Source organism: Amphiprion ocellaris, chromosome 19 (genome assembly GCF_022539595.1).
Source record: "Amphiprion ocellaris isolate individual 3 ecotype Okinawa chromosome 19, ASM2253959v1, whole genome shotgun sequence".
NCBI lineage: Eukaryota > Metazoa > Chordata > Actinopteri > Pomacentridae > Amphiprion > Amphiprion ocellaris.
The window spans coordinates 6,613,045-6,734,940 of record NC_072784.1 but is presented as its reverse complement, the minus strand read 5'-3'; the positions used below and the strand labels follow the sequence as shown (position 1 = coordinate 6,734,940).

At 39.8% G+C, this 121,896-nt stretch overlaps 6 protein-coding genes and 2 long non-coding RNA genes across 12 annotated transcripts; 6 read left to right on the top strand and 2 right to left on the bottom strand.

Moving 5' to 3' along the window:
* The first annotated feature begins 2,048 nt into the window (after positions 1-2,048).
* On the top strand, positions 2,049-19,761 carry tcf20 (transcription factor 20). 2 transcript variants are annotated; one of them, XM_023271736.3, is made up of 6 exons: positions 2,049-2,608; positions 4,496-12,967; positions 13,239-13,332; positions 14,944-14,993; positions 15,132-15,232; positions 18,258-19,761. In XM_023271736.3, exons 2-5 carry the CDS (start codon positions 5,762-5,764, stop codon positions 15,189-15,191), a joined length of 7,410 nt encoding a protein of 2,469 aa, XP_023127504.2. In that variant the 5' UTR covers positions 2,049-2,608; positions 4,496-5,761; the 3' UTR covers positions 15,192-15,232; positions 18,258-19,761. The 2 variants fall into 2 exon arrangements, with proteins under 2 accessions (XP_023127504.2, XP_023127502.2); XM_023271734.3 differs by having other exon boundaries at positions 14,944-15,007.
* A 143-nt stretch (positions 19,762-19,904) lies between these two features.
* On the top strand, positions 19,905-30,656 carry LOC111569574 (germ cell-specific gene 1-like protein). Its single transcript, XM_055005075.1, has 6 exons — positions 19,905-21,964; positions 23,127-23,449; positions 27,710-27,757; positions 27,867-28,031; positions 28,104-28,215; positions 29,812-30,656. The coding sequence occupies exons 2-6, from the start codon at positions 23,155-23,157 to the stop codon at positions 30,278-30,280; spliced, it is 1,089 nt and encodes a 362-aa protein (XP_054861050.1). The 5' UTR covers positions 19,905-21,964; positions 23,127-23,154; the 3' UTR covers positions 30,281-30,656.
* A 915-nt stretch (positions 30,657-31,571) lies between these two features.
* LOC111585895 (epithelial membrane protein 2-like) lies at positions 31,572-37,268 on the bottom strand. The gene is made up of 5 exons (XM_023295529.3): positions 37,117-37,268; positions 35,437-35,524; positions 34,768-34,870; positions 33,671-33,811; positions 31,572-32,737 (listed from the first exon to the last, which is right to left on the bottom strand). The coding sequence occupies exons 2-5, from the start codon at positions 35,512-35,514 to the stop codon at positions 32,577-32,579; spliced, it is 483 nt and encodes a 160-aa protein (XP_023151297.1). The 5' UTR covers positions 35,515-35,524; positions 37,117-37,268; the 3' UTR covers positions 31,572-32,576.
* Positions 37,269-44,308: 7,040 nt separating this feature from the next.
* Positions 44,309-66,173, top strand: LOC111585893 (uncharacterized). 2 transcript variants are annotated; one of them, XM_055005465.1, is made up of 15 exons: positions 44,309-44,502; positions 47,281-47,666; positions 49,813-49,968; positions 50,071-50,189; positions 50,907-51,078; positions 51,187-51,305; positions 51,642-53,322; positions 54,863-54,973; positions 55,207-55,382; positions 55,599-55,690; positions 58,463-58,593; positions 58,767-58,947; positions 63,788-63,932; positions 64,126-64,195; positions 65,824-66,173. In XM_055005465.1, the coding sequence occupies exons 2-15, from the start codon at positions 47,462-47,464 to the stop codon at positions 65,841-65,843; spliced, it is 3,378 nt and encodes a 1,125-aa protein (XP_054861440.1). In that variant the 5' UTR covers positions 44,309-44,502; positions 47,281-47,461; the 3' UTR covers positions 65,844-66,173. The 2 variants fall into 2 exon arrangements, with proteins under 2 accessions (XP_054861440.1, XP_023151294.2); XM_023295526.3 differs by lacking the exon at positions 44,309-44,502 and having other exon boundaries at positions 47,068-47,666.
* Positions 65,882-75,118, bottom strand: zgc:65811 (uncharacterized protein LOC393524 homolog). 2 transcript variants are annotated; one of them, XM_023295527.3, is made up of 8 exons: positions 74,777-75,118; positions 73,954-74,059; positions 73,775-73,872; positions 70,915-70,989; positions 70,703-70,804; positions 69,315-69,410; positions 69,111-69,194; positions 65,882-68,137 (listed from the first exon to the last, which is right to left on the bottom strand). In XM_023295527.3, the coding sequence occupies exons 1-8, from the start codon at positions 74,840-74,842 to the stop codon at positions 67,928-67,930; spliced, it is 837 nt and encodes a 278-aa protein (XP_023151295.2). In that variant the 5' UTR covers positions 74,843-75,118; the 3' UTR covers positions 65,882-67,927. The 2 variants fall into 2 exon arrangements, with proteins under 2 accessions (XP_023151295.2, XP_023151296.2); XM_023295528.3 differs by having other exon boundaries at positions 65,882-67,079; positions 74,777-75,116.
* LOC129347658 (uncharacterized) lies at positions 67,915-72,993 on the top strand. Its single transcript, XR_008599855.1, has 3 exons — positions 67,915-68,175; positions 72,563-72,688; positions 72,818-72,993. It is a non-coding gene; the product is annotated as an uncharacterized LOC129347658 (long non-coding RNA).
* LOC111574448 (uncharacterized) lies at positions 75,087-91,013 on the top strand. Its single transcript, XM_055005298.1, has 6 exons — positions 75,087-75,195; positions 77,173-77,225; positions 87,409-87,438; positions 88,021-88,179; positions 88,436-88,528; positions 89,308-91,013. The coding sequence occupies exons 1-6, from the start codon at positions 75,087-75,089 to the stop codon at positions 89,665-89,667; spliced, it is 804 nt and encodes a 267-aa protein (XP_054861273.1). The 3' UTR covers positions 89,668-91,013.
* A 20,169-nt stretch (positions 91,014-111,182) lies between these two features.
* Positions 111,183-115,509, top strand: LOC129347530 (uncharacterized). Of its 2 annotated transcripts, XR_008599668.1 has the most exons (3): positions 111,183-113,296; positions 113,925-114,083; positions 115,015-115,509. It is a non-coding gene; the product is annotated as an uncharacterized LOC129347530 (long non-coding RNA). The 2 variants fall into 2 exon arrangements; XR_008599667.1 differs by lacking the exon at positions 111,183-113,296 and having other exon boundaries at positions 113,794-114,083.
* Positions 115,510-121,896: the final 6,387 nt, after the last annotated feature.

Genomic DNA, 121,896 nt, shown 5'->3' with positions numbered 1-121,896 from the left:
CTTTCACATTAAAGTGACACTTGAGGATGGATTGTATTCAGGGTGAGCAGTGAGCACGCAGCGCAAGTACTTATCCACTGTTCCTCCCTCCATGTGCTGGGCTTGTAGAACTAAGTTCCCGCTGAGTTTTAATTGCCCTTTCACTTTGCTTGAATGACATCCATCTTGCCTGCGACTCAGGTCTATACACCTCCTGAACAAAAGCAGAAACAATAAAGCAGATGTGTAACTGTTTGCATGGAAAATTCCTTTCATTTTGGCATGAGAGCTTATATGTTCACTCCAGATATTTATTCAGATGTATGTAAGCATAAATGGGGTCAAAATTCAAATGCAGGCTCACAAGTTTACCCATTTGGCTTCTGTTGCACTGATTATGTGTTTAATTCTCATCTGCAACGTTTCAGTCACTCCTCCATGCAGATATTATGCTTAAGAGGACATACGATGGATTCGCAGTTAAAAAATACTGTCAAATTAAATGGAAGTTCTTCTTTTTTTAGTGTGATTTTAAATTGAAAAACATCACCAACAGACAGAAGACAACATGGTTGGTATTCAGCTTCAATCCATCCTCCAGTGAAGCAAATAGTATAAATATCATGTGAATGAATAAATGAATGATTGCAATGGTTTATTTAAAGATATTACAGCAAATGTGCTCACATAATTTTGTACATATCTGCATAAAAGTGTGTTAAAAACTGGTTGTTTTCTTCACGACTGTGTGCTTAGAGCCTCGTCTGTAGAAGATTTTGTGACCTTGTCCGTGATGGAAAGAGTCTGTGTATCCCAGCAGGCGTTCCTGTTGATTGGATAGGCCTGGCTGGCTGACTTGCTGGCCCAGAGTATCCGTGCCCTTTATCTCGCCTCTCAGCTCTTTCACTCCGACTTAGCGGCAACACAAGTACACAAATGCTTGCAAACCAATTGTGGTCGAAGATTTTTTTTGGTTATTTTTTCATTTCTTATAACCAGCAAACAAGAAGAACGTCTGCATGGTTAGAAGAAAAAAAAAACAAATGTAGATACGTAGCCTAAAAATTATCCACAGTTAAGGCTCTGTGATGCAGTTGCTATGGCAACTATGATAGAAATAGACGTGTATCTGCAAGGGAATGAAATGTATTGAACTGTTGGTTAGAAACAGAGAGATTTCACTCCGGTGATTGACAGCTTAAGTGAGTGGCTGCGTACAGACATGTATGTTTGTGTGTGAATTTAAGACCAGAGTTTTGTGCATGTGTGGTTTCTATGTGTGTGTGTGTGTGTGTGTGTGTGTGTGTGTGTGAGAGAGAGAGTGTTTGCATGTATGACACACTGCAGTATATTAAAAGTGCAGCAGCATGGATGGGGGGCATAGGGCACATCATTATGATGGTAGGAGAGTGCGAGGGGGTCTGCACTGCACTCGCCGGCCCTGTGTGAGTGCAGATAAGCTTCGGCAGAGACAACACAATAAATTTAATGGGCAAAAGATTCTGTTTGTAGCACCTCCATTGTTGTTGTGGCCGTGATGTTGCTCCCAGCATGTCGTGTCAAACATTAACCAATAGCCGGGTATTATGGTAATGATTTAAGTGGCTTTTCTTTGTGAAAAAAACTAAACACATCTGCAATCTGTGTGCAGTAGGTCTGTGTTTCAGCATAAAAAAACACCACTGTGAACTTACCCAGCTCCATCCAACTGCACTGCAATCTCCCTCTAAATGCAGGCACACCTATTTCCTCACAAATTGTCTTTTATCCGTCAGCCTCGTTCATTACAGACACAACCTAGCATTCCATTCAAGCCTGTCTCCTCTCCATATTGCCTTTGTACCCTGGTGCCTTCATGAGGCTAATTCACTTTCACTTGAGATGAAATAAGAACAAAGGAGGAACATGCTCAGGCAGACATGCAGGGGGGGAAAATCCACTCTGAATATTAGTATGATGTTGGATTTTATGGCAGAAATAGGTGGAAATCAATGAAATAGCAAAAGCTTCAGAGAGGGAGGAGAGATGGAGGGATGTGATGGAGAGAGATGAGGGAGGGGGTGCAGGAATATGAGTGTGTATGCATTTTCAAGGCGGTCTTTCTGTTGCAAGAAAAAAAAACAGTAGTCTAAGAGGAAAACGAATGGCTCGAGCTACTGATGAAGGCATGGAAATGCAATTTAGTGGCGGAAACTGAAATCTTCTGCGCGTTAATGGAGGCTTGCGCGAAGGCAATGTGCTTAATTTTAGTTGGAGATAGGTGGAATCACCTCAGCGGTGTGTGAAAGAGGGAGAGAGAGGCGAGGGAAGAAGAGGGGAGGAGGGGGCGGGGGTGTATGGACCTCGCTGGTTACGGGACCCACAGGCACCCCGATTGTGCTCTGCTCTCATCATTCTCGGAGGGGAGGACAAAAGAAAAAAGGGGAAATCGGAAGAAAGGCCCGGGATCTGAGTGTCGTGACGGGCCCCCCGACTTCGCCGCCGCTGGTCGGGGTTGTCTGGACTCAAAGAGGCTGAAGGAAAAGCGGCGGAGCGGTCGACTCTAGACTGGGGTTTCCTGCCACAGCAGCGGGATTGTCACAAAACAGCCTTTCACTCTTCGAGGGGCCTTGTATTGCTCCGTTTTCAGGTATGCATTCAGTTAGCTAGCCTGTCTCGGGCTGACTTGGCTCTGCTTGGCAAACGTTAGCTCTGTTTGTTCAAGGGAAAAATGTCAGGCTGCGTGACGGTAATTTTCTGATGCGGTACTCACGCCAGCTCCCTTGCTAGTTATTTATGCTAGCTAACCCATTTACTCAGAGCCCCAGTGAATTTGTGAGGGGGGGAACATCTGCACCTAATCACCTCTCTTTTGTAGCTGCCCAGTGCCTTTAGCCTGCTCTAACTGTCGTTTTGTGCATGCTTTGAAACGCTCGCGGGGATGTAATAAACGCAAATTAGCTGTCTTGCTAAGATGCTAACTAGTGGTTAGCTAGCTCCCAACATATGCGGCTAGCTCGCATATTTAATTTGCAGTATGTGAGGCGTTTTGGCTAACGCTAATCTCCCTCAGCTAAAAGAGGCAGCTCCTCTCTAAGCTAATTGTATTGCGTATACCTTGCTACTGGCTAATGTTGCTACTAAGGCAGTGTAGTGTTAATGGCAAGCTGAGACGACAAACCGTCCACATATTACAGAGCTAGCCTCCGATCATTATCTGCAAAAACACTGCGTATGCTCTTATCAATTAAGCAGCTTTGCAATTGATTTGCTGGCAGACTGCACTAAACCAGTTTTTTTTCTTATTATTCCTCCACTGCTGTGTGTTGTGAACGCTGCTGCCTGGTCGTGCACAGTGAGCTGCTCTGATTAATTAATAATCTAGATATGGGCTAATACACGGATGTTGTCCTTCTAACTTTACCTGTATCACCAGTGGACACTAGCATCGACCCTCCAATGCAACACTTGAACACAACCCTGTTTGATGATGCAGTGTTCGGGGTTTAATTTAATTGACAATATATAGTCAGTTTGTTTAACAATTATTAACTCCTAATCACTTTCTCTGTGGTGGTGATTTGTTATTACATGACTCTCCAGTATGAGAGAAGCCACCCAAAGTTATTTCAGGGCTATTAACCATTTCACAGTGTTTTTGAGACACACAATAGAGGCCAGTGTCACACATGGCAATTAAAGGTTCTGACCCCATAAAAGGTGGCGTCATCCCTTTAATTATCACCCATAATAATTAAATCCCTTTAAAACAAGTTAAATACTGTGAGGTTAATGGGCCCCATTGTAAAAGGCGGGAGACAGACTTCTTCTGTCTTGACTTCTTGTTGTTTGTTTACATGTGATGAGGTGTTTGTGACCTTGTTCTCTTAATTGAACCCGGCTGCTTTGTCACTTTTCTCTCCAGCAAACCTGTTTGTTATCAGTCAGAAGAGACAGCTCGAGCATGTATTGTTAAAGGGCCAAACAAAGTAAAGGCTGTACTCACAGTGCATATTAAAATAGGAGCATTGATATGAGGTCAGGAAGCCTTTTAAGCAGTCAAGCAAGCAGTCAAATGGACGGCATATGCAACATGAAGTAATGTTTACACTGTTGTTGCTTTGGTAAATGTATTTGTGATCAGTCTGCGTGATTGTTTTGCGGGTGACCACAAAAAAACAGGTCACAGATTGGAAATGCTGATGTAATCTGTCATGTATGATCCTGTATTTTTCTTTACCTGTGAACAGTCTCAACTATTTAGAAATGAAGTAATCAAAAGTCAAAGGAAGACTAGACAAATGCTCATAATGCTTGTTAATTCTGTATTTATGGTTTTTATGTCATATTCAACACAGAATTTTTAGATAATGAATAAAATAATCTTACTAATACAATATAAAACTGTTACAAACCCAAGGTGCAGTTCTCTTTAGAATTATTTGATTACAACAGATCTTTACAAGGCATGTTTAATAAATTTTCCCTTTTCATTTTTGAATGCCAACTCTTTTAATTCATCTTTTTGTATTTTCAGAGCTGTGAAGGCGTCTGGTCAGCAGCTCATGGAACAGGAACTTTTCTGCATGGAAATACTGAAGAGAAACAGAAAACCGGAGCTTGAATTGACTGAACCTGAAGTGGAATAAATGGATTACCCTCCTTTTGGAAAATTGTTGCCATGGAACTAGGTAGAATGAAATGATGGTTGACGGAAAAAACAAAGGTAAGGCGGCTAAATGCTGAAGACGCAGGAAGGCATCGAGAAGAACCTGAACACATTCGAAGAAAAAACAGTTACTCTATAGGGACCAAATACTTCTACAGTCCAAATGAATGCATGCCGTAGCAGAAAAAATAGACAACAGTATTCAAAAGGGGACAACCAAGAAAAAGAACAACTGAAATAGTGTTACACTCTCATCTAAGAGCCGATTAGAATATCAATGGAGTGTTCACCTCTGGAAGCGTTGAGTGAGGGTCTGTATTCGGACCTGTTGATTCTGTTACTGGAGTTTCGGTCTCACACAGGTGTGAGTCAGGTCCCGGCAAACTTACACATGTTGACGAACTGAAGGATTGCTGCGACGGAGCACAGTCTCAATGGTTTTATTGAGATTTTGTTTTTCACAAGATGCTATTGGATCAGCACTCGGTTTAATCCTAAAATAGCTCTGCTTGCTCGAGCTGTCGTTATAGTGGAGTGTATACATGTTAAGACATTTAAGGTTTAAAGTCTCACTCGGTGATGTGGCAGTCGTCCATGATATTGCCTGCACAGTGCCAAACTGCTTCAGCTTCGTGGGAATGACTGCTCATTTTTAATCTTGTATATTTTGGAAGTAGAAATCTGCTTCACCACATCTCTGTATCTTTTTTCTCTCTCTCTTTTTTTGTGAGAAAAAAAGTCATTTTTTAAGTCGCTGCCATTAAATGAACCTGAATTTGAGTGGAAACCTTCAAGATCACATCGAAAAAGAAGATTTTTGCAATTTTCCCTTTTCCTTTGTTGCTCAAATCGTCGCCTGCTTGACCTCCCCATCCACTACAGACACTACAAAAGGGTGATTATAACATCGACGATACACATATATATATATAAATATATATATATATATATATATTCCTTTGCTTCAGTTCTTTGGTGGATTTCAAAAGAATTTCCTTGTTAAACTGCCAGGCCATAGACTCTCTGTTTGTCATTTATGCTTATTGCCACGAGCCTTCCAGTTTCTGATCATAATCATTCCCTGATATAGACACTGACAGATATTTCCGTTTTTGATCCAGACTTGGAAAAACAATGCAGAATTTTTCTAACAGTCCGGCTCCCCCATCTCTGCCCCCAGCGTTCAGTGGGAGGGGTGGAGGCGGACCCTCGTATCCCCCTCAGCCAGCAGAGCCCCAGATCTCCCCAAGGATGACAGATGATTACGCGGGGATGCAACAACAGAGTCTGCACAGAGGCCATCACCACCCAAGTCAGGCCAGCCACATGCTTGCTTACAGTGCTCGAAACAGAGGAGCAGTGGAGCCACCGCCAACACAGGGTAACATCCACAGCAGCAGCAGCAGCAGCAACCCCTACAGGAAGGATGCCATGGATTACTATTTTTCAATGGGTGGAAAGGACAGGCACAGAAGGGGAGGTATGGGTTATGGGGGAGGCTTTGGCTACCCTAACATTGATGGACATATACCTCACCAGTACCGGCATCCTGGATCTAGCTCTGCACCCACATCTGGCCTGATGTCACCTTATCCAGTAGACTATGGCTCCAGTGCTGGTTCAGGCGGAGGCGCTGGAGCGTTCTCTCCTTCTCATCAGTACAATATGAGTCAGAACCCTGCAATGCAGTCAGTGGCAGGTTCTCAGATGCAACATCGCCAACATGGACAGACCTTCCCAGCTGTGCACCTGGGACAACAGCATAGGACCTATCCACACTCCGGGCACAGAATGACCCCACAGTACCCACACTACTCTCCACAGGGTGGAGCATCCACAGGGTCATCAGGAATGTATAGCCCCCCTCCACAGAGATATCTCGACGGGGCTGCCAGCACTGGGTTTGATCCCAAAGTCAACAGTTCTCCCAGTGTCAACTCCAGTTCAAACTCGATCTCCAGTTCAGTTGCTGCTAACAATGTAGGGCCAATGGAGAATGTTCAACAGAGTTACCATGCTTCAAATTATCCAGGATATTCCCCTCAGACGCTCTCACTTCACAAGCAAGCCACACTACAGCACCGCAACTCGCAGCACAATTTAGGAGTAGGTTATGACAACTCGCTCAAGATGCAGCACCAGGGACCATCTCCAGGCTCTGTATATGCTAAACTTCATCAAGCCTCTAATCCCAGTATACCTCAACCAGCATCTCAAGAAATAGCCAAATCCCCGATGCATCCGAATGCGCAGCAAACTCAAATTAACCAAAACTTCAGCCCAATATCCAACCCTTCTCCAGCTGCCTCTGCAGTGCATTCCCCCAGCTGTAGCTCCTCTCCTTCTCCTTTGATGGGTGTCTCAGAGGCACATGGAAACCCCTCAGGTCATGGTCCTTCACATCCTCCTACATCAAACCCCCGTAGCAGCCATGGTCATGGCAGATTACTGCAGACCATGCCTCAGTTAAGTCCCACACCCAACTCAAATAGCAGCATCAGTAGTTGTGGTAGCAGTGGCAGTCATAAAGCTCACAGCATGAGTGCAGTTGGAGGGAGCAATCTTCCTCCGACAGGCCGCAATAAAATGAATCTAGGCACAGGAATTGGATCCAGAGAGGAAGGCTCCTCCATTTATTCATCTTCTTCACTTGACAAAATGCAGGATGCTGGCCTGAATAGTCTTAATGCCTTGAGCTCACAAGTAGCCAATTTACCAAACACAATTCAGCACATGCTCCTCACTGACACAGTGCTTTCACAAAAGAAGAAAGACGGCGTGTCGATGCAACAGGCAACACCTGGAGTTCCCCAATCACAACCAAGGAGTCGAAATGCAAGTGCAGCCTCAAGTACTAGCACAGTCAAAGATGGAGGTGCAGTGGGAGTCGGTGATGGTGCCAGCTTAGATGCTGGTGCTGAAGAAGACTCCTCGCTGATGTCATCAGGGACCAAGGCGGAACGTGAAGAGCAATTTTCTGAGGGGGAACATGGGAGGGTGAGGCAGATGAGTGGGGCGAGCAGTGGATCAGAACCAACCGGCTATCACCCTTCATCTCAGAATCAAACCCAACCACAGACTGTACAAGCATCAAATGATAAAACGGTCACATCGGAGTCACCATCAAAACAACAGGTTGTCCCTGAAACAAAAGCAAATGAAACTCACATTCCCTCCTTATCATCTCCATCCTTTGGATGTCAGCCATCTGAGACTGGCCCAGCTTCACATTCAACACCTCCAGTTTCCTCCTCGCCCTCATCCACCTCCTCCAGTATTCCTCCTCCCCAGCCAAACTGTGTCCCAGAGCCTGGTTTGACATATAACGACCACAGGGCTGGCCATAGGAAGACGACAGAAATTAAAAATGAAGTCATCAAAGATGAAAGTGAAGGCACAGTTGAGAAAACAGAGAAAAGTTGCGGCCAAATGCAGCGAGAGGGAGAAGTTGATACACAAAATGGTCTGGACAAAGAAAATAGGCTGCACTCTGCATCCAGGTTACACAATAATGAGAAGGAAGAAAAGCACACATCTGAGGATCAGCAGAATGCCGGTAGTATTGGTGTGATTGTCTCAGCTCGGTCTGAGGGAAGTCACACTGAAAAAAGTAAGCATCCCCAAGACAACTGTGTAGAAGAGAAACAGTCTCACTCTTATTTAAGAGAGTCAAGCAGTCACAACGGGGAGGAAGGTGTAGATCTCAGTCTGTATTCCTCCCATCATCAGAAATCAACCTTTGGACGGCCTCAAAATCCTCCACAGTCTGGTCCACATAAATATGGCTACCCAGAATCAGCATATGGCTCAGATTTATCCATGAAGAACAAAGGGAAGACGGGCCCAGCTGGTGTAATGGAATCAAATCCCAGATATTTAGGGTACCAACAACCACAGACTGGTTATGGCCCCTCACATCCAAAAGATGCTGGTTCTGTAGCAGAGGCTTTGATGAAGAGAGGCCAAGGAGCAGGAACTAAAGGTCATGAAGAGAATTCACAGATGCAACAATTCCCAAGCCTTTTGCAAGAGGTTCTTCAAGGTTATAATTTAGACAGACGTTATGGAAGACCAGAACAAGCTTTTCCTGCACATCTCCAAGTCCAACAACAGTTTCAAACCAGACATCCTTATAGTGTGAGTGAGGCTATGAGGATGCAGAGTGGAACCGAGAGCTCGACTCTTTCTGCCCAAATGGGCAGTTCTGGAAAACACCCAAATCAGAGGCATGGAAGTGAGCCTGATTTCACCACAGATCCTCAGTCCGTAGTGAAATCTGAAGGCAATGCCAAGATACTGCAAAATGCTGAAAAAATTGAAGTAGGTGTGTCCCAGAGCCATTTACAACAGGCTACAGAGACACAGCAGCCCCCACCAAAACATATAAACTTAGCTGACTATTCTCTACCACAGAGGAAAGCATTATCCACTCCATCCTCTGCTGTGCAGGAGCTCCTTTTGCAAGAGCCAGAGCCGCTAACCGGCAGCATTGGTCAAACGGAGTCTCAGAAATCATCAGGCTCCATATTAGCCCCATCAGAGCGGCGCTCTGTCATCTGTGATGTGTCGCCAAACCGACGCAGCACACCAGAGAGGGACAGGGAGGGCGACAGGGAGAGAGAGCGGGAGAAAAGTCAGAGTGGAGCGTCTGTGATTCAACAGCCATTTTCCTCTCCAGCAGCAGCCAATGATCTAAGTAAAAAGGATGCTGGAGAGAAACAAGCGATGAAAATGGAAAAAGCATCAAAAGAGGCTGGGGCAGATGCTGCAAACGTACAGACTGAGCATCATAGCAGTGGCGGGCCTAATGAGGCAGATGTGGAGTATCATTCAAAGTCTGTTCACTCATCAGTTGTAATGAATGCTGACCCCTATAGGCGAGGTAATGTCGATATTACCCCCTTGCCTTCACATCCGAGCAACACTAATCCTTTATCTTCACCATCAAGGCATCAGTCGTACCTTCTGGGTGTTGACCTCTCCACTGCCGGTGGCGGTACATTTCCTGGATATCGATTCGGAGATGCAAGAGAAGGCAATATGATGTCACGCAGTAATCCCCACTTTCCTTCTCACCATCCGTACCACAATTTATCCCCTCAGCCTCAAACCCCAAATAAGCTTCAAATGTATCCTCACCCTCGCGGCCCACCTCACCACCCCCATGACCTGAGTGACTGGGTAAAAGCAATGAACAGGCCATCAAAGGAGATGATGATGCAGCCCGGCTCTTCTCCTGGACGACACAAGGCCAGCCAGTCAGAGCAGAGACAGAGGATGATCTCTCAAACTGACATAGCCAGCGAGCAGCATCCGAGTAAAACTTCTCTCCATCATCAGAGCCCTTATTATGATATGAAAATGTGGGAGTCAACACACCCTGGAAGAGAAGGTGCTCGAATGATAGAGGGAGACGCCTACTACAGGACACAACCGCCTCCTCCTCCCCCTCCTCCCCCCCTTCCTCCCCCTGCTCCTGTAGTTACACATGGCCCCGTTCCTCCGCAAATCTCTCACGGCCAAAACGCTGCTGAACCTGAGGCCCCCAGAGGAGCCACAGAGGAGGCCAAACACCCCATCCCACCTCCTCCATCCATCTCCATCAAGCCTCCTGCCGACATGAACTCCACTCAGCCACAGGTGCCACGTCAGACCAAAACCGGGGGTTCTGGAGACACAAATCCGCTAATATTGAGAAGGAGAGTTCGTTCTTTTATCTCTCCTATTCCTGCCAAAAGGCAACTCCAGGACACCTCTCAGCAGAGGGTTCCCACAAACTCACATCATCACTCTCCGGGGGCTCACTCTGAGTCTAGCCACCACAATGAAGATGACTCATGCAGTTCAGATATCCCATGTCCCCGGCTCTCTTCCCCTCTGCCAGGAGAGAACACCTATTCACTCCCTCTGTCTCCATCAAGTGGTAACACCAAGGTTTTGCCTCCCAGGAAAGGACGAGGTTTGAAGCTGGAGGCAATAGTGCAGAAAATCACACCAAATATTAAAAAGCCAGCAGGCCATGCTGATGATGAGTCAAATCATTATCCAGGCTTCTCTCACTCAGATATACCAACATTTAATGATTCACAGGACCAAGACTTAGCACATTTCCCCAGGGTTTCAGGAGGGGATGATAGTTACATGGATGAAAGTCACTCATTAAATGACATGATTCCCTTCAGAGGAGTCGATGATGCCGGACCTTTACCTCCATCTGCCTACCCGTGTGATCCTCATCAGACGTCTCAAGTCCTCAAACAGCAAGACTTTGACTTTGGACTAGGGGCTGCTGTGGCATCAGCATCTGGTGACAAGGAGGATTTTGCTCTACTCGGCCCTTTACCCCCTCCTCCGCCTCTCCCTCGCCCAGTGCAGGGCTCCCCACCTCCCTCCTCTTCTGCCCTGTCAGACATTCAGCATTTCACAAACACTTACCAGCAGCTCGAGACTAGAAGGGGAGAGCAGTCTGCTGCGAACCTGCTTCGACAGAAACTTCAAGAATCTGGCATGGGATTTGATGATTATCCTGGCAGCGACTACTATGGAACCACCCCGCCCCACCATAGCCAGGCTCAAGGACACATGCTGAACAGACAACATCAGATGTCCTCTGGTAGGTCTAGTTTGTCGCCACAAGATTCTAAATCACTGGAGAGTGTCGTGCCTAAAGGCTATTTCCCATCTGGCAAGAAAAAGGGCAGGCCCGTGGGGAGCGTGAATAAACAAAAGCGGGCTCAGAACCAAGTCCAGACGCCCGCCCAGGCCCCAGCCCCCTCACAAGTCCAGACGCAGAACACGACTGTGAGCGCTCCTCCAGCCCCACCCATTCCAGCCACAGCGGCTGCCACAACCCCACCCACAGTCCAGACTAGCAGCACCACATCGGCCCCCGCAGCACCTCCTCAGCCAGAAAGTAAAAACACTCCCCCGCTGGCCCCGCCCATTTTAACACAGGTAGTGAAAGTGGATGTTGAGAGTGAGGACACGCAGCCGGAGATCGAGGTCAAACCTGTGCGACGGAGACGCAAAGGTGTAAAAGATGAAGACGAGCCGCTGGAAGCAAGAGGACGGCAGAGGAGGAGGAGGAGAGGGGCGGCAGCGACGGCGGCGGTGGCGACGCCGCCATCAATGGCCAAAGACGACCCAGATACATCTTTAGGGGCAGGGGGAAACCTCGGCGCAAATAGAGTTTTAGCGGACCCGAACAGAAAGGGGCTATTTGTTCCTCACATCCACGTGGAGAAAAAAATCCCTGAGATTGGGGCAGTGTGCACCATTGTAAACGCTGAGGAGGACAAGATGAAAGGAGAGCGTAGTGCAGTCGGAGGGAAAGCGGGCGGGAGTGGAATTGATTCTCTCCTGACCTCAGCTCTTTCCTCCCAGTTATCTAAGAGAGACAGAGAAGCAGAGAAGAGGGAGACAGATGAGGTGGAAACTACACTTCAGTCGGGAAAAGCACTTCCTTCATCTGGCTATGTTGTTTCAGGCCCAGTGATTACAGAGACCAATCACTCCGGCCGCCTGCTATGTTGTCTGTGTCAGAAATGGGCAAATTACAAACATCTCGGAGATCTCTATGGGCCTTACTATCCAGCTGAATATGCTGCAAAACTACCCAAGAACCAGCCCCAGGTCAGACAATGTCAAGCAACCACAGGCACAAACAAAACAGGACCAAATTCAGACACAAGCTCAAACACTCCGAGTGCGATCCAAGACACACAAACACAAGACGCCGAGTTCACCAAGCCCTCAACTGAGAGCGACTATGCCATCAGCCTAGATTCAAACCCAACATGTCTTACTCCTACAGTTAGAGCCGCCTCCCCAGCTGGAAGAGAGGAAATCAAGATGCCTGTGGCTGCCAAGCTCAGCGGCACCGACTCTCCTTCCTCCTCCTCCAGCACCATTAAACCTTCTCTAACCTGGGACATGAATCTAGATATCCGACCTATCCCCGAGCTTAAGAGGGAGCCAGGCCTGGAAGCCGACCAGCAGCCGGCGCCGAAGCAGCTGCAGCAGCCGACGGACGAAGCTCAACAGCGACCTCAACACAGAAAGCTGACCTCTCATCCCCGCTTCAAAAGGAGACACAAGTCCAGCGAGGATTCCCCCAGAATGGTGCCATCCAACAGTAAAGCGTCCCTGCCCTTCCAGCCCCCTCCGCCGGCCTTGGACTCCCTGGGACCCTTGGCACAACTCGCGCAGCTGCCTCAGATGCCCATGGACCCGGAGGAGCTGTGGGTCCACGAAGGATGTATAGTGTGGACCAGTGGAGTGTACCTTGTCAATGGAAGACTGTATGGCCTTCAGGAGGCACTAGATGGTGCCAGAGAAACAGTGAGTGTCCAATGTATCTACTTGACCTGTTTATTTATATTATTTATATATATTTATTTATTATATTACTCAATAACTGTTTAAAAGATGCTAAAATTGCACATATATTGATTAAAAAAAAACATACCTTATGTTAGTAGTTCCTCATGTGTGCATGTTCTAAAAGTCAGTAAACCGCTTCCTAATATTATTAATGTTACTTTTGCAGTTATTTTAATCCTTTTTTTAGGCCATTAGCTCTTCTTTATATTCTGTTGTCATCTCTTCTCAGAGCTGTTCCTACTGTGAGATGGTTGGCTCAACCCTGGGCTGCTACAGTAAAGGCTGTACACTTCGCTACCACTATATGTGCGCTATTGAAGCAGGTGAGTGGATGTTTTAAATACAAGTGCTCTGTAAAAATACAGGGATGAGTATTGTGTGTATTTTTAGGACTACTACTCCTACAATGTTGCTTAACTATCTGATACAGGCTTTTTTAATGGCTTTTCTCTCTGATTTTCCTCTTTCACTCATCACTTTAAGGTTAAAAATGGAATTCAGGACTTTTTATTTGATTTTATTAATACTGTAACAGATTTATCTAAGAAAACAATTCAAGTGTGTGTCTTATCGCTGCCAGCACCAACATTAAGTTAGAAAAAGAATGAAAACATAGCCAGAACTTTGTCTTCATCCCCCGAATTACAGAATCCCTGCCCTGCCCTGACAGTACAAAGGATGCTTTATCCGTTTCAGTCCATTTCTAATTGAATTTTTGAATGCGCCACAACTGAACAATTAGCTGGCTAATGGTTACTTTGTACTATTAACTAGGTCTGAACAATCAGTCCATTTCAAATCAGTTAATCAAATTTATTTGACTTAACATAGTCGTAGCTTTGGTGATAATTGCTCTATCACCTACATCATTTAAAAATGTTGGATGCTGGACACAGTTTCTATCTCTAAGTTCTCCTCCTTGCATTAGAATAGAAGAGTTAGTATTTTGATTGTGTCTCTCTTGGAAATCCACATGTTCGGAATCTATTACAACCTGTCGCAAACTGCAATACCTGTCAGAAAAATCGCAATTAGATATTTTACCCAAATCCCTCAGCCTCATCATTAATCCATCCATCCATCCATCCATCCATGCATCCATTATCTATACACCACTTAATCCTCATTAGGGTCGTGGGGGGCTGGAGTCTATCCCAGCTGACTTAGGGCGAAGGCACCAGTCTATCACAGGGCTACATATGGAAACAATCACACTCGCTTTCACACCTAAGGACAATTTAGAGTTACCAGTTAACCTGAACATGTTTTTGGACTGTGGGAGGAAGCTACAGAACTCGGTAAAAGCCCACGCATGCACAGGGAGAACATGCAAACTCCATGCAGAAAGATCCCAGGAAGGCCGGGACGCGAACCGGAGATCTACTAGCTGCAAAGCAACAGTGCTAATCACCGATCCACTGTGCAGCTCTCATCAGTAATCCATACATATAGAATTTAGTTAACTCCATATGGGAGTTCCAGGCTGCTAGCATACACACCACACCTGTCTGAAAATTGCACATTTCTCTGCCTGTATGTGATCAAAATGGCAACGAACGCCAGTGCAACTGAGATTAGGGTGTCTTTGTGTGTCTGTGTGGACTGAGAATGGCAAAAATGCATCATAGACAAATTAGGCCGTGAGGTAAAATGTGCAAGATAATGTTGAAGTTGCAGTAATAAACAGAAAATCAATGTTTTTAATTTCTCAAGGACCGATTGCAGAACTGATAACGTCAGGGCTTATTGATCTTCTGGTCTTTATTAATCCTCTGGTCTGTAACTCTGTAATCCTGGAACCCATTTAATACTCAGTTTTAGTACCGATTTGTAGTTAAAAAAAAAAAAAAAAGTACAAAAATGCTGATGTAAAACACAAATATTGTTCTGTGGCTGTGTTCAAACTGTATTGATATTCTTTTCCCCTCTGTTAGATTGCTCTCTGAACGAAGATAATTTCTCACTGCGGTGTCCGAAGCACAAGGTAAAGAAGGAGAGGTTGGTTTACATTTGTGTAATTCAGTTCATTCCAGATCTTTTTTTTTGCTCTAAATTCTCAAACGGAACCCTTCATTTCTTTAAATATCTCCAATTTTTGATCTTTCTCTGTCTTCTTCTTCAGTTTACCCAGAGCATCCGGCCAGCCAAGTCAGTGTACCTGGAGCAGTCAGAGAGAGGCTGAGAGAAACGAAGAGGAAGAGGAGACACAGGAGTCTGGAAACTGTAAGTTTACACTCATCTGTGTGTTTTTGTGAATGTGATCTCTAGTTTTGTTTCTAGTTTGGATTTGAATGCTAGTATAGTAGTTAAAGCGCTATATTTGTGTATACTGTTCCTCACATATTGAAAGTATTATCATCCTTTCAGATCTACAGTGGTGCTTGAAAGTTTTGTGAACCCTTTATTTATATTTCTGTGTGAATATGACCTAAAACAACATCAGATTTTCACACCTAGAAGCCCTAAAAGGAGATAAAGGGCAGCGAGTTAAGCTAATTAGCAAAAATATTATATTTGGTTAATATGTAATGAGAGAATGGAACAATGAGAGTACATTTTTTGTAAGGACATAGCCAAATCACAGTCTAAATCCAAAAGAAATGTTGTGAAAGAACCTGAAGTGATCAGTTAATGTGAGTAAACCTACCAACACACAGAGTTAAAGCTGGTCTGTGTGGAGAAATGGACCAAAACTCCTCCAAACTGATGTGCAAGAATAATCAGCAGTTACTGAAAATGCTAATTTGTGTTTATTTCTGTACAAAGAGGTCACACCACATATTCAAAGCAAAGCAAAGCTGAACTGTCTTCTCTTTTTCAACTGACCCTCTTATTACTTCTGTATCCTCATCCAAGAATATGCTTATTATTTCTGATTTTAAAAAATATAATTGAAAGTTGACACTTTTCAAAATTTGAACTTATGCCGGCATAAATCACAGAGACAGTAAAACACCAGTGCTTCCTTCATTAGATGTTTGCAGATAATATATGTATAAAATTGTGTTGTTTTGTAGCCATCTGTAGCCTAAAATCCAACCTCATTCCCAACCGGTTCATAAGCACATTCATCTGGGAAACGCTGCCTTTCTTCATTATTTGAGGGGAAGACGATTTTCTCTTTAATGGATCTTTGGTAAATGAACACTAATTTGTTGCCTCGGGCCTGTTTTTATACCCTTTTCTCCTAAATCAGTTTAATTCCCTGCAGCAGAACAAACAGCCTCTCTTTGTTGGCGGGTTCTTTCATTCCTGTTGAGGAGAATCATCCAGCTCTCACCCTCCTCCTCACCTCACCTTAGTGGCTGTTCTCTGCCTGTCACTGCCTCCCCCTCACTTTCAGTCCAGCCTATCCTCAAAAAACTGGAAACTAATTCACACACACACACACACACACACACACACACACACACACACACACACACACACACACACACACACACACACACACACACACACACACACACACACACACACACACACACACACACACACACACAATTTCTCTCTTTGTCGGTCCATTAATGTGGAATTAAGAATGCTGGTGGTAAATTAATCATATATGTATTTGCACCTATCCCTATTGCTTTGTTTTGCTTTGGGGCCGATCTGTTTTTTAACTGTAATCATGACTGGTCTGAGTGAAATTTACTTTAAAAAAAAAAAAAAAAAAAAAAAAAAGATTTTATTTTGAAATCTAAATTTTTAAGTTTAAATATAGTGGTGGAAACAAGTTTTTGGACACCCTTAAAATTTTACACAATCTCAAATATCATGAAATGTATATTTTAAAAAAAATTGTTTCAAAAGGTGTGGCTTCATTTCAAAAACACAAACAAATACAAATTATATTTTTTTGTTTATTGTTTGCATGAAAAACTAGCAAAACTAAATTCTACCAAAATGACCAAATACTCCAAATTTCTTATTTTTATGGACCCAGTCAATTGGAAGTTTTTAATGGCTTTTTTAGGGTTTGTTTAGTATTATTAAACCTATGATTGATTACACTTGAAGAGTGCCCCTAAGAGTGATTGTTAATGCAATATACATGCAAATGTATGGGGTGTCCGAAAACATTTTTCCACCACTGTATACATTTGGATGCATGCCTCAGCTTTTATATAGTTGAACAATTATTTGAACTAACTGGAGTGTGTCAGTTAGTCAGATGAAAAAAAAAGAGAACTTTTAATTTCCCTGGCCAGTACACATAACTTTTTGGGAATAATCATTAAATCTGGGATTATCTGTGGACGTACTTATAAGCCACGATAATAAAACCACCTACTGAATAATAGACCTCGCACCAAGATGTTAGCGACAGGTTTAAGTCCTGGATGTTGTGAGATGAGGCCTCCATGAAACAGACTTGTTTTTCCATCAGATACTCTGTCAGATTGAGATCTGGAGAATATGGAGGCTGAGTCTACACGTTGAACTTATGTTTCTCCAATAATTCCTGGACAATGTTAGCAAATCTTGCTGGATGTAGGACCCAGTTTCAAAGCAGAACTTTGCCCAGAGTGTCACGCTGCTCCAAATGGCTTATTTTCTTTCCAGAGTGCATCCTGTTGCCATCTCTTCTCTAGAAAAATGACACACGTGTGACACATCAGAGCAGACCACCTTCCTCCAGTGCTCCATAATCCAGTTCTAAAGCTCACCTTCTCATTTTAGGTGTTTTCAGCCGTGGACAGCAACTTCTGATACTTGGTTCTTTGAGTTCTGACACCTTTCTAGCTCTTCTTTATAGCAGCGTTAAGATTTTCAGCTCCTCTGTGGAATCAGGCCACATTTGGTCAGCCTTCACTCCTCACATGCATCATTTGACGCCCTTGACCCTGTCGCCAGTTCACCAATTGCCCACTTTTGGAAGATACTAGCCAATAACATATCAGTGGCACCCCACATCATCTGCTGTTGGCATGGTCCAATGGTCTGTCAATCACAGTTTTACTCTTGTTGAAGTTACTTAGAGCTGTACGCTGCCCACTTTCCCTGCTTCCAACACATCAACTTAAAGAACTGGCAGCTCACTCGCTACCTCATACATCCCACCCTTTGAAATTTGCTTTTGTAACAACGTGATCAATGTTTTTCACTTCACCTGTCAGTGGTTTTAGTGTTGTGGCTGATCGGTGTTTCATTCAGCTTCATAGAAGTCTGAAGAAATTGTGTTGTGTGCGAAAGCTTTCATTCTTTGTATCTGAATGTGTTGGCTGATATTTTGTGTTTCCTCTCCTAGGTGAGTTTGGGCGATAGAAGACTGAGAAATGTGAAAAGACAGGACTGGCATCGGTGGCAGAGAACAACAAAAGGGAATGTACAATTTCTCAACAGGAATCAGCATTATTTACATTTAAGACAATGGAGAAAAGAGACTTTTTTTAAGAGAATTATCGCTCTTTACTTAAAAGCAGAAAAAAGAAAAAAATATGGACATGCAACATAGAGGAAAGGAGCTACAAGAAAAAGACTAAAAAACAACAAAATACTACAAGGATCGAAGTGGGATGAAATGAGACGTCAAAAGACTGACGGCGAAACTAAAGGAGCTTTTCTATACAGAACAAAAGAAACAAACTTCCTCTCTAGGCTTACTTTGATTTTCCAGAGACATCCTTCAAGTGTTAAACTTTTGTTTATTGTCATCTGTATTATCATTTACCTTTTTTTTTCTGGTTTTCTTTTGTTTGCGTTGATATTGGGAGCAAGTTTGGGTGTCAAACCCGGAAAAGAAAAGGAGAGAATTTTGTACTCTCTCGCAAAGTAGTATTTTATCTTACGGTATTAGGAAGATCACAATTATTATTTTAGTCCTTCATTATTATTTTGTATCCTCATCAGTATTTACTCATGAAAAGGAAATGGATGTATCTCACTTTATATTCACTCAACACATGCATTGGATTTCTTTTTTCATTCCTGGAGAGGGAGGAGCCAGAGTGATGTTGTCTGGAATGTCAGGGTCGAGTTTGCCACAAAGACATTATTGCCTTGGAGAACGGACATCTGTTGCCTTTCAAAAGTCGTGTATGAGTGCGAAATGAGTGCGTGTGAGAAGCTGAAAAAATGCCGATATCTGGGTCTTTGATTCCATTTTTGGTCCTTTTGAAAAGTGTTCTTATTTTTCATCACTGGGGTTTTTACGGTACAGATAGTATTCACGAAAAATCAGATGGACACAATCTTATTTTTCAAGTCCAAAATGTTCGTAATGTGCAAAGAGAAGGACAGATGCTTGTAAGAGGAGGAAGATAACACTATTGACTAAAGCTTGTCTGCCGTCTTTAACCGTGCTGACTGGGGAAAAAGATGAAGGACGCGACACTGAGGAGTTCTCATCAGTGTGGAACTGTGTACTGGGTGCACGGGTTTGTATGTTCTCCATACATCGTTACGTTGGACATTGATGAAGTGCGTTTTTCGGAACTGAACTTTGGAGGGGGTGTCGTGAGAGGCTGCGACGGAGAGTGAGCCTAACCAAGTACTTTGGAAAGGTTTCATTCAAGTGACGCAGCAGCAGTTTAATCGGGAGATGCAAAATCCATTCAAAAGAAGCATTGCCATAAAATTTAAAAGTGAGTCGTACATGGTGTCGTCTTTATCATTTTTTATTGTTATTCTTGTAAAAAAAAAAAGGAAAAAAAGTCAAACTGAAAGAAGACAGTTACACTATCAGAACCATGCTGTATTAGAAACCTGTCAATATGTATATGAATTATGAATACACTTAAAAAATGCTTCAACTATGCTCCTCTTCTCATTTCTTAAACCCCATTTCATATTTTTTCTCAGAGTTTTCCACCCAAATTTCTGCCTCTCTCTCTCTTTGCACATGTATTCTCAGCTATATCTCTGTGGCACATAAAGCTGTCTTCGTCTCTATTTCCGTCACACAGGCACACTTCTTCTCACTCTTCTTTCTTCCTGCTGTTATTTCAGTGTGAAAGGAGTGCGTAACCCTGTTCAGACTGTCTTCAGGAGATGCGTTATGAATGCACTTTAGAGTTGAGAAAGTGTTGGAGGTGCAGGTCAGAGGTTCTGTGTTTCAGTTTTCATTTGAGAAAGTGTCATGCCGTGTAGAATTGGGGTTAAAGGAGCCCAGAGCAGTCTCATTGTAAGAAAAATAATCTTAAAACACAAATTTCTGATTAAGTAAAATAGAATGAATTGTTGTGAAATATGACATCACTTCTCGAGATTTTAAACATCACAAATTCCATTTACATCATGGGGTGTAAACTCACGTGTATATTAGGGGATGGTTTTATATTATCAAACTAAGATTTACTATATTTTGTTCCAGTGTTTTAGGACACACATATGCCATATATTTGGGCATACTTTTTTTTATTTTTTTTTTAAATGCAGTAGTTTTTAGTCAGCTTTAATGCTTTCAATAGAAATTGTGAGAAATTTGCTAAAATTGTGTTAAAAAGCCATAAAGAGATTAAAAGGTTAGCTATAAGTAATGGATACATGACAAATGAAATAGCCAAAACGCATGGCTAAAAATGGGTCACATTTTTACCATTTTTTTGTTTGTTTTTCTAAAAGTAATGGTTAAATGGTTGAATTTTTTAAAAGTAATATAGAAACGGTGGAAGTAAATGTCCAAATATAATAGATATATGATTTAATTGTTTAGATGTAATGGTTTTATAAAGTGGTTAGCAACTAAATTTGAACCCAACTGAACAACAATATTATTGCAGCAAAACAATTTTGTGTCATTAGCAGTGAGAGTATAATTGCATTGAATACATTTGGAACAGGCAGGGTGTTTTCATAAAGGGCACTTGAACTGATTTACTGTTTGTAGTTACACATCCAGAAAAGAAGTGATTAAGAAGTGACACACTGTCCTCTTCTGGCAACAACATCATCAAAGTGAATAGTGGTTGACCCGTTTTAAAGTTTGAAAATGTGGGAAAAAAATTAGATTTTCACAGTGAAACGTCTGATGTCCACATTTTCAACATTTTTGGGAAATCTTTGAACATTTTTTGGTGGACAAAAGGAAATGTTAAAAATGTTTCATAAGAACATTAACAAAAAAATCAACCAAAATCGAATTTTGCAGGATTTTTGTTGATTTTTCTGTGAATGTTCTTAAAGAAAATATTAGAAGTTTTACTGATATATATATAATCACTTTAGATATTTTTAGGATTTTTTGGAAGATTTTAAATTATTTTTTGGAAAATATTTACAAGAATTTTCTTGACAAATTTGCGGGATTTTTTTAAAATAAAACTTTTAAGGGAAACTTTTAAGGAATTATTGGAATTTTCTTCCTGAAGGTTTTGTAAATTTTCAGAAATTTGGGCAATTTTTTTGCAGATTTTTTTTTTTTCAGACAAGGAAACAATATTTTTTGGTGCCCATAAACGAGGACAACAGGAGGGTTAAACATCCCTTCTAAAAGCCTCCTACTGTGGCGTCACCACCTCTGACTGCAAAGCCATATAGTCCATGTATTAGCCCGTTTAATTTTGTGTATGTGCAGCTTTTATTCACCGTTTCAAGGTCGTGTTGACTTCCACATCAAAGCAGAATAAGGCATGCTTTAACAGGCTGAAAAGCATTGGAAGAGGCAGGGACATGAATGAAATGGATCAAAATGAGTCTAGGAATCAAAATGAAAACAGATGGAACAGAGTTGTCTGTTTTGGATTTATAGGGATGGATTAAAGAAGTGTGTGTGTGTTTGTGTGTGTGTGTGTGTGAGTGTGTGTGACATGCTTACAGTTGTGCCTGACTGCCGGGGTGGGATCATAAAGACTGACAGTCACGGTGCCTGCAGAGGTCAGTGTGATGGCCAAAATCCTCCGTCACTCTCACTATCTGATGAAGAGTGAAAGGCAGCGGATTTTTACTTTCACCTTCCGCACTTACCTCAATGAGGGGGGCTGAGGACGACGTGAGAAGTAAGAGAGGCTGAAGTGGGTGAGTGTTTATTTCTCTCCATTCAGATTTAATTCACTGCTTGACATAAAGTGTTTCGGATGTATTAGTTGGAGCATCTGTCTCTTGGAGAGCTTCCACACACGGTGACAGCAATTTTCACCTATTTTTCCTCTGATTTAGCCGTCTGTCTTCCCACCAATTACCAGCAGTGTGTGATTTTTCCGTCACAGTCTTTTTTATTCTTTTAAATGTGATTAGTAATGTAAAACTGCTGGCTCCCCCGCACTTTTTCTTTCAAATGCCTCACTCGTCATCTCAGGCAATTGGGCAGAGCTGCTTCTCCTTGGAAACTAATACAATGCTTGTGGTATTCTTAGTGACAAGCACGAGTGGAGGTGTACCTGAAGTCAAGTATTAGCAATAAAAACTAGAACCACTCAGTCCTGACTTGTCACTTTATGTATTTCAACTTTGCTGTTAACCCTCCTGTTGTCCTCATTTACAGGCACCAAAAATATTGTTTCCTTGTCTGGAAAAAATCCAAAAATTCAGCAAAAAAAATTCCCCAGATTTCTGAAAATTTGCAAAACCTTCAGGAAGAAAATTCCAGTAAGTTTCCCTTAAAAGTTTCATTTAAAAAAAAATATAAAAAATTTGTCAAGAAAATTCTTGTCAATATTTTCAAAAAATTAGTAAAAATCTTCCCAAAAAAATCCTAAAAATATCTAAAGTGAGTCCATATATATCAGTAAAACTTTTACTATTTTCTTTAAGAACATTCACCAAAAAAAATAAAAAAAAACCTTCAGAAAGAAAATTCCAATAATTCCTTAAAATTTTCCCTGAAAATTTTTATTTAAAAATATCCCCCAAATTTGGCAAGAAAATTCCTGTCAATATTTTCAAAAAATGAGTAAAAATCTTCAAAAAAAATCCCAAAGATATCTAAAGTGAGTACATATATATCAGTAAAACTTTTAATATTTTCATTTTACGTTTTTAACATTTCTTTATTCCCACCGAAAAATGTTCAAAAAATTCCCCAAAATGTTGAAAATGTGGACATCAGAAGTTTCACTGTGAAAATTAATTTTTTCCACATTTTCAAATTGTAAAGGGGTCAATTTGACCCGCAGGACGCCACGAGGGTTAAGAGCTTGCATACTCACATTCCATGCCTCTCTCTGCTCTGATATTCCAGCCCGACCCCCTCATTTGACCCTTGCACGATGGCGTTCCTGCAGCAGATGCGTTCCCCTCGTTTTTCCTTCATCCAGACGGTTGTGTCGCTCCTGCTGAGCACCGTGGCCCTCATGTCCTCCTACTGGTGCGTGGGGAAGCAGAAGGTGCCCAAGCCGCTCTGCTCGCCCACCAAGCACAGCAACTGCATCCCAGTTCCCGGCGTGTCCAACTCCTCCAGGATCCAGTTCTTCTGGGAGACCGGAGACGACCGCTTCGTCTTCCCCACCTTTCACACCGGCCTGTTCATCACCTGCGAGGAGAACATCTACACAGACGAATGGGGTGAGAGACGAGAAGAATAAGTAGAAATGTCACCGATCTGAATTATTTAGAACATAGCTAGACTCTTCTCTTCTGTGGTTCCCCGATGGTGAACAAGTTGCCAAACTCTATTCGATCTGCAGAGTCTCTCTCAGTCTTTAACCCTCGTGTCGTCCTGCGGGTCAAAATTGACCTGTTTTACAATTTGAAAATGTGGAAAAAATATATTTTATCACATTGAAGCTCCTGATGTCCACATTTTCAACATTTTTGGGAAATCTTTGAACATTTTTTGGTGGAAAAAAGAAATGTTAAAAATGTTTCTTAAGAACATTCACAAAAAAATCAACCAAAATCCAGGAAATTTTGCTGGATTTTGGTTGATTTTTATGTGAATGTTCTTAAGAGAATATTAGAAGTTTTACTGATATATATGTAATCACTTTAGATATTTTGAGGATTTTTTTGAACATTTTTACTCATTTTTTGAAAATATTTACAAGAATTTTCTTGACAAATTTTGGGGATTTTTTAAAAAAATAAAACTTTTAGGGGAAACTTTTAAGGAATTATTGGAATTTTCCTCCTGAAGGTTTTGCAAATTTTCAGAAATTTGGGGAATTTTTTTGCTGAATTTTTGGATTTTTTTCAGACAAGGAAACAATATTTTTGGTGCCCGTAAATGAGGACAACAGGAGGGTTAAGAAAATACTAAAAACCCAGCTCTTCACTGAACACCTTTGCACTTGACAGACTGCAAATACAAATCAATTTTTTTTAAAATTCTGTTACATCTGCACTGCCTGTAAACACCACGGTCTGATTATGACTCTTGAACTTATTTTATGACTCTTATCCACGTTGTTTTCTCCTGACTAGATCCTTGCTTGTGTTGTATCTACTCTCAGATGTACGTCGCTTTGGATAAAAGCATCTGTTAAATGAAATTGTTGAATTGTAGAATTGTAGAACATGTGATTGATTTCTGTAAAAGAGACATTTGCCTGAAAACTAGCCGATCAGAAGTGAAGGTCAAAGTTGCTCAGTTTCTTCTAAAAGCCTAGACATGTCATTTGTGACCTGGAAAAGGATTTAACAGGTAGAGAAAGTTCAGAAATGCCAGAAGACTGGATTTATACAAAGAAATATCAAGAGAAGCACTGATAGTGGTCAGTAATACGTGTTTGCGATATTCAATCAGTATTATCGTGAGGGATTTCATCAGTATGCTGGTGATTATTCGTGCTGATCGGGTTGTTTTTGCAGTAGAGGATATTCCCAAGGTGAGCTGAGGATCTGCGGTGAAATAGGAAGTGAAGCAAATTGCATCATAACTGTGGCACTAGTGCGACAGGAGATAAAAGTAGGTCAGAGGGAGAGAGAAAGTCCAAGGTGGTAATATGAATTGAGATGTCAGGTGCGTTGGTTTGCATCGGTAAATATACGATTGTGTGCTTGTGTGTGTGTTTGGGTACGTGCTCGGCACAAAGAGGATTATCATCAGTGTGCGGTCTGCTTGCGGAGATTTAGACTTTAGCAGCATGACTCAATTATGGATTAAAACCCAGAGAGAGAAAGCTTAATAGGATTCACAAACATCGGTTGGGTTTTCACCGTCTCATTTGCAGCTGATTTGCAACAGATTTTAAACCGACTCTCTGAATGATTCTGAACTCCAGCCAAATAATTCCAATATGCGCAGTTAAGTAAATCAGTCGGAAATTTGTAATGAATAGTTTGGATTTTAAGTGTTGGCTGTGATGCGATGAAACACTAATTTGGGTTTGGCACTAATCTGCCCAATCATTTATTAATGCCTGATATATTAATGGAGACATTTTCGATATTATACAATAGATTGTGTTTTTTAAAATCTACTGATGCATACAGAATGCTTTTCTTAACCCTTTGATGCACAGTGTGGGTCAGGAGATACCCATTTTCCACTGGATGATCCTTGCTTGTGTTGTATCTACTCCGATATTGGCTATTTTGCCAATAACCGATATGCCGATATTGTCCAACTCTCAATTTCCGATTCCGATATCAACTGATACCGATATATGTGGACTATTTAATGAATTTTAGGTAACATCACATATCTCCTGTCGTGGAATAAACACATCATGCCTAATTTTATTGTGATGCCTCATTGAATGCATTCTCAAATGCAACAAGGCTTTCCAAATATAAACATTGTCTGTGCAAAACAAGAAAACTACTTCAACTTAAGTTATGGGAAAAAAAATACCATATTTAGGCCATATATACCATAATTTCCGGACTATTGAGTGCAACTGAATATAAGCCTCACCCACTAAATTTAAAAAGAAAAAGAAATGGCCGCACTTGTCTATAAGCCACAAGTGTCCACATTGTAACATGAGATATTTACACAAAGAGTTTTTTAAACTTTATTTAAATAAATGCTTTTTTTCTGAACAGTGTCAGTAACATGGCAGTAAAACGCATCGAGTCAGTTCTTCACGCTGCCGACTCCGTCTCACCATGGATTCATTGATGCCAAGCTTACATGCAGCAGCTCTATTTCCTTCTTCAACAGGCAGATCGATTGGCTTCAACTTAAAAGCTGCATCATATGCATTTCTTTGTGTGTTTTCCATGATGAGGGTGTGTGCATGAAGCGCAAAATGACTGATCTGAAGAATTTAGTGTGTGTCCGTTTGATTTAATTCAAACTGTTTCACTGGTTCACTGTGACCTGTTCGGTAAATTCATTCTGATGTGACGAGGCTAAACGTATTGGCGGCATGAAGCTCGCCCGTAAAAATCTATACATTAGCCGCATCGTTGTTTAAGCTGCAGGATTCAAAGCGTGAGAAAAAAGTAGCGGCTTGTAGTCCAGAAAGTACGGTACATGCGTCCAGTAAATGCAAAATATATATCAGGCGAAATTCAGGCATTATTTCATCGGTTTTCATGATAGGCAGAAAAACCGTGTTCCACTAAGTTCCAGATTACAAAAACACCTCTCAAGGAAGTGTGTTAATTCCAGATCACATGACCTGCTCCAGATGATGATGGATTTATGGCATGTCAACAGGTTTACTACAATATCTTTATAAATAACTTTCAATTTCAATTTTACTCAATTGTATATATAATATTTAGAAGAATCTTTCTGTAAAAATGCCATGTGGTGTTTGGTTATAGGCGGCCATGTTGATTTTTTAGGCCTGAAAACAGCAAAAATGTCAACTATGTTAGAAAAAGTCCCGTTATTATATATATTGACCCCTCTATATTTAAAAGTTGACTAAATGTTAATGCTGACCAGAATATTTTGTCTCTGCAGGTTTAACAGTCACTTTTACAATGTTTCTATAAGGCTTCGTTTACATGCAAGACATATTCATCACATTCAGCACAGTCATTCAAAGCATATGAATGCATGATATCGGCATCCCTGAGAGCTCAATAGGTTCCAAATAAAGAATAAATAGAAAATAAACAACTGTGCAGAGGGTGAAAAATAGTTCAATACAGTGCAGAAGGTCAAACTCAAGCATGTTTTCACCAACTTGACATTGAATATGAGCTTCCTGAGTGTTATTTTTTTTCCTGAATGCTGCATATGTGATCAAGTTGGTGTAAAAGTTTTCTTCGTTTTCTTCCACTTTGCCGATTTGCATCTGTTTTCTTAAGTCGCAGTGCGTCGAGCTTACAGTGCCTCCTTAATTGAGAGCCGTATACGGAGCTCAGATTATTGCGGCTGCTGTGTAAACAAGCCACAAAGAAGCTTAACCTACTGCTGAAACAGGTTTTCACTGTGTTGTTTTTTGTTAATGCACGTATTTTTTGTAAGTGAGAACTGCAACATTTTTATGTTGAAATTATTACGTCGACTGAAGAAAAATCTCCAAAATCAAAAACAAAAAGTCTCATTTTTCCGGTGCAACTAATATTATCTCTGCAGGCCCCATCTGTCCAGATTTTATAATCTTATAATCTCTGATCAGGTTGCTTCAGGCCAAGAAAACACATGAGATAAACTGCTACCTCAATCTGGTTATTTGTACAGTAATTAGATTGTAGTGTTTATTTTAATTTAGAATACATATGCACAGCCTGGTGGGGTTTTGACCTCATTTACTCGACAACAACATGGCTGTGATGCAGAGAGAATCCACAGTGATGATTGTTGTGTGAAGGTTACTTCATATGTCAGTAGCTCAGGTGTTTTCTCAAATATTTTCCTGTATAAATAGTATTTTTTTGCTTAATTCACTCCTACATTTACGTTTCTCTTTTGACTTCTAGAGGAGAAGTGCCGAGGGTTTCACACTTTGACTCCACGGTGCGAAAAAGGTAAAGTTTTTTCTGCATTTTTGTGGGCATTTAGCTCTTGGGGGACCTGATCGTTTGAAATCCATTCCTTCATGTGTTTGTTCTCAGCCTCTTCTCCCTCCCTCTGCAGCAATGATGTGGCTTTCGCTGTCACTGGAGCTCACGTATATCGGTCTGCTGTTGATCAGCTGCATACTGCTGTCTGTGCAGTTGTGCATCAGGGCCTGGTTCCCCTCTACGCAGCGCTGGGGGCAGCTGCTCAACGCTTTTGCAGCTGTTTTTACCGTCCTGGGAGGTAGATAGATGTTTGAAACACAACATGTAATGACCAGTATTGATACCAGTCTCAGTATGTTTTCTGTCTCAGGTCTGCTCGGGATGGTGGGTCACATGATGTTCATGCAGGTGTTTCAGACCACCGTCTCAATGGGGCCAGAAGACTTTAAACCTCACAGCTACGGCTACTCCTGGGCTTTCTAGTAAGTTCATTGAATGTTTTACGTTAAACACTGCCCATCCACAAAAAAGTCACACACTCTTATGTTTTGTTGGACCACCTTTAGCTTTGAGAACGGCGCGTTCGTCGTGGCATCATTTTGATAAGCTTCTGCAAAGTCACAGCGTTTATTTCTGTCCAGAGTACAAGCGGCTGAAATGAGCTTCCTCTGCAGGGTGGCTGGACTCAGCCTCAGAGATAGGGTGAGAAGCTCAGACATCTGGAGGGAGCTTCTCAGCCTCAGAGATAGGGTGAGAAGCTCAGACATCTGGAGGGAGCTTCTCAGCCTCAGAGATAGGGTAAGAAGCTCGGACATCTGGAGGGAGCTCGGAGTAGAACTGCTACTTCTTCACGTCTAAAGGAGCCAGTTGAGGTGGTTTGGACATCTGATTCGGATGCCTCCAGGGAGACTTCCTTTGGAGGTTTTCCGAACATGTCCACCTGGGAGGAGACCCCGGGGTAGAGTCAGAACCCGCTGGAGGGATTACGTATCTCATCTAGCCTGGGAATGCCTTGGGATCCCCCAGGAAGAACTGGAAAGTGTTGCTAGGGCAAGGGACGTCTGGAACAACCTGCTTCACCTTCTGCCTCCATGGCTTGACCTTGGATATGCGGAAGTGGATGGATGGATTGATGGATGGATGGATGGATGGATGGATGATGGATGGATGGATGGATGGATGGACATCATCACAAACACACTCCATGAAGCATGGTGGTGGCAGCATCATGATGTGGGCTTGCATCTCTGCAGCAACCCCTAGAAGGCTTGTACAGAGTAAAATAAACGCAGCAAAGTATAGGAAAATACTGGAGGACAACCTGATGCAGTCTGCAAGAGAACTCAGCTGGGAGAAGATTTATTTCCCAGCAAGACAGCGAGCTGAAGCCTGCAGTCAGGGCTACACAACAATGGTTTAAGGGCAGCAATGTTCTGGAGTGACTGAGTCAGATCCCAGACCTCAACCCACCTGAGAGTTTGTGGCTAAACTTAAAAAGAGCTGTTCACTCACGATTCCCCTGTCAAGATTTTGAGCAATTTTGCAAAGAAGAATGGAGAAAATTATTAGCATAACAAAAAATAATAATCACAATAATTATAAATTAATAAAATTCTGTAAATAAATAACAGATAAATAAAGAAATGCAGAAATTAAAAATTTTAAATTAGGTAAGTAAATAATTAGAATCATAATATCAAAATGAAACATAAAATACAAGTTAATTAAAGGGTTCTGATTTTTATTTTTATTTTTTTTGGTTAAATCTTACACTTTTAAAATTTAATTTCTCACTTTCTGGAAGTGTTGATCTCCATACCACTCAGCTACAGGTTTAGGGATGGGAACAGGGAACTACAGATTTAGGGATTTCACTGATTGGAAGGGGAACTTCCAGAGGTATTTTTACTTTTTGAAAAAATTGAAAACAAGGAGGAAAATAAGAAACAAAATCGAGCTCTTCCAGTTTTCCAAGTTGCTGCCTTTCCCCTTAAGTCTGAATAAGTCAAATAGATGCACAGCCTCTAAAAACACAATCAAACCACATGTCCCTGTTTGTCCTTCTCTGTTTCCGTCAGCGTGGCCTGGTTTGGCTTCACCGTCTGCATGGCGGCCGGCGTCTCCACCCTGAACAACTACACCAAAAAGGTCCTGATGGTGGGTCCCAGGCGTAACTCCGGACTCAAGCCCTGCAGCTTTAACTTCATGGGCCTCCTGCCGCCGGCTCCTTATTACACCCCTCCAACCCCAGGTGTCACCCTGGTCCCTCCCCTGTCCCCGCCTCGGATCTCCCATTTGTCCCCGTACTACGAGCCCCCTTCAGCAGAGTTAAAGCCCTCCACTCCAAAGCTCACGCACTCCCACTCCCTTCCTCTCCCCCACTCTGACTCTTGCCCTCCTCCGCCCTCCCACCACGCACCCGGATCGCCATTCCACCGTCTCTCCCTGCCGTCGCCCTTGCCTACGCCGTCGGCCTCCGTCTATATGACCCTGCCGCCACACCAGGAGAATCATTACGAGAGAGAAGAGGATTACAGCCCGCTTTGAACTGTTCATTAAGGCTGGAGTCAGTTAGCAGATATACATCAATCTGAGCAAACTGGTTCAACCCTTTTAACCTCATAACCTACTGCCTGGTTTAAGAGACGCTTTTCTCTTGAATAATAGCCAAAATTACGTAATTTACAGAAAAACTCCTCAGATTTCCAGCTTTTTGACAGCCTACCAACATTTCCATCAAGAAAACTAATCAAAATTACATCTAGTGGATAGGAGATGACAAGAGGGGAAAATAACACAGACTGGATCAGTTTTTAAAAAATGCAACATGATTTTAAAAACTGTTGTTAGTAAAGATACAATAAGCATTACTTTTTTTCCACCTCAATTTTTGGAAAACAATAATTAAAGAATTTCAACTTTTCTCTTTCATGATTTGGGTCAATATATAATAGCGGGACTTTTTGTATCATAATTGACATTTTTGCTGTTTTCAGGCCTAAAATCAACATGGCCGCCTATAACCAAACACCACATGACATTTTTACACAAAGATTCTTCTAAATATTATATATACAGTTGAGTAAAATTGAAATTGAAAGTTATTTCAATCTATATATATATGTATATATGTATATATATACATATATGTGTGTGTGTGTGTGTGTGTGTGTGTGTATATATATATATATATATAAATATATATATATATATATATATATATATATATATATATATATATATATATATATATATATATATATATATATATATATATATATATATGGCATTTTTTCCATAACTTAAGTTGAAGTAGTTTTCTTATTTTGCACAGACATTGTTTACATTTGAAAGCCTTGTTGCATCCAATGGGGCATCACAGTAAAATTAAGCATGATGTGTTAATTCCATGACAGAAGATATGTGATGCTGCCTAAAATTAGTTAAATAGCCCACATATATCGGTATCGGTTGATATCGGAATCAGAAATTGAGAGTTGGAAAGTATCAGCATATCAGTTATTTGCAAAAAAGCCAATATCGGACATCCCTTATTGATGTGCTCTCAGTAAAACCAGGTAAGTTACTGTAATCACAACCACATCTGTTTTAATAACACAGGAAAATGTAGATGCCTCAGGAAGACCACTTATAGAACTGACTATAACACAGAAGTCTCTCATAATATGCTAAATTTGTTCCAAACAAAGTCGATCATCAGACTCCAGGCCTTGTAAAAGAAAACCAGTCTAACGTGGCAATTAGCAGAACACATTAAACTTCTGCTCTGACGTAACTGCTACTCACTAAGTGAAGAAGATACAGCAACAACATCAAGGACTGATTGAAAATCAAGTTTTAATATTGTAAAAATCCTTTTCATTGTCATTCAAAATGACACATAATAGTAACAAAAATAAAACAGTTTCAGACATACAGAGAATTGTGGGGAACAAATCATATTTACATGTTACATCTCATGCTTCAGGAGTCGAGGCTGTTGCCTTTCTACCGCTCTGCGTAAGACAGTTTCTTTGAGGATACATGAAGCAGGACATTCTGCTTTAGGTTTCCTCCAACTATGTAAATTATTTGGCTTGGTTTGGTGTCTTCCTCACAAAAAATATTACAAAATGAACTATATTGTGTTATCGTTGGTCAGTTTTTATCATAGTACAATCTTATGAGATTACACAGAAATAAGAAAGAATTTGAAGACTTTAAACAGGCCCAGCTTTAACATACGAAGCCATCACATTGTAATTACACTGTTTATTTAGTGGCATATTATACGAAGTAAAACCAGAGCCGATAGACGAAATAAAACAGATGAACTAAGAATAAAATATTGCAAAAAAATAATAAACAAAAATCCAAATCTCTCCCCTTTTAATCTAACAATCTATCATGTGTAAATGTACATTGCAAAAAAAAATACAGAAATAAAAAGACCACAGATTTTACTCTTCAACCTGCTTTTCTTCAAAGCCAGGAATATCGATAGATCTTAATTTATCATAGCATCTTATAAACACAAAGGCCTTTTACTTTCAGTTAACAAAATATTTTTAATCCTTAGATGCCCTCAAAAAATCCAGCCCAGTTAAAAAATAAACCCAAATACAAATGTGATTGACTGAGTCTGCCGTTTACCGCAGAAATAATCACAAATTCTAAAACCCTGATTATCTGAAAGCAGACTCAATTAAACACCGGTATGCATTTGAGAGGATCAGCGTTTATCTACACTAGCAGCTCAAATCTGACACAAACAGATTTCAGCTGAAAGAGCAGATCCTGCCAAAGATTTTGGGGCTGGCTGGAGCAAACTCTAGTGTCCCTCTCATGCGGTCTTCTTACGTAGCACGAAGTAAGTGATGCAGGAGAAGAACGTGAGGGCGAAGGCGATCCATGCCAGGATGTAGCAGTGGCCGTACCAACCGTTGCGCTCATCGAGGTGGAAGCGGTCTGTGTAGATGGAGGCTGCGATCATGATGCACAGGCCTAAAGCGAAGGGGATGTGGCGGTCAGTGAGGGGAGAGCAAAAAAGATAGACCAGGGGTGTCAAACATGAGGCCCGCAGGCCAAAACCGGCCCTCCAGAGGCTCCAATCCGGCCCTCAAAGTGTAAAAATTCCAGAGAAGACATGAACTACTGATTGTAAATTTGTAAAACTGCAAATTTAAACTAATTTCTAGACCAAGGCAAGTTGTTTTGATCATAAAGTACAGTACTAGATTGCTCATTGTTCTTTTGTGTCTCATTTTTGTAATATTTTTTTATTTTTTTTTTTAAATCTGACTTTTGATTCTTGTTTTTGTCGTTTTGTGTTTCCTTTTTGCCTTTTGTTTTTTGTTGTTTTTGATCATTTTGTGTTTTGCTTTATTTGCTGTGTTGTCGTTTTTGTTGTTTTTTTATCTCGCTCGTGTAGTTTGACTATTTTTGTCGTTTTGGCTCTTATTTGTCATTTTTTGTCTCGTTTGTGTCATTTGTGTATTTTTTGGTCTTGTTTTGTTTTGTTGTTTTTTATGAAATTTTTTGTCTCTTTTTTGTTTTTGTGTCATTTGTCTCATTTTTTGTAATTTTATCTCTCGATTTTGTCATTTTGTGCATTATTTTTGCAATATTTTGTACTGTTTTTTTGCTTTTTGTCTTTTTTTTAATTGTTTGTGTCATGTTTTTGTCATTTTGTGTCTTTTTTTGCCTCATTTGTGTGATTTTTTTAAAATCTTTTTTGCCCATTTTTTTTTTGTCTTTTTTTGTTTCGTTTTGTGTCGTTTGTCTCATCTTTTGTCATTTTGTTTCTCTATTATGCTGTGATTTTGCTGCTCCGGCCCACTTGAGATCAAACTGGGCTGAATGTGGCCCCTGAACTAAAATGAGTTTGACACCCCTGAGACAGACAATCAAATGGAAGATGGAGAGAATCATACTCACAGGCAAGCAGCTGAAATATACCAGAGATGGTGAACCTATGTCCCTTTGGTAGGGTGAAAAGCTGAGCCAGGAACACGAAGATTCCCAGGATGGAGAATATGCAGGCGAGGACCGAGCTGGCCTGCACTGCCTGGAGGTAATCTGCAGGGGGAGCCAGAGAGAGAAGCACAGTGAGGAGTCTGCAGGCAAAACCGACACTCCCAGGAAACAGGAACATCACAGTGACAGTCTTTTATATCTCCAGTCAGACGGTTGACATGACAAGAATGTTACTTTCTAACACCCCAAATGTCACGCGAAGACAAACAACAGCTGCTTTGTCACAAAACTAACCATTGCCATCAGTTCAGTTTTATTTATACAGCGCCAATTAGCAACATATGCCATCTCAGAGCACATATGTGTAGATTCTCATATGAATTCTATGAGCTTCAGTAAAGAGCGACTGGATTTCTCTAGAAGATAGAACACAAGTTAATACTTGAGGTTTTATTTCTCACGCTGACCTATAATGGTCTTAATTTGCAATGCAAAACCATCAGTCTGGATAGCTGTACTGTGCGTGTTCATTTGATTTACATTTGCATGTTCTGGGAGGCACTTTAAAATGAAATTGGCACTTTATTTTGTGTTTAATATTCATCACACAGCTCCCAAAACATTATTATTCCTGATATTGATACAAAGAATAGAATTCAGCAAAGCTATTAATGCAATAGAGCTGAAAAATCTAGATTGTTAATTACATTCTAACCATAAGTGATGCGATCCGGTGTGAACAGACAACCAGGATTTATAACAATTTAAATCACAATCTGGTCACAGAGAGTTTGCTTGGTCGAATCTGATCAAATCTCACTTACACAGCCTTGACGGTGAAGGTTTTTTGATCATCAAATTCTTAATTAATGACACCTAAATATATTTCCTAACTTTATTTTGGTCATTTTGTATAAATATGTCTGATTTAAAGGGAATGCCCTCAAGAAGCACAGGGAATGTGGTCAAAATGAGTGAGATATTGTCGCCTAACTTCACCTGAAATGATAATTACTTACAAATTTGTATGTTCAAGTGTCTTGAAATATGTCACTTACTGGATGGGTAGGTTGAGGGAAGGTCTGTGAGGTTCCACACATTATTTGTCATAATCCATCGGCCCCAAACATCAGTGTATATGTCGTCAGTTACCCACCAGGCCTGATGAGAAAGGAAGAGACACAAAACTTCAGTGTTACAAGTCAACTATCTCACAAGCTGAAGGCAAATGAATGGATCACAACAAGGGGAGTCGGTGGCAGTGTGTTGGGTAAACACAGCAGCGGAGCCAGCAGAGTTCTGAAATGTATTTGGAGGAAGGAACAAGAAAAAGAAAGAGGGCTAGACATTCCATAGATCTCACTCTGGTATGCACCATTCACTGCAACACAGCCAAGAGTCTGGCATATTTAAATGTGTGTGTGCAGCGTGGACGCGTACACTCGCTGGCACCAGGTGGGCCGGCCCATCTGTCACCCAGAAATGTTAAACATGCGGCCCTGAGAAGAACACTGGACCACTCACAGAGCAGGAATGAAGGCCTGCAGTGATGAGTCTTGGTTCTTAGACGTCTGTCATCGCGTTAGAGGTGTACATGACACTCACACCGGGGAGGAAGTCAGAGATTACGGTGTGGAAATGATGCCTTGAGGCTGTGAGGTGTTTGCGGTAACCGTGCAACACCGTGCATGTTAAACTGTCGCGATTAAAACTGTAATCACACTTACATTGTCAATAGTCGCCACCAGGAGCAGGACGATGCCTATGATGTGAAGGGCAAAGATGGCACCGAGGAGGATCAGCATGTTGGCAGTGCTGCGGAGAGGAACAAAGAAAGAGCTTGTTTTTAACATTTAATAGATCTTTATTGTGCTGGAATGACGTAACTGTAAGATTAGCTCAGAGCGGATCGAAAATAGACAGCGAACAAGGAAGAACAGCCTGAAACAAAAGCTGCAAACTTCTTGCTTGCTTTCATAATAAAGGAAGCCATTAATATAAGCCCCAAGCACACACACACACACACACACACACACACACACTTGGTGAAAACATTCATCCGGAGTACCAAAGCAAGGCCAGACCCTGGCACCCACTCAGGGCGTGGCCTCTTAACTTCTAATTACTTTGAGTTACGGCTAACGTGCTGCTAGTAAAATGCCTACAAATAGAGTGCGATGTAATGTTCATATGAAGATTCAGAGGGGAAGCTAATGCAGAGGCGTCGATTGATATTTGAGCAGAAGTAGATCTGTAAATCAAATCCCTGCTGGGCGATCAAGGAGGGAAGTTCACAACATGCGGATGAGTTTGGGCTTGTCTGACGCTTCCAAGTAAGCCGCCACTCCCTGAAATAACCGGAGAGAATACATGCTATTCCTCCACCTAGCTGCTCCACACGTGATCTCGGTGATTTGAATTACAACAGACGAGTTAACACAAAAAAAAAGCCACAAAACGCATACTTAAAACTAGTTTACAACAACTCTCTGCCACGCTTTTCTTAGACTTCCTGACTGTAATTGTCCCTTTGCATTATCCCCTCTACAGGTGACTCAGATCCCAGATTGGATCAACATATAATCTCATTTATACGTGAACGCTGCTGCTGACTGGGTGTGAACAGAGGAAGAGGCACATCTGGAATGTGCTGGTTCTCTCCATGGTAAAGGAGTGGTCAAGGGCTGGGTCCTCACACACTCACACGCAAACACACACAAACACACACAAACACAGACGGCGGGGGCAAGCTGGTACGCATGTGATCCCGCCTGACACATCTCGACAAGTATTTCCCACCTTTCATCTGTTTCAAACCACTAAAAATGAAGTGGCAGATAAAATGTAAATGTTTGCGCACGTCTGAGTAGTTTCAGCCTCAAGCGCAAAAAAGAAAAAGCTGAAACATACTCTGTGCACCAGATGACTGAAGTTTAATGAAAAACTTCTGATGCTTTAACTCAAAACACACTTGTGGAATACTTTGATCAAATCTCTCCTGAAATGTATCCAGAAAACGAGACATGCCGACTCTTCCTGCAGGGTTTTTGTTGGGTTTTTTTTTTTTTTTGGATAGAGTGTATTTTCCATTACACAAAACTAAATACATCTGGTTTGGGCTAGGTCACAAACATAGTCCTGTGTCTTTAAAAAAAAAAAAGAACATCCAAACTATTTACCTCACCACTAACTGGTGCAGGGAGTATCAGAAAGCAGCCAAACCTGCTGAAAAGCAAACTAAAGAAGGCGAACAGGTATCACACGCCTACCTTTACCTTTTATTTCATCATTAGCAGCTTTTCTTGAGTTTTAAATTTTAAAAAAATGCACAAACTGTAGGGCACATTCTGTTCAAAAACAGCTGTATAGAAATAACAGATTTAGCAAAAAGAAAAGAGTTGACTTACTGTTAGGTCGCTGATTGTCTCTTCAAGTCTAATTCCTGCTGCTCTCAAGGATACTAATTTCAGACTCGGAGTCTAAATGCACAAACACTAGAAACTACCCATCCGCCCACTTTTACCCTGCCCTCTTTTCAAGTCCACACCCCAGACAAGCCTCTTGCTTGGTTGATCACATAATCTCTGCCTTTTTCTCCCCCCCCTCCTTTTCCTCCTCCTACTCTACTGTTTGCTTCCTCTCTGTCTATTTTACACTCATACAAAAGGCTCAAACTGACTTGTTTTTCCTTCGGTGTCTCACGTCTTTGTTCGCTACAGTTGACGGTGGTGATTTTCTCTGGGAGGACAGTTGATGACTCACTGTCATTTGGGAGTGGAGTGGAGTAGAGTGGAGGGGGTCACTTCTATAAAACTAAATATTATTGACAATACTCCACGCTTGGTGCCATGGCAACAGACTACAGCTGACCTAATCGCGATCACATTGTTGCTGTTGTGCGTGTAAACAGTAGAACCTGCGTCTTTTCCCGCTTTTGTTAGGGAGGAAAAAGTTTCAGGATGAAGGAATGTTGTTGGTTGCCATCGAGGGAATAATAGGTGGGGGCAAATGAGTTCAAGCCACTGCTTAAGTGGAAAAAGCAGGGGTAGAATAAGGGAGGAACTAGAACGTAAAGTGGTGGGAGGGAGGGATACTTCACATTACTATAAGTTCTTTAAGTCTTACTCATCAGCATAGCTTCATTGGTAACGAGGACTTACATAATACAAAGGATTCCAATGATTCTCGAGCAGATCACATGGATTAGTTTAGTCTGAGGGAGAATCTTCTGTCTTTTATCCACTGATATCACATCACATAATTCTTTATTAACGCATAATCACATTTACTTGCTCACCAAAGCCCTCTATGATGCCAAAATGTGGATGAATTCCTGTGGTAATTCAGATCTAAACGGGGCAAAATCCAGATGTCAGAGCCACAAGACACAGTAGACTGGTTTTAAAAAGTGTCCTCAGAGAACTAAGAGGCCGATATTGTCACCCTGAAATGTACTTTTTAGATTCTGTATGCATTCAGAAAGAGGTAACAATAAAAATTAAGAAAAAACAGTTTTGCAATGTGGTTTGATTTAAAACAGCTTTTTTCGGTTTCACTAAAACAACGCTTTAGTTCAGCGTTCAACAGTGATGTTTAAGAAACTACAGATATTTCCACCTGTTTCTTAAAATGTAAGTTTGCTGAGGCCAAAATACAATCAGTGAAAAGTGAGGCAACATTTTAAATGACGTGTCAGGACTAGTTGATAATTCATATTAAATGTAATTAACAAATGGATCAGCAAACGCCAGTTAAATGTAGTCTTGCATAACCAGACCAATCTCCTCAGTGCTGAGGAATGGTCTGACTGCACCTCATTACAATTCTGCTATATGAGGGGGAAAAAAGCCCTTTCTAGTTTGCATTTCTTTAAACCAATCCCAATCATCTTGAACGATGCTAAGCCCAAAAGCTAAACAAAGTGTGTTGGTTTGTTTTGCAGATAGCGGAAACACAGGAGGAAGCAGATGAACTGAGGAGATAAGGCTTGCAGTCAGAAACTTCTTTTAAATCAATTCTGAAAATCAGCTTTTATAGACTTGCTTTAATGTGACGTTTACTTTTAGCTTTAATTAGCTTAAGTGTTCTGTTCTATATTACGTCCTGTTTATTTTATGTTCTCTCTTGTTTTATTTTCATTTTAGCTGCCTAGTTCCATGTTGTGACGTCGTCTTTAATTTTTTTAGATTTCTAACTTTTAACCTTCAATTTAGTTTAATTTTTAAACTGCCTAGTTGCTTTGTTTGACATGCGAGCTAATCTAGCTAATTATTCATTAAGTTATTATCATTTGCTCTGCCTTGACTCCTTTTGTCCTGCTTGATTGTCTGTGTTTGCATGTTTTGACTGTCAAAGCACCTTGTGAATGCTGTTCTTAAGGATAAATAGTTATCATTATATTATTATTATACCTGAAGTCTACATAAAGTGAATCAGACTAGTTGAGATCTAGGCACTTTAAAGTAGAGAATGGGGTAGTGGTTAAGTTTCTGGACTACTAATCAGAAGGTCAGAGGTTCAAACCCCGATGAGCCCTTGAGCAAGGCCCTTCTTACCCCTTCCTGCTCCTGGGCCGCTGTACTATCGCTGACCCTGCGCTCTGACCCTGATTGGGATATGCAAAAAGCAACATGTCATAGTACTGTAATGTATTTGTGACAAATAAGGGCAAATTAAAATTAATTACAATAAAATGTAGAAAATGAAAGCAGTTGGAATGTCAAAGACTGTACATCAAGATAGATGAACCCTGTGTGACATCATACGTAGGTTTTCCAAACAGAGATTTTAAAACCCAGTGTGACAGTCCCTTACTCCTCCTGTGTGAATGGCAGCTCTGCTCATTTCTGGATCAGAGGTGGTATGTGACTAGAGCTAAACTGGGTCATGGACTGTTGTACAGCAACACCTACCTGTCACTCAGTACGGCCACACCCTTAATTAAGCTTAACTTTAAGCAATAATACAACAATTTAAAAAGGTGAATTATATAAAAAGTTCTCTGCCTCATCTGGGAAAGAAGGCCTAACTCCTATTTCAGGGCATAATTGCACACTGTAGAGTCTTCTATCTCTGTCCACAAAAACTTAAATGCCTGAAGCAATTAGTAAAAAGGAGGAGAAAGCTTTGAGCTGATGTGCTGTTGCTCATTAATACGTCTGCCCACACATCAGATGATAGAAGCAGTCAACTGTGGCTTTAAACTGCTGCCCCATGCTCCTTGCTCACCTGTTCTAGCATCATATGACTTACATCTGTATCCCAAACTGAAATCCCACTTGCATGGTCACCGTTTTCAAAGTAATGATGAAATCATCAACGCAGTCCAGGAGGATCTGGAGGCTCAAAGTGTGAGCTAAGATAGCAATGCTTGAACATCAGTGGACCAAGTGAAGCTAAAGTAGACTGCAAAGGGGAAAAAAGGTAAAACAATCTTTCTCCTGTTTTTTGGTAAGGCTAAAGTAAAAAATCACCCATCATGGAGTTGTCATGAATTGAAACATTAGACCAACAAGACCAAAACTTTTTATTGTAGCAGGCTGTAAACTTGAGAACTGATTCGATTCTGGGGCCAGTGTCAGATATTTTTGTCGTTTTAGCAATAGCTTCACTTTTCAGGTAAAACCACTGATTGCAGCTCAATCGGAAAAAAGAGACAGTAGGTGTCAGTGGTTCAGCAAAGGGAGAAAGTAATTAAAATAGTAAGTGAAATAGTTCTCATGTGTCCTGTGTAGGCAGTTGAAATGTCAGCAGGTGTACAGAAGATAAACTTTACTTAAAATGTAGTTGAATTTCCCTCGGGATTCATAAGTATCTATATATAAAACTCTGATCTCCCTGATCAGCTGTGAATGAAATCTCCAGTAAAAAATAACAGACAGTTGGAATCTGACAACATCTTGATAATTAATACCAGAAAATGAAGATGTCATGCAGGAGAGTCAGAAGCATAAGTAGATAAGACAGACTGAATTACTCTGGGCGTTGCCTGGGAGACTAAAGTCACTTGTTTGCTTCTGCTCAGTGTAAAACTATGGCAACATACCAACAAAAGTGTGAGTCAAAGGAAAGCAGCATACCCGGTCAGTATCATGCCAGACTCTCTCAGCCTCAGGTGTGAGCCATGAGGATAATAACAGGCCTCAGAAATAACTCACCCACCAATACTGACCGCCGAGGGAAGCTCAGCCTGCTGGGGTTTAAAGCGAGGCTACTTGTGGGGCAGCGCTCTGGTGGGGTCATGAGGTTAAACCATAGACTCTATGGGTTAAACGCACACGTACGTGCACATATTCACACAAAAGCAAAAACATCTTACTTATGAATGAGAAGGAATATTAACAGAAGGCTGAAAAGAATGAGAATTCATTCATTCATCTGAAGCAGGCTGTATTTCAGGTGCCACACCTTTGTTGTGATGCTTCATGTTCCACCTAAATCCCTATGGGAAAGAATTTCAGTCCGTTGAAATCCTGCAATTCAGGATTGGAATGCAATTGCCTAACCTCCTCCAAATCTACACTACATCTGAGATATCTTGTTGAAATTTCACAACGAACACAATCAGATGAGCTGATGCGTATCTCCCTGGATGCATGTAACCCCATCAGAACCTTGTACAATGTGACACAGTGATGCATCTGCAACTATTTGTAATCTGACAGTGATGTGGAGTGTACAAAACCACCAAAGGCACAGACTGTGAAAAAGGCAGAGCTGAGAATGTAGAATGTGGTTGGACCTGCTTCTGTTCTGGGCGTGTCGACCCCACCTTGCAGCTGAGGTAAGCTTTGCTTGTCCATGTACTGTTCGGTGTGATATGCCACTCCCTTCAGCCTCTGCAGCTCAGCACAGCTTCACAAAATCACTCACAGCTATTGAGGAAAAAGTAATGCCACTTTCTGCCACTTTAGTTATGCAAGAATCCTGCTTTTTTCGGTTCTTGATTTATTTTCGGGAGAGGAAATGCCATGAGTCATGCATCAGTCAGCTATCATTTTTCAGAATGCAAACTTAGTGAGTGTTTGACCGCAAAATCCAGCGGTAGAGTGGTAAAGTAGCAGGAGGGGGGGGGGGGCGGGGCAGGAGCTTAGCCACAACACGTTTTTGAGACCCAAACACAAGTCGACAAATCACATGCCTGCGTAACTGTTTCAGAAGACCAATAGGATGTGTTGCTCTGCAGTCAGCCCTTTGTCATGCTGCCACTGTGTATCAGTACTGGAAAAACCAGAGTCATAAAGGATCACTCGGAACAGTTGTGATATTGTGTGATCTGCCAAGTGTTGTATGCACAAGTATTAATGAAGATGCCTTGCAAAGCTTTCTCAAGGTTGGCTGGTTCAGGGTGGTTCTATTAGTTCACAGTTTATTTTACACTGTGGAACTGAAATCAGAGCTCAATCTGCTGTTCAGTGCACAGAAGTGAACCACATTACACTTTGACATTTAATATTGTCGAAAGTGAATTATGAGGCCCGTTAATTGAAGGTAATTTTCTCTTCAACAAGCACTCCTCTATCATTGGTGACTTGTCACATCTTTCATATTAAAGCTGGGCCTTGCATTCTTAATTAGCAGTTGTTTGCTACATTGGTAATGTTAATGATTTATCACTTTGACGCATGTTAAATTGTGTGGAAAAAGAGCATCGGATAAATGCCGAGACTTTGATGCAAATAGACAAACAACGGCCTACAGCGGGACGGATTGCTATTTTGGGTTGAGTAATGAGAAAATCCCTTAATTAAGGTGTTTGCGAGGAGTCTCAGAGAAGGACTATTTCAACATGAGTGTGTGAAACGCAGCCAGCCAAGCAGTGCCTACATGCCAGCAGAGTGAGCCTGACCACAGCCAAGTCACTGCTGCTTTACACAATAGTAAAGCTCTGTCTGTGGTCGACCGTCTCACTCTGCTCATTCCTTTTCCGTCTTACACAATGTCGCACCCTGCCCTGAGATTTCTAAACCCCTGTTATAAAAACAGCCCCAGAGTATATTTACAGGATTTGCGAGGGTAATGTCAATGAAATGTGCTGCGAACGTTCCTTTGAATGAGGCAGAACAAACAAAAGAGCCCAGCGTCAGTGTTGAAATTCACCTCACCCCAGGCTGTTGAGTAATTTGAAAAGTCGACCCTCGTGTGCTCGTAGTGTCAACAGGCTGGGTTTGATGATAAGTTACAGCAAAGGCATGTCTGCCAGTCAGTCGCACTCGCGTACATGTATACATCTTCATCTGGCTTCCAATGCAGTGACACATGGCCTCAGTTTCTGAGGACAAACACACACATGTGATGTTGTGCATTCATACTGCAGACTCATCAGCCTCTAAGGGAGTGACACATTCAGGAAAACACACACACACAGAATTTCCATTTCGACTCAGTAGTGAGATGATTATCAGTTTTCATTTTCCAGTAATGGCCAACTCCCTAAAGTTTGTGCCAGCTCTGAGCTTCTGATTCATTTGTGAACATATGAGCAGCAAGGCAACACTGGTCATTTGGTAAGAGAAAAACTGCATGTTCAGTTTTTATTGTTTAGTACTGATAAGCATGTTCTAAATCGGGGGTGTCAAACTCATCTCAGTTCAGGTTCCACATTCAGCCCAGTTTGATTTCAAGTGGGCCAGACCTGTAAAATCACAGCATAATAACCTACAAATAACCACAGATCCAAATGTTTCCTTTGTTTTAGTGCAAAAAAAGTGCATTCTGAAAATGTTCACATTTAAGGAATTATCTTTTTTTTTTTAACAAAACATCAAGAGCAACCTTAAATTTCTTAAGAAAAATAAGTTAAATTTCTAAAGCATTATGCTTCAGTTTATCATGTGTGCATTACAACTTTGACATCATAGAGTGTCTACAAAGGAACAAAACATTTAGTCACAGGTATCTGGAACTGAATAATATAGCATTTTACTTTATGATCAAAACGACAAAAGTCAGGCAAAAAAACAGACCAAAAACAACAAAACAAGACAAAATATTACAAAAACGAGACACAAAGCGACAAAAAACTGGACAAACGACACAAGTGAGGCAAAAAAGGCACTTTAGATATTTTTAGGATTTTTTGGGGAAGATTTTTACAAATTTTTTGAAAATATTTACAAGATTTTTTAAAAAAATTAAACTTTTCAGGGAAACTTTTAAGGAATTATTGGAATTTTCTTTCTGAAAGTTTTGCAAATTTTCATAAATTTGGGGAATTTTTCTGCTGATTTTTTGGATTTGTTTACAGACAAGGAAACAATATTTTTTGGTGCCTGTAAATGAGGACAACAGGAGGGTTAAACTTGCTCTTGTCTACTTAAGTTTGATGCTCTTCTTAACACAAGCAGTTTGTTTTATAGCTGAAATTGTTGAACACTCTTGGCTTCTTCTTGATCCATCTTCTTCCACTTATCCAGAGTTGCGGATGCAGCAGACTAAGCAGGACATTCCAGACGTCTCTCTCTCTCCAGCAAGATTTCGTAGCTCCTCCTGGAGGATCCTGAAGTGTGTTCAGCCAGCTGGCCAGCAAAAAGTAAGGTACCCAGGAGAAATCCTAATCAAATACCCAAACTCCCTCAGCTGGTTCTGTTTGGCACCAAGGCCCTGCAGGGAGAGGCGTTGGGGCTGGAAGAGAAGAAGAGAAGAGAAGAGAAGAGAAGAGAAGAGAAGAGAAGAGAAGAGAAGAGAAGAGAAGAGAAGAGAAGAGAAGAGAAGAGAAGAGAAGAGAAGAGAAGAGAAGAGAAGAGAAGAGAAGAGAAGAGAAGAGAAGAGAAGAGAAGAGGCTCTTTAACTCGGTACAATGCAAACAATCACGTAGGCGGTAAACAGACAGAGGTAAACTTTAAGTGAAGGCGCAATTAAAATCAAATGAAGGCATCAAAGGATATGCTAAACGTGCAGCTAAGAGAATTTCTCTGGAAGCATTTGCATGTGCCCTGCTGGCTGCCTGCCTGCCTGCCACAGGTTTGAATTCAAATGAGACAGTTCTGAAGCAGACATGCTGGATGTATTGTACAGTAGATGTGAGCTGCACAGCACTTTCCAAGGCTACGGCGCAACTTCCAGCGGGGAGAATGATTGTGTGCGGTGCCCTAGCCACCGTTTACATCCAATAAAAAAAGAATTCCTCATATTTAGTCGAGCCAACCCGTTTCCATGGTTACTGGCCGGGGGTTTTCATTCTTGATTCACTTCCTCACCCTGGGCGCTCTTTTTGCTTTCTTTTTTTCCCCCCTCCTTTTTGCTCCTAAGGCTGCGTCTAACTCCAGCTTCTCCTCACGTGATTTCTCCTCTACTTTGGGAAGATTTCTGCTCCTCCTGTTTCCTGCTCAGTGCCACCCCTGCGTTTATGCCGCCCACACAAAGCCTCGCTGTCTCAATGAAATCCAGACGTGCACACTGTACTCGTGCTCCGAGTCTAAGAAAACAACTCCTGGCCGTAGCTAGGCAACTCCAAATATGAGTCATCCCACCGCCGCGCCCATCATCAACCGATCACCCCCCCACCTCCCGTTCCTCTACAAACACACACCTTCAGGTCCTCTCTATGAAGAGCAGTTGTCAGTATGATTTAAAACCGTGCGGCTGCCTCGCCACACTTCGAACTTCATGTTAAAGGTGGAAGCGAAGGTGACAGAACTGTGAGAAAATTAGCAGTCAGACCTCAGCTGATAACATCTTGACCACAGTGTGATGGCATCACTAATAACAGCTTGGCAGACTCACTAACTGTCAGATGGTCGACTTGCCAGTTGTGTCCTGACTGTTTGTGGAAGTGCAGCAGTTCACAGACGATATCACAAAAACAGCCTTTGTTCGGGAATACATGGAGGCTCGGTTGTTTACTGGGCAGTTATTAGACGATCTTGTGTTCAACAGCTGGGAAAACACAGGCAGTAGAGATTTAATTTGAGAAAAGTAAAACAAAAACGAAATAGTGAGCATAAATTATGTGCAGGAGATGAATTATTCTTTGAGTGCTACATGTAGGATCGCATAGATAGATAGATAGATAGATAGATAGATAGATAGATAGATAGATAGATAGATAGATAGATAGATAGATAGATAGATAGATAGATAGATAGATAGATAGATAGACTAGTGCTGACCTCTAGTGGAAAGAGAAGTGCATTTGTTCTGAAGATGTGAATGAGTAGATTTAAAGTAGCTTTCTGTGTTATGCAATAATGACATGACAGGTCTGTTGCATTACAACTATTATATTCAGCATCACCTAAATTGTTGTGACAGACATCCGACAGTCACATTTATGAGCACTAAAATTCTTTTCTAGTTGTCTTGGGAGAAGGAGGAGACCTGTTTGAGGTCTCACAAACACATGTTGACGCCCTTTCAACAGCAGATCTGGGTTTAAATCTTGGTCAGATTATTCCTCCAGGGTTCATTTAAAATGAACATTTATGTATTTATATGTATCTACATCACATGGGTAGGTTGAGATAAAACTGACGAGATCTGCAGTAACTGCACAACCATCATGTCTGTGTCCAGCTTCAGCATCCAACAGGTCAGATTAGCAGCTGGATTCAGTTTTCCAACTTTGTTTAAATTAATTGTTAAGTCTGTCTGTGGCAGTCTTCGTCTTGTAAGCACTTCTATATTTGAGTGTTCAAAAGGAAATATTGCGCTCATATAATTACAGTTTCTTTGTCTTTGTCTAGAACTTTTTATTTGTGATGGAAGTATGGGTTGTTCATATTACAAAATGTCATATTTAGAAAATGTAAAATTAGGTAAATTGTTCTATAATGATAATAATAATTATTATTAGAGAGCATTTTACATTTTATTGTTATTATTATTATTATTATTATTATTATTATTATTATTATTATTATTATTATTATTATTATTATTTTAACATAAAATTTAGAAAATTTAAAATTAGGTAAATTGTTCTATAATGATAATAATAATAATAATAATAATAATAATTATTATTATTATTATTATTATTATTATTATTATTATTATTGTTAGAGAACATTTTACATTTTATTATTATTATTATTATTATTATTATTATTATTATTATTATTATTATTATTATTATTATTATTATTATCTATAATAACAATAACAATTATTATTATTATTATTATTATTATTATTATTATTATTATTATTCGAGAACAATGTACCTAATTTTACGTTAAAAATAATAATAAGTATTGTTTTTTTTTTTTTTTTAATTAGCGTTCCTCAAGCATCTGCCTCATAATCTGTATTTTTAAACTGCAAAATTTGTAGCAGTGGCAGCTATAATTTGCGACCTACTGAGCATGCGCCGCTTGCCTAATTAGCTCCAATTAGAGCGCAGGTGTGCTGTCAGGAAGTGTACAAAGACAGAGGAGCTGCTCGCTGCGTGCCAGTGTTTTGGTGCACACGGAGAAACTCGTATTGGCGATGCATTTAAAACAAAAAGGACACAGCTTCGGTGTTCTGCTCATTTACACCTTCACTACAATAGCTTTACCTCCAGTGGGCCGGTGTGAGCCTGCTGCTCACTCCTTCCAAACAAACCCTCATCCCGCTGTTTATAATGACAGGAGCCGCGTTTTAACCACCGCCAGCCGCAGCCGGGAGGTCAGAGAGCGGCTACAGCTCGGCTCCAGGCCCGGAGAACACGAGTCCGGAGCCCCTCCATACGCCGAGAGGAACCAGGAAAACTGGGACGAGACGACCGCTAACGGCTCTGGAGGAAGGCCCGAACAGAGACTCAAACCCAGAATGGCGCCTTCTTCAAGTGAGACGAGTTTAAGGAACCGTTTAAGGCAAACGGAGCACGAGTGGCTGTTTTCTCACCATGGCCCCCCAAATGGAAACTGCAGCAAAGGGGAAATTAAACAAGTAGTTCAAGGAAAGTTCTACGTGACTGGACAGCTTGAATCCAACAGCCGTCATCTGGGCTTCCAGTCAGATTCTGCTGTTTCAGGTAAGGAGAAGTCCTGATGATGCTTGTTTTCCATTTTGGTTGTGTGTTTAACATACTGTTGTAAATAAACATGACATTGTCCACTGGGTTTAGAGCTGGAAACGTGGGATAACTGACAAACAAAAAGCGGTGACAGAAAAGATGCCAGAAATAAGTCTAAATTCATGTAAAATATGTAAATAAAAACTACTTTGAAAATATGTATGTAAAAAAAAATGTCGCTACTGTAAATACAAAAAATGTCTGATTTTACAGTCAAACGCCATACATAATAGAAATTTTTGATGTGGATATTTACAGTTTTGGCGCGTTTTTAGTTTTTTTTTCCTTTCTAACAAAAAAATTTATTGTGGCTAATATAAATGCTAAAATTGCATAATTTACAGTCAAATGCTGTAAAACAAGGAATTATTATTGTAAATATGGCAATTTTTGATGTGGATATTATTTACAGTTTTTGGCAGTTTTTTGTTCCCCCCCCCCCCCCCCAAAAAAAAAAAAATACGACTAATATAAATACAAAATTTCCAGAATTTTACAGTCAAATGCTGTAAAAGAAGGAATTGTTTTTTATAAAAACTAGCAGTTTTTGATGTGGATGTTATTTACAGTTTTGACTTGTTTTTTTGTTTGTTTTTTTTAATAAAAAATTATTTGTGGCTAATATAATTTTTTACATTTTTGTTTTTTTGAATTTTAAATACAGGAAGCACAGCTCAATCTGAGGGCTCCAAACATGAGAAGTTCTGATACACTTTTCAGTTTTTGCTTTGTGATCTTGAATTTTTGCTGCAATATTGAATCATTTGAACATTCATTTAAAGAAACTGTGTGAGAGGTTTCTGAAAAAAAACAAACCACTATTTAGAGGACCTTTGACATCTGAAATGGGAGCCTGACTGCACACTGCTTTTTGTAAGAAGCTTAAAAGTTTGTAATCCACTTGTTTGATCTTTACCAAGTGCTTGCTTTTATTATCTATTGTGTAAAGTCTTCATCTAAAAAGTTACTAAAGCTGTCAAACACATGCAGTCGACTAGAAAGTAGAATATTTCCTCTGGAACTGTATGAAAGTATAGAATAGCGAAACATGTACCTCAAAATTTTACTTAAGTACAATGGTTGAGTCAATATACTTATTTATTTATTTTTTCACCTCTGAGTGTTGAAAGTTGTCTGTGTAGTTTGGCAGAAATGAAATAATTTTTTAAAAGCTCTAAATTTTGTATTTGACAGCTGACAGAAGGCCTTTATAATGTATTTGTGTGTGGTAGCAATCTGTACACTGTTACTTACTCAGGTATCTGTACATTTTTGATTGACATTGACATTTTGTTATCATGTTTTTAAAGATTCCTGATAAAATGTATTCATTTTAAATTGCACTACCTCTGATACAGAACCTGTCTGTGGTTTCAGCAGAATAATAATGAGATGCGGTCAGACCATTCTCCAGCACAGACATATTTATGTAGAACATAAACAAAGACATTTCCACAATGTTTTCTAATGCTATGTTTGTGTTATCGAGTTACATTACCCAGGTAAAGTCACATCATAAATAACACAGTTGTGTCTTAACCTCAATTTTTAAATTCGGATACGGATAAATACCTTGGTGCAACGGTTGTAGCTTTTAGTGTGCTATGAAAATAATGGTGACTTTAGTTACTCTAAATTTTGACACAAAGATTTCATTTTTGCTGCAATTGTATATTGTTTCCAAATACCAGTTATTGATCCACTTGATACTTAATACTCCATACTGGACATCAAAAAATAATAATAATAATCAAAAAATGATCTGATTTCTAGTTTTTATATCAGAATGAAATGTGTGTTTCAGATTTTTTATTTTTTTTGCTTTTTAAATGATCTTATTAAAAGGAAAGAGTCTTTGATTAAAACATATACTTTGTTAACTCACAGGGACTTTGATGCGTGTGGCTGACTGTTTCATTTAATTTTTTATTTTTTTGTGAGCTGCTTCCAGACTCAGTCAGATGGATTTGTTTTTCTCCAGTTTGAAGTTGCACTCAGTGATTCCTCCACTGAGACTCTCGACTGCTGCTTTACGTTCCACAAAAAAAAACCCCAACTTAGATCACCATTGCATTCTCTGAGGTGCTTTGTTTTTGTTTACCAGTCCAGGCTCGGGGAGGCCAGACGAGAGCCAGAGGTCAGCGGGTCAGCAGCTCAGTGGCGAGCTGGCAGAAGCTGCACCCTGTGGTGGAGTGTGGAGACGACGGCATGACCCTCACTGTCAGGAGACGACGAGCTGCACTACTGCTGCTGGACCGAGGTGAAGCCACACATTCTCCAGCTCCAGACTAGTTCCTCGTGGATTTCTTTCTTCATAACAGCAAAAGTTAAGGTTCTGCTTTTGCGTCTATTTGTGTTTCAGCAAATGAGTCATCGCTACCCCTGTCCCAGCTGCCACCACAGTGCGGTTACTCTGTTCAGACCACATGGAGAGACCTCAGTCTGATGGCTCCGTATGACGCCTGCTATGTCGCTCAAGAGGTGTGGGATCCTTTCAGTATGTTTTTATAACAGCTAACAATATACTATTTACTTTAACTAGCCTGGGTGTCACATTTGTGAAAGATCCAATAAACTGAGCTAATTACGCTTGCTATCGAAGACAAAATTTTTAGCCCCCCCTATGAAATTTTTGTTGTTTTTTTTCCCAAAAAGTTCCCAAGTGCTGTTAAATAGATTAAGGAATTTTAAACACAGCTTTTCCAAACATCCTAGTTGTGTTTTACTTGCTTACATTATTTTACTTTGCACACAGAAACACAATTATTTAACAAAAAACAAAAACTACCAGGGTCAAAATTATTAGTCCCCTTAAGAACTGACCTTTTTACTGAGCCAACCCACTGTTGTGTAATCTTGTGTTTTAACTTCATAATGCTCACAGCTTGTAATCAATCAATCAAGTTAAAACTAGGGGAATTTTTTTGGAAAAAAAACAAAAATTTCAAAAGTCGGCTAATAATTGTGTCTTGAACTGTACGTCCGATTTCCAATCCTGCTGAAGGATTTCTGCTTCTAATAAAGTTAAGATGAATCATGCATTTCAACTGGAGTGACTCTGTAGTCTCATGTCATCTCGAAAGGACAGACTTTTAGGGAGAAAATCTCGTTTCTTAATCAGAAGACATATGTCCTGTAATGGATGTGTTTTTTTCTGCCAGTGGCAATGAAAAATGCTCTAAAAACATGTTCATTCAGGCTGACAGCTATGTGTTGCCCCTGCTGTGGCTGGGGACTCCAGTCAAGATGTCCTGTCCAGTCTCTCAGATCACACCCCAGCCTGTTGGGCCGTCCTCGCTCTGCTGCTCCCCGTACGGCATGACTGTCAAGCTGCAGGGGCTGACTGCCACAGAGGAACCGAAGATAGATGGTAAATGTCACTTTTCTTTCTACTAACATCAGAAAACAGTCAAATGATTTTCTTTACCTCAGACTTTTAAAATCAAATATGATGGTAGTTTTTTCCATTTCACTACAGTGAGAGGAGAATGGACGTCTTTGGCGCTGCTGGTGGAGCAGTGTGGCTACACTTTGGACAAACAGGATGCAGAGATTGTAATGGGTGCTCCATTCATTACGTGTGGTATAACCGTAAAGGTAAATTTATGAAGTTGCTGTTAATAAGACTAATTTTTTTTGCTCCATTTTTAGTCACTGTGTCACTTTTTACTGGAATATGAAGTCCTGCACCTTTGTAGAAACCACAAAACAATGGCTAGCTGCAGAGAGACGTCACAAATGTTTTGTTCAGTATAAAAGTTATAGGGTTCTAAATCCTAAAAAAGAAATGACAAAAGTGAAATTTCTTTAATTTGTGTAGGTTTTCTGGTGGAATGGTACATCACACATGATTAGCTCAAGGACCACTAGAAAGTTGTCAATTGTTATTTTCTGTTAAGTCTCACTATGACAACCCTTGGTCTTTTTTTTCAGGCTGGAAAATACACACTTTCTCTTCAAATAGGAAAGAAGATCTTCACACTGGCTTGTCCTGTCTCACCCTCTGAAGAAGTCCCCATGACCCATCAGCGTCGGGTTGGCAGTCCACCTCATCTAGGATCTCTGGAGTCTTTTCTGCTGGCCCCACCTTACTACCTGGCCCCGCCTTACTATCCTCACCCTACATATGAACACAGTTTTGCCAGTCCTGTAGTCCATAATTCATACAATCGTCCTTCTCCAACATCTTTGCCTGCTGAAGCTACATTTAGTGCCCAGCCTCTCCCGCCTGTTGATTCCCAGCCCAGCTATCAGGACTACTACTCCCACCAGATTCCTCCAAGGAAGCCAGATGAACACTTCCACACTTCTCTGACTTCTAGAGATGAAATGGAGGATTCAAGTCAGTTGTATCCAGATCAAAAGCAAAATGAAGAACTTCCTCTATTAGATCTCTCCGAGAAGCACAGTGCTACTCCTCCAGGCTTTCCAGCTCAGGCTGAAGCTCCTCATGTCCAGCCTCCGAGCCATGATTTCAGTCCATACTACCACTACTACCATCACCCCAAGATCCCTCGTCCTGGCCCACCTCAAGGCCCTGGTCCAGGGTCAGAGGAGTCTTTAACGAAGTATCAAAACCGTGCATTTCCAGTGTTGCCTCCCAATATCCAACACTTTGATCCACATGCTACAAAGACTAGTTCTCATCCTTTCACCCTCCCAACAGTCCGCATAACCCCTTCCCTTAATGTACCTTACCCTCTACAGCCTTATCTATACAACTACTTCTATTACTATCCACATATTGGGATGGGAAATGTTAAACAACTGGTTGAGTCAAATCCCGACACAGCTCCAAAGATAAATTCGTCCTCTGTCCACTCACTTCCTCATTCGCCAACGCTTTCAGTCCACGACCAACGCTACGTGAATCCTTACTCACGCGAGTCAAGTGCAGATAAAACAGCTGACACTGGGAAATACAGCCCAGAATGGATCACACATACAGTTTTTCTGGATAACGATAAAAGACTCTCTGCATCTGTGAGCTCTGCAGTGCATCCTCAGGTCCCAAAGAGTCACCATCATGGACCGAACCCTGTTACAGTTCCACCGCCTGAACAACCCTCTCTCCCCTCTCCACCCTTCATCTATAATCCTGATCATTACCACCACTACTACCAAACGTATTATGACTACTATCGGATGTTTTATGGACCTGGGGGTTTGCTCGGCTCAGACAGCCATGTATCTCCAGCGTCCAAAACTCCAGACCCTCGGCTTCAAGCATTTCCCTCTCCAACCCAGCAACCATCCAATCAAGAACATCCAACCCCCACTCCAGAAACACAATCAGCAGATGATATTCAAAATGAGCTGCTCCATCCTTACTACTATTATTACCACCTCTACTACCAGCCTCAAGCGTCCAAAGACAACCAGCAGCTGGATCCTACAGGCAGCGAGGACTCTGAAAAAGCAGAATCTGAATCTCAGCATCCCTCAGACTTTGATGCCAGAATGATGGAGTGGTTTGTTCATGGCCCCGATGCAGGATATTTCAGCATCCCTCTGCCAGTGCACAGTCCTGTTCATAGCCTATATTCCCATTATATTACTCAGCAGCCTGCACATGATCCATTTCTGCCGCCTGGTGGAGAAGAAGCAGTGAGAGGTAAATGTTCATTTAAACTCATTCAAGCTCTGTTTGTTTATGTTAAAAGTTGGTTAGCTTAAAATGTTTAGACCTTTAAGTGTGTTTCTCATTTTGTCTCCTTCGAGTGAGTTTGGGTGTTTTTTCAATTCAATTCAATTCAATTTTATTTATATAGTGCCAATTACAGTCAAATCGTCTCGAGACGCTTTACAGAACCCATATGCCTGACCCCCAGAGCAAGCCAAAAGGTGACAGTGGCAAGGAAAACACCCTTTTAACAGGGAAAAAAACCTCGAGCAGAACCCGGCTCTGATGTGGGGGAACCCATCTGCTGCTGGCCGGGCGGATTGAGAGGGACAGAAGAGGTAGAGAGGTAGAGGTTTTTGGTGCAAGATAAACAGTCAAGCCCAAAGTTATCATACAAATGCCAAATTCAGACTAATAGTGAATTTATAATATATAATAGATTTCTTCTAGCTGGACATAAGTGACAAAATACAGTAAGACATTATGTTGGATATGTTAATAATACTGTACACAAACTATTTCTATGTGTGTAGTTTTTTTTTTAACATGTTGCTAAAAAGCTGTGCTCAAAATTATTCATAAATTGTCACATTTTTTTTTAAAACAATGCACCATTTTTGATGTCCCACATGGTTCTGGTAATTTCTATCAAAAAGCGTGGATAAAGCTGGTCTCCATGGATACTGAACAAGGAGAACTTTATTTCTTCAAGAAAGTCACACCAAAGCTCACCTGGACAAAGAAGAGAACTTTTGGTCGTCAGTTTTGTGGTCTGATGAGATAAATGGAGTTGTTTGGACACACTGATCTGGGTTTTACTTGAGATAAAAATAGTAGAAACATTCCACCTCAAGAACACAATCTCCACGGTCAAACATGCTGGTGTGAATGCAATGCTTTGAGGGAGTTTTTCCCAGTCGAAGGGCCAGACAACCTTGTCAAGGTAAATGGCTTCATGAGAAAAGAGACCAACATTAAGATTGTGGAGGAAAACATCAGACAGTCTGCTGAAAAACTTGTCCTTGTGCAGCTTTGGGTGTTCCAACAAGGCAGTGATGTGAAACTTACAGCCAAAGTGGTGAACAAATGGTTTAACAGAACACAGTATGAACAATTTGGAACATTGCAGCCGGAGTTCAGACCTGAATCCAGTGAGGATCTCTGGAGGCACTGGAGGCCAGAGTGATGACAAAGAAGCATTTTTAGTAAAAACAAATTGTTAAAATTTAACATTATATCTTTAACACAATGTTTTACCATATTATTTTTGTCTTCCAGCCAGAAGAAACCTAATGGTCACATTGAAATTCATCGTAAATCAGATTTTTGGCTGAATTGTGTTCATGTAATGACCTCAGATCACCACAGGGGGGCAGAAAAAGTCCTGACAAGATGAAGTTGTAGCATCTGGTTCTGGCTGTAACCAGGAACGCTTTTACTGCCTTGAATTCCTCCAGCATCTCCCACTGAGCTGAATAAATCCGTTCTGGTGGAACCATCTCTTTTCTTTTTGTTTATTCTCTGCATTCAGATCAGTTGAGGACCAACAGAGACGCTCCCTTCGCTTCACCCTGTGGCCTTGGACCTGTGTCAGATTTTGACTGCAGTAACTCTTTAGGCTGTTGTTCACAAAGTGTGAAGGGTGAGTCATTCTCTGAAGAAAATCTTGTGAACACTTGTCTGACACGCATAAATTGTCCATGTGGAAAATCTGAAATCGAAAGACTGATAGACAGAAGAAGCTTAGACCCCGAAGTTTGTGATCACAGTCTGCTGTAAATATTTAAGCTTGATTTTAATTGTTTCTATTTTACAGTGACTTAAATGACAGCATCATAATTTAGGAATTATTTTCGTGTGTGTCTGAGCCAACAGACTGTGCTGTGGGGCAGTATTTTGTGTTTGCGGTGCCTGACTCTGTGCTGGAGCCCTCAGTGGTCCCTCCTGCCCAGTCCTCTGAGGACACTAATGTGTCCTGCAGGCTGCAGAGGCTGACCCCTGACCTCGACATCTACATCGTGCCCCAGGATGGCTGTGGAGTAAACAAACATGTAAGGCACACTTCTATTTCTATCACATAATGCAGATCCCAAAACCTCAGGCTGCTGTAACAGTGCTTCATGAAGGTTATTAAACTGTAATGCAGCTAAATACAAAAACATTTTGCGTTTGACTGATCTTACTATTGTACACATGCATCAAATTAGTGCTTTGTGAAGTCATGTGAACCATTTTTGCCATCGTCTATGAATATCTATCTTTGTTAGATGTTTGGTGAGACAGCGCTTCATCTTTTGGAAGTCCATGGTATCCATTCTTACCCAGACAGCAATTCTGCACATGAGAACTCACCTGTCAGGTATACGTCATTGCTGTTTACATTAAGCTTCTGTTTTTACCGCTGTATTATTGACTTTATTTCAGCAGTGCGTCTTGTGTTACTATTTCTGCGGCCGTGGTGTTTGCTAGATCTCATACAGCTATAAAATCAGACATTTGCATTGCAAACAACCATGTAGCATCTTTCCATTGGTAAACTTTAGGAGTTAGACTATGCAGTGGCTTTTCTAAATGCCCCGGGTCGATTGCTCAGCCTCCACTGTTGCAGATTCAGGCTTTCTCAGTGTCTTTGTTGGACAAAGATACTGAGTTGTGAAGATGTTAACATTCAAACTCTGTTCTCTAGAGAGGGGAGAGAGTTCTACCTAAAATACAATTTAAAAACTTGAATCATTAATATTTCGCTATTTTATTTAATTACATAATTTAATGTTATCCACATCACCAACTATAAGATACTTGTATAACTAAGATATTTGTCAGATACCTGATCAGAAAAATACAGCAACTTAAATTCAAAAGGTCACATAGCTCATTGTTATTTCTGTATGTCATATCGATCCTTTCCATGAACTGGAGAGTCAATATTTCTATCGAGTACTTGACTTAAAACGGAAAAAAGTCGCCACATGAGTAAAATGCAGGTTTAATAATCACCTGCAAATGTATTCTTGCATAGAGAGGCAACAAAACTATTTGCACAGCAGTCGTTAACGTTGGTGTAAGTTATGTTCTCATGAATATGAAGGTTAAAAGTAAACAGAAAATACAAAATGTCAAATTAACAGCATGAGATGACATAGTTTGTTACATTATGATAGCAGTGGTGGAAAAATGAATTTGTAGTAGTAGTGAAGCTACATTTAGAATGCGGAATTTGAATCATACTGCTAACAGAAAACGTCCCACACATAGGTGATTTTAACAGCTTGTATCGACACATAAACAGGAAGGTGCCGTCTGTTGCTGTGATCTCCACAAAGCGCTCCAGGATGCTTTCTCTTCAAGCGCTCGTGCAGCAGCTGTGCTCGTGCGATCAACCCGTTCCAGTTTGCAGTGCTTACAGAGCATTGCATTGTTGGCTCTCTGTCAAACACTCTCCCACACTTTAGAGAATAGTGGGAGAGGTTTTTATATGTAGCTTGAGGGAAATCCATTGTTTGATCTGTCGTCGTCAGTAATTTATTTCTCACCCGCAGTGTAGTGGAAGCCATTGCTGGAACAAGTACTTGCTAATCATGGTCAGGAATCAGTGAGGGATAATTGTCTGCTCATGTTTTAAGATTGTGTTTTTGTTTATGTAGACTGTTTTGATGTCAGAACTATTATCTAAGCTTTGAATTGATTGCATTGCTGGGAGGTGGAGTTAACTGGCTGATTACCTTTATTTTCCCAATGAAAATTTGAAACGACTGCTAGTATTATTTTAACAGATATTAACAGAATATAACAATATAAATATTAGGGGGAACTTAGAACTGTATGAATGCTAAATTCACACCCAGTAGAAATATACAAGTGCTCATGTGTTAATTTTAAGAATGAGAGATGAAAAAGAGCAGTAAATTAGCCTTAAAGTCATGCCATCAGTCGGGACATTCACCCACAGTTGTTTAACCCTCGTGTCGTCCTGCAGGTCAAATTGACCCATTTTAAAGTTTGAAAATGTGGGGAAAAAAATATTTTCACAGTGAAACTTCTGTCCACATTTTCAGCATTTTTGAAACATTTTTTGGTGGAAACAAAGAAATGTTAAACATGTTTCTTAAGAACATTCACAAAAAAATCAACCAAAATCCAGCGAATTTTGCTGGATTTTGGTTGAATATTTCTGTGAATGTTCTTAAAGAAAATATCAGAAGTTTTACTGATATATATGTAATCATTTTAGATATTTTTAGGATTTTTTGGAAGATTTTTACTCATTTTTTGAAAATATTTACAATATTTTCTTGCCAAATTTCGGGGATTTTTTTAAAGTAAAACTTTTAAGGAATTATTGGAATTTTCTTCCTGAAGTTTTTGCAAATTTTCAGAAATTTGGGGAATTTTTTTTGCTGATTTTTTTTGGATTTTTTTCGGATGAGGAAACAGTATCTTTTGGTGCCTGTAAATGAAGACAACAGGAGGGTTAAAGCAGACGCACACAAAACACCACCAGAGACACACAGACACCTCCACCTGCAGTGATGAGGATGAGCTGCAGTACTAATCACTATACTGTTGAACTTCACCTTCCCTGCAACAGTTTGATGTCAGATGTGTTTCTGTGCTCCACTGTTTCATATAACTTAGTTGTTGTCTAGCGTAAGCTAAACTTAAGCCCTTAACGGTCTTGCTCCACTTTATTTATCCGAGCTTTTAATTTTAAAGGACCAAAAAAGAGCTCTGACATCATCCAATCAGCGGCTGCTTGAAGTATCCAGGTCTAAATTTAAACTTTGGGACGTTCTCTATAGCTGCACCTAGGCTCTGGAACAAGCTTCACCCCGACATGTGCACCATCACTGACCTACGTCTATTTAAATCAAAACATTCCTGTTTAAAATGGCATTTAACTCCTAACAGCATGGTGACATTTTATTACTTTTATTCCTTTATGTATATTTTTAGTGCTGTTTTTTTGCTGTTTATTTTATTGTTTTATTGTATATTTTCCTGCTGTCACTGTCTTAAGTTACTGTACTGTTTTTAAGTTATTCTCTTGTTTTCACTTTGAAGCGCTTTGGTCACCCTTTGGGCTGTTGTAAAGGGCTATAGAAATAAACTGACTGATTGTCTCTATGTTCAGGTTGATGGTGGGATGTAGTTCCTCTGCTGGTTCTCCAGGTGAAGTGTGGTTCCATGTGATGAATCAGCCTACTCTGCCTCCCGTTCAGCCAACACCAGCCACTGTCACTGTGCAGCTGAGAATTGCCACAGGTGATGCTTTTTCTTTAAATGTCACATCACTCATGGCTCTTGAGCCTCTTGACATTTTCACCTGGTGTTCAAAATCACCACACTGATGTCTGAAGTTGATGTCTGAGTAACAATTGAACTTTACCGACTAGGCTGAGCCTTTTCTTTCCTGTTCTAATATTCTTTTCTTGTAGATGCGTCCTTCGCCAGCTTCCACCCTGAGGCTCACCTTCCTCTCAGCCGAATGCAAGGCAGACCGTTGTTTCTGGAGGTGAGCCTGCTGGAGTCCCCACATCCAAACCAGGTGCTGCTGGTCCACTCCTGCCTGGCTTACACTCAAGTTCCATATGCTAGTTGGATCCCTGTTTATGATAGGTAAGTTTATACCAGGATTTAAAAAGGAAATTGTCGTGACCATGATTAATGTCATTTTGCTGTTTACTTAGTAAGCTGGTTGTTACGCCCGGCCTAGAGGTTACAACATGAAAAACCATCCTTCACTGCTCCCAAGCATCCACAAAGCATGTTTTCTCAGGGAAATTAATCATTTAATTTACAATAAAGATGACGTGCTAACAAAGGATGTGGTTGAACAAAAAAGTAGTGGTAATGCTTAACTTAAATTCACAGGGAGCATGACTAAAATAATAATAAACAAAAACCACACTGTTCTGTTGAGCACGACTGACCTGACGAAACACACATTGGTAAAAGAGGAACACAGTCTATCTTAACTTAAACATGAGAATAAAAACCAATAAACCCAAAAGTGGCAGCTCACTTCTACTACACATTACCATGAATCACAGTCTACTAAATGAGTAACAAGTTGCGCTGGCCATGTGTGCTGCTGGGAATCAGTGAATGTTGGATGGAACGCCCTCTGACCCTCGGATCCGGAGACGACATCATGTCTCCACCTTAAACACCGGCTTTCACAGTAGTTCGACCAAATCCAGCGCCGACCCGACATCCTGGCATCTAATCCCGGCGGTGGTATGGTGCAGCTCTATTTGAATATTTGATGTCGCAAACCAAAGGAGACACACACAGCACAGAAAAAAAACTACATATGCATGACCGCAGCTGTAACACTGGTTTAGCAGTATTAGTCCTCACACCAGGGACGCTGAGGACACACCACACTCATATTTACAATAACCAAGTTTGTCTTCATTGCTTTTAAAATGGACTACCATTTCATTGCACTAAGAAAGTTTAACTAACAACAGATTATTCTTTGAGGTAGGATTATTTGCACAATAAGAAGCCAAACAATGCAGTGTCAAAAAAAAAATGTTTAACCCTTATTTTATAGGAGACCTGGCCAAAAAACTCACCATTATGAAGTCACAAAAAATATAGAAAATCAGGCAGAACAACAGCAGACATGGGGTATAAGTAAAGCACATTGAAATCAACCAGCAGACTAAAGATACCAAAATAAAATCCTTCTTAGAAGTAGCAGAATGTAGAAGACACAAAGGTGCATTGTCCAAAAAAAAAAAGTAAAATTCGCTGTTGCCCACTAATTCCAAAATGTGCCAGTCAGTCGCACATTCTACTATAAAAACTTTCTCCTGCTTCATCAGCACCTGCAGTTAAAGCTGGCTGCTGCTGATTTTGGTGTGAAATTTTGACAAAACTACATAATTATGAAAAAAATCTGTTAGATGGATTGATTATCTAGCTTTGTTAGCTTAAAGTATAGCTTGCTAAAGTGTTTTCAAATGTCTCTTCTTTTTTCCACTTGGATCTCATGCAGTCTAAATTCAGCTATTGCAGATTCTTTTTTTCTTTTAAATGTTGAAAAGATCAAATGTTGAAACCCCTTTTAAAAAATGTGTTTTCATCTGAGCCCTTAAGCACTCTTACTTTTCCACACACCTTGCTGGTGCCCCACCCATATGGACTTAGGCTTAATAACCTGGATGTCCACATAACAAATCATAACACGCATTTTGACGAATTCCTAAGATACATTCAAGAACATTCAGTTCACAAAACAGGAATGCCCTGTTCTGTTAGATGCAACATTGTTGGTCTCAGTTGCCAGGCTTCTGCTATAAATCTCACCAAGACAAAAGTCTCCACATTTGCAAAAAACAAACAAAACCCCCCTCAATATATCAAGAACAGGCAGCCACAAAATGCTATTATTCTTCAACTGCATCTCATCAATTCTTTCTAACCATTTTCTGAGGCAACTGTAGAAACTACAATGGAATACAAAATGATCTGGAGGGGGAAAACCTCACAAACACTGTTCAGAAATGCTTTTATATCTGCCTACTTTAGTTTTCAGTGGTTGAGTGCCACTTCTGAACTGAGCGAACAGGGACCTTTGCCTTCTAGCTATATGTTTAGTTCTGCATACTTATCTTATTTGCATTTAATCTTTAAGCTTTGCCTTCTAAATATCCTCCTTCATTGTTCCTTATAGAGCTTTTATTGTTGTTTTATCTGTATTTGCATTACACAGCAAGCTATTCAAATTAGAAATGTAAAATAGTGCAGCAATGTCTCTCCACCAACAATATTTCTGTACAAGATCTCATTCCCAATTAACTGTTTTTTAGTTGGTCTTTCCTCTAGAAACTGAAATAGGCAGTTGACCTTGAAGCGTTACAAGAAATAGCTCCTCAACAGGAAGCTTAGACACCCAAAGAAAACATGATTGAACTTGCTTGGAACAGGATTATGTTAAAGGCCTCTGTGGTTCTAGACTGTGACGGTATCATCTATGATGATTTTTTTCCTCCTGAATGTTGCTTTACAGTGACAAAACTCTAGAGTGTAAGGAAAAAAAATACACTTTCATTCTACTTAACGAGCAGACTCTGTCTGTACAAGAAGTTAATACATTGAATTGTTCAGTTAGTGTGTTTTTGTACTTTACTGAGCTCTTAAATCTCATGGCAGGAGCTTGTCTTTATCCACGCAGAATGCTTTAGTTTGTGACTATATGATTCTCAAACACGCTCAAAAACAAGGCTGTGTTTGTATATTATCAGTTCTTCATGTAGTTTCTGTTTACACCAAATCTGAGCAGCTATAGGCAAAATAAAAAATGTATGTGGAGCTTCTCTAGTACTGAGCCATGACTAGAATGAGGAATATAGACAAGAAAATGGCCTTACCCAATGGAAGTAGAGCAGCTGAATTCTGCACCTGGGATTTTAACCCTCTAAACTCATCACTGTTTGTCAAAGTTTAATAAGTAACTTGCACATTTTTATTACCTCGTCTGGCGTTGACATCTGCCTTATGCTTAATGACACCGACTGGTAAGAATGTGAGCCGTCCTGAGCAAACAAATGAAAACATGGCCAAGACAAAAGGATCCTTCTTGCTTAATGCAATTTACATGTCTTGTAATTTAGTCACAACAGGAATGTAAGGCACCATGATCATCAGTCAGTCTGATAATCTCAAAAGGCATATTTACAGTGTGCATTGATCTTTGCATAAAGATGATGACTGTGTTGGTTCATTGCATGTCTTGATAAATATTAGACATATTGCCATAATATTCAGGAAAGATATTCATTGTCCTAAGGAAATGTCTCATAAAGAATTCTGCGACTTCTATTTTCCCTTTTTTTTTTAAACCCTCCCGTTGTCCTAATTTATGGGCACCAAAAAATATTGTTTCCTTGTCTGAAAAAAATACAAAAAAATCAATTTAAAAAATTCCCCAAATTTCTGAAAATTTGCAAAACCTTCAGGAAGAAAATTCCAATAATTCCTTAAAAGCTTCCCTTAAAAGTTTTATTTTTAAAAAAATCCCCCAAATTTGGCAAGAAAATTCTTGCAAATATTTTTTAAAAGTGAGTAAAAATCTTCCAAAAAATCCTAAAAATATCTAAAGTGATTACATATATATCAGTAAAACTTCTAATATTTTCTTTAGGAACATTTACAAAAAAAAAATTGTGATTTTTTTTTTTTTGTGAATGTTCTTAAGACACATTTTTAACATTTCTTTTTTTCCATCAAAAAATGTTCAAAGATTTCCCAAAAATGTGGAAAATGTGGACATCAGAATTTTCACTGTGAAAATATCTATTTTTTCCCCACATTTTCAAACTTTAAAACGGGTCATTTTGACCCACAGGAAAACACGAGGGTTAATCAGTCATCAGCCTCACGTGGACCTTTTTTTTTTTTTTTTTTTTTTAATAAATCCCACAGTAGGGACATTTACAATATCTGACTCACCAGATGTAGGTTGCAGGTTTAAGCCTCCTGTTGGTCAACAATGTCAGTTTACATTTCCCCCCTTCCATTATCTCCAGTTTCCTCCACCACAAGAAACAAAAACAAACTCTGGGCAGCAACCTACCACACCGAAAATAAAACTTAGGATTTGGATCTTGCAGTCAAGCAGCTCTGCAAGTTCTTTTTCTGTGGATTGTCCATTTTGACCAAAGTGCTTATCTCTCTGTTTGTGAATGGTGCACTACAACAATTCCATCTTTTTGAGAAAACAAACTGCATCCTTTACTCGGCCCGCCCACAATGACTTTGATTGATTTAAAGAAAACCTAGTCCGACTCACTGGATGTAGGTTGTGGGTATAAATCTACCAATGCTGAACAATCTCAGTCGGCCACCTTTCCGCTGTCTGTATGTTACAGTTTTGTTCTACACAAGAAAAAACACAACAGGAAGCTCCAGGCTGCAACCTACCAGACTGAAAAGGAAACTGACAAGATTTGCCTCTTGCAGTACCTGCAGCTCTGCTAGTTTTTTTTTGTTTTGTTTTTTTTTTGTTTTTTTGTTTTTTTTACAGTGGATTGTCTATTGTTGTCATGGTGTCAGACAACGGTGGTTGTTTTCAAGAAACACAAATGAGCCAGAATGTTTCCCCCTCCCCCCATAGCAGAATTATAATGTGGTGCAACCAGATTCTGTACTACAAAATTGGCTAACAAAAAAACAAACAAACAAAAAAATGTTCAGCAGAATGCAAGAATCTAAGTAGCCATTTACCATTTAAAAGGCGGGGTGTGTGTAAAATAATGCTGCATAGATTTAAATAAATTAAGAACACCAACAGCACTCAGTTTACATTGTAAAGGTTTAAACTTAACACTATTGTTGTGGATGTTGTCAGCCTTGCAGCCCCAAATCCCATACAGGAAATAATATTCATGTTATATTTTAAGAAATTTTCAGTTGTAAAGCGCATTCACTATTGTGTTCTGTTCAGCTGTTCCATTCAGGGTGTTTCACAGCTGCTTCCTTCCCCAAACCCCCACCACATCCGGAGGATCCTAATTTCCACTTTCGTATCTCTTCCCCTGGAGGGTTCACCTTACACTGGTAAAGGATACCCTCTCCTGCAGGACCCAGAGGTACCTCCCACATAACACACACACACACACACACAAGTAAACAACTGTTCTTGTCTGACAAACTGTTGCATTTGAGTTGAAGCCTAATAAAGGAAATCAAACTAATACACAATGAAGAACTTTCATGAAGGCAAATTTAGTGTTATTGTTGAGTGCAACATTTTCAGTTTTTTTTTAACTGCCCCCCCGCCAGATCTACTTTTTGTGCCTGACAGAAGTGTGCTCTGCTGCAGACAGTGACTGCACTATACACTGTTTGAAAGGTAAGACCATAAAGGAGAAATTGAATAGTGGGCTGGTAGTAGGGTGTAATAAAGTTGTTGTTTTTTTTATATATGTTCAGTTTGATTTCAGAACTTGTGCCTGGCAGGCTTGAATGTTTTAATTGAGCAGAAAATCTTTATCTGTACACACACTCGCTGAGCACTTTATTAGGAAAACCATACCTGTATAGCCTTTCTTTGTTCTCGAAACAGCCTTGGCTGTTTGTGGGAAGGATTCCAAAAGATGTTGGAAAGTTCTTTTGGGAATCTGCTATAAGCTGATGTGATCACATCCCATTATTTCTGCAGATGTGTCACCCCTACATTCAAACTGCTGCAAATCTCCTGTTCCACTACATCTTAAGGGTGTTCTACTGAATTCAATGACTGGGGAGGTCCTTGAAATCCACTGAACTCCTAAAATCAGTTTGACTTTTGCTTTTTGACGCAGATGCACATTGTCAGCAACATTACTTAGGCAGGCTATGGCAAATCATGGCTGGTATTAAGTGGTCGAATCACATGGCTGACAGTTTTGTACTGACCCGAGACTCATTACTCATGTTGGTGAAACTGCCGGGCATGAATCTTTGGATAGCGTTAGAAGTACCTAACTAGTGGTGATGTAGGCGTCCTTCTCGGTTTAGAAATGACAGTTCCAGTTTAACATAAATCACCTGTCCACTCAATCCAGAATGTTGACATTATTTTCTTTAAAGGAGTGTCCTTTATCTTTTAGATGCAAGTGGACTGCTGAGTCTTGTCCTGAGGAGCTGGATTTTATGTGTTATATTCTCACCTGCATATTAGTCTGTGCACCTCTCATTGCATTGGACAGCATATACAACATCGGTCATTTCAGTGCACTTTAGATCCAACAGCACTGACGTAAACTGGTTCACCACAAAGATAAAGACACCCAAACACAAGCTGAGCAGTGTTGTCTATGCATTCCAGTGCATATACTACTGATTTCCATTATCCTTCCATTAATCCTTCAAGTCATCCCTCACCAATTAGTTCCAGTACTCTTGACACCTTAAGTCATGTGATCCTTGGGTTGTTAGCCATGTGATTTAGGGGTGAGAATAAATACTTGGGATTGCCCACTTGTCAAAACTGAAGCAGTGTCAGATCAACCGGTTCATAGATACTCAAATGACAGTACCAATGATTCAACAAAGTCGCTGAGATCACTTTTTATTCCATATTCTCATGTTGATGTGACTGTTACCTGAAGCTCCTAACTTGTATCTGCACTAGTTTATGTATTGTACTTACGCCACATGATTGGCTTATTGTATAACTGCAAGTGTACTTAATAAAGTGCTCAGTGAATGAATATATATCAACAGCCATTTATCTTATCAGATACATTCTTGTCTGAGCACTAAGTGGAGAAGTTTGTAGCCACAATACTAATTCATACGTACCGATATCAAATTAAGTTCTATTTAAAGTCCACAACATAATATTGGAAAAATCCAACACAAATAAGTCTACAGAAAAGGAAATGGTGAAAACATTATAACCTGTGGTTAAAGATGTGATTAACTAGCTTCAGTCTCACAGAGGGATCAGTGCTGTGGACTCCTACATCACTATATTAACCTCTTTTTCCCTCGCAGGTCCAAACAGTGATGAGTGAGCAAGGAAATAAAGACACTTTCACACAGCTGCAGTTTGTTTTTGTGGTTTTATGGAAACGGGTACAACCTTCTACAGAATATTAATTTCTAAAATTATGAACTTAACAACATAGTGCAATGCAACAGTTAGTAATATAGAGAAAGAACACAAGAACTTCAAGCAGTTTTCTTTCCAAACAGGACACTGTACATGAAGTTGGTCACAGAAACAGAAAATTGTAGGAATGAAAGGTTTAGCTTTACTGTTGGTCTCAGTATTAAACATGCATATCCAGAAAAATACAATGCTCCACAGCTCTGAAGCATTCCACTTGAAACATAAAACAGAACCTTATGACCAAGAAGACTATAGAATATTTGTAAGGTTTTTTTATTTTCTAGTCAGTCCTGTGCCCCTCTAGACAAGCATCGTAAATACAAGACAGTAACTGGAATGCAATCTGCACAAAACTATAGCAACAGAAAAATTACTGTACCAAAGTAGCATTATATTAGTAAGTACATAACAGGAAGATGGCATACCAAAGCTGACCATCTAGTCATTACACCCTGACGTACATGATGGCTGCTGTGAATGAAGATAAAACAAGGCACCTTAATTCAATGTGTCAACGCTGTAATTTGACCACACCTATAATACAGCATATGAAAGAGTTGAAGGACTTTAAAGAAAATGATCCCTTTTGCATTTTTAACTCAGTCATACTTGACTCAGTAAATATTTAACACTTCTATGTGCAACAGCAAACAAAGGCACAAAACTTAAGCAAGAGCATAAAAGTAGCTGCTCGTACAAAGCTACATACTGCCTGTTAAAATAACAGCTAGAATGTGAAATGAACATGTGGAAGTTTGGACGTCTCCCATTGTCTTACCAGCTGAACTGGTGAAACATTCTCAGATTAATTTTAGATGACACAAGCCTGCTAGGTTAGTATGCTAAACAAAGCCCACATTTGTTTCTGCTTTTTTACAATAGGTCAGAATGTAATGTTTTAAGATTTCAAAAATGCATTTTACCTCAACTTTGGCTCCAAAACTAACGTGATCAGTAGTTCACATACAGAGGAACATCTGTAAACATTAACCTACTGGTTGAGTGGTGGTCTTTGTTGATGAGGCAGAGGAGAGTAATCCTTCTCTTCTTAGTACACAGTTGCATAGTACGCAGTGACCTCTTGATGGGTTTTCTTGATTTGTTTCAGGAGGATACTGCTGCAGACCAGGGCAGTAATCTGTCATGCAGACGGAAACAGAAGGAGGAGGGGAGGTAAAAAGCTGGGCCGGGACAAAGAGGTCTGCAGTGAACAACCTGCTTCCTCCTCATAACCTCGGAGAATAAATCAGCCACGGACTGAAATGGCATGAACATTGCCTAGCTCCTGCCATCAATCTGCACATAGCCATATAAAAGCTGGTCTGAAACCGTAACGGGTTCTGTGATCTGTGACGAATAAGTAGGCATTTAGAGGACAATCCAACCCTGTTAGTGTATTAGCTGTAGATATTAATATATAGGACATAATGAGCAAGTAGTTGATCAGGTTGGACAACTGAGGGACACTAGCTCCAATGGTAAGATCTGTCCATCACAAATAGCCCCATTCTAGAACATGCCCTGCTATATCTTCTATTTTATTCTAAATGGGACCATCATGTACAAAGTCAACATCATGCTGTATTCAAATAGTCTTGAAACTTGCTTTTGAGACCATAAACCCAATAAGAAAATGTTCCCTGAAGCAACAAATGAAGGGAGAATTAAGGTCTTTTCCTCAGACAATCTGACTTCTTTCTGCAGCCAGAGGAGTCGCCCCCTGCTGGCTGTTAGAAAGAAGGTAGGTGTAAGTCGCTTTTACTTTCCTGTTGCAATGAGAAAAACACACAAACTATCCAATAGATAAAGTAGTCAAAGTGATGCTGTTCTGTCTTTTAAGGTGGATTTTTCCTTTAAGAAGTGCTGAAGACACCCTGCGGTGACTGTGCTGAGAGAAGCAGATGAAATTTGTAATCTCGATGCCAAAGAACTGTGGGATAAGATCAAGACGGCATAACAGTGAGCAAGACAACAGACGAAAGAACACTAAGCCTGAGCCACAGGGATGTTTGCCATTGTGAGAGGGGTGAAGATGACTGGATCCTGCTCGGGGTAGGAGGTGGAGACAAATTCATGCTGAGACAGCTGAACACCAGCCAGGGCAGGAGTGGACTGAGTCAGGATAATGTACTGAGGAGATGAGACGGACTGACGAATCTTTGAACAGAGGATCATGCTGCAAATCAGAGCGGTGATCTTTGGGGAACAATGATTGGGAGGATGACAAAAGAAAGGTAGGGAAAGGAATGTTGATGATTAAGGGAGACAAAGGGGGGCATAGCAATTAGAACATGATCATTAACTTATGAACATCAAGAACAAAATAGAAAGTTAGAACTTGTCAACATGCAACATATAGGAAGTCCCGCTTTCCCTTTCTTGTTCCCGTAGCAGTGAACCTGTATTCTCAGCACTATTTCAATCTGTTTTCTACCATTTAAAAACAACAAATACTTGGATTTTGTAAAGCAAAAATGCAAAGGAAAGAACCTATAGTCTTTATGCAATTTAATAACATTTGAGTTTTGTTGCACTTCAATAAAGAATTGGAATGTACGAGGGGTGATCAGAAAGCTCAGAGACTATGACTATACAAATAAAAAAACATTTGATTTAAATTTTGTCACAATCCCAATCAAAGTAGTCTCTTTGTGCAATGACACACCGCTCCTAGTGCTCCTGCAACATGTGTAACACCCCTGGAAATCCTGTTATGGAAACATGACAAGCGCTGAATCTTCCAGACTTCCCAATTTAATTTTTGGGAGAAGAAGTTAGAAAGAGACAAATCTATTGACAGTTGGGTTTCTATTGGAAAAACCCAAACTTTTGGATATTCAATGTGCTGTGACTGTTGCACAGCGCATTGGAGCACTCGCATGTCATTGCACTGTTCAGGTTATTAGCGCCGAATGTTCTCCATCGTACACCTAAAGAGATTACTGTTAACAAGTCCTGCTGTTGATACCGCAGTGTCATGCAGTAACCTGAACTCTGACCATGCCCGCAGACCACAACCAGTATTTGAACTTTTTGATCACTCCTTCTACATTGAGTTAGTGGGCCAGTAATGCAAATGGTTGGATGAAAAACACCTCAATTTAACAGCCCATTTCAGGCAAAACTTTGGTTTTGGATCTAAGTATAAAAATGTGCAGCATTTTCTTACCAAAAGAGCTCCAGTTCCAATGAAGATGCCCATTACCAGTGGTGCCCTACTGTCGAAGACCTCTGCAATGGTCACAGGACAATTCTAAAGGAAGAAAGATGAAACTGTGAGCACCACATACACAGTTAAACAGGTAGTTTGCAGAATAAAGTCGTTCCATTTGCTGTGGCAGAAATTCGACCGGCTTTCTTGGTACCAACTTACAGGCATAGCCAAGTGCTCCAGGAGACCATCTGGTTTGGGACAGGTGTCTTTAGCTATCTCGATCAACTTGATCCCTGTCACTCCACAGCAGTGAAGCTGCAGAGCAGATAGAGGGAGAGGAAGGGAAATGAGGAACGATGACCATAAATTGGGCAACAATCTTCATACTTCACATTTGATATTGTATCATGAATATATCAGTCAAGTTGTTGTTGAACACAAATTTGGAGAGAAATCCTGCCACGATGCCGTCTCCCGATCAAGACAATGAAAGAAACAGAAACAGCTGATTTACATTAATTTAAAAAAGGTATTTAAATCTCCACGCATTATTAATTTTTCTTTTAAGTCAAGAACCACCTCAGGCAAACGCAAAAAACTTTTATGCAAGATTAGAAAAAAAAGCTGCACAATTTACGGAATATTAATCACAATATGAATTTTGACTTCCTAAAATTAAAATAACCCGATGGACGATGATATTGATGTTTAAAATGATCTGCTCACTGAAAACAGCTCATGTAGATAAAATTAGCTGGTTTCACTTTCAGTAAATCTGACATTTTAACATCTTTTTTCGCTCTTTAAAGCACCTTTTGGGCTGCATTAACAGAGCAGAGACTAGAGACTTCTCTGTGCACAGCGGCCCATCTAGCCTCTACTGTAGACTGCATGTACGATATTTAGGGAACATCTGTATTAGAAAATAAATTGTCTATTAATAAGCGGATGTTTAGCAAGTGAGGCATTTTGGGTACAATTTAAATTATATTTTAGCTGCAGTAGATGCACTGTATTCAGGTGAAAGCAGCACTCTGCAATTTGTCTAAAATGACTTTCATATTGAGCCAAATAATCATGATTATTGTTTTGGCCATAATGGTGCAGCCCTAGTCAATTGTTCAAAAAACAAAACAAAAAAAAACTGGTAATGTGACCATATTGTTTTGCAATTTCTTCCATGACATGCGGCAACACAACTAATTTGTTGACCAACTAAATGAACACCTCAAAGGTTTGCATCACAAGCACAAAGCCAGACCTGAAACTATTTCACATTTCTTTGCCAGTGTTCCACCATATGAGAAAGGTTCCAAATGGTTGCACTCAAAAGATTCTTCACAATAAAAAGTCATTTTTCATATTTTTAATAGAAATTAGTTGTCATTTTCCTCTGAAAAAAAATTTACCCCTATCATTCTAGAATGGCCAAAACATAATTATTCTAAATAGTTACTCAAGTCATGCGGTCAAAAATCCTGGATTTTTTCATATTGCAATATATTGTATTTCAGAGAATGCAGTTATTTTTTTCCAATATCCTGCAGCCCCATTTGGGACAAACGTAGCTTAAATCAAACTAGAAAAAGGGAATCGTTTGTGCTTACCGCATTGTGGATGAATGTGAGCGTGACGGCAATGGCTGGGTCTCCGCTGCCCGCATACAGAGTATACATGCTAGTGTAGAACTCTGCAATTCTCAGGCCAACCTTAACAATGGAAACGAAAACACAAAATCATTATTACAAATATTTACAATATTTTGATTCATTTTTCATCATGTTTTAGTTCACCTCCCCTCTTTTTATTTGTCTCTCACCTCATCTCTCTGGGTGTAAGCCAGCACTCCAACGACGATTTCACCTGTAGCCAGAAAGGCCAGAAGGATGGAGAACTGAAAGGAAATCAAAAAAGAAAATAATCTTTCAAAGCTCCCAGGAAGAAAACTGAAATGTGACCATGCGATACAGTTAAAATCATTAAGATAAATCATGTCGCCGGCAGAAACTGTGACTAATGAAAATGAGATATAGCTCGGTGCCAAATAAAGACAAAGGTCAAAAATGTTGAATCCCAAAGCTTCAGGGATCTCAGCAGTCAGAGCTATGAGCAACGACAGGATCTCCTTACATTCCACATTCCTCCCTCACATCCATTATTCTCCCACTGGAGCACTGTGTGGGTTTCTCAACTTGAAATTTGAGACAGTTTTGCTACTTTGTGGTAACAAATCCTAAGAAACTGTATCTACTGGTTTCTGGGGTAAATTTTACGATGTGCTACCAGAGCACAAGACTTAACAAGTGGTACCAGATGTCTGTTAATTATACTTAAAAATGACAGTTTCTTACACTGGTTTAACCTTTTGTTCTTAGAAACAACATGGTTTTACTAGATTTACAGTAAAGTTAGTATTAATGTAATAAGTACATGTTTGTATGTTTGTTTTTTTTAAATATATATCTGCTGGAAGACATATCACGAGTGAAATAAGCAGTCAACACCATGGCTGGGTAATTCCACCATGAAACTGCAATATACTGATGCCAGTGGCAAAAACATGGATTCAGGCTTTCCAGGAGGGGGGCCTTTAAAGAGACAGGAACTAAAACGGAGCGTTTCTGAAAAGAGGAATTGCACAGACTGAGGAAAATAATGTGTTTCTTTAACATTAAAGTGCACTAATATATTCCAGGTGGCCCCCAAAATAAAAATATATATCTGTAAATGTGCATAGTATGGGAACTTTAAACTCCCTTTAAAATGATGTCTGTGCATCAGAGTTGCACAGATTTTTTTCCCCCATGAAATTAAACACTCTCTGCCCTAAAATGCTGTTGCTTCCTGTAGAATGTGCAGATCTACAATTCTAAAATTCTACAAGTTCATTTAGCATATGCCTTTATCCAAAATGACATACAATGGTGGAAAAAGTTTTTGGACACCTGATTTTCATGTATATTGCATTAAGAATCACTCTAAGGTGTACTCTTCAAGTGTAATTTCTTTTAGTACAATCACAACCGTAATACAAAACAAATCCTAAAAAAAAATCCATTAAAAACTTAAAATTGATTGGTTCCATAAAAATAAGAACTTTTGAGTATTGGGTAATTTTGGTAGAATTCACTTTTGTTAGATTTTCTTGTAAACAATAAACAAGAAATACCATTTGTATTTGTGACTGTTGAATGCAGCTACACCTTTTGAAACACAAAAATTATCTTTCCACAAATATTTCATGATAATATTTGAGATTGTGTAAATTTTAAGGGTGTCCCAAAACTTTTTTTCCACCACTGTACATCTGAGAGTAGATACAACACAAGCAAGGATCTAGTCAGGAGAAAACGACCTGGATAAGAGCCATAAAACCATGTCAGGTATGATAATAGTACCTTGGTGCCTACAGGTGGTGCGGGAATTAATAGGATTTATTTTAGGTGTTTTTTGTTTTCTTTTTGCAGTCTGTCAAGTGCAAAGAAAAAGAGTCCAGCTATTGACCGGCCCTGTTGTGGTGGTTGGATCAGGCACTTTTTGTTGGCCAAGCATAGTGAGCAGGAGTGAGAGTAGACCTGAGTGAGAGAGTTCAGGTAGGAGGGCGCTGTTTTCATTGTAGTTTCATATGCAAATCTCACTGTTTTGAATTTTATGTGGGCAGTAACTGGAAGCCAGTGAATCGACTTGAATGGCGCGGTGACGTGCTGTTTTTTCATCTGCAGATGTTTGACCGTGCATGTGGGAAGGCCTGCCAGTAAGGACCTACAGTAGTCCATCTGTGATATTACGACAGCCTGGACCAGGAGTTGAGCTGCATGTTCAGACAGGAAGGGTCTGATCTTCCTGATGCTGTACAGGACTAATCGGCATGACGGAGCAACAGAGGACACATGAGCGTTGAAGGTTAGTTGGCTGTCGATCATGACACCCAAGTTTCTGGCAGACTTTGTGGGTTTGATCTATGAAGTCTCTGCAGCTTGAGCATACCAGCTCACCTACGACTCTGCTCAAGTACTGTAAAATTATGCTACATAATGGCTAGTTGTAATATTGGAGGAATTAAGCCCTACACGTTGGAATCAGAATCAGAAACTGAAGAGGAATAAAGCATCATTATAGCCCCACCCTGCAAAGTGGCAGGACTAGTTCCTGTGGTTATAAGACTCTTGAGTTCTGAATGTGTGATTTTGAGACTGCCACCGTTTCAGCTGTGGCTTTGACTGCTTATTTCACTCATTATATGTCTTCAAGTGTACAAAAAAACACCATATGGAGATGTTAACAAGATGAAAAGCTACACCTTTTGGCCTTTTGTTGGCTTTATTTGATAGGTTAGTAGAGAGGCAGACAGGAAAGCAGAGAGAAGAATGGGGGAAGACCTGCAGTAAAAGGCCATGAGCTGGACTCGAACCCAGGCCACTGCATTGGAGACTATAACACCTGTTCACGGGTCACCCACTCAACTAGTTGAGCTAAATAGGTGCCAAAAAGCTAGATTTGAAAAACTAAAATGGAGCACGGTTCACTAGATAATTCAACATGGAGCTCCCTCACAAATTTTTCAGACGAACAAGAGCCTAATTTTAGCTACTTTTTATTAGGCAGGAAGGGAAACTATTTGTCTGCAGCCGTAGTTTGGAAAAAAAATGACTGTATAAAGGGAAAAAAAAAAATCTCACCACTTGCAGAGCACATCTTTTCTCATTGCAGGCACCATAGTCTCCAAATGTCACCACAATCAGCATGACGGCACCGAGAACTATCAGCACAGTCACACCTGATGGGAAAAAGAAGAGGTAAAAATGTTTTCTTTTTTTGGAAGAGAAAGTAGACAACTTTGCCAAACATGTGCACCGACCGATGACGAATGCACTTGAGTTGAGCTCCTCTATTTCGAAGATTCCCCTGGTGTTGCCGCTGAACCTCAGCCACAGCCCGAGTCCAAAGAAGGCCAAACCAACCACCTGCAACACAGGAAACAAAAATCCTGTCAGTTATGCTAACAGAGTTTCACATCTTTTGAGGCTGGTTCATTTTTTTCCACACTGTAAATACCAGGTGGCATGTTGTTGTTGCGACATGGGGTGGAAAAACCCCACAAACACACACACACACACACACACACACACACACACACACACACACACACACACACACACACACACACACACACGCACACACACACGCACACAAACAACAGAATAAAACCAACAGGGGGACAGCTAGGTAAACAAGAAAGAACTATTTATGACAAAGTTCATGCAAACAAAATACAGTAAATGTGAGCAGGATACCACACACACACACACACACACACACACACACACGCACACAAACAACAGAATAAAACCAACAGGGGGACAGCTAGGTAAACAAGAAAGAACTATTTATGACAAAGTTCATGCAAACAAAATACAGTAAATGTGAGCAGGATACCACACACACGCACACACACACACACACACACACACACACACACACACACACACACACACACGCACGCACACACACGCACGCACACACACACACTGGTTGTTGCTATTCTCCAGAAACGAAACCATCCTTGGATCCAGGAAATAACACACATGCGCTATTGTCCTCACTTCATTCTTATAATATAGTCAAATCAAGGGGATTCTACGTGTTTTTTTCCCTTTCAGGCATCATTATTTGTCACTTACCGCAAAGATGATATTGAAAATGACCAGAATATATTTGCAGAAGAGGCCACATCCATCCAGTGCCATGATGTCCAACGTTTTGTGGAGCTACGCACTAATGAAGTCAGCAAAGTGCCCAAAAAAAGATGATCTCACCACCTCAATAGGCCTGTTAGCGGGATTTATTTTAAACACGCCGGTACCGTTAATCTGGAGCAATGTAACAGCAATAAAAATATATATATATAGTAATAAGAAATAAACAGCTGTATCTGTAGACGCCGTGGATCGAGGTTTTCCAGCTGGTCTAAACAACACATCCAGATCCTCAATGAATCTGCGTGGTGTCCGCTTTCTAGCCTCGCACCAGAAGCCCTGCCTCAGATCTGCGTTACGCCCCGCCTCCTCGGCCTCGCTCAGGGCTCTCATTGGCTACATTTGTGAGTGACGCCGCTTCCCACCTATGCGCAGAGGAGAGGACGTAGCGGGGGCCAACAGATAAACGGATTTCAAAAGGCGCATGAAAAGGAAAAAGGAAACTTTAAGAAACGAAAGCTTAAGAAACCCGCATTTCTCAATCCTGCAGGGTGTGCCTGCCAGTTAAACGGAGCATGAATCAGCCCTGACCCTAACCCTGACCTCCTTGATCATTGGGAATGTTTTGATTCTCTGGGCTTTCTGTATAATTTTGTGGGTTATTAATATCTAAATGAGTCAGGAAATGTGCATGAGTATATTACACTAACCTTAACCTTAATATATACATTAGTCTGAAAAATGTGAATTATATTATACTATAGGGTCTATCCCTAGATATGTAATGTCTTCAGGTAAATTTGTAAGGGCTTAACCCCAATATTGAAATTATTTGGATAAATATATCTATTAAATAATATTTTATTGTCCTAACAGCAATATTTAAATTAATCAGATAAATTTCTATAATAAATTATTCTGCTGGCCCTAAAATTTTAGAACACTGTTGAACTTTAACCTTAATATTCATAATAGTTTAATATTTTATATATATAATTTTTTTGATATTATCAGATTAACTTAAGAGAATTTAGACATTAAAATATTGTTGGAATTTAACCTTTTTTTTAAATTAGTCAGATAGATTTAGTATAAGAAATAATATTGCAAGGCCTTAAACTTAGTATTTAAAATTTTAGAATTAAAAAATATTGAAGAGTTTAAACCTTAATATTTACATTAGTCAGATGAATTTATGTTATATAAAATATTGTGGAGCCTCACCATAAAATTTAAATTATACATATGCATTAAATATATATATATACTAATAAATAACAATAATAATTATTATTGTTATAATTATTATTAGTGTATAGATTGTTATTATAATAATTATATTATTGTAGTGTCTTAATATTTAAATTAGTTATGTAAATTTATATTATCGTTATTGTAGGATCTCAAACTTAATAGTTAAATTAGCTGGGTTAGTTTTTATCTTATATAATATATATAATAAATGGTCTTTACCCTCATATTGAAATTAGTCAGTTAAATTTGTATAATATATAATACTCAGTTGTCTGAACTGCAATATTTACATTAGTCTGGTAAATTTCTAAATAACATAATATTGTTGAATCTTAAATTTAGAATTAAAATTATTCAGTCAAATGTATAGTATAAATAATATTGTAGTTAAATTTAACATTTAAAGTAGTTAGGTAAATTTGCATTACATATAATGTTGTAGGGGATTAACATTAAACTTGTTAAGTACATTTGTAAAGTTATTTTATTTCTCTGTTGGAAAGCCACCTGTTGTTTTGAATGCACTGTAAAAACGACAATGAACGTACTTTTTAATGTGATTTTGCACAAATATTAAAGGAATTCATGAACAAATGTAGAGCCAAATTATCATGTAAGTAAACTGCAATGTAAATATATTGAAGTATTATTCTGCTCACTTGCCATCAGAGAGAGTGAATGAGACGTTAATAGTGCAGGAAACATGTGAGAGGAATGCAGGACAGATTTATTTTATGGAATTGAAACTTAAAGCCCACCTGCAGAATAAGAAGTGAAACAAAGGACCAAAAAAAATTCACAGTGCCAATTTCCCCCTCCTCTCTCCATGACACACACACGGACGGACGGACGGACGGACGGACAGATAGATAGATAGATAGATAGATAGATAGATAGATAGATAGATAGATAGATAGATGAAGTAAGCAGCAAAATTCATTTTTAAAAAAACCTTGTGACAATACAAAAGAAATGCTACTACAATACTAAGGTGTAGATCTTGATCACCGGTGAGGTCTGTGGCTGTAATAAGAGAGAAACAGCTTCTTCTGGACTCTCAAAAGATCTGTCAGTGAAACAGGCGGCGGTGTGGACTGATGTGACCTCTCTGTTGTCCATCATTGCAGGTTCAGTGGGTGGCAGAGGAAGAGGTAGCAGGCAAGAGACGGAGGTTGATAAAGTGAGTCACAGAGATGGAGAATAAAAAAACACGCACACACATAATACACTCCACTGTCAGCTGCCCATGAACACACACGAACACACACGATCACACACATTAAACACGGGCAGTTGGCCAAAAGTGACAGCAGTCATCTGTCCTGAGGAACACAGGTGAAGTGGTTTTATGACATGTGGGTGTACAGCTATTACTGTTGTTGTGAGGACCTATGTAATTTTATAAAGCCACATTATGGCGACATGTTCTCCTTTTGGGGACAATAAAAAAAAAAAAACAAGTCTCCATTATTTCAGCCATTGCATTTAAAGGTTATCTGTGTAACATGTAGCATATTGGACCACCAGATGTCACAGTACAGCACCAGCATCTCAGATCAAAGCAAATGACCATGCCAGCTACACCTCCCCTCTCCTTTTACGTTCACTTACAAAGAAAGGCTGTGGACAGAGGAGCCTACAAAAAGCCCAACTGTTAACCAATTTTGGCTCTGTAAATAGAATAGGCGGCCATCATACATAGCACTTAACCTGTTACACCTTTCTTCTACCTTCCTTCTGCTTGTGTCTGTTCCATTCTGTATGTGTCTGTTTTGATGGTCTGGTAGACCACAGTGGAAACGTGGTCTCCTCATGGACCACCGGAGCAAACTTTCATGTGGAATTAGACACAAACAGTGGAGTGGAGCGGAACAGATGGAGAAGGTGTACCAGAGGAGAGCCTCAAAACAGCAAAAGAGGCTTTCACACTAGCTGAAAAAAAATGCGTACAAATGAATGACACCGATACAAATACTTTGTTTTTAATTCTTTGTTTTTTGGGAGGCACCAATGGACTATATTTTCACTTTTACAACATAGTATAGGAGGCCACTTGTGGTCTGTTTATGAACATGGGATGTGCCAGCATTTTCAAAGAGAGCAAATCGTGCACCAACATGCAAACATGGCTGGACTAGTTCCCAAAATGTAGAACACAGAAGCTCAGATTACAACACGCACAGTTAAGGTGACTTCATTCTCTGCAAAGAATGCCATCATTTCACTATATCTCTTTATGGTAGATAATTGTTTGCAGCTGTATTAATTCTATATTAATGTTTAAAGTCCAGGGACTGTAAGGTGTCATCTGCCAGTATTGAGGTGAGGACAGGAAGGAAATGGGGGCGGAGAAGGTATTGGAGGTAGCAGAGTGATGCCTGAGGCAAAAGGCGTTGGTTGGCAACTTGGGGACTGGCAGAACAGGCTTGGGCTACTTCCCAAAGATCCAGGTTGGCGAGGCCCAAGGCAAGGAGAGACACCATCTACTCCAGGAAGAGGTCCGAGCACCGTGAAGGAAGAGCAAGTCAGCAGAGTGGTTGAGCAAGGGGTGCTGAAGAGGTGGGAGAGTACAATGCAGAGTAGATTCACCTGGTTGAGCATCATGCAGGCAGACTTCTATCGTGTCTGGTTCTTTGTGCAAGCAGTCTACGATGCCCTGCCAAGCCCAGCAAACCTCCACGTCTGGGGAAAGAGTGAGACGCCTTCCTGCCTTCTTTGCTCTGGCAGAGGCTCTTTAGAACATCTCCTCAGTTGCTGCCCAAATGCTCTGGCAGATGGTCGCAATCATTGGAGTCATGATCAGGTGCTTAAGGCAGTTGCTGAGAGCTTTGCCTCAGCCATCAATGCTACCAAAAAAAAAAAATCATGCCCCAAAGAAGGCAGTTACCTTTGTTAGAGCTGGAGCGACACCCCTAGCACAGCCAAAAACAACAACAGACCTCCACACACAATCCACTCCCATGCACTGTTCCCTCTAAGCTGCGCGCATGCACAATTGCGCACTGCTGACACGGTCTCCGCGCAGAAAATCTGCGCTGCGCACAAAAAAAAATCCAACCTAAATTGTAAATAAAATAAACACGTAACAATTCATTCTGTGCTATTTTTCAGTGTGAGTCAGTGAGTGACCGGTGACTGGCTGCTGCAGCCAATGATGCGATTCACATACGTATTTACCATAGACTGTATATAATGGTATTTACGCAGCTAATCAACGTCATTGACAGGCGTCCTTATGTGCAGCCATCGTTGTTCTCATAGATATGAACGAGTAGATAGGACACGCCCCTTTGAGCTGCGGCTACAGCGAGGCTAAGCTAGTGGGGGAAAAGTTTCAGTGCATTCTTTTTTTTTTTGTCTGCATTTGTTCTCATTGTTTAACTCCACAAAAGAGGTGTCAACAATGTATGAGATTGATGCATATTTTAGTCTTGCAGCCAAATATTTTAATATTTAGTGCATGTGTGTGACCATCACCGGCCCTCCCTGAAAGCTAAGCAGACATTCTTTATTAGAATTCCCTATTATAAGCCAGGGAGGGCAGTGCTACACCTCAGTGATGTGTGGGGGAAACAAAGACTGGACAGGACGAACAGGGATAGAAATTAACAGGCGGAGCTATTGCAATTAAAGATTGTAAGGTGGTGTGTTATGCCCAACTTCTAACTATCCATCAATAAAAAAAAAAATTTGAAAAAAGAAAAGAAAACCAAACCAACACAAAAGAAAAAGAGATTCAATAAATAAATAATTAAACAAATGGTACTGAGCACCATAATTGTGGATGTCTTGATAGTATAGAATAGAATAGGCCAGAAGAGGATACTAGTGCAAGAGAGAATGAGTTTAGGGTAGAGACTCTGGAGAGATTCTCAGCACATTCTGGTGGGTCCCATCAATCGCTGAAATGGGACTCGGCAGTAGCTGGCGAGACCTGATCAAACATGCAAGTGTGAAGGACCCCAAAGCCCAGAACAGCAATCACAGCAAGGCAGGGCCAAGCCAACAGGGCACCCCTCCCCCCGGGCCGTAGGAGCCACAGGGCGGCGCCCCCAGAGAGCCACCGGGGCCACCGTGAATGACGCGGACCCGGAGAACAAGAGGGAGCAGCTACCGACACCCCCAGCGCGCCAAGACCGACCCAGGTGGCCCGGGGCACGAGGACCCACCCGCCACCCAAACCCCAACCCCGCCCACCCCAGTCCCCACCAAACCCCCCGCCCCACCACCCGACCCGCCCACCCCCACCCCCTCCCCCTCCCCCGAGGGGGCCAACGGCCCCACACAGCCAGGAAGCCAGACACAGGGGCCGAGCGGCCCACCGAAGGGGCGGCAACCAGCCCATCACAAGGCAGGCCACCACCGGGAGCCGGCCAGAGGAAATCGGAGCCGGGACCCGATGTGAGTCCAGAGGGTAAAAATGGACAGTGTGGTGGGGCCTGGTGACGCCAACAGGGAGGCACCCCGCATACCCCCCGCACCAGGCCCCAGGCGAGCGCAGTACACCCAGGGCCCCCACACAGAGCAATAGGGAAAGGACACCACCAGTGCATGCACACGGCCTTGAAGTCCATGGTGCCATCCTACTTAAAAAGGTAGAGGGTTAATAAACTGAAATAAAGCAGACAGAAGTCAGACCATACACACAGACAGAATAATAATTACAATTTTATGAGGGAAGTGGCATACGCCCACATACAAGCGGAGGCTATAGATTAATATTTATTGATTTAATAAATGGAGACCATTTTTCTTTGAAGGAGTCCAATTGGTTTTTTCTGATAGCAGATATTCTCTCAAGTGAAATGTATTCTGTGAGGAGGTTCAGCCAATGGATGATGTTGAGGGCTTTCTTATCTTTCCAGTTAACTAAAATAGTTTTTTTGGCAATGGCGATAGCTGCAAGTGTGGGTTGGGTATGAATGTCTGGAAGGGCTGTTTGCATTAGATCACCAATTAGGCAAACGTTCGGGGAATGCGGAATCCCGCAGTCAAAAATATTGGAGAGTTTCTGTGTGATTGTTACCCAGAATTGATAGACGGGTGTACAAAGCCACAGAGCGTGAAAGTAAGTGTCCGTCATGTTTTGGGTGGATTGCGTACATGTGTCTGAGCGCGAGAAGCCCATTTTATACAGTTTATATTGCGTTATATGCGTTCTGTGAAGCACCTTAAATTGGATCAATTGTAAGTTGGTGTTTTTAGTCATTTTAAATGTGTTTTCACAGATCTGGGTCCAAAAATCAGAGTCAAAAGATTTGGATACGTCTTTTTCCCATTTTTGAGTTGGTAGGTGTATAGAGTGTGTCTTTGAGAGTAAACTATAAATTTTTGAGAGATTCTTCTTATTTCTTGGAGACAGTTTCACAATGTATTCGACAAATTCAGGTGGCTGTAAATCCGTTGGCTGTAAAGTTGTCTGAAGCGATGGAATTCTACTTGTAATCGTCTTCTTTACCTGTAGGTACTGAAGAAAATTTCCATTTCTTATTTCAAATGTTTGGAATAAGTTTATATATGTCCTAAATGTGTTATCATCCAGAAGGTGATGGAGGTGAGTGACTCCTCTCTCTGCCCATGTGCTGAAATAAAGAGGTATTTTGTTGTTTGCAAAATCAGGGTTGTGCCAGATTGGGGAGAGTATACTGGGTTTTAATTGGGAGCCTGTGATTTCCAGTGCTTTCCACCAAGCAGACAAGGTGGAAGCGATCATAGGGTTCTTGAAGCAGGAATGATGTTTAAGGGCAGAAGTGATAAAGGGAAGGTCAGAGATTTTGATCTGGTTACAATCTAACTGTTCTAGTTCCAGCCAGGAGTTATATTCTTCATGTGGATGTATCCATTTGGTGAGATATTGTATTTGGTTGGATAAATGATAATACATGAAGTTGGGAGCCTCCAGTCCCCCTTCGGATTTATTCTTCTGGAGGGTAGTCAAACTGATTTTTGCCTTTTTATTCTTTGAGTAGAATTTACCAATAGCGGAGTCTAATGATTGGAACCACTTTGATGTGGGTTTAAATGGAATCATGGAGAAGAGGTAGTTGATTTTAGGTAATATTTTCATTTTGACTGTAGCTATTCGTCCCAAAAGGGAGATGGGGAGGTTGTTCCAATGCCTCAGATCATCACAGACTTTGTCCAAAAGTGGAGTGAAGTTCAGGTGAACTAATTCTGAGAGTTTGGAGGAAATATTTATGCCCAGATATCTGATGTTGCCAGTAGGAAAAGAATAATGCGAGTTTTGGACTGCGGGATTCCACGAGTTTTCTGTTAAAGGTAATGTAATTGATTTTGACCAGTTGACGGAGTAGTCTGAAAGACGTGAGAAGGTTGTGATGAGGTTAAATACTTCCTTTACTGAAGTTTTAGGTTCTTGTAGATAAAGTAAGATGTCATCTGCGTATAGGTTAATTTTATGTTCAGACTCCAGAGCGCAGATACCTTTGATATCGGTGTTCTGACGTACAGCTGTTGCTAATGGTTCGATAAAGATCGCAAACAATAAGGGAGAGAGTGGGCATCCCTGTCTTGTTCCCCTTTGCAGATTGAAGCTTTGTGAAGTGATCCCATTAGTGGTGACTGTAGCCTTGGGTGAGTTGTACAGAGCTGATACCCACTGGATAAACGATTCTCCGAAGCCAAATTTGTGGAGCACAGCAAAGAGAAAGGACCAGTTAACTTTGTCAAAGGCTTTTTCTGCATCCAGTGACATAACAATAGCTTCTTTGTTGTGGCGTTGCGTCAAAGAGATTAGATTTAGACGTCTTCTGATATTGTTGGTGGAGTGTCGGCCATTTATAAATCCTGTTTGATCGCTGTGAATTATTGACGGGATGATTTTCTCCAGCCTAGAGGCGAGAGCTTTTGAGATAATTTTGATGTCGGTGTTGATTAGTGACAGAGGTCGATAGCTAGAGGGAAGCGTAGGATCTTTGTCTGGTTTCAGTAATAATTTAATTGCAGCTGTATTCATGTGCGGACTGATATAACCATTATTTTTAATCTCTGTCACTATCCTGAAGAAAAGGGGTGCTAACATTGACCAAAAATGTTTAAGAAATTCAGCAGGGAAACCATCAGGACCAGGTGCCTTGCCTGCTGGCATACTGTCTAATGCCTTCCTGCAGGTTTCAGGGCTCTCAGGGTGAATCTCTACCTGATAAATGTTATAATTCTGATAGTTTTCTTATAAATTTAACGTCTTTCTGCAGGTTTCAGGGCTCTCTGGATTAATCTGCCTGATAATTGTGACAATTTTGATGTTTTCCTCTAAATTTAGCATCTTTCTGCAGGTTTCAAGGCTCTCAGGGTGAATCTCTACCTGATAAATGTTATAATTCTAATATTTTTCTCATAAATTTAACGTCTTTCTGCAGGTTTCAGGGCTCTCAGGTTTAATCTCTGCCCGATAAATGTTATAATTCTGATGTTTTACTCTAAATTTAGCATCTACCTGCAGGTTTTGGTGTAATTTCTCAGTTTTTCCTCTAAATTTAATGTCTTCCTGCAGGTTTCACGGCTCTCGGGATGAATCTGCCTGATAAATGTTACAATTCAGATTTTTTTCCTCTACATTTAGCATCTTTCTGCAGGTTTCAGGGCTCTCAAGGTGAATCTCTACCTGATAAATGTTATATTTCTGATATTTTTCTTATAAATTTAGCATCTTTCTGCAGGTTTCAAGGCTCTCAGTGTGAATCTCTGCCCAATAAATGTTATAATTCTGATATTTTTCTTATAAATTTATCGTCTTTCTGCAGGTTTCAGGGCTCTCGCGATGAATCTCTGCCTGATAAATGTTATAATTCTGATCTTGAATTAACTTGATGTCTTCCTGCAGGTTTTGGTGTAATTTCTCAGTTTTTCCTCTAAATTTAGCATCTTCCTGCAGGTTTCAGGGCTCTCGGGATGAATCTCTACCTGATAAAAGTAGTTATTTTGATGTTTTCCTCTAAATTTAGCATCTTTCTGCAGGTTTCAGGGCTCTCAGGATGAATCTCTACCTGATAAATGTTATAATTCTGATGTTTTTTCCTCTAAATTTAGCATCTTCCTTCAGGTTTTGGTGTAATTTCTCAGTTTTTCCCCTAAATTTAACGTCTTTCTTCAGGTTTCAGGGCTCTCAGGGTGAATCTCTACCTGATAAAAGTTATTTTGATGTTTTCCTCTAAATTTAGCATCTTTCTGCAGGTTTTAGGATGAATCTCTGCCTGATAAATGTTGTAATTCTGATGTTTTCCTCTAAATTTAACATCTTTCAGCAGGTTTTACGATGAATCTCTCCCTGATAAATGTTATAATTCTGATGTTTTCCTCTAAACTTGATGTCTTCCTGCAGGTTTTGGTGTAATTTCTCAATTTTTCCTCTAAATTTAGCATCTTTCTGCAGGTTTCAGGGCTCTCAGGGTGAATCTCTGCCTGATAAATGTTATAATTTTGATGTTTTCGAACCTTCTGAAAGGAGACAATCTTCCTGTTTTTACAGTTTCTTACTAGAGGAGGGCAGGTTTTGTTTTTTTTTTTACTTGGGGAGGGCAACTTTGGGAGTAGTTTTAATGAGAGCAGGTTTGGGGCTGGTTTTTCTTTGAGGGCAGATTTGGGGGTAGTTTTACTCAGGGACGGCAGGTTTAAGGGCAGTTTTACTTGTTGAGGGCAGGTTTTGGGCTGTCTTTTACTTGGTGAGGATAGATTTGAGGCAGTTTTACTTGATGAGGACAAGCTTTGGGCTATTTTTTACTTGATGGGGGTAGATTTGGGGGCAGTTTTATTCGTTGAGGGCAGGTTTAGGGGCAGTTTCACTTGTTGTGGGCATTTTTTGGGCTTTTTTTACTTGGTGAGGGCAGGTTTGGGGGTAGTTTTACAAGAGGATATGAGGTTTTGGGCTACTTTTCACCCAGGGTGGTAGATTTGGGGACAGTTTTCCTTGGTGAGGAAAGGTTTTGGGCTGTCTTTTGCCCGGGGCCGGTAGATTTGGGGGTAATTTTTCTCATTGAGGGCAGGTTTGGGGGTAGTTTTGTAGGTAAGTGTCAATTAGGAGTGAAATTTTGGCCCTTTTTTTTTTTTTTTTTAATCCAGGGGAGGGCAGGTTTGAGGCAGTTTTACTTGGTACACTGTAAATGTAAACTTTGGCCTGACTAAAGATGGACAAGTGCATTTAACCTAATTTATCCTATTTTTCAAAGTTTACTTTCTTACACCGAGTTTTCTCCACTTTTTACCCACATACTTGTTTCATTTAATTATATGTACTTGGTTTTTCTGAGTGCACAGCATGGTTTGTGGTATGAGACTTAAGTTTCAGAGCTGTGCGCATGTCCATTTCCGGTTAGCGCGCATTTACCGGAAGCAAGCAGTTCAAATCCGATCACGCAGACCCTGGGCTCTCACGGAAGGTTGGCTCTAACGTTGATTTCGGTAAGTGTACATCTTCTGTTTATCAATGTAAAGTTATTTTTGGAATGAGAATTGTTCAAAGAAGCCAGCCAACAACTCCGACTCTCCGAGACCGTTGGCATGTTAGTCTGTGTTTCTGTGCCGGCGCGCGCGTGTTGAAAGAGCAGACGTTAAAAAGTTAGCGGCAACTCAACATGAGCGAATCCGAATAAAAGTGCTTTGACTCGGTCTAAACAGCCTGAAGCGAACACTAGTGTAGTGCTAATCTGTAACATGTCTTCCCCTGTTCCTGCACCAGCCCCGCCATCTGTTAGCTGCTCGAACAGCGCGCGCTGCTAATTTCGCAGTTTTTAAGCTAACCGTTTATTTTAACGGGCTGTGCAGGAGGGCGGCTGCTAACGTTCGGCTACCTGCCTGCAAGTGAAGCACGGCACTTGCAGGCAGGTAGCCAAACGTTAGCATACCTACCGACCTGCATGCATTTTGCGTAGCCTGTACTCATTTCTAAATCTAAGTATGCTGGTAAAAATTGATGCTCTGAAAGTACACATGACTGTCGTTAATGTCTCGGGATTTCCAACGGGCTCGAGTTTCTGTCTGTGCATGCTGAGTCGCCAAGGACTAGAGAAGCAGAAGAGTTTGATCTATCCCGTCGCTGAAAAAAAGAGTTCAACTGCAGTCAGTCACACAGTAGAAAAACTATCTGCTCCCGTGCTGGTGCAGCTCTTTGCCTCACTAAACTGCACACTGTACATGATGTGACTCACCAAATTAAAGCTGTTATATGCAAGCTTTGTAGGAAGGAGCATATGTAATCGATGTCCAACATGAATTTGTTTTTAGCTTTTTAACATTTTTTATGTCTTAAACAATGAAATGATATGTAATTGTGAATTATGAATTTTGCATCATATTTAAACCAACCTAAATTCTCACATTGCGAGTCTTGCTATCATGATAATAAAGTATTAATACTGTCAGTATTAGTGTAACGGATAACTAAACACTAGTAAACCTCCCACCTGATACCATAAGAGTGGTGCTGTAAAGAATAAAATTATTATTATTATTACCATTATTATTAATAGTAAAGAGGTGGTACTCGAAACACTGTCAAAGGTTGTCAGGTCTGCAATATTAATCAGTTCATCATATCATGTTTAGATATGAAAGATATGAGAATCAGGTAACACATGACTGTTAAAATAACATTTAATCATTTTTTGTGTTTATTCTTTTCTCAATATAGACTATCTTAGGTGGTGTCTGGCAGTGAAGTTGGTGGCAGTTTGAAAAGAGTTACCCTCGGTCACCAAGACTTTGTTGGCCACCAGGGTACCAGATAATCATCTTACTCAGTCAGACCAGCTCAGCAACCGCAGTTTTCGTGTCTGTACACCTCCTCCTCACTGCTGCGTCATTGATAAGAAGCTCTCTCAGTAGACTTGACCAAAAATCTTTTAGAGATGGTATTGTCTTTCTTAAAAAGTTTTATTTCATGTTTATTTTTGTGTCTTAATTTGATCCACCATTGCGAAATTATTGTATTAAAAAGTTTTGTTAAAAAAAATAAGATAAATGTGATTAAAAAGTTTTTTGGAATTGTTTTATAGACAACTGTTTGCTGTTTCCACAACAGATCCAGACTGTACAAGCTCAAGTTTACAAGTAAAGAAAGGACAATCCTCAAAAAGAAAGTCTTGGATTGTGGCCAACTGTCCTCCACTGAGAATCAAATCAGGTTTGTTGTTCTTTATTCAAGAATTCTGTTCATGTCTTCTCTGTAAAATTATTCAAAATGTTATTGTGCTATATTTCAAATTTGATCATTCAAAATATAACGATGAATAATTAGTAGCATCTCAAAAGACAGGTTGCTAATCTCAAATATTTCAACATTAGTCATTCATAGGTGGGCAATGTCTCTTTTAGTCTAATTTTTTGTTCTCCTGTGTTTTTTTTTCAAGTGTCTACTGGAGGAGGCATGCATTGGACATGTAGGTTTTGCGCTTTTGTCTCTTTAAAACGTGGCCAGCTATTAAAGCATTACAGATTGAAGCATGGTGGCTTCACAAGAACCTCCCCAATACCATGTCTTCATCAGCAGTGTATTTGCACATTCAAATCGTTTAATGCCTTGAAGGTTCATTTATCCAGATTTCACTCACAGATGACCAGTGAAAAAGATGATGTGCAAACATTTAGTTGTCAAGTGTGTGAGTTTAACGAGCCCTGCAGTGAAAATGATTTTTTTTACACATTTGCGCAAGCATCTGAAATTGATGCAAAAAGTGCAGTGCCCCTATCTGGATTGTGACTTTGAGACAAATGTATACTCTACTTTTAACACACACAAAAGTAGGAATCATGACCAGAAATATTCTACATCTAGTCTGCAGTTCAAACCTGTTGTTTCATTAGATTAATTGATTAATCATTTAGTAGGCCTAACACGTCAATTTCTGCAATTTGGTCATTACTTTTTGAGAAGTGTATTGTATACAACAGTCAAATAGTCTCTTGGCATTGAAATGACTACTGTAGTGTAGTAAACAATCCTTTGTTTTTTGTTTTTTAAGGTCTTTGCTGAGTTCTACAGAGTTACCAGTAAGAACCTTAAGAAAGACTTCTACGAAGCTCTTGAGCACCACGCCACTCGTCTCATTGACCTCTTCAAATCCAGAAAAGGAGTTGTCGGCCAATCACTTGGTCACCTCTTCCAGCCAATCAATTCACAAGTAAGTGTTTCAGATTCTTCTTTATTACCACCTTATGGTAGTGTGCTTGCTTGCTTTTACTAGGCCTACAGCTGCTGCTACTACTACTTCGTAAAACAACTTCTACCACAATACAAGTAATTCTTTGACTACCTCAAGCACTTAGAATTCATAGTTGTAACTTGAGCACATGCATATATGCATTTTTTTTTTTAATGAATAATTTTGCCTTTCCTATAGTCTTCTGCTTATTGTTTTTTGTAATCTTTTCCATGAGACAAATGGCATCACCACAACACGCACTGTTGTCCTGCAATGTCTGCCCCTGTATCTTGGAGATAATTCCAGTGAATTCTTCCTCAGCTGCTCAGTAAGTACATTTATAATGATGATCCTATGACCATTGTACAGTGCACATTTTAGGACATCGTCAGACATCAGGTTCCGTTCTCAGATTTCAGAAAATACCACATTGTTCATGTCTTGTATAAATAAACCCCACTGATTTCATACCCTTTGCAGGAAAATCATTTTGCAGAACACCCATTTTTTAAAAATAAAAAACAGTAATAAAATAATGGCTTTGTTTTGTTAAAATTTGGGTTGAAATATCTAAGAAAAAAAATTAAGATATTTTTTGAGAATGTGCTGCTACACTGGCATGATCCTGTTTGGTCTGTTGGCTTGAGGCTGCTTGGTCTGGAGCTGTTTTGTTTGAGGCCTATTTGTAGTCCATTGATCTGACAAAGTTTTCCCAGTGACCTGAAGCTTTTTAGTCTGAACACCGGTATTATTTTGTCTGATGCCAGAGAACTGAGACTGAGGTCTGATGTCGTAAAATGTACATCGCACCATTGAGTAGTACGCTAGTAAAATTAGCTTAAAAAAATTCCACACACAAACAGCCTTTATGGATTTTTTAAAAAAATGCATTTTGTTAAGGCTTGGTGCTGAAATGCGTCCAGTTCCACCTGCTCATGGTCTTTCACATGAGCTCTGTAAGACACTATTCCTGAGTGCAGTTTTTTTTTCTATGCAATTTTAAATTATGAACCCTGCAGAGCCTTTGGTTACAGGAGTATACAAACTATTACCGTGGGTCATAAAATTCTACCTAAACTTATTTGTGTTCTTTTACTTTGAATACAGGATTCAGACACTGCAGATGACTTCACTCAGGTGCCTGTTGGGGTTCTTAACGTCATGACCAGCGACATGCCACCATTGATTAACAGCGTTGCAATCATCCTTGAAGGAAACCTCGTCATGGATGACATTCCTACAACCTCTCAAGCACTTTGTCTTCTCTTTGGCTTAATATATGCACTTCATCTGGATTACCCCAAAGTTATGAAGAACACATTCGAATTCATCCAGAAGATATTGTTGAACATCGGACAACAAAAGCTCAGCCCAAAACTGCAAACATTAAAAAAATGCTCTTTTGGGCTAGATGTTGTGGCTAGGGAGAGCTATGCTGGTGTGTCCACAAGTGTGGTTTGTGAATGAGTACAATTGGGCTGAACATTTATTTTTACCTAATTGAATATTGTATTTTACTTTCATCTTTTTTTAATGTTTTAATGTTTTGATAATGAAACTGTGACAGAATACTTGTTTTGTGGAGCTGCTGAGGTCTCCATATCGTTTTCTCCAGAAATAAGAAAACATGTTTGATACACAATGCAATGAGATCCCTCTCTCAAAAATAATCGTCAGAGTAACTGTTAAAAGAGTAGCAGTATGTTTTGTTTTTTCTTGATTTTTGGTTCAGCCTTTTTTCATTTCATTATCTGGCTCAGTATTATGAGTGCTCAGTTACTGAGCACTCATTAAAAACTGTTGAAAATGAGCATACAGTATTTGATGTTTAGTATTTGTGCTTCTGCAACACAGGTTCAATAGTTGTTAAATTGTTAAGAGCTGACTTGTAGCTGCTTTGAAAGCGTATGTCCAAGTACAGTTCTATGTAATAATCCAGTTTTAATTATCAGGTTTTATTAAGGTTTTAAACTTTTACAGACTTAATGTTGACTGTTCTGTTTGTTGCTGTGAGACATAATGGAAAGTGACCATTGTGAATCAAAAGCCTTCTGTTAGTTTATACCAGACCAATCGGCCCACCTCACTCACACTCATTCTCACTTTTAAGTCTCATTTTGTCATACATCACGTACTGATTTTCACTCATACTCACTGACATCCACTTTCTGTCTCACACGCACTCACAATCGCATGCACACACACACACACACTCACTCACTCGCACACATTAATGCTCATACAGTCAATCTCTCTTACAAACACATAATATTGAGGAAATAACTTGGAGAAATGCAGAACATAGAATCTGAACCAATCAGCAAACAAGGATGGATTTGCCTCTAATTGCGTAGCATCATTTATGCACCCTGTTTTCTCTCCTCTACTCACTGACTGGCCTGGTTTGCCACTAACAGAAGGGTTTCAGCCAGTGCTGAACAATTAATTGCAGTATTAATAAAAATAACCATATAGCCAAGGACTATTATTCAAATTACAGTATATGTAATTTTTGATAAATGTCAAATTTGGTTAACTTGGTTAATTTGGTTTAAAATCAAAGTACTGTGGTGCTACAGAGATGGTCTGACCTAAAAACTGTATAGAAAATGCATTGTCAGTGTAGTAGTGATTAACACTATTTTATTTGTTTTCATTTATCTATCAGCCCCCCAATTGTTCAGCCAAACTTGATCTTTGATGGTCTCTTTCTAGACAATTTTCAGAATTAACAGCATTTTGATTGTTGTTGTTGTTTCTAAATACAGAAATAGGAAAATAAATTATGGTTTTCATAATACCATTTTGTGAGTTCTTATTTTTAAGTTGGCTGAAGTGGATTACACTAAGATACTTTAAGTGTAATGTATTACAAATTTCAAGTAATGCCCACTTGTTTTGGCAGAATATAGTAAGTTAATGTGACTCAAAATATTCAAGTTGTAACAGCTTGATTTGAATTTTACTATACTGAGATACATTAAGTGCTCACAACTTCAAAAAAAGTATAGCTTACTTGAATATAATAATTTCAAGGTACTTCTCACAAATAAGTTCGTTTACTTAGTTTTCCCAAGGTAATCGGTTTCCTAAATTTCATTAAGTAAACTCAACTTGTCAGAATTTACAGTGTAAGGGTAGATTTGGGGGCAGTTTTACCCAGGGAGAGCAGGTTTAAGGGTACTTTTACTCGAAAAGGGCAGGTTTTGGGGTAGTTTTACTTGGTAAGGCTAGTTTAGGGGGCAGTTTTACCTGGGGAGGACAGGTTTTGGGCTGTTTTTTTTTACCACCTCCAGTAAGTTATGTGAACTTGTTTGCGTTCTTTATCTCAAATTGTCATGGTAAGTTTTGAATGTTGAACTCAAGTTTATAAGTTTTAGAAAATTAAAGTTAAAGTAATTAATTGTCTTAACTGTTTGTAAGTTTTATCAGGACCTTCAGTGTTGATTTAACTTATTTCTGTAAGTTATACCTTGAAAAAAGAAACAGGGTGCTGGGTGGAGGGAGAGGAGGGTCCTGCAGAAGAAATACCACAATTTTGGGATTAGTCAAAAATAAAACTGTAAAGCTATGATATCTAATAATTATCGTGCTCACCAGTTCTCTAAATTGGACAAACCATCGTATTTCAACCACAACTTAATTATTGACAAACAATATAGAAAACAGCGTGGACTACTTCCAGCGGCGGAGGGACACCTTTTCCCCGCTAGTTGCAATCTGACGCAGTGACGCAGCAGAGTGCAACTGACCAGGGCGGAGGTCATTCTGCTGGGAGAAGAGACATGGCGAGGTGGTAAGTTATCCTCTGAAAGTGCATTAGAGTTTTTGTCGATAAAATTTAAAAACAATGTCATTTTCTTCTGTGATAAAATGGAGTAAAGTCAGCACATTGACAGAGCTTTGCGAATATGACTACATTTTCGTGTTTTTCTCTGCTAATCCATCCCGTTAGTCGAAGTTCGAAAGTAAATTAGTAAATTACACCACTGTTGTCCATGGGGGACGTATTTTAGTTGACATGCGTTCATTTAGGTTACAAATGCTTCCGACGTGACAGGAGCAATTAAAAAAAAAAACTTTTGAACTTAACATTTGCCTGCAAAGAATTGCTGGCTAACGTTACCCATTTGTTAGTTAGCTAGTTTGGACACAGTCACGGTGAAATAGTGCTGGATATATTCTGGTATGCCCGCGAAAGCTGAGTCACGTCACGCACCCCTCCCCCCTCCTAGAGTCAGGGCTCGCTTTTTAGCCGTCGGCGCTGTAAGTTTTAACTTATGTAATAACACGTTAATGAAGTCTAAAGACTTGGACGCTTATATTTACTGCATATAGTCAACGTATTTGTCGATGGCCCGAGTGTTTCAGGGGAGGCATTTGTGTTTGTACGGCGTATCGTAATGAAACGAGCTGAAATACCGTTAATTTCTTGCATTCACGCGCCGCTTTTTATCCACCGCCGCGCGCGCTCTCTATTCATCCTCTTGCTCGCGCTATCACAACCGAGCTCCCTCTCGAGACCGCAGCTGCTCTGTGAATGAACATCGTTGTCAGGTTGCAGCACTGTCTGAATTGTGTGTGACTTGTGAGTTTATTCTGCTTTTCCTAATGACCCTACAATCTACAGTTAATTTTATTTTTCATTCAATCTGGTGCTTATTAAATTGATTATTCCATAAAAGGTCAGAAAATAGTTGGTGAGTTTGTGCTGCTCCCGTCAGGCCGCAGGTACATCCTGCCAAGATGCAGGACAAATAGACTCAAGCATTCTTTTGTCCCTGCTGCAATTGTCCTGCTAAACAAGTGACTGACTAATCTGTTCGTCCTATTTATTGTTGTCGTCTGTGCTTTATGTAACTGGTACTCCGCGATTGTTGTGACTCTTGTTCTGCTGACTGTAGAGTGATTTGCCCCACGGGGACAATAAAAGATTCCTTGATCCTTGAATAATATTGATAAAATTCTTAATCACAGCTTCATTAAGTGCATGGTGACACCCTCAAATTTGTCCCAAATAGATTATTTTCACTCACATTAAACAAAACATTGGAGCACTTTTTTTTTTTTTTTTTAAATTTGGAAGCTTGTAAAAGGGAAATTTGGGGAAATTTTCTTTATTTTTATTGATTGAAATACTGGAATTTGTTTTCTATATGACTTATCTAATAATGTCAAATATTTGTTAGATCCAGTCCCTGCATCTTTTTTAAAATGTACTAGATTTTTTGGTTCTTTGTAGAAATACTTAATAACGTAAATGCAGTTTCACGTAGAAGGACCCAAAATATCTATTTCTCTCACTCTTAGTCACTCGTGATATAAGATGATGCAGATAGGTTAAAAATTGATTCACATTATCCTTTTCAAAACATGCAGCTCATTTTAGTTTTTTTTTCTCTTGCAGTTGTATAAAGCAGTCATTTCATCAAGCAGGAGGTTGACCCTTCAAAGTGTTATGCAGTACCTTGATAAAGAGGTATGTATAGTGTGAATTTGTCAATGTGAACTTCCATAAGAACTGTAGTATTGCATGAGCTCACTTTTGTCTAACGTTATGTAGGACACAAGTCAGAATAGGAGGACAGCTGCCCTTCTTGGTCTTCCACGTTTCTTCTCGGAGGATACTTCAGAGATCATCAGGATGTGTGATGTAAGACAATATATTAACATGTTTATATAATAGTAATGATTGACGAGATTTATTGGTATTCATTTTAAACAGAAGCACACATTCCTTTTTTCCACAACATTGCAGAACCTTTTTCATTCAACGTTTACTACATCATTCAAAACTTACTGGCAATTCAAATGTTTTAAAATTAACTGATAGGCAGTTTTAAAAAGAGAATGTGTGATATGATGATATAGACTGCTGAACTTCATAAGTCAATCAAAATAAATGCATAGCTGATTATGAGGTGTATTTTAATGCAACCACAATTTTTTTAACACTTTCAGACAGTTTTTATTAGGTCACCTGAGACGAAGTCAAAGACCTTAATTAATTACAAATTTCAAAGATCTTCGTAACATCCAGATATGGAAGAATCAAATACACTTTGTGGATGGAAGAGTCCAGGCCCCAGGGTTTCACATTTCCCCGTAGGGAGTGGGCAAAGTTTATCTAAAAATAGTAATCTTAACCTTGATGCCGTAGAAATTAAGGTCTCGATAAGTTTGTGAAGTTTGCATTCAATCCTCAAGTAATGAAGCCGCTTAAGTGGTGGCAAAACCTCTCTAAAAATTGAAAGAGCTCTGAATTAAAAACATTGGCTTAATCTGTGATGGAGCTGAAAAAATCCGACCTACAAGCATTGGGTGTTTGCTTCTGATATGACTGTAGCTGTATGAAAATCCCAAAGTCACAAACTTTGTTGAATCTAAATTGATTTAGTTAAGTGGTATACCATTCAAAACTTGGATTCATATTTTTTTTCCATAAACAGCAAAACTGACTACATCAAAAATTCAGGTGACCGTCAAGGCCCATGTCCTCTTGTTTTTGTTTTGTTTAAGCTTTGCTCTCCATGCTTGTAGCCGGCTCCTCGGTACCTTTAAGGTAGGTAGTCCAGCGCTGCAACTCAATGATAGGAACTAAAACTAAGTCTGAACGGGGTTGTGTGTCTTTCTTGCATCAAAAGTATGTCAATAAAAGTGTTTATTTTGTGACTAACCAACTCAGATTGCTATGATAAGTATCTGACAACATTATGGAGACAAATGCTTCCTTTTTATTTATGTGACGTCGCTTCTTGCCCTTGTTTACATCCTGTTATGTAGTCTGTCATTTGAAGCAGGGGAGTGTGTGTGGATCTACAGACACAGAAACCTGTAATTTGTTTCTGAAGTGATGGCTGAATGTTTAGAAGATTTTGAACAGTTGGATGAGGTATTTGAACTTGGTGGCCTATATTATGTATTTGAACTGATGAGAAGCTGCAACAGAAGAAGAGAGGGACAGGGAGAGGGGCAACAGGCTGCAGAGTTTCAGCCAGCCATGCTGTTGTGATACTCAGGAGTTTGTTTTGTTACTCATAGTGTTTTAAGTATTTGACAACATTATGGAGAGAATCCACAAATCAAATTCAAATACTACATCAAAGTATTCAGAATCATCTAAATATTCAGCCATGTCTTCAGAAATAAACTATGAATTCCCCGTTCAAACTTACTTATGGTTTCAGGCAAAAATGAAACTCAGTGAATACAGCATGGATCTGCCTGATTTTGGTTCCAATCATTCAGTTTCACCCCAGGACAACCCTAAATACAGCCAAGGTTCAAAAATCCCAAAGTCTTCCTTGAAGGACAGACAGAAGTTCCATGGGTTCGACAGTTGTCACAATCAAGATGAGAATGTCAAGATCAAGATGAAGACGAGGGTCCTGCAGGAAGATCTGAAGTTCTGAACACCAGAACCCTCATCTTCATCTGAAGACCAGGACCCTCGTCTTCATCTGCATACCAATACCTTCATCTTCACTTGAACACCAAGACTCTTGTCTTCATCTTCATCCGAATACCAAGACCCTCGTCTTCATCAGAAGACCAGGACTCTCGTCTTCATCTTCATCTGAACACCAAGACCCTCGTCTTCATCTTCATCTGAATACCAGGACCTTCATCTTCACCTGAACACCAAGACTCTCGTCTTCATGTTCATCTTCATCTGAAAACCAGGACCCTCGTCTTCATCTGAATACCAGGACCTTCATCTTCACTTGAACACCAAGACTCTTGTCTTCATCTTCATCTGAACACCAGGACCCTCGTCTTCATCTGAAGACCAGGACTCTCGTCTTCATCTTCACCTGACCACCAGGACTCTCGTCTTCCTGTTCATCTTCATCTGAAGACCAGGATCCTCATCTTCATCTGAAGACCAGGACTCTCATCTTCATCTGAATACCAGGACCTTCATCTTCACTTGAACACCAAGATTCTTGTCTTCATCTTCATCTGAAGACCAGGACTCTCGTCTTCATCTGAAGACCAGGACTCTCATCTTCATCTGAACACCAGGACCCTCGTCTTCATCTTCATCTGAATACCAGGACCTTCATCTTCACCTGAACACCAAGACTCTCGTCTTCATGTTCATCTCCATCTGAAGACCAGGATCTTCATCTTCATCTGAACACCAGGATCTTCATCTTCATCTGAAGACCAGGACCCTTGTCTTCATCTGAATAGCAGGACCCTCGTCTTCATCTGAATACCAGGACCTTCATCTTCACTTGAACACCAAGACTCTTGTCTTCATCTTCATCTGAACACCAGGACCCTCGTCTTCATCTGAAGACCAGGACTCTCGTCTTCATCTGAAGACCAGGATCCTCGTCTTCATCTGAATACCAGGACCTTCATCTTCACTTGTACACCAAGACTCTTGTCTTCATCTTCAGCTGAACACCAGGATCCTCATCTTCATATGAAGACCAGGACTCCCATCTTCATCTGAAGACCAGGACCCTCATCTTCATTTTCATGTGAACACCAGCAGGACCCTCGTCTTCATCTTCATCTGAATACCAGGACTCTCATCTTCATCTTCATCTGAAGGCCAGGACTCTCATCTTCATCTTCATCTGAACACCAAGACTCTCGTCTTCATGTTCATATTCATCTGAAGACCAGGATCTTCATCTTCATCCAAAGACCAGGACTCTCATCTTCATCTGAAGACCAGGACTCTCATCTTCATCTTCATCTGAAGACCAGGACCCTCGTCTTCATCTGAATACCAGGACCTTCATCTTCACTTGAACACCAAGACTCTTGTCTTCATCTTCATCTGAACACCAGGACCCTCGTCTTCATCAGAAGACCAGGACTCTCGTCTTCATCTTCATCTTAACACCAGGACCCTCGTCTTCATCTTCATCTGAATACCAGGACCTTCATCTTCACCTGAACACCAAGACCGTCGTCTTCATCTTCATCTGAAGACCAGGATCTTCATCTTCATCCAAAGACCAGGACTCTCATCTTCATCTGAAGACCAGGACTCTCATCTTCATCCAAAGACCAGGACCCTCATCATCTGAATACCAGGACCTTCATCTTCACTTGAACACCAAGACTCTTGTCTTGATCTTCATCTGAACACCAGGACCCTCATCTTCATCTGAAGACCAGGACTCTCATCTTCATCTGAAGACCAGGACCCTCGTCTTCATCTGAATACCAGGACCTTCATCTTCACTTGAACACCAAGACACTTGTCTTCATCTTCATCTGAACACCAGGACTCTCGTCTTCATCTTCATCTGAACACCAGGACCCTCGTCTTCATGTTCATCTTCATCTGAAGACCAGGATCTTCATCTTCATCTGAAGACCAGGACTCTCATCTTCATCTGAAGACCAGGACTCTCATCTTCATCTTCATCTGAAGACCAGGACTCTGATCTTCATCTTCATCTGAAGACCAGGACCCTCGTCTTCATCTGAATACCAGGACCTTCATCTTCACTTGAACACCAAGACTCTTGTCTTCATCTTCATCTGAACACCAGGACCCTCGTCTTCATCAGAAGACCAGGACTCTCGTCTTCATCTTCATCTGAACACCAGGACCCTCGTCTTCATCTTCATCTGAATACCAGGACCTTCATCTTCACCTGAACACCAAGACTCTCGTCTTCATGTTCATCTTCATCTGAAGACCAGGATCTTCATCTGAAGACCAGGACTCTTCATCTGAAGACCAGGACCCTCGTCTTCATCTGAATACCAGGACCTTCATCTTCACTTGAACACCAAGACTCTTGTCTTCATCTTCATCTGAAGACTAGGACCCTCGTCTTCATCTGAAGACCAGGACTCTCGTCTTCATCTTCACCTGAACACCAGGACTCTCGTCTTCCTGTTCATCTTCATCTGAAGACCAGGATCCTCATCTTCATCTGAATACCAGGACTCTCATCTTCATCTGAATACCAGGACCTTCATCTTCACTTGAACACCAAGACTCTTGTCTTCATCTTCATCTGAACACCAGGACTCTCGTCTTCATCTGAAGACCAGGACTCTCGTCTTCATCTGAAGACCAGGACCCTCGTCTTCCTCTTCATCTGAATACCAGGACCTTCATCTTCTCTTGAACACCAAGACTCTTGTCTTCATCTTCATCGAAACACCAGGACTCTCGTCTTCATCTGAAGACCAGGACTCTCGTCTTCATCTTCACCTGACCACCAGGACTCTCGTCTTCCTGTTCATCTTCATCTGAAGACCAGGATCCTCATCTTCATCTGAAGACCAGGACTCTCATCTTCATCTGAATACCAGGACCTTCATCTTCACTTGAACACCAAGACTCTTGTCTTCATCTTCATCTTCATCTGAACACCAGGACTCTCATCTTCATCTGAATACCAGGACTCTCGTCTTCATCTTCATCTGAAGACCAGGACTCTCATCTTCATCTGAAGACCAGGACCCTCGTCTTCATCTGAATACCAGGACCTTCATCTTTACTTGAACACAAAGACTCTTGTCTTCATCTTCATCTTCATCTGAAGACCAGGACTCTCATCTTCATCTGAAGACCAGGACTCTCATCTTCATCTTCATCTGAAGACCAGGACTCTCATCTTCATCTTCATCTGAAGGCTAGGACTCTCATCTTCATCTTCATCTTCATCTGAACACCAAGACTCTCGTCTTCATGTTCATCTTCATCTGAAGACCAGGATCTTCATCTTCATCTGAAGACCAGGATCTTCATCTTCATCTGAAGACCAGGACCCTCGTCTTCATCTGAATACCAGGACCTTCATCTTCACTTGAGCACCAGGACTCTCGTCTTCCTGTTCATCTTCATCTGAAGACCAGGACTCTCATCTTCATCAGAATACCAGGACCTTCATCTTCACTTGAACACCAAGATTCTTGTCTTCATGTTCATCTTCATCTGAACACTAGGACTCTTGTCTTCATCTGAAGACCAGGACTCTCGTCTTCATCAGAAGACCAGGACTCTCGTCTTCATCTTCATCTGAACACCAGGACCCTCGTCTTCATCTTCATCTGAATACCAGGACCTTCATCTTCACCTGAACACCAGGACTCTCGTCTTCATGTTCATCTTCATCTGAAGACCAGGATCTTCATCTTCACTTGAGCACCAGGACTCTCGTCTTCCTGTTCATCTTCATCTGAAGACCAGGACTCTCATCTTCATCAGAATACCAGGACCTTCATCTTCACTTGAACACCAAGATTCTTGTCTTCATGTTCATCTTCATCTGAACACCAGGACTCTTCATCTGAAGACCAGGACCCTCGTCTTCATCTGAATACCAGGACCTTCATCTTCACTTGAACACCAAGACTCTTGTCTTCATCTTCATCTGAAGACTAGGACCCTCGTCTTCATCTGAAGACCAGGACTCTCGTCTTCATCTTCACCTGAACACCAGGACTCTCGTCTTCCTGTTCATCTTCATCTGAAGACCAGGATCCTCATCTTCATCTGAAGACCAGGATCCTCATCTTCATCTGAATACCAGGACCTTCATCTTCACTTGAACACCAAGACTCTTGTCTTCATCTTCATCTGAACACCAGGACTCTCGTCTTCATCTGAAGACCAGGACTCTCGTCTTCATCTTCATCTGAACACCAGGACCCTCGTCTTCCTCTTCATCTGAATACCAGGACCTTCATCTTCTCTTGAACACCAAGACTCTTGTCTTCATCTTCATCGAAACACCAGGACTCTCGTCTTCATCTGAAGACCAGGACTCTCGTCTTCATCTTCACTTGACCACCAGGACTCTCGTCTTCCTGTTCATCTTCATCTGAAGACCAGGATCCTCATCTTCATCTGAAGACAAGGACTCTCATCTTCATCTGAATACCAGGACCTTCATCTTCACTTGAACACCAAGACTCTTGTCTTCATCTTCATCTGAACACCAGGACTCTCATCTTCATCTGAATACCAGGACTCTCGTCTTCATCTTCATCTGAAGACCAGGACTCTCATCTTCATCTGAAGACCAGGACCCTCGTCTTCATCTGAATACCAGGACCTTCATCTTTACTTGAACACAAAGACTCTTGTCTTCATCTTCATCTTCATCTGAAGACCAGGACTCTCATCTTCATCTTCATCTGAAGACCAGGACTCTCATCTTCATCTTCATCTGAAGGCTAGGACTCTCATCTTCATCTTCATCTTCATCTGAACACCAAGACTCTCGTCTTCATGTTCATCTTCATCTGAAGACCAGGATCTTCATCTTCATCTGAAGACCAGGATCTTCATCTTCATCTGAAGACCAGGACCCTCGTCTTCATCTGAATACCAGGACCTTCATCTTCACTTGAGCACCAGGACTCTCGTCTTCCTGTTCATCTTCATCTGAAGACCAGGACTCTCATCTTCATCAGAATACCAGGACCTTCATCTTCACTTGAACACCAAGATTCTTGTCTTCATGTTCATCTTCATCTGAACACTAGGACTCTCGTCTTCATCTGAAGACCAGGACTCTCGTCTTCATCTTCATCTGAACACCAGGACCCTCGTCTTCATCTTCATCTGAACACCAGGACCCTCGTCTTCATCTTCATCTGAATACAAGGACCTTCATCTTCACCTGAACACCAAGACTCTCGTCTTCACCTTCATCTGAAGACCAGGATCTTCATCTTCATCCAAAGACCAGCACTCTCATCTTCATCTGAAGACCAGGACTCTCATCTTCATCTTCATCTGAAGACCAGGACCCTCGTCTTCATCTGAAGACCAGGACTCTCGTCTTCATCTTCACCTGAACCCCAGGACTCTCATCTTCCTGTTCATCTTCATCTGAAGACCAGGATCCTCATCTTCATCTGAAGACCAGGATCTTCATCTTCATCTGAACACCAGGATCTTCATCTTCATCTGAAGACCAGGACCCTCGTCTTCATCTGAAGACCAGGACTCTCGTCTTCATCTGAAGACCAGGACCCTCGTCTTCATCTGAATACCAGGACCTTCATCTTCACTTGAACACCAAGACGCTTGTCTTCATCTTCATCTGAACACCAGGACCCTCATCTTCATCTTCATCTGAACACCAGGACCCTCATCTTCATCTTCATCTTAATACCAGGACCCTCATCTTCATCTTCGTCTGAACACCAGGACCCTCATCTTCATCTGAATACCAGGACCCTCATCTTCATCTTCGTCTGAATACCAGGACCCTCAACTTCATCTTCAACTGAATACCAGCACCCTCATCTTCATCTTCATCTGAATACCAGGACCTCATCTTCATCTGAACACCAGGACCCTCATCTTCATCTTCGTCTGAACACCAGGACCCTCATCTTCATCTGAATACCAGGACCCTCATCTTCATCTTCGTCTGAATACCAGGACCCTCAACTTCATCTTCAACTGAATACCAGCACCCTCATCTTCATCTTCATCTGAATACCAGGACCTCATCTTCATCTGAACACCAGGACCCTCATCTTCATCTGAATACCAGGACCCTCAACTTCATCTTCATCTGAACACCAGGACCATCGTCTTCATCTTCATCTCACAGGCCAATAGGAGTGCAGGTTTTAGGCAGTTTTCCTTGGTAAGGGTAGATTGGGGGGCAGTCTTACCCAGGGAGAGCAAGTTTGAGGATACTTTTACGAGAAGAGGGGAGGTTTGGGGGTAGTTTTCCTTCGTAAGGGTAGATTAGGGGGCAGTTTTACCTGGGTAGGACAGGGCCTGGATGGTGAATTAACCTCATAAATGTTGTAATTTTAATGATTTTCTCATAAATATGACTTCTTCCTGCAGGTTTCAGGGCTCTCAGGGTGAATCTCTGCCTGATGAATGTTACAATTCTGATGTTTTTCCTCTAAACTTGATGTCTTCATGCAGGTTTTGGTTTAATTTCTCATATTTTCCTCTAAATTTATCATCTTTCTTCAGGTTTCAGGATGAATCTGTACCTGATAAATGTTATAATTCTGATGTTTTTCCTCTAAATTTATCATCTTTCTGCAGGTTTCAGGGCTCTCGGGATGAATCTCTACCTGATAAAAGTTGCTATTTTGATGTTTTTCCTCTAAATTTAGCATCTTTCTGCAGGTTTCAGGGCTCTCAGGATGAATCTCTACCTGATAAATGTTATAATTCTGATGTTTTTCGTCTAAATTTAGCATCTTTCTGCAGGTTTTGGTGTAATTTCTCAATTTTTCCTCTAAATTTAGCATCTTCCTGCAGGTTTCAAGGCTCTCGGCATGAATCTCTACCTGATAAATGTTATAATTCTGATGTTTTTCCTCTCAATTTAGCATCTTCTTGCAGGTTTCAGGGCTCTCAGGGTGAATCTCGAACTGATAAAAGTTATTTTGATGTTTTTCCTCTAAACTTGATGTCTTCCTGCAGGTTTTTGTGTAATTTCTCAATTTTTCCTCTTTATTTAGCATCTTCCTGCAGGTTTCAGGGCTCTCAGGGTGAATTTCTACCTGATAAATGTTATAATTCTAATGTTTTTCCTCTAAACTTGATGTCTTCCTGCAGGTTTTGGTGTAATTTCTCAGTTTTTCCTCTAAATTTAACGTCTTTCTGCAGGTTTCAGGATGAATCTCTACCTGATAAATGTTATAATTCTGGTACTTTTCCTCTAAATTTAGGATCTTCCTGCAGGTTTTGGTTTAATTTCTCAGTTTTTCCTCTAAATTTAGCACCTTCCTGCAGGTTTCAGGGCTCTCGGGATGATTCTCTACCTGATAAATGTCATAATTCTGATGTTTTTCCTCTAAACTTGATGTCTTCCTGCAGGTTTCAGGGATCTAAGGGTGAATTTCTGCCCGATAAATGTTATAATTCTGATGTTTTTCTTATAAATTTAGCATCTTTCTGCAGGTTTCAGGATGAATCTCTACCTGATAAATGTTATAAATTCGATGTTTTTCCTCTAAATTTAACGTCTTTCTGCAGCTTTCAGGGCTCTCGGGATGAATCTCTGCCTGATAAAAGTTGTTATTTTGATGTTTTTCCTCTTAACTTGATGTCTTCCTGCAGGTTTTTGTGTAATTTCTCAGTTTTTCCTCTTTATTTAGCATCTTCCTGCAGGTTTCAGGGCTCTCTGTGAATTTCTGCCCGATAAATGTTATAATTCTGATGTTTTTCTGATAAATTTAGCATCTTTCTGCAGGTTTTGGTGTAATTTCTCATATTTTCCTCTAAATTTAACATCTTCCTGCAGGTTTCAGGGCTCTCAGGATGAATCTCTACCTGATAAATGTCATAATTCTGATGATTTTCCTCTAAATTTAGCGTCTTTCTGCAAGTTTCAGGGCTCTCGGGATGAATCTCTGCCTGATAAATGTTACAATTCTGATGTTTTCCTCTAAATTTAGCATCTTCCTGCAGGTTTCAGGGCTCTCAGGGTGAATCTCTACCTGATAAATGTTATAATTCTGATGTTTTTCCTCTAAATTTAGGATCTTCCTGCAGGTTTTGGTTTAATTTCTCAGTTTTTCCTCTAAATTTAGGATCTTCCTGCAGGTTTCGGTTTAATTTCTCAGTTTTTCCTCTAAATTTAACGTCTTTCTGCAAGTTTCAGGGCTCTCGGGATGAATCTCTGCCCGATAAATGTCATAATTCTGATGATTTTCCTCTAAATTTAGCGTCTTCCGGCAGGTTTTTTGTAATTTCTCAATTTTTCCTCTATATTTAGCATCTTCCTGCAGGTTTCAGGGCTCTCGGGATGAATCTCTGCCTGATAAATGTTACAATTCTGATGTTTTTCTCATAAATTTAGCATCTTTCTGCAGGTTTCAGGGCTCTCGGTGAATTTCTGCCCGATAAATGTTATAATTCTGATGTTTTTCTCATAAATTTAGCATCCTTCTGCAGGTTTTGGTGTAATTTCTCAGTTTTTCCTCTAAATTTAGCATCTTCCTGCAGGTTTCAGGGCTCTCGGGATGAATCTCTGCCAGATAAATGTTATAATTCTAATGTTTTTCCTCTAAACTTGATGTCTTCCTGCAGGTTTTTGTGTAATTTCTCAATTTTTCCTCTTTATTTAGCATCTTCCTGCAGGTTTCAGGGCTCTCAGGGTGAATTTCTGCCCGATAAATGTTATAATTCTGATGTTTTTCTGATAAATTTAGCATCTTTCTGCAGGTTTTGGTGTAATTTCTCAGTTTTTCCTCTAAATTTAACGTCTTCCTGCAGGTTTCAGGGCTCTCAGGATGAATCTCTACCTGATAAATGTTATAATTCTGATATTTTTCTTATAAATTTAACATCTTTCTGCAAGTTTCAGGGCTCTCGGGATGAATCTCTGTCTGATAAATGTTACAATTCTGATGTTTTCCTCTAAATTTAGCATCTTCCTGCAGGTTTCAGGGCTCTCAGGGTGAATCTCTACCTGATAAATGTTATAATTCTGATGTTTTTCCTCTAAACTTGATGTCTTCCTGCAGGTTTTGGTGTAATTTCTCAGTTTTTCCTCTAAATTTAACGTCTTTCTGCAGGTTTCAGGATGAATCTCTACCTGATAAATGTTATAATTCTGGTACTTTTCCTCTAAATTTAGGATCTTCCTGCAGGTTTTGGTTTAATTTCTCAGTTTTTCCTCTAAATTTAGCACCTTCCTGCAGGTTTCAGGGCTCTCGGGATGATTCTCTACCTGATAAATGTCATAATTCTGATGTTTTTCCTCTAAACTTGATGTCTTCCTGCAGGTTTTTGTGTAATTTCTCAGTTTTTCCTCTTTATTTAGCATCTTCCTGCAGGTTTCAGGGCTCTCTGTGAATTTCTGCCCGATAAATGTTATAATTCTGATGTTTTTCTGATAAATTTAGCATCTTTCTGCAGGTTTTGGTGTAATTTCTCATATTTTCCTCTAAATTTAACATCTTCCTGCAGGTTTCAGGTCTCTCAGGATGAATCTCTACCTGATAAATGTCATAATTCTGATGATGTTCCTCTAAATTTAGCGTCTTTCTGCAAGTTTCAGGGCTCTCGGGATGAATCTCTGCCTGATAAATGTTACAATTCTGATGTTTTCCTCTAAATTTAGCATCTTCCTGCAGGTTTCAGGGCTCTCAGGGTGAATCTCTACCTGATAAATGTTATAATTCTGATGTTTTTCCTCTAAATTTAGGATCTTCCTGCAGGTTTTGGTTTAATTTCTCAGTTTTTCCTCTAAATTTAGGATCTTCCTGCAGGTTTCGGTTTAATTTCTCAGTTTTTCCTCTAAATTTAACGTCTTTCTGCAAGTTTCAGGGCTCTCGGGATGAATCTCTGCCCGATAAATGTCATAATTCTGATGATTTTCCTCTAAATTTAGCGTCTTCCGGCAGGTTTTTTTGTAATTTCTCAATTTTTCCTCTATATTTAGCATCTTTCTGCAGGTTTCAGGGCTCTCGGGATGAATCTCTGCCTGATAAATGTTACAATTCTGATGTTTTTCTCATAAATTTAGCATCTTTCTGCAGGTTTCAGGGCTCTCGGTGAATTTCTGCCCGATAAATGTTATAATTCTAATGTTTTTCTCATAAATTTAGCATCCTTCTGCAGGTTTTGGTGTAATTTCTCAGTTTTCCCTCTAAATTTAGCATCTTCCTGCAGGTTTCAGGGCACTCGGGATGAATCTCTTCCAGATAAATGTTATAATTCTAATATTTTTCCTCTAAACTTGATGTCTTCCTGCAGGTTTTTGTGTAATTTCTCAATTTTTCCTCTTTATTTAGCATCTTCCTGCAGGTTTCAGGGCTCTCAGGGTGAATCTCTGCCTGATAAATGTTACAATTCTGATGTTTTCCTCTAAATTTAGCATCTTCCTGCAGGTTTCAGGGCTCTCAGGATGAATCTCGACCTGATAAATGTTATAATTCTGATATTTTTCTTATAAATTTAACGTCTTTCTGCAAGTTTCAGGGCTCTCGGGATGAATCTCTGTCTGATAAATGTTACAATTCTGATGTTTTCCTCTAAATTTAGCATCTTCCTGCAGGTTTCAGGGCTCTCAGGGTGAATCTCTACCTGATAAATGTTATAATTCTGATGTTTTTCCTCTAAATTTAGGATCTTCCTGCAGGTTTTGGTTTAATTTCTCAGTTTTTCCTCTAAATTTATCATCTTTCTGCAGGTTTCAGGATGAATCTCTACCTGATAAAAGTTATTTTGATGTTTTCCTTTAAATTTAGCATCTTCCTGCAGGTTTCAGGGCTCTCAGGATGAATCTCTGCCTGATGAACGTTGTTATTTTGATGTTTTTCCTCTAAACTTGATGTCTTCCTGCAGGTTTTTGTGTAATTTCTCAATTTTTCCTCTTTATTTAGCATCTTCCTGCAGGTTTCAGGGCTCTCAGGGTGAATTTCTGCCCGATAAATGTTATAATTCTGATGTTTTTCTGATAAATTTAGCATCTTTCTGCAGGTTTTGGTGTAATTTCTCAGTTTTTCCTCTAAATTTAACGTCTTCCTGCAGGTTTCAGGGCTCTCAGGATGAATCTCTACCTGATAAATGTTATAATTCTGATATTTTTCCTATAAATTTAACGTCTTTCTGCAAGTTTCAGGGCTCTCGGGATGAATCTCTGCCTGATAAATGTTACAATTCTGATGTTTTCCTCTAAATTTAGCATCTTCCTGCAGGTTTCAGGGCTCTCAGGGTGAATCTCTACCTGATAAATGTTATAATTCTGATGTTTTTCCTCTAAATTTAGGATCTTCCTGCAGGTTTTGGTTTAATTTCTCAGTTTTTCCTCTAAATTTAGGATCTTCCTGCAGGTTTCGGTTTAATTTCTCAGTTTTTCCTCTAAATTTAACGTCTTCCTGCAGGTTTCAGGGCTCTCGGGATGAATCTCTGCCCGATAAATGTCATAATTCTGATGATTTTCCTCTAAATTTAGCGTCTTCCTGCAGGTTTTTGTGTAATTTCTCAATTTTTCCTCTATATTTAGCATCTTCCTGCAGGTTTCAGGGCTCTCGGGATGAATCTCTGCCTGATAAATGTTATAATTCTGATGTTTTTCTCATAAATTTAGCATCTTTCTGCAGGTTTCAGGGCTCTCGGTGAATTTCTGCCCGATAAATGTTATAATTCTGATGTTTTTCTCATAAATTTAGCATCCTTCTGCAGGTTTTGGTGTAATTTCTCAGTTTTTCCTCTAAATTTAGCATCTTCCTGCAGGTTTCAGGGCACTCGGGATGAATCTGCCTGATAAATGTTACAATTCTGATGTTTTCCTCTAAATTTAACGTTTTCCTGCAGCTTTCAGGGCTCTCGGGATGAATCTCTGCCAGATAAATGTTATAATTCTAATGTTTTTCCTCTAAACTTGATGTCTTCCTGCAGGTTTTGGTGTAATTTCTCAGTTTTTCCTCTAAATTTAACGTCTTTCTGCAGGTTTCAGGATGAATCTGCCTGATAAATGTTACAATTCTGATGTTTTCCTCTAAATTTAGCATCTTTCTGCAGGTTTCAGGGCTCTCAGGATGAATCTCTACCTGATAAATGTTATAATTCTGATGTTTTTCCTCTTAACTTTATGTTTTCCTGCAGGTTTTGGTGTAATTTCTCAGTTTTTTCTCTAAATTTAACGTCTTTCTGCAGGTTTCAGGATGAATCTGCCTGATAAATGTTACAATTCTGATGTTTTCCTCTAAATTTAGCATCTTCCTGCAGGTTTCAGGGCTCTCAGGATGAATCTCTACCTGATAAATGTTATAATTCTGATATTTTTCTTATAAATTTAACGTCTTTCTGCAAGTTTCAGGGCTCTCGGGATGAATCTCTCTCTGATAAATGTTACAATTCTGATGTTTTCCTCTAAATTTAGCATCTTCCTGCAGGTTTCAGGGCTCTCAGGATGAATCTCTGCCTGATGAACGTTGTTATTTTGATGTTTTTCCTCTAAACTTGATGTCTTCCTGCAGGTTTTTGTGTAATTTCTCAATTTTTCCTCTTTATTTAGCATCTTCCTGCAGGTTTCAGGGCTCTCAGGGTGAATTTCTGCCCGATAAATGTTATAATTCTGATGTTTTTCTGATAAATTTAGCATCTTTCTGCAGGTTTTGGTGTAATTTCTCAGTTTTTCCTCTAAATTTAACGTCTTCCTGCAGGTTTCAGGGCTCTCAGGATGAATCTCTACCTGATAAATGTTATAATTCTGATATTTTTCCTATAAATTTAACGTCTTTCTGCAAGTTTCAGGGCTCTCGGGATGAATCTCTGCCTGATAAATGTTACAATTCTGATGTTTTCCTCTAAATTTAGCATCTTCCTGCAGGTTTCAGGGCTCTCAGGGTGAATCTCTACCTGATAAATGTTATAATTCTGATGTTTTTCCTCTAAATTTAGGATCTTCCTGCAGGTTTTGGTTTAATTTCTCAGTTTTTCCTCTAAATTTAGGATCTTCCTGCAGGTTTTGGTTTAATTTCTCAGTTTTTCCTCTAAATTTAACGTCTTCCTGCAGGTTTCAGGGCTCTCGGGATGAATCTCTGCCCGATAAATGTCATAATTCTGATGATTTTCCTCTAAATTTAGCATCTTCCGGCAGGTTTTTGTGTAATTTCTCAATTTTTCCTCTATATTTAGCATCTTTCTGCAGGTTTCAGGGCTCTCGGGATGAATCTCTGCCTGATAAATGTTACAATTCTGATGTTTTTCTCATAAATTTAGCATCTTTCTGCAGGTTTCAGGGCTCTCGGTGAATTTCTGCCCGATAAATGTTATAATTCTGATGTTTTTCTCATAAATTTAGCATCCTTCTGCAGGTTTTGGTGTAATTTCTCAGTTTTTCCTCTAAATTTAGCATCTTCCTGCAGGTTTCAGGGCACTCGGGATGAATCTGCCTGATAAATGTTACAATTCTGATGTTTTCCTCTAAATTTAACGTTTTCCTGCAGCTTTCAGGGCTCTTGGGATGAATCTCTGCCAGATAAATGTTATAATTCTAATGTTTTTCCTCTAAACTTGATGTCTTCCTGCAGGTTTTGGTGTAATTTCTCAGTTTTTCCTCTAAATTTAACGTCTTTCTGCAGGTTTCAGGATGAATCTGCCTGATAAATGTTACAATTCTGATGTTTTCCTCTAAATTTAGCATCTTTCTGCAGGTTTCAGGGCTCTCAGGATGAATCTCTACCTGATAAATGTTATAATTCTGATGTTTTTCCTCTCAACTTTATGTTTTCCTGCAGGTTTTGGTGTAATTTCTCAGTTTTTTCTCTAAATTTAACGTCTTCCTGCAGGTTTCAGGGTGAATCTCTACCTGATAAATGTTATAATTCTGACATTTTTCTTATAAATTTAACATCTTTCTGCAGGTTTCAGGGTGAATCTCTGCCTCGTTAATGTTATAATTCTGATATTTTTCTTATAAATTTAACATCTTCCTGCAGGTTTTGGTCTAATTTTGATGTTTACTCTCTAAATTTTGCATCTTCCTGCAGGTTTCAGGGCTCTCGGGATGAATCTCTGCCAGATAAAAGTTATAATTCTGATATTTTTCTTATAAATTTAACATCTTCCTGCAGGTTTTGGTCTAATTTTGATGTTTTCTCTCTAAATTTATTATCTTTCTGCAGATTTCAGGGCTCTCAGGATGAATCTGCCTGATAAATGTGACAATTCTGATGTTTTCCTCTAAATTTAGCATCTTCCTGCAGGTTTCAGGGCTCTCAGGGTGAATCTCTACCTGATAAATGTTATAATTCTGATATTTTTCTCATAAATTTAGCAACTTCCTGCAGGTTTCAGGGCTCTCAGGGTGAATCTCTGCCTCATAAATGTTATAATTCTGATATTTTTCTTATAAATTTGACATCTTCCTGCAGGTTTTGGTCTAATTTTGATGTTTACTCTCTAAATTTAGCGTCTTTCTTCAGGTTTCATTGCTCTCGGGATGAATCTCTGCCTGATAAATGTTATAATTCTGATATTTTTCTCATAAATTTAGAATCTTTCTGCAGGTTGCAGGGCTCTCGGGATGAATTTCTGCCCCGTAAATGTTACACTTCTGATGTTTTTCCTCTAAATTTAGCATCTTCCTGCAGGTTTCAGGATGAATCTCTACCTGATAAATGAGATAATTATAGAAGGTCTGGTTAATTTCCTGAGGTGACTGAGTATATTTTCCTGAGGGATCCTGAATTGCTGTTTTGAAGGATTTTTCTTTATTGCGCTGGAGTTGGTTCGCCAGAAATTTTCCTGATTTATTATTGTGTTCGAAATCATTATATCTTAGTTGTTGTAATAAAAACTCTGTTTTCTTGGATAGGATATTATCGAGGTTTAGTTTTGCATTTTGTAGTTCGGACCACAATTGATCACTTGGGTTTATTGCATAATTCTCTGTAAGTTGTTTAATTTTTTCTTCAATTTCTTTCTCTGTTTGTAGATCTTTTTTTTTCTTGTATGAGGAGTACGATATTATTTTACCTCTGATTACGACCTTTCCAGTTTCCCAAAGCAAAGATGGAGATAAGTCATTAGAGTCATTGTTTTTTAGAAAGTCTGCCCACTCACTCCTTATTACTCGATCAAATTCTGGGTCTTTGAGTAGAGAGATGTTGAGGCGCCAAGTCTGAGGAGGTTTAGGGATGGAATCTGTTTGCAGGCTGAGAGATATTGGTGCGTGGTCGCTGATAATGATTGGGTGGATTTTAGTAGTAACTTTATGTGCGATAGAGTTATTTAAGAGGAAAAAGTCAATTCTTGAAAATGTTTTGTGCACCGGAGAGAAAAACGTATAGTCCCTCTTTGTAGGGTTTTTGAGTCTCCAGACGTCGTCTAGTCCAAAACTTTCATATAATCATGTATGACTTTAACTGATTGTGACTGTTTTACATGTATTGGACTATTAGATCGAGCTACTGAAGGGTTTAAAACTATGTTGAAGTCACCACCGATAATAGTTGTTGAGTTAGCAGATAAGTCTGCTAAGTGAGAGAAAACAGTGTGACAGAAGGCTGGATCTTCATTATTCGGAGCATTGAGGTTTAAAATAGAATATAATTTATTACAGATTGTTGCCTGGATAATAATATAGCTGCCCTCTGAGTCCATTACTGTACTGTTTAAAGTGAATGGAATTCTCTTATGGACTAGAATGGAGACCCCTCTTTGTCTGCTGTTATAACAAGATGAAAAGATAATACTATAATTCGAGTCTGATAAACATTTTTCTTCCGACTGTGTTAAATGCGTTTCTTGGAGGAGCAAAATATCTGCTTTTAATTTAGAGACATAGTCCATGATTTTAACTCTTTTTGTTTGTGAGCGTATGCCATGAACATTCCAGGCTACGATATTAAACTTGAACATAGAGAGAAAAGATGTTGTGTCACTGAGTATGTAGCAATATAATATAACATTTGTGTGTATCCTTGTGAGCTGTCTGTTGCTGTCTGTGAGCTGTGAGTGTTGGAGAGAGATGCATACAGCAGGTCAGGATCTATATATACATTATATAATAGCACATCATTGCCTGAAAAACTATCAACAAACACATTATAAAACATACAAGCACAATAAACATGGGGGGTACATAGGGTGTGAGTGAGAGTGTGGGGGGTGAGTGTGTGAGAGGGGGAGAGGGCTAAAGGGAGACATATAGAGAGGGAGAGAGAGAAAAGTAGAAGGAGGAGGGGGTTCTCCAGTGGGGAGTGTAGGTTAGGAGAGTGAGACATTTACACCTGTGAGATTTTTTTTTTGATAACACTTTCTAGCATAAATGACTAAGTGATATATTAAACGTTTAAGCCAGTTTTTTTTTTTTTTTTTTTTTTGTTTGTTTTTTTTTGGAAGAGCCAGGGGGTATCATTTCAAAGCACGTTAACCACTGACAATATTTTTTTTTTTTTTTTTTAAAGGAAGGGATCCGACCTGGTCAAAACAAACAATATATTTGTGTGATTTGTGTCTTCCCAAACACCCTGGCTGGTTTAGAAATGGCAGAAGATACTTTTAATGATGTCGCAGAGGAAGACTAGAGTGAATTGTGGTGTTTGACAGTATTTGATTTAATGACATGTTCCTAATCCACCTTAGAGTACATGTAGGCTAAATATACAAATATGGAAGCACAATATCTTCAGAGTCCAACAAGAATATCAGTAGTTGTAACGTTCAAATGTGACTGTAGTCACTTCAATACATGCAATAGGTGCTCATGGCTCACTGATAGGGCGAATAAACCATTGTTTGTTTTGACCAGATCAAATCCCTTTACTTCCCTTTTTTTTTTTTTTTTTTTTTTTTTTTGTAAATATTGTCAGTGGTTAACGTGCTCTGAATGACGGTTAGGACGTGGATGACTGAACGAGTTTTTATTGTTTTCTGAGTGACTAGTTTAAACAACGTGGTCTCAGTTTGTTCCGATGCATTTTAGCAAATCAAGCTAATTTTGTGCTGCGTGTTGTTCTGATGGGAGGCTGCTGAGGGTCTGAGTGTTTCTGAGAACAAACCCGAGTTAAACCTGAAGTTCTGCTCTGGATCTGTTCCACTGAACTCACAAACTAACACACAACACAGCAGTGGACGTGCTTCTATGTTGTGGGATTTATTGGTGAGACAATAAATAGTTTTGTGACTCGTTCTTAACCAGGCAGCCTGTGTTAAGTTGTGATTATCCCCAGTTGACATGGACGTGTTTCCTGAACAATCACCAGGTGTTAAACACCTGACAAAATGACAGTGCTCTATGTAGATGAAGCAGAATGCTTGTAGAGCTGATCGGTAGCACAATGAGTAAAACAGTGGTCTCGTAATTTTATCGCTGGATTACGTGGGTTCGAATCCTCTCACCAACTTGAAAAAGTACGTGTTTTTTATTTCGGCCCGCACGTTTCTTTTTACTGTCTGTAGATGATATTTACATGGATATAGACTTTGTTAAGTAGTGATGCCGACGTTTTTCGGCGAGGTCTTCTTTATCTGGTATCTTTATTTCACGTAAATCCAGGTTTGACCGTGACGAATCTGCGAACGAAACATCTGGAGAGGGAAACTATCGCCAGTTAACCTGATCACCAGTCAAACTATAACACCAGCTCACTGTGCTGCATACAATTACACACTACGTCATACGATTGAGACAAGGAAACTTGGAATGACTTTTCATAGGTAAGAATAGTTTTTGGCTCTTTTTTCATTATGAAATCTTGTTGAGAGCTTCCAGTCTATGAGAGCTAACTAGTTAGCCACTAGCAAAACGCTAAGGCGAGCTAGCAGCTTGACAACCAAATACCAGACGATTAATAGTAGCTGTAGTATAGTTGTACAAGCAGTAGTAGTAATACTAAAAGTACAAGCAGCAGTAGTAGTATAAACAGCTGTTAGAGTCGTAGAAGTAGTATCAGCATTTGTAATAATATTACAAGTTGTAGTAGCAGTGCCAGTATCAGCAGCAGTTATTAGTACTACTACTACTAGTAGTAGTAGTCGCATTGCTATTACTACCACCAATACTACCAATAGTAGTTATAAAGCCTAACTCATATATATCCAGATTGCCATCTATGTTCTTCCTCCAAACCCATTTTATGATTGGGGTTACAGGCAGTTCTTTAGGACTGCTCTCAAATAATTGAAATGTTACTAAACAAGGTTTAACTTATCAAATTAAATAGCTCTGGTCTCCAGTATATTGGCGAATTTGGTTCTTTGTACTTAATTTATTAGTATGATTTCTTTTTAATATGTTGTGTACAGACTTAATTACTTCTCTGTCTACTTTTCTTACTCCATGTAGGTTTCCCAGAGACTATGGGTTGAGGAGGAATTGGAAGTTTGTCAGCTTAGACCTGGTGTCATTCCATCAGTGTTAAACTTCCCGGCTCATCTTGGAAGAGTACGTGCCAGAAAGACCACGACCAAGCAGCCTTGAGATCTTAGGCAGCGTCTCCCTGAGGTGGGTGTTAACGGTGTTCACGGTCAGGTCTGTGGTAATCCCGTCAAAAAACAAAACAGAAAAAAATCTAGATTATAAATCAACATGTAACCAAAGCACTCTGTGTATAACGCCATAGTATAGGATGTAGTTCAGAAAATGTCAAAGTATAGTATCCTTTACTCAAGAATAACATAGTATGGCCTGTAGTTCATAGTATAGCATGTCGGCAAAAAAACCCTATAGATTATTATGTGGTTCAAAAAGCGCAAAATGATAGGATGTTGCCTAAAATTGTCATGTATGATATGTGGTTCAAAAAATGTCATAGTGCAGTATATTGTCAAAATAGTATGTAATTCAAGAAAACATCAGAGTATAATATGTCATCTAAAAAATGCCATAGAATAATAATTTCATTGCACAAGTAAAAGTATAGAAACTTTTAAAACTTCGAATTCTTATATGTTGCTAAAAAAAAACAAAAAAAACAAAAACAAAAAAAACGTCACAGTAATATGTCAATTAAAAAAGCCTATAGTATAGTGTGTCGCCCAACAAACATCATAGTATAGCATGTGGCTCTAAAAACGTCACAGTATAGCCTTTAGTCCACAGCTGTCAGTAGGTGAGGAGCAACACAAAAATAGTCCAAACGCTGGTTTCCAGAGGGTTAGATGAGAATTTATTTGAAAGAGTAAGTTTACAACAACACAACATGAGGGGGTTTAAAAACAAATGGGTGTTAGTAAAATAAAAATAAATAAACAGAACTAAACGTGAGCTTCATGTTGACATTGATGGGCATTCCAACCAGGAACAAAGTAAAAGATAATCAATATGAAAAAAACCTCTTCCTGTTCACCTCTTAAAACCCAAAAACACACCGCAGTAGCACCCTAAACTAAAACTACCAATGGGTTCTCTGTTTTCCTTTCTGAACAATTCAAAGGTCCCTCTCTATCTCCCCACACATCCACCAACCACTGGAACACATCTCCAAAGTTCTGCCGGGCCAGCTCAGCTTCCCCTCAGAAGAAGTGCTGCCACCTGCCAGATGAAGGAGCCTTTTGAGAGGCAGCTGGCATCGTGATTGGACTGTACTTTGGTCTGTTCCAATCCAGCTTCAGCTCCAGAGACGGCAGGCGGGACGAGTCAACGGAGGCCTGGTGGACGAAGGCATGCAGCTGAGTACAATCCAGAAAACAACAGAGGAGGAGGGCAGGGCCAGAACAAACAGAGTAGCATCGTATGTCTCTTAGAAAACATCATAGTAGAGCCTTTGGTATGAAAAAACGCCATCATATACATCGTATATTGTACAAATAACAAGTCAAAGGAAAGAGACATACATTGTAGAATTTTAGTAATTGTGGGCTGACTGATTTACTGATTATCAGTATTTAATTTTTTACTGATTTACGGTAATAAATACATTTAAAAATGGTGCTACTTTGGCTCTGAACCTATATCTACCTGTGGTTGCTCTGTCTTCTGGAGTGATTTGATTGGTTATACGTCACGAATAAAACTCCTTTAACTTAACATCTGTAAACAAAACAAAAACGTATCAACAAAGTTTTCTGTTAGAGTTTGTGTTCTTCTAAGTTTAACTCAAGATTTTAAATACTTTTATTTACTGCAAATGAATAGCTACCCCAAATGTCTCACTAATAATCATTATCAGCCTTAAAAACCCACAAAACACCCCTCTATACTCGACCACGCTTAGTACAGTCCGGTTCCCCCTTCTATAAATCTGCTTGGAATCCTCCACTTCCTGTTTGTCAAAGTGGCCTTCTACCTGGACAGGTTTTGTTGGAGCTCATGCAACAAACATTTTGGGTAACTGCACTTTAATATGGATGGATGACACTGAATTAGAGTCTGTTTTAATGAGACTGAGTTAAAATGTGTAGCTCTGTCATTAAATAGTAAATTATTTCTCAGAATTCACAGCGAAAAGTCTGAAATGTTTGCTAGGTTAGCATCCCACATGTTCTTTGGCTCAGCTAAAGCTAACTCTCGCCAACTTCTGGATCTCTTGAGTTGCTTGTTGTTAAAGTATCTTGCTAGAGGTGCTGAAGCTCAGAAAGTCTGAGATGTTTGTTCAAAATAAGCTCATTCTCAAGTCTTATCTGAACTGTCCTCTTTTGTTTGAACTTTCCCTAAACTTAGGAGTTAATGACAGAGCAGCATATCCAGACTCAGTCTCATTTATGTAGAGATTAAACTTCAGTGTCATTCATTGATGTTAAAGTGCAGTTTTTCAAATGTTTGTTGCACATGCTCCCGACCAAACCAGTCCAGGTGGAAGACGATGTGAAGCGAAAGCTCCAGAGGATGAATATCACACATTTACGTTGGAAATAAATGTCCTTTAATTAGACATTGTCATGCAAAAGTTGGATTTCTCTTTGTTGAGTGTTTTGTTGATGTTGGTTTCTAAATGTTTTTTGACACTCGGCCCCAAAGATTAAAACCTTTTACGGCTCACAAGCTGCAACAATTCACACGTTATCAACTATCTGTCTGACTAAACTAAGATAAAAAGTGAAAAACTGCCTGATTCCTGCATCGTGAATGTAAATCTTTTTAGTTTTTATGACCGTAAACTGAATATATTTGGGCTTGACATTTTATAAACCAAAACAAGAAATTAATTACTGGAGAAAACGATCAACAGATTAATGGACAAAGAAAATGTGTTTTCCAACATATATGGCTGAATTACTCCAACATTACAAGATACATACAATTTTAATTCAATTTTATTTATCTAATGCCAATTACAGGTCAAATTGTCTCAAGATGCTTTATTTTTATATTTTTTTGTCATATTTAAAATATGACAAAGTAAGAAATTTAAACCTCTTGACTAATCCAATTTATTAGTTGGTTTTTAAGAGACTAATTGACAATTCAAACTTTCTCCACTAAAACTAATAAACATGAGGTCAAATAGAAGGAACAGTTTTAAATACTGCAGTCCCACGACGACAAGAATGAAGTTTGTCAACAAAAACTAAATCTGCTGGTGGATTCCATGAAAGTCCTAATAAAGGATAATAAAGTGTGATACTAAAGGTTTGTGGTGCTAAACATGTCAAAGTAAAGATATCAAGTTGAACATCTGGATGGAGGTTGATAAAAGTTGACCTTCTTTCATTTCTCTGGAGCCGACTCCATGGATTTTATGGATGGTGGTTAAAGACCTGCTCTTCTAGTGGTCTTCCTTCTAGTCGCTGTAAAAAGTCAGTCCATCCTGGCCGACTTCAACACCTCTTCATGACAACTTGTTCTGCCTTGGACCTCGTGGAAACTCCAGAAACTCGGGAAAACCTGTCGAGACTCGAGGAACTCGTGGAGACTCGAAGAACTCGTCAGGTGGGGGAAGGTGTGGTGGGCGGTGGGGGGAGGTGGGGGAGTAGAGGGGGGAGGCCGCCACCCACTTCCCCGCCTACTCTCCGCCCTGACTCCACCCAGACTCCGCCTTGGCTCCTCCCATGTGGTCACTTTGGAAACTACGATGCCAAAGGGACGACGAATTTATTTTTTTGTATCTGATCTGTAGCTCAGTGAGTTAAGGATTTGCCTATGGAGCTGCAGGTCGCTGGTTCAAGACCAGACCCTTCTTAAGTTTTATCAAAATCCTGACAAAGACAAAGAAAGAAAACTGCCGGTGGCGGGTCTTGAACCTGCGACCTTCCAGTTGGTAGTCTATCCTCTTATCCTCCTGAGCTACTTGCTCAGATACTAATTCTTCTTTTTTTTGCGCATTTATCATCTATTTTTTGTCATTTTCGAGTTTTTTTTTTAACTCGAGTCTTGACTCGACCGTTTTTCTCAGGAGGTGGGACTTCGGCCTTTGTGCTGGAGGGTTGAACCCTCAGTTCCAAGACTTTCCAAAGCCTCCACACCTCCCGAGTCCTCAGGACCTGAGCTTTCACACAGTCTGAGGGCTGAAATTTTCTAAGTCCAACAGTAGTTCTCTGTTAGTTTGAACCTTCAGACAGTCCAAGGACTGATATCCTCTAAGTTCCTGAGTAGTTCTCTGTTAGTTTGAACCTTCAGACAGTCTGAGGACTGAAAACCTAAAACTTCTTGAGTAGTTCTCCGTTAGTTTGAACCTTTAGACAGTCTGAGGACTGAAATCTTACAAGTTTCTCAGTACTTCTCTGTTAGTTTGAACTTTCTGGTTAACAGAAGCCTTAAAACTTGTGACCATGAGTCTTGATTTCACATTTAGACTATTCATCTGAGTTCTTCTCAGACTTTCACCTGTGGGTTTTTTAGAAATCCTGAACAAACTTTGATTCTCTTCACTGAACAGTAAAGTTTGTGGAGATCAGAAGGTAACATTAGTTTGATCGATGCCTTCAACTACTAGTAGACTTTATCTGGAAATCAGTTTTCTGAAATGAGTTCTTAGTAACTGTCCACAATCAAACCAAGAACATAGAAAGAGGAAATGTTTGAAGAAACAACTTGATGTTTTCATTTCAGACTAGAAAACGCTTTAATACCTTTATCTGTTTTTGCTCTTTTGATCGTTTTATTGTCTCTTCTGTTTAATTTGATCTTCTAAAGTCTAACTGGTGCCCTTTCAAAGGTTTTATCTTTAGTTTGATTCTTCTTAAATGTTTAGTTTTGCTCTTTTCTCACCTATTATTCTTTTCTAATGTCTGATCTGATTTCGAAATGTTTTGTCTTTTTAATGTTTAATTGTTGTTTTTTCAAATGTTTTATCGGCTTGTTTGAAAAATTTCCTTTTCTTTCCCAATGTTTAATTTTTCGATTAAATTTTTGTTGAGGTTTTTCTTTTTAAATGTTTTACCACCTTTTAATGTTTAATTTTCTTTTTTAATGCTTCATTGTATTTTGTGTTTAATTCCTATTTAAAGTTTGATTGTCTTTAAGATTTAATTTTCTAATTAAACATTTAATTTTTTAATTAAATGTTTTGACTTTTGTTTTGTATTTTTCTAAATGTGTAATATTCTTGTTTAATTGTATTTTTTTAAATGTTTAATTATCTAAAATATTTCATCTTTAATGTTTAATATTTTTGTTTAAAAATTTTTGTTTAATTTCATAATTACATGCTTTGTATCTTCTGTTTAATTATCTAATTAAATAATTTGTCTAATATAATTTAATTGTATTTAATGTTTAATTTTCTTTTTAAAAGTTTTATTATATTAAATGTTTTTTTCCTTTGATTTAATTGCTTTTTTAACGGTAGTTTATTTCTTTAATCTTTTTTTCTGTCAAGATTTTAACTCCAACCTTAAAAATTAAATCCTTAAATCACAATGAAAATGCTTCTGTTGTCACAATCATGAGTTAGTCAATTATTCAGTTTATCAATTTAGCTTTATTTGTTTAGCACCTTTCACACAGATGACAAAACTAAACAAGCAAAGAGAAAAAAACTATGCTAAAACTATGATTAAAACTCAAAAATAAACAAAAAAAAAAGATTTAACATGGTAATAAAATATGTTGTGTCCAGGGGATGGAGGGAGTTTATTGAAGTCTTCTTGGGCTCACATGGGAAATCATTTAAAATATAAACTTGATATTCAGTCTAAGGAAACTGGAAACTGCAGAGCGACAGAAGAACCAACAATATCTCCTGTTTTCTCCTTTAATGAGTCGACTCTTCTTGTGCTTTCAGACCAAAGAACTGCAGACTCTTCATAACCTGCTCAAACTCTTGGTACAGGACCTCACTACACGGATCAAGAAGGTTTCCGTCTCATTTCTGTTCTGAAGCTCACCTTCTCCTGCTCAAACTGCTGACAAATGTTTCTGCTGCTCTAAAGTCTGCTCTCCAGAACTTCCTAAAAACTCTCAAAGTCTCTTCTGCTGCAGGTTGCTTTGTAGAACTGTTCCAGAAAACCTCACTAAACCACATGGAGGGGCCTCAAGATAGTCGTCCAAATGAAACCGTACAAAAACCAAACTAGCACAACCCAAACACTAAAGTCTCCTGCAGCCTACCAGAGAACCTCTGAGAACAGAGAATCAGGACAGGAACTCTTACCTTCTGGACAACCAGCGTTGGTTCACAAACAAGAATACAGAATGTGTCTGACCAGAAACCTCTACAGACTCACTACAGCCAAGATAAAGACACAACTCAGCTGCATCAAATCCACTAATCACTGCACACATTAGCACCATGTGCTAACTGTGGCTAAAGAACCACATTTACCAAGACAACTATCCAGTACAAAGCCCTAAAACACACCAAGAAACACATTAAAGATGATTTTACTGCTGGAAGCTGCAAGCCAACGCCTAAAGAACAACCTAAAGCGACGGAGCCAAACCCGGTTCACTGGTGAAGAGAAGCAGAGGAAATGTTTGTCTGCAGCTAAATAAAGCAGGAAGACACTGAGCTACTCAGGTGTTCCTGATAACACCAATCGGCCACCTGGACAGCCAATAGGAACACAGCCACCTGGACAGCCAATAGGAACACAGCTTACTGGAAGTCCAGAGGGCTGGGTTAGTCAAGGAAATTTAGTTTAAATTTGAAGCAGAAAGTTAACAAAGAAAGTTGAAAACCACCTTCTGATACCTGAAATCTCTGAGTTTTCACACAAAGAACACCTGAACATGTCAAACTGGTTCCATAGTAGAACCATCATTGTAAAAACGTCATAGTATGGTGTGTTGCTCAAAAAACATTAGGACCCGGCTGTCATGGGACAAACATGTAAGAAACATGAGAACAGAGAGAACCCAACCAGTAGATCACAGTTTATCATCCCCCAGTCATCTCCTGAAGTCCATATGGTGAGAGACATCAGTATCTGGTTGTTCATTTACCAGAGGATGCTTATAATCATGCTGATGTGGTCTGTACTCTACAGTATTTTAGTGACTCAATAAATACTTAAGTTGTTTTTTTAAAAATGCTTTTTAGTTTTTAATAAACATTTAATAGCCTATATGTAATCAATAAATGGCCTTTGCCTATCTTAAGAAAAATTCACTCAGAACTCTGATATGTTAACAGTACTAAATAAATCAATAAATACATGTATACACACAAAAGTAAGTTAATACATTAACTGTGGTAAGATAACATTTAGATTTTTTTTTTAAAGTTGTTTATGTTTTTGCAGAATCCAGTATTGCTCACTGGTTGGTCATTACATTTTGTTAGTTTGATTTCACTGTTTAAAATGATGCCACCTCTTTTCAGACAGAACCTGTGATCATAAAACAATACAAAATTTTTAGTTCCATGTTAATAAAGCACTTAAAGCTTTAAGTATGGCTAAATGCTTTTTTCAAAATTAAATATATCACTCCTTAGGTGGTAGTGGCCCCAAGTTCAGTAAAGTTGGAAAGATATTCACAGATTCGGACTTCCAGCATCAATAACTCATTAGATATAGGTTGTCAAAACATAAACGGTGCCTCTTTCCCATTGTTGCAAGGCAGACAATGTGCTACAAGCCCAGTTTTATCAAAAGTAGCTGTCTTTCAAGCTACAGGAATAACATTAGTGTCTATGGAGTGAACAGGGTCCGTCTGCAATTTGCAAAACCGCTGCAACAGTAAAGAGAGACAAATATTCAATAACTTCACTCTTATACATTGTAGTGTCACTAAAATCACTGCAGCCTTCAATTGGCTCCTGTTGACAAAGTGTTTTAACAGAAATGTAAATGCTGTAATTTGATTCTTTTAATGAACCATGTAACTTGAATGGATGTGATGCTGGTGTGACCACAGTGCACACGTCTGATGTTGCTCACAGTGGTCCAAGGAACGCTCAGGGAGTTTGTGTGTTTGCTCAGACTCAGGAAAAATT

Bases quoted from the DNA above. Each gene is read 5' to 3' on its own strand.
- LOC111585893 (XM_023295526.3), top strand. From the start codon at position 47,138: ATGCATTTAAAACAAAAAGGACACAGCTTCGGTGTTCTGCTCATTTAC. The intron at 54,974-55,206 runs GTGAGTCATTCT...CTGAGCCAACAG, and splicing joins TTGTTCACAAAGTGTGAAGG to ACTGTGCTGTGGGGCAGTAT. The intron at 63,933-64,125 runs GTACCTCCCACA...CCCCCCCGCCAG, and splicing joins CTCTCCTGCAGGACCCAGAG to ATCTACTTTTTGTGCCTGAC.
- zgc:65811 (XM_023295527.3), bottom strand. From the start codon at position 74,842: ATGGCACTGGATGGATGTGGCCTCTTCTGCAAATATATTCTGGTCATT. The intron at 70,990-73,774 runs GTGAGATTTTTT...ATTTCCTTTCAG, and splicing joins AAAGATGTGCTCTGCAAGTG to TTCTCCATCCTTCTGGCCTT. The intron at 68,138-69,110 runs GTAAGAAAATGC...TGTTCCCCAAAG, and splicing joins TTGGAACTGGAGCTCTTTTG to ATCACCGCTCTGATTTGCAG.
- LOC111569574 (XM_055005075.1), top strand. From the start codon at position 23,155: ATGGCGTTCCTGCAGCAGATGCGTTCCCCTCGTTTTTCCTTCATCCAG. The intron at 23,450-27,709 runs GTGAGAGACGAG...TTTGACTTCTAG, and splicing joins CATCTACACAGACGAATGGG to AGGAGAAGTGCCGAGGGTTT. The intron at 27,758-27,866 runs GTAAAGTTTTTT...CTCCCTCTGCAG, and splicing joins GACTCCACGGTGCGAAAAAG to CAATGATGTGGCTTTCGCTG.
- tcf20 (XM_023271734.3), top strand. From the start codon at position 5,762: ATGCAGAATTTTTCTAACAGTCCGGCTCCCCCATCTCTGCCCCCAGCG. The intron at 12,968-13,238 runs GTGAGTGTCCAA...ATCTCTTCTCAG, and splicing joins TAGATGGTGCCAGAGAAACA to AGCTGTTCCTACTGTGAGAT. The intron at 13,333-14,943 runs GTGAGTGGATGT...CCCCTCTGTTAG, and splicing joins TATGTGCGCTATTGAAGCAG to ATTGCTCTCTGAACGAAGAT.
- LOC111574448 (XM_055005298.1), top strand. From the start codon at position 75,087: ATGAATCTGCGTGGTGTCCGCTTTCTAGCCTCGCACCAGAAGCCCTGC. The intron at 87,439-88,020 runs GTAGGTTTTGCG...TTGTTTTTTAAG, and splicing joins AGGAGGCATGCATTGGACAT to GTCTTTGCTGAGTTCTACAG. The intron at 88,180-88,435 runs GTAAGTGTTTCA...CTTTTCCATGAG, and splicing joins TCCAGCCAATCAATTCACAA to ACAAATGGCATCACCACAAC.
- LOC111585895 (XM_023295529.3), bottom strand. From the start codon at position 35,514: ATGCTGATCCTCCTCGGTGCCATCTTTGCCCTTCACATCATAGGCATC. The intron at 33,812-34,767 runs GTAAGTGACATA...CTCCCCCTGCAG, and splicing joins TCCCTCAACCTACCCATCCA to ATTACCTCCAGGCAGTGCAG. The intron at 32,738-33,670 runs GTGAGTATGATT...CCTTCGCTTTAG, and splicing joins TATATTTCAGCTGCTTGCCT to GCCTGTGCATCATGATCGCA.